General features: G+C 33.2%; 3 protein-coding genes across 4 annotated transcripts in view; all 3 read left to right on the top strand.

Moving 5' to 3' along the window:
• Positions 1-33,066: 33,066 nt before the first annotated feature.
• On the top strand, positions 33,067-94,256 carry LOC133337855 (ADAMTS-like protein 3). The gene is made up of 16 exons (XM_061546065.1): positions 33,067-33,353; positions 35,724-35,889; positions 38,217-38,361; positions 47,524-47,653; positions 53,428-53,530; positions 54,182-54,277; positions 57,283-57,480; positions 57,622-57,857; positions 64,496-65,664; positions 65,740-65,809; positions 66,831-66,939; positions 71,726-71,851; positions 91,016-91,519; positions 91,656-92,126; positions 93,752-93,902; positions 94,053-94,256. The coding sequence occupies exons 1-16, from the start codon at positions 33,148-33,150 to the stop codon at positions 94,175-94,177; spliced, it is 4,005 nt and encodes a 1,334-aa protein (XP_061402049.1). The 5' UTR covers positions 33,067-33,147; the 3' UTR covers positions 94,178-94,256.
• A 13,785-nt stretch (positions 94,257-108,041) lies between these two features.
• On the top strand, positions 108,042-125,655 carry LOC133337846 (sodium/potassium-transporting ATPase subunit beta-2). 2 transcript variants are annotated; one of them, XM_061546055.1, is made up of 6 exons: positions 108,042-108,356; positions 123,555-123,695; positions 123,759-123,878; positions 124,799-125,091; positions 125,159-125,327; positions 125,518-125,655. In XM_061546055.1, the coding sequence occupies exons 1-6, from the start codon at positions 108,212-108,214 to the stop codon at positions 125,619-125,621; spliced, it is 972 nt and encodes a 323-aa protein (XP_061402039.1). In that variant the 5' UTR covers positions 108,042-108,211; the 3' UTR covers positions 125,622-125,655. The 2 variants fall into 2 exon arrangements, with proteins under 2 accessions (XP_061402039.1, XP_061402038.1); XM_061546054.1 differs by lacking the exon at positions 108,042-108,356 and adding an exon at positions 114,829-114,990.
• A 17,800-nt stretch (positions 125,656-143,455) lies between these two features.
• LOC133337842 (sodium/potassium-transporting ATPase subunit beta-1) overlaps positions 143,456-144,179 on the top strand; it is a 24,719-nt gene continuing 23,995 nt past the window's right edge. Inside the window, exon 1 of the mRNA XM_061546050.1 lies at positions 143,456-143,592. The gene's annotated coding sequence lies outside the window, so the exon portion shown is untranslated. The remainder of the gene's footprint in view (positions 143,593-144,179) is intronic.

Genomic DNA, 144,179 nt, shown 5'->3' with positions numbered 1-144,179 from the left:
ATATGACATATTTCGGTCCACGTTTTGGTGTTGATCCCATATATCGGTACCCCCCCATATTTTGTATTTGGGGATTTCTAACCGAATTGCCTTTAATTCGGCATTTTGGGTTTTCATGCTATACCACATCTCCGTACCAAAAATTATTAATACTGACTCAATGGCACACCCAGTATTCGGTATTTTGGATATGGTTTCCAACTAACATGGCTGCAATTTTGTATTTTGGGTTTTCGTTGGATTACAATTTTCGTACTAAAACTTTTTAATATTAGGGAAACGAAATCTTTACTGTATGATTTGTTGCCATTTTAAAGGTAACTTCATAATGCCTCTCTCATAGATGCCTTGCTCTCTGTTTGCAACAAACTCTAGTATTCAATTTTCATAATCCTTCCTACATACCAATTTTTTATTATTAAAGAAATTTTGCAATGCAAGAAAAGGATGATAATCGCTTGGTGCCAAGTGGAACACGACACCTCTCCTATTGGCAAATTCTGGCTGTTTCTGGTCAATTGCTATCTTCAAACGGTCCAGTTGTTGACAGTAGAGATCAGAATTTAGCGTTTGGCCACATGGAAACAACTCATAGTAAATAATCCCCTTTCAGTTCCACCAAATGCATAGCAGAACCTTCCTTGCCGTTAGTAATGTTTTGGCCACCGTTTGAGGTGTTTCACCGCTCTTTGACCACGATCGTTTTCACACAGGGTTATCGTATGTGATCCATTTGTCATCTCCAGTCACTACCCGTTTAAGAAATGGGTCTACCTCATTCCGTTTGGCCAAGGCTTCGCAGATGGAAATTCGATCCATCCTATTTTTTTCTGTTAATTGGTGTGGCATCCAAACATCGAGCTTCTTTTTGATTCCAATATTGTGTAAATGGTTTAAAACAGTTTTATGGTCCATTTTTAGCTCCTGGGGGATGTTACGACTGCTAACAGCCGGCCAACTTCGATCATTTCTCCGATATTATCCACATTTTCTGCCGAAAAAAATCGGATTTCTTTTTCGCCAACCTAATATTGACCTCTCGTTTAAGGATAGCCCACATAATATGGTACCCTCTAATATGGTGATTTTTCACACGTTTTTCAATCAAATTGACTTAATGTGGTATTTTGGGTTTTTATATCGATATAACCACATATCCGCACTAAAAGTTATTAATGTTCACCCAAGCCAGAGTTTTGGACATTGGTATTTTGTATTCTCAGTGGCTTTCAAATCTCATATATTATATTATATTATTGGCTATGTTCAAGGATCTATTATAACATGAGTTTTCCTTTAGGAACCCCCATTAATTTTAGATATAATTTGATTGTCATCCTCATGATGGAGGAAAAAAATCTGAAAAATATTATGAGTACATTTTTGACATCAATAGTTCCTAATTACCCTAAAAAAGTACATTTTCCCTTAAAAATTTAATCTCGAAACGGAATAGGTTAAATGTATTAATATTACTAATAAAGTGGGAAGTTCATACATATATAGTGGAACTACCCATATAATATTATCGAACTATCCATATTGTACTTTTAACAATATAAACATCAAGTCATTTTAATCTCACTATTAATATAAATGAAGCATCAGTTTGTATTTAAATTTACATTGTATTTATATACTGAAATCCATGTAATATTTTTTGTCGACATGTAATTTGAAATTATTCCACATAGAATAATATCGATTAATTTGTATTCATATACATTTTATAAAAAAAAAACAGTGAGCGGAGCAGTATAGTCGACGGGGCCGACCATACGATACCCTACACAACTACCACGAACTCTAACTTTCTGAGGATGTTTATTCCGAGTCGGAGTAATATTTCGTGATATTTGCCCCCTCTTGTCCGATTAGAGGTTAACAACACCTCTTCCTTACTTTTTTCGAATATTCAGTACAGTCCTTCTAATTACTTGTCCAGATTACCTTCACGGTGGGTTGTGTTGTGATTTTCGGATTATACTCTACTCGAAAACACACAAAAAATTATGTTTTCGGTCCATTTCATCCCAAAATTTTAATCTGATCATCACCGAAAATTGTAGGCGTTGTTCTTGACCATAACTGGAACTTCATGAAAAATTTCAAAGCCATCAGCGCGATATTTCTTCCTCTAATGTGGTAATGGGTTACTAAATAATATCTGAATACGTAAGCACCTGTAATTATTTGACTGTAACTCCCACATCTGAGTAGATACATCACTATATTTGGTATCAATTTAAACGCCAACCACTCCTCTTGGATATGCTATCAACTCCTGGGGTCTACATCCTCCAGGAGTAAATATATATGTCATAGAATTCAAATTTTGTCATTTTTCACACAAAAATCAGGGTCCATTTGACCCGCTAAATATTGACCGATCTTTATCAAAACATGCATGCTTATTCTCTGGCCCGATCCCCTTCTCCATGCAAAAATTCGCGGTGTTTGGGCCATAATTGCGGCCTCTGGAGCGACCAGAAAAACCGACAAAAATTTAGTATTTGGTCCATTTCATCCCCTAAATATTAACTGATCTTTTCCAAAAACAATAGGGGTCTTCATTGGCCAGAACCCATCCTACATGCAAAATTTCGTGAAGATTGCTCCATAACTGTGGCCTGTATCGTGTTTACAAATTATAATGGACAGACGGACGGACGGACGGACACACATGTCTAGATCGACTCAGCTAGTCGAGATATGACGATCGGTATACTTAAAGGTGGGTCTAGGACCAATATTTCGCGGCGTTACAAACATTTGGGGCAGCACAAAGCTATAATACCCTGACAACATAGTTGTGTAGGGTATAAACATGCAAAAGCCCAAATGTTAATATAACAAATGGACGGTTTCATTCAAAATATCGTAGAGGAATTTTTACTTTATGGAAAACAAACTATCGAAAATTTAAAAAAATATATTTTAGGCTTATTTTAAATTTATTTTTCAGAAAGTTTGCTGAATTTTAATATTTGCCCTACAATATTTCCCACTATTGTTCCACACGTGACAATATTTTCCATTGACCATTATAAAAATAAAATTTTGTATAGAAATTTAAAAATTGTTTGGTATTTATTTCACTAATTAAACAATTGTGGTTTTTGTTATACAAATTTTTGGTAGTTAATGAATATTACACAACAACAAAAAATAATTTAAATATTATATTCAAATACTCTAACATACATATTTAGTTTTACAACAATGCTGATTTTAGCATTGTTTTATAATAATAAACACTATATAAAATGTTAGATTATATAACCTAATTATATACTGCTGGACGGCAGTTTGTAGAGAATATTCAGAAAAAAAAACAATTGTTTCATATTTATTTTTATGAATATAGGCTAAATTATGTAAATCGAGATGTGAAAATTGTTAACAAGCAACGTTGTGATAATAACTTGAAATTATTTACATTGTCAACAGGACTGCTATTTGTATTGGCTGTACTATAATGGAAAATAGTATTGAAACTAAAATTGGGAATTTTTTGTAAATTAAAAACAGCGCTTTTCAAAAAATTAACTATGAGAAGAAATTACTACAGTAGTAATGTAAATTTACTATTATTTTATTAAAGAATAACTGTGAGCATGAATGATCTTGCTCATGTGAGCATACAGTCGACCTCCAATACCTTATGGAGGCCCACTGGCATATTTTTATGCCACTCACACTACACGTGCTCTGACTTATAAAATCTCGACTTACTTAAAACAAAATGGACCTGCCTTGCTATAAAAACGTTAACCATATTAAATAGTGCAGCTCGATTAAATTTCAACGGAATCTCATTTATTCTAGCCGAAATAAAAGTTTAACATATTGAAATACTGATATTTGTCTAGCATTACTGAATTTTTTAACTCCATTGAAATTTTTTTATATTCTCGACAGTGCTTCATTGTGGTCCCAGGTAATTTAATTTTACCAAAATTATATTTTTCGTTGTCCTTACTTAATGAATTCCTATCGTAGTGTATTTTTTTTCCTTTTGTCCCTAAATATGGCAACTCTGCTCTGTAGATAATCCTCCATTATTCCAATCAAACAAAGTGCTTAATTTCATAATAAAAATACATAATTGATTTAGATAACATATATTGTATGTGGTGTTTATTCTGTTCCAGTTTACTTAGTGGCTAATACTATTTGTCCATAGATTTTATTTTTTCTTCCTTTATATAACAAATATACATTGTTAATGTAATTTGCATAAATTTTAAATTAGCGATAAAAATAAAACAGCAACAGTTTAACAATTGGGATTTGTAATTTATTGAGAACATGTAATAGTATACTGAAATGTGGATTATTTGATAAACAACAACTATTTGGGAATTAAATCAAATCCGTGAAATAGAAAGACTTTTATTAAAAAAATAAAAAATAAAAGTCATACTTCACGTGATCATAATGGAAATTTTTAGACCAATTTGTTGATACATAAAAAGTAAAGCCTCAGAAATATAATTTTTATATCCTCCATTAATTTGTCATTTCGTCGAAAAATTCTACGGAGAACTATATATATTCTTGGATGCGTATGTTCTTCTCTCGGCTTTCCTCAAAACTTCGATCATTAACTCGACTCAAAAGAGAAAAAACTGGTTTTAAAACTCATTTAAATAATCAACGCCCTTACAGACAAAATTCAAATCAATAACACTAATTCCAGCTGGCATGGCTAGGGTTCGATTCTATATCCCCAGAGCCACACAAATGTTGCCAGACCACTTAGCGTTCTGAGCCATAAACACACATCCTAAAGTTTGTGTATACCAACACTACAACAAAACTCAGCTTTGAAAATTTCTGTTTCTAGATTGAAGACAAATGTCACCAATCTCAAATATGAATTATCGCAGATGCAAATTCGCATCAATTGCGACATAATCAGTATAAAATTCTATGTCGGTCTAGACGTGTCCGCCTGTCTGATGAAATCGCGATATATATAACAATATAGCATTGACATTGATTTTACTTCTCGAATGTTTGGTATTGCGAACTGGGTATATCGGCTTACCTATTATTCCCCCCGCATAAGTGTCGAAAAATTTTTGAGGTTTTCAGCTGCATTTCCAAACGAAAAGACTCAAATTTGGAGACTGGCATACATCTGCATAGAAAAATTTTTTATAGGTCCAAGTTTTGGCACCATATACAGAAAAAAACATTTTAATGGATATTTTCATAATTTCATTCATAGTTATTTTTTTCATATTGTGCATATAATTAGCCAATTTTTTAAAAAAGTTTCATTCATATCACAACTACTTTCCTACTTCGCTCTACTTTACCACTATTTGCGTTGATTTCTCTCTCTCTCTCTCTCTCTCTCTCTCTCTCTCTTTGGTATCATTCTCTGCCTCTCCCCTTACTTGGTGGTTGTTATTTTTCCAACCGTTTATTTGACTATTGTTTCTGTTACTAACTTTCCACTCACTCGGTTGTCACTAGTTTTGCATTCCATTGTTTCTTTACTTCAGACACTCTCCCATTGGTGTTACAAAATTCGTATATGTATTTTGCAATTTTTTTCGATATAAGCAACAAGCCCAACAAATGTTTTACATTATATATGGTTGTTCTAATGAAGTAGAACATGTAAGAGTAAATAAGAAGAAACGAGACACGCCATAACGAATAAGAAGAAAAAATAAAATCCAAATAAAAAAATAAGACCGCAAATAAGTTCTATGCCATAAAAACTGCCACCACCACCAAAACAACAAACCAGTATTTAAAGTTTTATGAATTACATTCATAAAATGCAGAAATCTGAACATTATTCATATAATATACGAATTATTTTTTTTCTGTGTATAACGATTCCGACCAATTTTAGGATTTGTTGCATTTTCAACCGTTCGGCGAACTTAACCAATTTTTACTGGTTAAACTCTCACATTTTAAAACAAATTATTATTAAATAATCGCCGCTCACACCAACATTATCATTTGAAACGTGTTTTAGATAGAGGATACACGTGAATCGAGTTAAAGTAACAATAATTTAGCACAGAACTTCTGACTCATTGACAAAAATTTTACAAATATGGTAACATTTTGCAAAGAAGATCTGGTGCATACATGGAGTTGTATGAGGTATCTTTGAAAATTAAGGACTTTTGTCCTGATTTTTTAATGTAATATATTAGATTGTTGAAAAATAATTCCATTATTTTTGTATAAACTATAGGACTTTATTTAACACGTTCCGGAATTTAGGCCAAATATTCACTGTTTTGCTGTATGATTTGTATATAGATGTGTCACAATAATAACAATATATTTCAAGCTTCTTTGAGGAGTCAAACAGTCCTCCTCTTAAACTATGTCATTTATGATTCATTAACTTATTTGTTAGTAGTGCCCTGCGCTAATTTCATTCGTTGTCTGTTAGAAATGTTAATAATCTACAAATGCATATTCTACAAATTGAGATCACCTCATTAATTGCTTTTAAACGTGTCCTGCCCAGCAGAAAACACAAACGTTTTAATTTCAAAATCCTTGGAGAATTGCTTTTTCTATTTAAATTTGTGAAAACATAATTTAGAGAGACGAAACGAAATAATTTATCAACTAGACAAGTCAAGAAAACGTGCGATGTGAAATGTGTTTAGCTTTTCTCCCCTTTTTTGCGCCAAATAACATTTCAAGAAATAATAATAAACATATTCTGCTGAAAAGAAAGAAAAGAGCAGAGACGAACAAAGAAAAAACAATTGAACCCAAACCAAAAAATAATAATGCGTTTTCTCCTTCTTGTTGAAAATTATTCTAAAACGTCGTGTCTATGCTTAGAGGCAAAGCGTTGTTCTCCTGTGTGTGTGTGTGTGTGTGTGGACTAAATCCATTGGGAGACTCACTCAAACCGTTTCTTCTTCCAACACATAGAATTTAATTTTGTTCTTATTGTTGTTGCTTTTTATATTTTCGGGTTGCTATTGAAAATTATGTGCTTCCTTCAGAAATTGAAATAACAATAAGACGATGAATTTCTTTCATGCATAATAATTTGAAAATTTAAATATGTATTTCGATAGTCATAAATATGATGATTATGATATTTTCATCGTGGAATTATGAAAACTCAATTCTCAGAAAATTTCCATAAACATTTAGGTATGGAAAATAAGGCAACGATGATAAATTTATCTCAATTATGAATAAATTTCATTGATTTATTTGAAGTTACTGAATTTTTGAAATACAGTTGGATATTGAAACATTTTTATTTCTGGAACAAATTTTTAAACCAAAATTTGCTAAATAATATGATAGAGATGGTATTTACCGGGTAAATACCCAAGGGGTGGATAAATACCGGGTAAATACCCATTTGCGGGTATTTATTTGGGTATTTACTATATTGACTCGGTAATACAACATCTTACACCCTATTTCCGGGTTTCTGTTATCAAATCGATTTAGAATAGAAAGTTTTACGATACTTTAAAGACGTGGGTAAATACTTGGTAAATACCCGAGTTTTTACCCGAAAAATGGGTAAAAACTCATTAACTGCCGAACCACTTGACATAGGCGACCAAAATTTTGCACACATGTTTCTAATGACAAAGCAAATATAGAAATCCAATCCAAGAAATCCAATACCCGATTTAAGGTATTTTTAGCCTATTAGACACATTTTGAGGCCAAATTGGCTGTAATTTTGCACAGAATGTTCTTTTTGGGTACCAAATGTCCATGCAAAATGTTATGTATGTAGGTCCACGTTTACTGGTAACAAAGGTACCCCTATTTTGAGTATTTACCCAAAAATTGGGTATAAACTCACTAACTGCCGATCGGGAGGTACGGTTATATGGGGGCCCAATATTATTAATATGGGGCACCGATCCAAATACGATGCCGAATATCACTTATTTAATCATGTAGTCAATTTTATGGTTTGGAATGCTAAATCAGATTTTCAGTATCGGATTAAAGATGGACATCCTTAATATAATATTGGACTCCAGATATTGTTCAAGAATACGATTCAGAAAAAATATTCTATCTTTTTACCAATTGCCCACCATTTCGCCTGTCGGAATGCATAATGACATTATGAATTTGGTTAAAGTCATTGTTTTGCCATTTAAACTTTATACTCACTTGCCACAAAAAATATCCAAAGAACAACAACAGCAATTCTTTTCCTCTGCCCAATGCAATTCAATGGAGGAGAATATTTAAAATGAAATACAATGGCATTATTATTAAAGCTATTCGATAACAAAGGAAGTAAAGAATGGGGAAAGAAAAATAATATAAAAAATATAACTGAAACTGTTGAATTATCTTTCAGCAAGTCCTACTTCACCACCTTCTACTAGTTACAAAATAAAAATGGAATACCCTTCTTCCTCTCTCTCGTTGCTTTAAATGTCGAATCCAATGCTGTTGGTGTTTTCTGTATTTTCCATAATGACATCTTGAATGATATTTAACAACAAAGGCATAATTTTTTGTTGCAAAGTTTCTAGGAAGGCGACGAGAAGCATCCGTCAGATGGAAAAAGAACAACAATAACAACAAAAAATTAATAAAACAAACAATAAATTCTTGAATAGCAACCAGAACAAACAAGCAAACAAACGAAAGGGGGGAAACTCAAAGCCTTTTTCTGTAATTTCATCACATTGAAATTATTGTCTGCGCCTGGAGCCAATAAACAAAAGAGAAAACTACCAATAAATAAAGAATCCTTAAATATCCTTTCGACAAAAACGACACAAAAAGGCCAGACTCAAGTTCAACAAATTATAACGAAAACTGCAAACAAAAGTCTTTGCTTTGCTCTCTTCTGTTTTAGTGAACAACAATGAAAACAATAATAATAATCAATTAGAGAATTTGTTAAAACAAAAATTCACAAAATGCCAAAAAAATTGAACAGACCTTAAATACATCGACTTAGACATTTGTTTTTGTAAATAATCAAAAAGGACAATCGATTGTCTTTTTTATTGTATGGGTTAGGCATTTTTCTTGTTATTAAATATTTATAAGCAAAAGGTCAGTTAAATAATTAGGATATAATCCTAAGGGGACCCCGCCCATTATGGATTGCAAATTCCTACAATTTCTAACCGACTGGCAAATGAACATACATTACGTTAACAACTTTTTCCTTTGTTACATGTATACAAGACTTTGAAGACTTAAAGAAGAAGAAGAATATAAATTGACAAAATATAGTTTTTTTGTAATTAAAGAAAAAATCCTTCTTTTCGATGGTGGGCATTAAAAATCACTGGAACATCCGAATCTCAAAATTCCGAAGCAATTAGAAAGAGGACAAATCTGCCTCTGTTATGAACTAGGATTAATAACTTTGCTCGAAAATTAGCAAAATGGCGGATCTAGAAAAATATGTTGTTGGAAAATCGCCTATTTTTGGCTAAAAACCAATCTGGCAAATATGGAAGAGCTTTACCGATTGGGTTTAATCTAGTTCATATCACATATATGGGCAATATTGCCAATTTTTTAACATAGCTGAAGCGGAGGTTCACCCCTTTATAACTCGGGAACTACTTAAGTATATGAAAAAAGTGAATAGTTTTGGGTTAATTGATCTGTCGTTGCAAACTGCCCATGATATTGACCTCCAAACTTTATTTTGGTGGAAGCTGTGTCTACTTTAATGTAAAAAATGTGTAAAAACACGTTGAGGCGAACCAGTTTTTTCATGTTCTCTATCGATTTGTGACTAAGCCACTCATTGCACGGTCTTCGTGTCAAAATAAAACTAGAAGCCAACAAAATGGGGACTATGCCCCTTATGTATCATTTTTCAAAATGTTCACTGCATCTACCTTTAAATGATGCTGACATTTTGAAGCTCGATTTTGAGTGTTTTTTTAATTTTACTTCTAGCTTTAATACGCAAACAGGAATTTCTAAAAATCGATTATAAAATTATTGTAGTCGCGAATCTGCGTAATTTGATATGTATTTTGTGTATGTAGTATGCACAGCTTCAGAGTAATACTCATCCGAAGGTGCGAATTTTGTGCGATCAAATTTCTAAAAAACCTATTTTTTAGATCTGTCAACTGAATGATATGGGTACCCGCGATCAATAAGGTTTTTTACGTTTCAGATGATATAAAATCTTATTGGTGAAAATCCATCTACTAGAACGGCGGGAACTGGCCTTCCAAAAACACGAAATTTGGCAAAAAATGTTTTTGAAAATATCGCGGATTTATTTGCGTTTTCTGTGTATCATTTCCGCTTCAATAAATGGCCTTATACGGATTTTGATCTTTTTCGAAAAGAGAACTTTAAAAACTTCAGCCGAAAGAGAGATTTACGCAATTTATCTCAAAAATAGATTTTGCTGGCACATCCATGGTTCTTAATGGACCACATTGAAATCGGTATAGATCGATGTATTTTTTTAGGTTGCACACAGAAATCGGATGCGCGTTAATGGCATATGGAGTTTTCGGAAATTATTCGCGTTTTACGATTTTTTGGGTACTTCAATGTAACGTGTGGCACATCTTAGCCGTCAAATGAAATTTCGCAAAATATGTATGGATTGGAAGATAAACTTCAGTACTTCCTGGAAACCGCATGCGCATCAAATGATTTTGAGAATTGCGCGATTTACACGCAATTTAAAATGTATATTTCATAATATTATTTTATTTTAAGATTTATTCCTATTTATAGAATTCTAAGATTTATCGGAAGTGTCTTGATATAATCCGCAAGGCGTATACTTATACACAAAAAGTGATTATTATATATGTAAATTTTTCGGCGATATTCGGGTAAAATAGCAGAATAACCCCAACATTTCTTTCTGAAATTTCTTGTATAAAATTAAAAAAATAAATATGATGACATTATTTTTTCGAACCAAAAACAAATATTTTTCCTCAATATCTTGTTTTGTTGTCGCTGCGATTTAGAAACCGCTACACCGCGAATATGTGCAACTTTATCGTGATTATTATAATATATTCATATTCTTATTTTACGGAGGAAGATATATATCAACGTTTTTGGTCAATATAATAAACGGCGTAATTTTAAGATTTTTTTCTTATGCCCAAAATTAAAACCTCGATAACTTTTTCGCGCATCAGCCAAAAATTTGATCGCGAACGGTTTCGGAGTCGGAACATTTTTCTCTATATGTGTACCAAAAATCATTGATGTGCCACAAAAACAAAAAAGCGGTTTTTTTGAAAATGGAAAATTGGCAATATTGCCCATATATGTTTTTATTAATAGTTTCTGAGTTATCGTAGACGCCAATGCTTAAAGACACTGCTTGGAAAACATGCGTGGCTTTATGCGTCGCTTTATGCTGATATATTCAAGAGTTGTTGATATTTTCACTTAAAATTTTAAAGGGGCATTCTTGAGAATATATAGGTTCACATGAAAAAATCTATGTTTTAAAATCGAGAATAAGGGTTCACTTTATACAAATTCTGAGTAGTCTGATGTTGTTGACCATTTGATACCCTTCACAACTACCATCGAATTCTATTTTGATACAGAGGTATATGCCGTGCCTGGGCTTTACTTTGCGGTATTTGCACCCTCTTTATGGATAAAAAGTCCAGAGCTCCACTTTCTTACCATGGCATATTTTACGAATAATGTTTTCCCGGAGTAAACATTTACACCACACGATTAAAATAGGGTATTTTATACACAAAGTCTTGGTTCACTTGACCCTAAATAAATAATTGGGTAGTTTTCCCCGTGTAAAATTTGTAATGATCGGCTTTCAACAGTGGCCTCTAGAGCGACTATAAAACCATACAGAAACAGTTTTGTTCCATTCCATCTCCTAAATATCATCTGATCATCAACGAAATTTGTAGGTGTCGTCCTGTTATAGCATATAACCGCTTTACAAACCAAATGTAAATACATAGGCACCTGTAATTATTTTAGTATAACTTATACATCCGAACAAATTATTAACAATCCGAACATACAACAATATAATTGGTAGCAGTTTAATCTCCTCTTGGATATAGTATCAACTGGTAGGGTCAGTGCACTTCAGGAGTAAATAGATACGCTAAAGAATACAAATCTTGTCATTTTTACACTATATAGGCTGATTTTCAACAAAACAGTCATGCTCACTCTTTGTAGAATTTTGTGATGTTGGGTCATAATTGTTGTCTATAGAGCGACTAGAAAAATAGCAAAAACAAAGTTTTTGGTATATTTCATTCCCTAAATTTAACGGATCATTACGAAAAAAAAAACAATAGGGGTCTTCTTTCGCCAGAACCTACATTTCGTGGCGATGTCCATTATAATTTGTAAAGACGAGCTATGGACCGTCTTTACAAATTGTAATGGGTAGACGGACGGACACACATGTCTAGATCGACTCAGCTAGTCGAGATATGACGATCGGTCTGGGGCCAATAATAAAACCCTGACAACATATATTTTTAAAATCGAAATGGGGGTCCCCTAATACAAGTTCGAATATAAAAATATGTATGATGTGCGCAAATAAAAACGAAACATTGGGTCGCATGTTAGGTTCGCAAGCCGGATTACCCATCAATTCCTTGTTATGGTCTGACAAAAAGTCACTTATCTAGCCAACATGTGAAAGCTCTCATTGTCATGGTGCAAAATAATTAATCTTCTTCTGTTCCTTCTACGAATTTCTACAAAGACTCCAGGGAAACAAATTGTGGTGTTTTTCTCATAAATGAGTTCCAACGTAGCTCATATGTACCAGCAGCAATATGACCAGTTTCGCAAAAAAAAAGTAAATAAATAAATAAAAAACATGGAACCATTTGCTGGAAAATGTTTTCGATGGGTTTGACTCACCTTCGAGGTCACACACGTTCGATAGTTATTTTGTTTCGGGCTCTTATGGGTATATACATGATTCTTCACCTGTGAGGATCTTATAAACATCTTTTGAAGTACTGCGATCGTATTTAAAAAATCTCCTAATCGACACAATCCTTTTTTGAGGCATTTCCATTTTTTTTTTTTGGTATCCAATAAGAACAGAGTTTTCATTCAATGTTAAATTTTTACTGATGGAAGAAATGTCCAAGACTTAATATATCCCACGGTATGCCAAATGACGATCTTGCAGGGCAGCACGTTTTTTACAAAACGGCAATTGCTTTCATTGAACCATTTTTGCAGTACTATAACATGATTCTTCATTTATCCCATATAACTTTCTAAAATAGTAATAAAAGTTCACCATATTTTCTTAACGAAAATATATAAAATATTTTGAAAGTTTTTATGTTATTGATTTCAAAACTCTTGTAGGAAATCTTCGTTTTAATATAAATTTGTGAAAGTAATAAAATTATGTTAGTAGAAACGAATATATTAGAAACCTTGAGCCAGTAATCATTCATTATCAAAAATATATACCACTATCAATATTTTTGTTCACTAAAAAACTTATCTACAGTGAAAAACAATTTTCTTTTATTTATGCCCCTAAAATTATCCTCAAATGTGAAAGATTTATTTTGAGAACTCTTTCATTCACTTTACTTTGGGCGCCACCTTAGCTACTTCCTCTATCTAGCTAATGGTGCATGCACACAACAATTGAAATCATAAAGGCTTCAACTTTAATTTTATTGTTATTGGAACAATAATACGATTTGAATGTGAAGTAATTTGAGATAAATTGCTTTTGTTGTTGTGATTTGTTCCCTTCTGCACCACCTTTTCCCTAAAGAAATAATTTAAAATTCCAAACAAGCATTATCAAATCATAAAAAGGGGGCTAAATGAAAAACAAACAAGGCAACAGTGTTGGGTCAAAGGCAATAGCAAAAAAGGGAGCAAGTAGCAGGCCACAACAAACGACCGCAACATGTAAATAAACAAAAGAACACACAATCATCAAAGATATACATAGTGGCAGGCGGCCATACAGATAAACATACAGACAGACAGTCAGTCAAATGCCAAGTAATAAAACGCTGCGCCGCCACCCATCAAAAGCCACTAATGTGACACAATCATCATATATTAGCCCTTTAACAACTCCCTTAAGAAAACTATGTGTGTGCGTGCGTGTGTAAGAAAGGGGAGAGCTAACAAAATAAAAACAAGAAGATGATATTATGTGTGTCACTGGAGTCTGCAAGATTCTTCTTTGGGTTGCAAGACCCTCGTAAATTTATGACCTATAAAATAAAAATCTATGTTTCTTTCCATTTTTCTCTTTTGTGATATGAATGAAGTGTGTCTGTCGTGCGTCCATTGCCTCCGAAAGGTATATAATGTTGATTGAAGAAGACACGAGGGAGTGAGGATTCTAAAGTAAATATTTTGGAATGCTGTACATAACTCATTCAATGTGTAATGTCAAATGCAAATTAACTTGCAAGGCGAAGTGGGATTTTTTTTAGATTGGGAATGCACTTTGGTTTTCGAGGGAATCGTTGACTTCAGGGAATTAACAAATAATATTTTTTGGAATTTGTGGTAAATATTGTTGAGGCACTGGGGATTAAAAATAACTTAAAAATATTTGAAATTAAGAAATTCGGAAGAAAAGTGTGAATTTGTGGAAAATAACTAAATTAGATTTGATATGTTGCGAAAATGATGAGGTCCAAAAAAATGGAATTTCGTTAATATATATTTCCTTGACCGAACATTTTATGGCCTCCATCATGAGATGAGCATTAAAAATACCTTATATCGGCCAGGATTTTTGTTAATTGAAGTTTGTACCATGCCAAATTGCTATCAGAAGGTTTTTTATTATTTGAAAAATTCAATTGCCAATTACAGACACTCAGATTGAAAATAGGTATAGGACCTTTAACATACCAAGAAAAGAGAGGTGACATTTGTATTGTACACATGTAGAAACATTGGCCTGTGAAAAAGTGTTTTCGAAAGTAGTAACCTAAAATGCCGAATTATAGCCACTTCGTTGGAAAAATGTACACAGTCCTATGAATATACTTAAAATGGGGGCTATACCACCACCGATAGATATATAAAGTATATATTATTTATCTATCCTGTCCTGGGAACCGATGGAACCCTTAAGGATTATGTTTATGCCAAATCGAATACTCAGCATTTTAGCTTTTTTTTTGTTTTGAATGTAACAGAATTTGCGGATTGATAGAATTCACCTTAGGACATTATCTGTGTTGGGTGACGCTTTAATCAAATCTATAAACAGCAAAAAAATCTGTTTTTCCACAACAGCAAAAGTTGATTTACTCAAAATGCTACAATTCCTTAACCAATGATCGGACAGCTAACCAATTATTGTTTATACTCTCCACTACTGTTGTAACTCAACGAAGTATTCATTTCCCTATAAAGTATTATATTCTTGATCAGAGTAAATTTCTAAGACGATCTAGCTATGTACGTCCCTCAGTCCGCCTGTTGGAATCACGTTATCTTCTTAAGCAGTTGAAATTTTGCATATGGGTGTTTTTTATCTGCAGGCACGTGAAGTTCGAATATGGGCTATACCGGTGTGCGTGTAGGCATTCGCTGTAATTTGGGTTTTTATTGGGTACCCAATTTATCCACTAAAAAGTATAAATATCGGTCCACTTTTTCTGCTAGCCCCCATATAACGATATTGTGGGGTTCTTGAGCGCGCTTTTCAATCGAATTCGCTGTAATTTAGCACTATGAGTTCTTATTTGTTACCAAAACTCTCCAGTAAAAATTATAAACATAGGTCCACTTTTTCCCATAACCCCCATATAATGTTACCCCCAACATTTCAGTATTGTAAGGGCTTTGAATCCGATATTCAATCGAATACGCTGTAATTTAATATTTTGTAGCAAATCTTCCTCTCAAAAATTATTCATATCCGTCCCTTTTTGTTGGGGGGTAGTCTATATGAACCATATAGATATCTATATAATGATACCTATCGATTTTCGTCATTTTTTATATTTTGAGGATTTTATACACATGTTCCACCCTACCATGCGTTGTCAATGTCGGCCCATGTTTTGTGGTTTTGAGATTTTAGGGAAAATCTCCATTGCTGAAATTTGTATTGGTGTCCATTATGGTTTACAGCAATCGCTAAACACAACTGTCGGTATAGGCAATTTTTAAGTATGCTCCCTATATTTTCATTTAAAGCAACTTTCAATATAGCTATGGTGGAGGGTATTCAATGTTCGGCAGGAGTGATTTTAACGCCTTTTTCACTTGTTTCATTTAATTTTAAAGCGCCATCTACGTGCTGGGTCGGAATGTTTTCAATTGGCCTGATATCTCTTCAAAATTTTTACAAAAATCTTTGAAAAATATTATCTATCGTATCTGAAGAAACATCGGATTATTAGATTATTTAAATTTTATACAAAACGTCTCAACTTAGTATGAGATTTTTTTTGTGGAGAAGATGCAACGAACTTTCTCGTCTACTAGTGGTATCAATTGGATTTTTTTGTACATTGTACAATTTACATATTTTACAGGAAAATTGTATGTCCTTGACCATATTACATTTCTCCCAGTACAATAGAATACATAACAAATATTTGTTTTATATTCCTGTAACATTCCATAGCTAATTCGTTCACAAACTTCTTTGCTAACGATGTTAACATCTTCCTAATACCCTAATCACCATTTGACGTCATTAAACTAAGAATTACATAGCCAAACTTGGTAAATAGTAATTACAACATTTTATTACATTTCATTCCTTCGTTTGTTTTTTTATTTTCTTTCATTTTTATTTGGTTTATCTTTAGAAGAATGTTATGTCAACCAACCAACAACCTTCACATTAAATATTTAACAGTCACGAGACATTCGAGGATATTTTATTAGCTTTTGGCATCCAATGCCGGTCGGTCGGTCGGTCGTCGTCATAGCCGGCGTCTGTTAACTAAAATAAACTACATAGTTTGGTAATTTCAATTGGTCGATAGATATCATTGAACTTGTTCAAGGAAAGAGGCACGTTCACACACAAAAAAACACACATATTTATATAATCGTTGAACATATGTGTAATATACAGTTTATTGGTGTATTTGTGTACTTGTTTTATAGATTTCATTCATGATGTTATAAAATCGTGAATTCCATTTACTACGTGACACATGATTATTGACACAAATACACTCAAACACACACACACACATCCACTCGTTATTATTATCATCATCATCATTACTAATTACATTCATTAACACTTGGCACCAGCCAAGGACTATAAAACATACATACGTATGTACGAAAGGTAACGAAGTCTAGCATTCAGTCAGTCAGACATTGATAACTTTGTTGTAAATGACAAGTGTTCACTCAACACGATTCCTATTGAAATATGTCGAAGTTTCAATGTGTGAAATTGTTGTAGTTAATAATGGCAACGTGGTGGTCAATGAGAGCTTAAATTCAAGGAAAAATTTTTAGTACAAAAATGAAATTATTTTCCTGAATTATTTAGTAAAGTTAATGGTGCACACCATTCAATATTAACAGCTATAGAAATATATTTTTGCTCTCTCTAAATAGATTTTTGACAAAGTTGTCTGGGAAAAGTATTGATAATTTTTTTATGTAACTAATAATGTCTATTGATTTAATTCTTCTCTTTATAAAATTACTCTTTACAAATGTCAAAATTTGCAGTTTACTTTATTTTGTGTTTCTTATTTTTATTTTTCTTTCCAGTTCAAGACATGTTACGCGGACAACAATGCTGCAAACGAATATGGCCCACGAACAGCAAATACCAGCCACATTTCAACACAGCTCAATATCATTGACAAAAATAAAACGTAGCAAATATCACAATTGGATTAATAAAATCAATCGAGTTTCAACACCTTCCTTTTGGGCGATTTTATTTATGGTAAGTACCAAACCATTATATATCTATACTAATAAAAGAGTAAAGTGATCGACTGACTTAAGGATTCATCAACGCCCAAACGAAACGGCTGAAATTTTAGGTGAGGGTGACACTTGGTCGAAAGGTGACAGATAAGGCTGGGTGTTTGGAACTTCGTACTAGAACGGTACGAAAAGTACTAAATGTGGTACAATTTGAGCTAGAGCTCTTAAATTTGAAGTAAGGTCACTGATGGAGTTTGGAAAATATGTAACAAAACGGTTTTTGGATATTCTAACTAAGCATCCGAAAAGTACTAAATGTACTAAATTTGATACAATATCGTAGCATGTGAATGGATAGAGCTAAAAACTTGAAATTTGGAATGCGAATTAAGGTTGAGCGGTAGGACCGATATAAGATAGTGGCTTTGAAAACGTGTACTCATGTATACAAATAGTACTAAATTTGGTAAACGGATGGAGCTGGAATCCTGAAATATGAAATTAACATCACCACCGATGTGTAGGACTGGGAAATGTAGCTAGTTCTAGAAATTTTTTACATATGAGTACAAAATGTACTAAATCTTACAACAATTGGTACAATTTTGATTGGGGTAAGTCGTAGAGCTGGAACACTGAAATTTGGAAATAATGTTACTTTTGGAGCGTAGGATTGTGTATGGATGTAATTTTGGAAATTTATCCTTATTGGTACTAAATTTGGTACAATTTGCGTTTTTTGTGAACCGATAGAATTGTAATCTTGAAATTTGGAGTAAGGGTCACTGTTGATGTGAAGAATGGGGTTATAAGAAGGTTTGGCAATTAATACTAATGTATGAATTTAAATTTTGGTACCATATGTGGTACAATTTGAATTTTTGGTGGACCGATAGAGGTGGAATCTTCAAATTTCGAGTTAGGATCATTGTTGGGTGGTAGGATTGGGGTTATGGAAATTCGTACTATTGTGTACTAAAATGTACCAAATTTGGATTTGGGTGAAGCTAGAAAGCTGAATTCTGGAAATAAGGTTACTGTTGAGGTGTAGAATGGGGCTATAAGCAAGTTTGGAATTTCATATTTATAGGTACTAAATTTGGTACAATTTGCATTTTTGGTGAACCGATACAGTAGGAATCGTAAAATATGAGGTTAGGATAATTTTGGGGTATAGAAGTTGGACATATAGGAAGTTTTGCAAATTCATACTAATTTGTTTTAAAAGGTACTAAATTTGGTACAATTATATTTGGGTGAAGCGATCGAACTGGAATCCTGAAATTGGGAAATATGATTTCTATTGGATTTATATCAAAGTGTACTAAATGGTACTAAATATGGTAAAATTAATATTTGGGTTAATCTATAGAGCTCAAAACATGAAATTTGGAATTAGTTTCGGAAATGAGTACTTCAAGAGTACCAAAGGTAATAAATGGTACCAAAATTAGTATAGAACTAGATTGCGGTCAGAATTGGTGTGTAGTGTTAAGATGTTTTTGGAAAATACGTACTATAAGGGAACAAAGGAACTAAATTGTACTAAAATTTTAATTAGGTCAATATTGGTGTGTTGGTTTAGCCTTTTTTCTTGGTCGCTCTAGATGCTACAGATGGATACATTAAGCAAGATCTTTTTTGATGAAGATCGGTCAATAGTTAGCGGATCAAATGAACCCAGACTTTTGTATGAAAAATTAAAAAAAAATCTATTCTATGCGTATACGTATATATTTACTCCTGAAGGGCATAGACCCGAGAAGTTGATAGTATATACGAGCGGAGCGGTTGACCGTAAAATTAGTATTGTCATTACTATACCAGAAGACGAAAATGCCGTGCGGATCGCTTGAAATTTTAATGAGGTTTCGGTTATGGTCCAGGACGACACCACCTAATTTCGGTGATGACCAGATGACATTTATGGGATGAAATGGACCAAAAACTTTTTTCTATATTGTTTTCTAGTCGCTCTTGAGGTCCTATTGTTAGCCGGACATCAGAAATTTCACGAATTTACGGTCAAATGAACCAAAATATTTATTTATATTCAATCAGATCAATATATTCAATCAGAAAATTTCAACTATTTTTTTTTTCGTTCAACTTTCATCATTTCTTTGCAATACATAGAATTTTCTGGATTTTCCTGCATAGCCTACCCTCAATACATGACCATTGTAGAAGTTTTTCCGGTACACCACACGATTGGGGTATTTGGTCAACATTATTTCCGCTCTAATTCATGAAGACTGCATCAATGGCATGACATGTCATGGCCGTAGGATGTCAACGTTTTTTTGGTTTTGTTTTCGTTTCTGGTTTGTTTTTCCTCGACTTTTGTCAGATACAATGTTCCCCTTTTTATTGAACGACGACAAAACGAGGCAATTCTTTCTCCAACCATTTGCAACCGGAGCAATAATTGGAAAGTGCGTTTCGTTAGTGCTGGCGGTGAGTGAGTGAGTAAGCGAGTGTGTGTATGTGTATGCGTGCCTTTCTTTTGCATTGTGAGTGAGTGTGGTCAGGTTTTTTGTTTTGTTTCGTTGTAGAATGCCATGAAATGGTTTTCTCGGGCTATTGTTATTTTGGAAAGAGTGGTATTAAAAATGGAACGGAATGGACCGTTTTTTGAAGGCCGGAAAATCGGTTTGACAACAATAAATGGAACAGAGAGAAATATAACCCATCACCATCTGAATGAAGGCTATGAAAAATGGAGCATGTAAGGAAAATTGGAAGTGAAAGTTTAAGCAGGAGATTGATGGGAATTCGTACATTCGAGATAGAAATGAAAAAAAGAATAATTTCAAGCCTTCAATTTTAAAATACTTTGATATTAAACCTTGATTTTGACTTCTACGTGTTGTGTCGACATGTCTAAATTTTACCGGAGTAATATGTGCATATAAGCTCCCTTTGCACAGAATTCGGCAGTATGTTCAGAGTGACGAAGCTGTGGTACTATTTACAACAAAAGTACTATTATTGCCCACAAGGACTCCATTACTCCCAAAAAGTCTTAAAAAAGTCAACAACCTCTAGCAAATCTTCTCCATTTTGAGAAAACTTATTAAAATACAAATCAACAACGCCAACAGTTTTTTCTCTGTAAAAGTTTTTTTTCTAATTCCTGTGAAATAAACAAATATAAAAGCAGCAAAGAATACAAATTCAAATTTTAAGCCTTTTTCTTTTTTCAGCTCTTCTTTTTCTTCTTCTGCTAAGGACTTGAGAAGTTTTTATTCCTGCTCATCTTTCTACTTATCTGTTTTGGTTTTGCTGCTGTTGTTGGTTTCATGCTACCACTTATTCTTGTTAACATTCAGATTTCTTTTTGGTATTGCGTGTGCCAAAGATTGATGGGCCGGGGTTAGACAAGGCTGACTGTTAAGGGCTTCAACTTTTGTGTGTGTGTGTGTGAGTGTGACACTCAAGTCATTTTTATTAAGAGCAACACTTGCACAAATTGATTTCCAGATTAAATCTTGGCAAACAACACCAAACAAGTGTGGAGGAGGCATAACTTTGTTTTTCAGTTACTGGTGGTGTTGTTGTTGGTGTTGCTTTCTTTGCAGTTGCTGTTGTTGTTTTTTTGCCATGCGTAAATAATAAATGTGTGCTAAGGGAGGTTTGCCTTGCATTAACTTGAGTACTTTTGGGGTTTCAGACCAAACCGAACCTTTCACCATTCGGGCTCCATCAAACCAAGTAATTTCTTGGTAAGTCACACAACTTTTATATTGGCAACCTCCATTGACAGAGAAACCCCAAAGAGCAACAACAACAAATTGTATGCCATTTGTTGTTTTTGTTGCTTTTGACATGAACAGGTATTAGATTTATTGATTTGCTTAAAAAGTTTATTTGGTCCTCTTTAACAAAGGGCCGAAAAAAAGGATGCTCAAAAATAAAAAAGGTGTTGGGCCAGACCATAATGGCTTCTTCGCGACAAAAGGTAACACCTGTATTTGACCCTTTTTTCTCTTCTGGACTATTGAAGGGCCGAAAAAGGTGCCACCCAAAAAATAATCATAAATAATTATTGAACAAATTACTTTTGCAAGTTCAATCAAAATAATTAATGCTATGCTGCCTCTATTCAAAGAATTGTCAAAAGGACTTTGAAGAAAGGGAAAGAGAAAAAAAGGGCATATTTTATGAAGATTTATTTAGAATGACACTTTGGATATTTCGCTGAACAGCAATACAAGAGTATGAAGAATAATACAAAAATTCTTACTGGATATTTTGTTAATTTTGTTTGAAAATTTCTCGCGACCAAAGAAGAAATGGACAATTATTCAAAACTACAGCCTCAAGGACTCTCTAGTGAGAGAGAGGACGTTTAGGAAGAATGGGAGAAGGATTTCCAATAAAATCGCTTGAAACCAATTTTTATTATGTTTATGTTATTTTAAGTCGTGGAACCTAAAAACTTATGGCGTAGATTTTTTAAATAAATTTATTAGAAGTCCACTGAACCTTAAGGCGTGGATTTCTTAAATAAATTTATAAGGACTTTTGGAGATTTGTTTTTAAGATTATTTAAAAAACAGTGATGTGGCGTGAATTTTTCTAAATAATTTTTAGATGCCCACTTAAACTTAAGGCGTGGATTTTATAAATAATTTTTTTAGAGGTCTACTTAACCTTAAGGCCGAGACTTTTAAAATAATTTTTTAGAGGGCGTGAATTTTTTAAATAAATTTATTAGATGTCCATTGAACTTTAAGGCATGGATTTTTCAAATAAATTTATTAGGGGTCCATTCAACCTTAAGGCGTGGATTCTTTAAATAAATTTATTAGAGGTCCATTCAACCTTAAGGCGTGGATTTTTTAAGGGACCCCCCCCCCCCATTCCCGGTGTCAAAAAATTTGTTGACTTAATTCGAATCTACACTAATTCAAGAATGTCCCTACAAAATTTCAAGTGAAAATCTCAAGAACTCTTGAAGATATAGCCGATTTATTCTGTAAGCATCAAGTGACGGCTGAAGGGTTTCTCAAACTTTAAACGTGTTTTTCTCTAAACGAATGGCGGGCACGATAACTCAAAAACTAATAACCCAATCGTTTCCAAATTTTTACACGTTTCTCTGTGAGTGTATAGCTATCGTATGAACTAGGATAAAGCCAATTGGTGAAGAACTTCCTTATTTTTTAACTTGGTTTTTGGTCAAAAATCGTTGATTTTTCAAAAATATTTTTTTGAAGGTCCGCCATTTTGTTAATTTTAGAGCGAAGTCAATAATCTTAGTTCATACTAGAGCCAGACATGTACTCTTTCTAACACCGTTGGAATTTTCGGATTCCGATGATCCAGTGAGGAGTTATCATGCCCGCCATCAAAAATAAGGACTATTCCTTAATTACCAAAAACAACAACAAAACAATAACAAAAATTTATTGTAAATTATTTTTCTTCACTTTTACATCTTTAAATATATATATATGCAAAGTTACATACGTTAACAAGCATTGGTATTGATTTACCAGCCCATTGAAAATCTTGAAAAATTAAAATCGAGAATGGGGGAGGTTCCCTTAAATAAATTTCTTAAAGGTCCATTGAAACTTAAGGCCAAGATTTTTTTAATTAATTTTATTTTATGTAAAGGCTTTATTTTTTTAATAATTTTCAGAAGACTGCGTGAATTAATTTAGTTTATTTTTATAGGACAGTTGGACCTAAATTATTTTTTTAATTGCATCTAGTTCGCTAAGGCAGTGGATTTTAGGATAATTTTGCAGACCAGAAATATCCATTTGTGTTCCAATGTTCTAAACTGCCAAATCTTCACTAAACCAACAAATTTATTCTAGTAAAAATCCCAACAACAACAAAAATACGACAAAAAATATCAATTGAATTCGTCTAGTATTTCTGTCAACGGTATTGTTAAACAACACCGGCGTCGGTGTTGTTGAATTCGTGGCTTATTTTTCAATGGTGTTGAAGATTTGTTTGTTTTATTCGTGCAGCTCGAAGTGAAGAAGTTTGAATATTGAAAAAAAAAAAAAAAACTAAAACAAAACACGAAATCCGTGCAATGAATTCTTTTCGTTTCTCATTTCGATTCTCGACTTAATGACACTTCAACATGCAAAGGTCCTTAAAGCGAAGCACTCCAACTTCAACACCACCAGTCAGCAGCAGCAATTGCAATCTCGTCACAAGCTGAATGGCAAAACAACAACGGCAAGCAACTGTTTTCCACTAATGCTGGGGTTTGTTGTTTTAAGTAGGACATTTGTAGTTTTTCCCCTCCGATCCACCTTCAAATGCAAAAAATGGTATTGTGGGGGAGGGGAAAAATAATATAACAAACGATTTGTGAATCGTATTTCGTTGCAAACCATCGCTTCTCTTTTTTCTTTTGCAACCAAAAAAATAATTTGATGTTGTTAAGGTATCGTTTTATTTTTGTTTTTTTTTTCAAATTTGAGAAAACGAAAAAAGGATGTAATAAAACAAAATTGAGACAGGAAAAAGACAAACATTGCAAAACAATAAGATTTTAGCTCTTAACATGCCATCTATTTCCAGTTTTCTTTATGCTCGTAGACAATTTGCGAGGAAAAAAATAAATGAAATCTAATTGAATCCCCTTTTTTCATACTTTAGCTCCTACTTCTTCGTTTTTCTTAATAGTTTTTATTACTTTTGTTGTAATTTATCAATTGTTCAGTATAAGAATCTCTAACTTAGGGAATACATGGTGAAATCAGATAAGGATGAGACTATAAAAAGGAACATCTTTTTTCTTTTAATAAAATATAAATTGTGTATAGTTAACAAAATTGGGGTACTTTTATCATATTTTAAGTCCTGCAAGATTATGATTAAATAAAAAGATCGGACCCGAAATTTATCACAGTATAAAAAAAATATTTTAATATGACCATAGTCCAGTCAAATATATAAAAAATACTCCCTAGTACAAGCTCCTCAATCATATTTCTATTATTTTTTAAGTGATATTAGAATTGTTTTAAATTGCCTAACTATGACCCAAAAATACAGTGCGCCCTGTAGTCGATCTGCCCAATTTAATATGCTAAACTAGTGACATGCGTCCTTTTTGTGAAATCACTTCACTTAGACTACATGTGACGAGAACGACGACGCCAACAAATACCTCTTATAGGCGTCGAATCGACATGCCACGGCAAATTAAATTAAATATTCATGAAAATGTCCTGAATTTTCATTAACTACCTAATGTCTGATGTGACTCGCTGATGGATGATTGGATGGTTGCAATTTTAATTTGTTAGCGAAATGTGGGAGAGAAGTTAAATTTGTGAGGAGAAATGGAGAATATTTTTTCAATAAATATTATTTTAAACTACTTTTGAACATGTATTTGGATTTGAATATACACATTGATTTGGAGGACTTTAATCCCACAAAAAAATGGGGAATATCAGCCTACTACTTCTGGTACCTTCCCCGCAATGTGGCAACATTCCAATATTTATATATCCAATAATAAGGGAATAATGATCCACACTCTGCACATTGTAGAATTTTAACAATCAAGCCCAAAACACGACTGTTTTGATGAAGACGGGTCAATATTTAGCGGATCAAATTGACCTTGACTTTTGTGTGAAAAGTCAGGTCGGGTATTCTGGACCCAACGTATATCAAATAGGAGCGATTCATACCAATAATATAGATGTTCTACTCGAAATTGGGAGTTATACGTAAATATTTAAAAGTGTATATGGGAAATTACAAAAATCTTTTAAATTCCTTGAAGCTGAGGTTTGCAAGGTTATAACTCGCGAAATATGAACATATTGCATATAATTTAAATTCAATTCTATAAAATGAAGTGTTCTTATCAAAATCTTGAAATTTTGGTAATAAATAATAAGTTGCGTGGAAGCTGTGGAGGTGGTAATGTAAAAAAATGGGTAAAAATGTGTTGAAGCCAACGAGTTTTTTTGTGTTCGTTCCCGATTTGTGGCTAAACTACACAATGCACGCACATGTGATCAGTGACTAAGTTGCAGAATACCCCATGGACAATATGGTTCTAATGTATGATTTTTCGATATAATCACTGCATCCACCCAAAATGGATGCTGACATTTTGAAGCCGGATTTTCGGTGTTTTTTGAATTTTTCTTATAATTAGGATGCGCATCCAGATAATAGAATAAACTAATTATAGGATCGTAGAACTTGTGATTCTGCTTCGTTTAGTGTATATCTCATGAATGTGCTCACTGTAGCTTCTTTGCAATTGGGTTCCAAAGACGAAAATTTGGTGCGTAAATTTTTATAAAAAACATATTTTTTGAGTCTTAAATTAAGAAAGTCCATTCAAATTCCGTGGAACCCCGCGTGATTTTAGTTTTTTTACGTGGCGGATCTAATGAGCCCATCCATGTTGAATTCCGTCCAATAAAACGGCGGATATAGGTACCTTGAATGTGGGAAAAACTGCAAAAACTTATTTTGACAAATTCGCGTAAATAATCGCGGTTTTCTTCGAATTAATTTTACATTCATTTATGCTTGTATTGTCAAATTCGCGAATCTGTGTGGAAATAGGTCAAAAATACATCGATACGCGAATAATATGCATATTTTATCCAAAATTGATTGTGGAGGCACATCCGCGGTTCTTAACCGATCCTTTTAAAATAGGTGTCCTTTTGCGTATTTTCATAGGAGATTACTAAAATCGGATGCGCATAAAAATCGTATGCACGTTGCGTGATTTTTAGCCATTTTTAGGGTTTTTGCATAGTAAAGTGCATCGAGTGGCACACTTTGACCGCTAAATTAAACATCGAAAAATTAATAATTATTGAAAGACATTGATTCGGTTTATACGAAAATCGCATGCGCATCAACTGATTTCAACTAATTCGCGAATTGCAAGCTTTTCAATATTGATAATTTTTATGTATTGTAAGTGCAATATATTTAGCCATTAATGACGTCGAAACTCTTATCAGATGAATCTGCCGATATTTAACAATCATCTAAAAGAATTTGCAAAAGAAAGCGTCGTATATTTTAGAAGATTAAGGCAAAACCGTGTCCTCTTAAACATACTAAAAAATCGAAAATTCCAAAAAACATTTGTTTTAATTCAAAAATTAATTTATTTTATTTTCCGATATCTTCATGTTTCTATTTGTTTTTCGCGACTATTAAACCGTATTTCAGTGTGATTTGACTAGTATGCAAAGATAACAATGGTGTTTAAGCATTTGTGAAGAAATTCGCGAATTACAACGAATAGGAATTCATTTAATTTATATTTGAAATACAAGATTTAAAACCGCTATAACTTTTGTGCGCAGCATCCGAATTTGTGAACGCGAACATATTTCGAATCAGCATATTTTTCTTAACCTATGTACCAAAAATCAGGAATGTGCTCGCAAAAAAATTTTTCAAATTTTTTTTAATGGAATTTTAAAAGAATTTTGTAATTTCCCATATGTATTATGATATTATTCCCAGTAGTTCGAGTAACTGGTGATGAACTAGATATTTCACTAATTACCTGTAAGTACCACTAGTTACCACTTCATGCCCTAGACTGGTGAATTTAACATGGGTATGTCATTGGGGAAGTCAATTGTCCCCTGCCTGCGTTACCAGTATACAGTCATTTCGATAGTCGATTCATTACCCTTTGCTTTACCAGTAACTACTGAATTGGTATGATGTGCGTAGACAACTTTTTCAATTAACAAATAAATCCAACAGTCTATTTTGTGTTCAATTTTGGGGTATGATGTAACAAGATCACCAAGTAACTAGCTATATAATAGCAGACAAGTGATATTTTTTGAACAACTGGGATTCTTCTTACCACACAAGAGGGCGAAAATATCGCGCTAAACTCTTTGAAATTTTACATGAAGTTCGAGTCAAGGTCAAGGACGACGCGTATAATTTTCGGTGATGTTAAGATGATAGTTAGGGCGCGCAGTGAACCGAAAACATTATTTTTTGTCAGATTTTCTATCGCTCTAGAGGCCATTATTATATCCAGAACATCATATATTTTACAAGGGATCTGAGTAAATACTTTTGGAGCGGTTGATCTATTGTCGGACGATACTACTCCGCTCATTGGTTACGTATTTATTTCTAAGAAATGTTGGTTATGATATTGACAATGTAACATTTTAATAGTGTCAAAAACTTCACGGCTGGGAAAATGTACATGGCAATGGATACTACCTTGTAGATTTTCTTTTAAGCAATATTCTCAAATGATAATACAAAATACATAAAGGATAAAAAGATTGCTCTTGATGGCTTCATAAAATGTATTCACTTACATCAATGAAAACATACAATCTCATAAATCATAATACAGTAATTTTCCTTTCAAAATTTCCCTTTAAATTGTCTATAAACTATAAGTTCATGTCCATTTGGTTTTTCTTTTTTTTCAAAATATACTACTAAATAAATATTCAATAACACTTCACCATTCTCCACATATAATAAATCTATATATATATTTATTATCTTCATATACATGTCATAAAGTGACGTTTGACCTTTGTGTATTTTTCCAAACACACACACTGGTCCCACCTGCAATGGCTTTTGTATATACAACACGCCTCCCAAATTATATGTTGTTCAAAACAGACCCACCCTGCTATAGCCCCAATTCCTAGCAACAAATTAATCCTGCAATATGTCAGAAAATCGTTGTCAATCAAGACAATTACCAAAGTATCGATTTTTGTTTTCTGCCTTTGTTTTTCGTTTTTTTTTTTTTTGGACAGCGTACTATTATGAGACTAATATAGACAGCACAGTGCAACAAATGTCAATAGGGACAAATATAAATCACTGTTTTAATATGAACTTAAAAATTTAATAAGAAATAAAAAACAACAACAAATCCATTTGAACGCACATATTATTTATTCTGTGTACAATTACATGTCTGTTCATGCACGCTTTGCGTTGTAATTGTATAGTAATTTATATATTTTATACAAATTTAAGGCTTGCCACAGTCAAACCGACAACGCCAACAGAAATATTAATGACAAAATAATGTTCGGTTTTTTTATTTTCTTTTTTGCTCACAAACAAATCCTAACCACAAATTATAAAATAATTTTGAAATGGGGGAATGCATACCTGGATAAATTTACTTCATTAATATAGTATTTTTGGTATTTGAGTGATATATATTAGGGTGGTTATGCCATGAAATATGTAATTTGTGCATACCACTCCCAATTCATCAGCAATCGAGACATGTCAATTAAATAATTAACATGTTAAATCATGAAAGCAAAAACAATAGAAGCGAGGGAACTAATAAGCGATACCATATCCCAATACAGCAGAACCCGAACCCCCAATCCTACGCAGTTATTGTATAAAATATTTGTGTTTGCGTGAATAAAATGATTTTATATTCGCTATATTCGTTCACCTATTAGGTAATCAACATGTCTAGACAACATCTGGACGGCTAAATCTAGAATTTCTAAATTTTGTGCGAAGGGAATAATTCCCGTACCACCGTTTTTCATGCTGATGCATAGTACGACGTACTTTTAAATTGAAAGATCTACATCAAATAAATGGACCTCTATTAATATTTTCTGCATTACGGTTCAGAAGTTCTCCAAGAACCATAAAAATACCTAAACTGGAAACGGGACCCTCATGGAGGCTATGTAAAAACTTGGCTATACATTAAAAATTTTTTGTAAAGATGCTTTTTCGCTCTCCAATAACCCATACCATAAATGACAGCCCCTTTGGAGGTACATTTAGGTACATTCGAATTGCAACTGGGAATATCCTTCAATAGGATTTTTGCAGGAATTTCCTAATACCGTGGATTTTTTTTCCAACATGGGGTCCTTCTTGTAATTAATAGTCATTTTCATAAGTTGTCCACAGATAGAAATATTGGCCTGGCGGAATTATATAGGAGGGCCAACGGTCAATTTCCCCGGAATTGCCAAATACGGCGGAATTTGTCCCAACATTGGATCTCTTTTATTATGCTCAGTAATAGTACTCTTCATAAGCTTTCTATAGATGCTAATATAGGCCTGTTGAAATTGTCCACTAGAAATATCTTTTTCAATGGTACTACTCATCATATGCATTCCATATACATCAATATTGACCGGGCGGACTGAATCCGGGAAGGCACATTGACCACTCTATCCTTTTCAAAGGATATAGTCTAAAGTTCACTTAGTATTTATTATTTATTTTCTACAAAAATGATTTCTCCACAACTCTTTCTGAAAATTGTCTCTCTTAATTCTGGAGATTTATCTATGAAGTATTTATTACACCACTTATTTAGCATGAATAGTATTTTCTATCCCGTCTACAAACCAGCGAAATATTACTCTGAGATTCGTGGTCAGCTTAATTCGTGAATATAAAATCGATGAGTGCATATCCGCGATAACCAAAATAATAATGATAGGATTTTGAAATTATACACAGGTACAGACTAAGATGTTTACTATTAAAATCTGGACATATCAGTCCAGGCCTCATGTACAGCTGCCTACATATCGTCTATAAAGAATCTCTTCAGCTGGGCTTCAGCTCGCCTATAATGACTCCCTTCAGCTGGGCTTCAGCACAGCTATAATGACTCCCTTGAGCTGGGCTTCAGTTCGTCTATAAAGACTCTCTTCAGCTGGGCTTCAGTTCGTCTATAAAGACTCCCTTGAGCTGGGCTTCAGCAAGTCTGTAAAGACTCCCGTCAGCTAGGCTCCAGATCGTCTATTAAAACACTCTTCTCCTAGGCTTCAGATCGTCTATAAAGACACCCTTCAACTGGTCTTCAGCTCGTCTATAAACACTCCCTTCAGATAGGCTTCAGCTCGTCTATTAAGACTACATTCAGCCAGCAATGTATAGTAAAATAAAAATAACTTATTTAAATCCAGTATTTTTGTTAGACGCCCTATTATTCAAAATATCCGTCCGTCTATCCTTCTTCCATCAGTCCTTGCATAACAATGTCATTACTTTGCCCAGTTCTTTGATCCCCTGTCAAGGCTGTACATTAAATCCTGTCAAATTGATAGAGATGATGTACGATTTGTTGTAGTCTGATGGTTGAACAGAAAGGTAAGCTGTTGCAAAAAGTCCATCTCGTTTGTGTGAGAGTGTGTGTGTGTGTATGTGGCTGCCTATCTCTTATTTGTCCTTTGTAATGTACATATGTTTTGTCTGTCACACTTTACCTTTTTGTTTTCATATGCTAAAGTGTTCAGTCTCTCTCTCTAGCTCTTGTCCAAAAAAAAAATATAAACCTCGATGAGACAGTCTTTGAACATTTCAAAGGCATTGCTGCTAATGGCAAGGGTAATGGACGAGGCGGAGGTAGAACGGTAGTAGTGTCACGGAAAACCGGATATTTTCCTCTATCTTTTACTCATTAAAAGTTATGGCGGCAAAAATAAGAAATGAAAATAAGTTGGACAAGGTTTATGCTTTTACAACATGTTTGTAGGCGTATGTCGGCTGTGTGAGCGAGCGAGTGAGTGAATTGATGTTTTTTTGCTGTCATTTTTAATAGACAACTGACAAGAGCTATAGACATACATACATAGAGAAAAAAGAAGATACATTGTTGTCTTTTTTGTTGCTTCAGTGTTCGTCCCCGTTTTTCGGTTTGAGGAGAATGACGGTAATGTGTATTTTTAAACTTTGTTAAGGATGTAAAGGAAATACACAGAGAGAACTCTCCGGCATACCATGTTGCTATGTCGCAAAATTTTTTTTCTGTATAACAACCGGAATAGAGTTTATTTTTATTCTATTGTTATTATGAAAGTATATAATTGGTATATATGTATACTAGGCATATACCCTGTGCATGCCACAAGTATGAATGTATGCATATGTTTTGTGTGTGTTTTTTTTTACATCACATAATCAAAAAGTCTATTGCCATGGAAGTGATATGTAAATTTAACCATGGCATTATAATGCGAGGCATTACAACATAATGGAATTGCTAAAATTGAATTTACATGAATAATGTTTTCGCGCAAAATGGACCCTGTTTTTTTAGAGGATAATGTTAAATTTGTTGTATAAATAAGAGGGCCAAGAGGAATTACTTTAAAATTTTAACAAGTGATTACAATTTCACATTTAAAAATATTTTAATTGCAAAAGTCAAATTAAAAAAAACAGGGCCCAAAACCTATAACTTGTGCTTAAAACTAGAATTTATTTTATCTTCCTTATAAAACTCTCTTTCGCTGTACCTCAAATGGTCATTAAAGGCTCTCTTCAGATAGGCTTCAGCTGGTCTATAAAGACTCTATTCTGCTAGGCTGCAGCTCGTCCTGAAAGTCTTCCTTCAGCTAGACGAGCTGAAGTCTAGGTTTCAGCTAAAAGAACTTCAACTACGCATCAGCTAGTCTAGAAAGATGACTTTCAAATAAGCTTCAGCTTGTCTATAAAGACTTCCTGCAGCCTAGCTTCAACTTGTCTATAAATCTGCTTCTCTGCAGCTCCTTTAAGTTTAAATAAGTTTCCGCTATGTCCAAGAAGTACCCACAAATTGCTCTTCTTAATAAAGTCCATTAATTAAAGATTGTTTTCATAGCTAACTAAATCAAAGTAAAATTGATGGCAATAGAATAACAAATTACCTCCAGTATTCCGCCACCAAAAGAAATGCAAAAGTAAATTATGGTAATTGAAAGAACAACACAAGCGATCACGCACATACTCACACACCCAATCAATTTGTCAATCCTTGCATAAGAAATTGCTTCCTTAAGTGGTCTCATTAAAATACATGACTCTCATTCCAATGAGAATAATCGATAAATACGCCAAAAGATAATCACAATTAAGATGTTAATGAAACACTTTTTTCTTCCTCTCCCTCTCTCTCTCACTTTCTTCTTCCCTTTCTTTTACTTTTAGTTAATCGTTTGCCTTTCGACAACAGTCCAGGCTGCAAAAATACTCAATGCCAGTGAAGCCTTTGACAATACCTGGAGTACAGCCACCGATTTAGAAAATGAACTTGAGGTAAGTATTTGTAAGTGGAATGGGTAGCGAGTAGTTTTTAAATCGTGATTTTCTCATCACGCACAGTGTGTTTCGTCACAGCAAAAACGTTCGGTGAAAGGCAGTAGTAGTTCGAGCAGCAGCAGCGGTGGTTCGGGAAATTCTGGTGCTGGCGGATGGACCGCGTGGTCAGAATGGTCGACGTGTTCCCGCACATGTGATGGTGGTGTTATGCAACAAATTCGTCGCTGTCAAAATGCCAATGGCTGCAAAGGTGACAGTGTCCGGTATCGCATTTGCAATATGCAACCTTGTCCGGAGAAAATTGATTTTCGTGCACAGCAATGTGCGGCCAACAATGATGTACCCTACGATGGAACGTTGTATAAATGGACACCACATTACGATTATGTGGAACCGTGTGCCCTAACATGCAGGTAAGTTTTGTTTATTTTTTACTGAAACAAAATGTAGTTCATAGTTCAGTTACTCAGTAACTTAGCTCAAAGGCTCAAAAATAATAAAATTTTTCTAAATAAAACATCAAGACTCTTCATTTCAATTTTGCACATAGTTGCGTATACGTCATATATCACTTCTACGCCAACAGAACAAATAAAATGGTCTCAACATTTTTTGTGGTATTTTTCTGTCTGTCTGTCCGTTTTGAGGAGAAGATTGGAATGAAAAAAATGAAATATACATTGTGGCTTATGTATGTGAACATATTCAACATATGCAATTATTATTTGCACTTTTCTCCGTATTTTATTATAAACTGTCAACATTAAAAAATATACATCCTCTGATAGTCCATAAATCCTATATTGTCACACAGCACAAGTATATATTTACAAAGTAATAATATACGGTTTATTTTTTTCTCTTGAAGCAATAAATATATCCATGTACGTGTTTTAAATATGCACAACTTATGTTGTTTGTTTTAAATTGTGTTCATTTAAGAAGAAAGAATAAGCAAAGCGTTTCCATTCAAAGAGAGGCTTTGTGGATAGCCATTTCGAAGGGAGTTTTTATAGACGAACTGAAGCCTTGCTGAAGGGAGTCTTTATAGACGAGCTGAAGCCTTGCTGAAAGGAGTCTTTATAGACGAGCTGGAGCCTTGCTGAAAGGAGTCTTTATAGACGAGCTGAAGCCTTGCTGAAGGGAGTCTTTATAGACGAGCTGAAGCCTTGCTGAAGGGAGTCTTTATAGACGAGCTGAAGCCTTGCTGAAGGGAGTCTTTATAGACGAGCTGAAGCCTTGCTGAAGGGCGTCTTTATAGACGAGCTGAAGCCTTGCTGAAGGGCGTCTTTATAGACGAGCTGAAGCCTTGCTGAAGGGAGTCTTTATAGACGAGCTGAAGCCTTGCTGAAGGGAGTCTTTATAGACGAGCTGAAGCCTTGCTGAAGGGAGTCTTTATAGACGAGCTGAAGCCTTGCTGAAGGGAGTCTTTATAGACGAGCTGAAGCCTTGCTGAAGGGAGTCTTTATAGACAAGCTGAAGCCTTGCTGAAGGGAGTCTTTATAGACAAGCTGAAGCCTTGCTGAAGGGAGTCTTTATAGACAAGCTGGAGCCTTGCTGAAGGGAGTCTTTATAGACGAGCTGAAGCCTTGCTGAAGGGCGACTTTATAGACGAGCTGAAGCCTTGCTGAAGGGCGTCTTTATAGACGAGCTGAAGCCTTGCTGAAGGGAGTCTTTATAGACGAGCTGAAGCCTTGCTGAAGGGAGTCTTTATAGACGAGCTGAAGCCTTGCTGAAGGGAGTCTTTATAGACGAGCTGAAGCCTTGCTGAAGGGAGTCTTTATAGACGAGCTGAAGCCTTGCTGAAGGGAGTCTTTATAGACGAGCTGAAGCCTTGCTGAACGGGAATCTTTATAGACGAGCTGAAGTTCAGCTTGAGGGTGTCTTTCTAGACGAGCTGAAGTTCAGCTTGAGGGTGTCTTTCTAGACGAGCTGAAGCCCAGCTTAAAGGAGTCTTTATAATATAGCTGAAGAAAGGCTTTATAGGCGAGCTGAAGCCTAGCTGAAAGAAGTTTTTATAGACGAGCTGAAGCCCAGCTTGAGGGAGTCTGTATAGACGAACTGAAGCCCAGCTTGAAGGAGTCTGCATAGACGAGGTGAAGCCTTGCTGAAGGGAGTCTATATAGACGAGCTGAAGGGAGTCTGTATAGACGAGCTGAAGGGAGTCTTTATAGAGGAACTGAAGCTAGGCTGAAGTGGGTTTTACAGACGAACTGGAGACCATTTGAGGGAGTCTTTATAGAAGAGCTGAAGCCAAGCTTAAATGCCTATAGGCAAGCTTTTTAGACTGTCTGAAGAATAGCTTAAGAGAGGCTTCAAGAGCAGTAGTCTTGCCTAAAGGAGTTTTTATGGACGAGCTAAAGCCATGCTAAAGAGAGTCTTTTAGACGAGCAAATGCCAATCTTTTGGTTTCCTTTCAACTTTTTCTCAAGATTTGAGCGTACCAGTAGTGTATTCCACTGACATTTTGTGTTACAGGAGGTTGATGATGCTGTATCATTAGGGCTACGGATTTTTGTTCTGCCACTCACACTTCGGAAATCTGTATGTGCTGAAATCTGACCAACTGGTTTTACTCTAAATTATAACATTGTAATTGCTAAATTATATCATTGCTTATGTATGCATATTTGAAACATCTATCTTATTCTAAAGTACACACAAATCTTATAAAATATTCATCCAGAATTAAACCGTTTTAAAATATTTTAAATAATTATCAAGATTTTTCCCCCTAAAACTAATTGAAACAATTTATTCTACCCGTTTCTGTCTTCTTACAGAGGTCGTCCGGCCCATTTAGCGGATGATGAATCACCCGAACCCACCGCAGATGATAGTGAACATTATGACGAACTGAGTGTGGTGGTACAATTAAGTCCACGTGTATTGGATGGAACACGTTGTCGGTCTGGCAGCCTAGACATGTGTATACAGGGCAAATGTCAGGTAAGTGTATCACCAACATTAGCAGGAGCTAGCATTACCATAACAATGTGATGTGTGAGACATTTTGTTATTCGTGACATTTTAGACAAATCACCACTACCACCACCATCACCATCGGCGACAACTACAAACAGTGTCTCATGTTTTTTTTTTTTTTTGCATTTTTAAGTAGCGATCATTTGTTAGGGTATGCATACCCTATACGTTGTTAACCACAACAAACCAAAATTATAAATAAATTTCTAAACTTGTATTACTTCGAACAAATTTGAGTTTTGTTGTGATGCCATTATTCATTTTATGTCATATTTTGATGTATTTTTGTGTTGTTGTTTTTTTTTTCTATGTGATTTTATGTTTTTCGTTTTCCAAACATATTCCGTTTCCGATTGTGTTCATGGGGGTTTTATATAGCCAGGATTTCTTACCGCTCTCCCTACCTCTAGCCCTCCTTGTTAGGAGGCTTTGTTTATTGCCTTATTTGTTTTATCACAAATCACTTCCGTTTGCAAGTGTGAATGTGTGTGTTTGTCTGTTTGTCGCTGTGCTCCATTCCGAAGTAATAAATGCCAATATGCCGTTGTTTTTGTGGTTTTACTGGAACACTTCAGCTGGATATTTCCTTTCCAGTTGCGGCAATGAGTTCGTTTTCGCCAGCTAACATTTGTTTTGATCATATTTCAAAGTGTTTTGGTTATGGGGTTCTGTTGTGCTATGAAGGGCGTCCCCTAGATTTTTATGCTCAATTGTTTCGCGTCCCTAGGCAATAGCTAGTAAGAGACAATGCGGTGGTTTGGGAAATTTTTGGATTGATTACCGTGCTTCGCTCAGTTCTGCTGGCAGTGACTTAAAGCTTTTAGCAAACATTTGGAGAGTGAAGGAATGTTTGAACAGCAAATTGCGGCACACGTTTTATGTTTTGTGTTTTTAACATTTCATATAGAATAACTATAATAAATCATTTTAAATATGCATAATTCTTGTAAAAACAAACAAATAGGGTGTTGTTCTTTGTCGTGAAGGATTTTGAAAATGCATTTACGCATGCAACATTGGGTTGATTAGGCGTATATTTTTTTCAAACATTTTCAAGAGTCGTGGATTTTTTTAAAGTTTTTTTTTCAAACAATTTCCAGAGTCGTGGATTTAACAAAAATTATCAAGGACTTCGGGATTTCGATTTTCAGAGGCTTCCAGTGACATTGTTTTTTAATGTTTTTTTTCAACGTCGTGGATTTTTAAGATTTTTTTTAATAATTCTCAAAGGTGTGGATTTCTTTAAAAAAATTCAAACGGCTCCCAGAGCTGGATTTTTGTTAAAAAATTTTCAACGACTCCCAGACGCTTGGATTTCTTTAAAAAATGTTCAACGACTCCCATACGCGTTGATTTTTTTAATGACTTCGGGAAATCTGGGTTTTTGACGACTTCGGTAGTTTTGGATTTTTTAAATATTTGTTCAACAACTTACAGAGGCGTGGATTTTTTTTTTTAACGACTTACAGAGGATTTTTTTGAGGACTTTTGTACTTTTGTTGAATAATTAGCTATAAAAATACCCATTTGACCCAATTTCAGAAAAGTTTTTAGATTTGAGCACCCAATATTTATCCAGCATACCTAACTTCTTGCATCCAAAATTCTACGATTACTTTTAGACCCAGTTTCCAAAACTGTAAACCCAATAAGCCCATATTTCCGCCTTTTTTCCAACAAAAAATATTTTTAAAGTGTAGCATATTTTGTTGGGGGTTTGTTTTATCGTGTCACTAATGCTGTGATTATCATTTTTGATTTATTGCACCAAAGATGTCACCATTTGCTAAGGAAATCGTTTTTATGGCTGCCTGTTTGTTTTTCCGCCCTTCTTTGTCTGCCGTTACTGCTGCTGCTGTTGTTGTCGGGTTTTTGGCAGTAAAAATCCAGATTATTTGTTTATTTGCGGTTTTTTTATATCAACAACAAGAACAACAGCAACAAGGAAACCAACAACAACAAAAAGGGGAACACAAACAAGTCAAGCTGTCAGCATTGTTAGTCGTCTGTGTGTGGATTGGTGGGGGTGGTGTTCGCTTTAGTCGCCTCATTGTTTGACTTTGATTATAAGAATACATAAATAAATTGTATACTACCTGATATTGTAATACTTGAAGCCTATTTACATATTTATGTTTTTATTTGCTGAATTTGTTATTCCGCAGAAGCCTAACTCTCTGTCTCCCACCTCCTAAATTGTTATCACAAAAATTACGTCAAGGTTTTCGTTGTTGTTTTTCGCCATAACTAAATAAATCGAATTTTCTTTCTGTTCTGTTTCTTGCTTTCAGCGCGTAGGCTGTGATTTAAAAATTGGCTCAGCCAAGAAGGTTGACATTTGCGGCGTTTGCGGTGGCAATGGCAGCTCCTGTTCCCAGTCGTTGTATCAATGGGAAACGGTACCGATGTCCCTGTGTTCCGTATCATGCGGTGGCGGTAAGTGGCTTATGTGTATCATTAATATTGACTCGAGATGTCTCGTTTGATTTGTTTCTCTTTGAAATTTAGAAATGTAAATGGAATAAAACATTTTTTGTTTTTCTTAATTTTATACAAGGTGATGTTGTGAGACGTTGTCTTCAAGCATTGCATTTGTTCAAGATTTCAACTGATTTGACTTTAAAATGTTTAAAGCAGAAAAAATACTTCCTTTTTAAAGAAAAAGTTCATCAAAGAACTTCCTTCATCAACATCCTCTTTAGCTCATCTCTTAACTATTTACACACAATTTTTTCCTGAGATTCATCTTCAAGTTTCTTTGAACAAACACTCACACTCAAAGGAACTTTAACACGCATTGACGCACACACACAAACACAATATTTATTTAGTAATTGAGTGGAAATAAAGAAAAGATGCAGCTAAAGAAATGAAAAAAAAACGATATAACTGAATTGCTCACATCCACAAGTCTTTCTCACATCCAAGTACACTTCAGACGGATGGACAGTTGTTGGGATAAATGAAGTGTGTGTATCTGTGTGGTAAACAGGTGATTGATTTTCTAGGGATGTCAGGCATTCAGTACCGGGATGTGTGTGTTGGATAAATAAAGATACACGGTTACAAACAAAAACACATGCAAACGTGCGGAAATAATTTTCTCACTGATTATGTCGATACGATGGTGTTGAAGGGAAAGTATATAGAAAATAGGGGAAATTTCTTAGCTTAATGTGAATCTTTAATATCGATGGATATATCTTTTGAAATCGACATAAGGATATATTTTAAGGATTTTAAAGAATGTTACTTTAAGGCCTATCAGATCCACAAGTGTGATTTTTTAAGGAGTATTAGAACTATAGACGTGGATTTCAATTATCTGAACCATATTTATGAATGTAGTAGCTGTAATTATGACGTTAAAAGCATGTTTTATTTAAAAACATGTTATCTAGGACTTCCAATGATTCTTTAGGTTCAATTAAAACAAAATGAAGACTATTGATTTTTGTGTTTTTTATTTAACTCTCAAGTTTTATTTGTTGTCCGTAAAGCTATGAACTTAAAGGAATTTTTGAGAATAATATATTTATAATTTTATTATATTTCCATAATAATTTTCAAGGTTATTTTAAAAAATATATATATTTTATAAATATATATATATATAAGTTAAGTATAAGTATTATTAAGTGTTTATTAATTCGTCAGAGACTTTTAATGCTATAAACGGCGCTTTTCAAAGAATATACTCAGAAATTTCCGAATTTTTCACAACAAAACTTTTGGAGGCAGTGTTTTTTTTAGAAACATTTTTCTAAGATTTTCCAAATATGTTTTCGATGACATTCGGAGGCGTGCATTTTTCACACATATATTTGTTTAAGGGCATTGGAAGGAGAGGTATTTTTACAAATATTTCTTCAAGAACATTTGGAGCCGTGGAGTTTTTATAAATATTTTCTCAACGACATTCGGAGGAAATTGAATACAAATACTGAAGGCGTAGAATATTTACATTTCTTTCAGTGACATTCGGAGGTGTGGAATGATTCAAATTATTTTTTAGAGAAACTTGGAGGAGTGAAGTATTTACAAAAAATCTTCTAGGACATTTGGAGCCATGGACTGCTTAATTTTTTAAAGATATTATATACGATATTAATATTACGATTTTTTAAGGATTCGGGGGCCTAGAATGTTTACAATAATTTCTTCAGGTAATTCGAAGGAGTAGAATTTTTACAAATACTATTTCAAGTATACTCTGAGGCTAGGATTGTTTACAAATATTTTTGAAGAATATTTGGAGACAAATTTATAAATTTTTTCAATAGTTCCGTTGCAGAACCTAAAAGAATCTACTCATTTTGCATGTTTTGCAACATTTTACTCGAAAGCCGTTCCTCAACCCACAAAAGTGGTAAAACATTGAATCAAATTTAAGAGAGCACAAAACAAAACGTCGTTCTCTTTGTAAACTTTTTACTCGAGAAATTTGGCCTAGTAAAAATGGTAAACAGGAATGCCTACTTCTGTTTGGCTGTTATGTTGATTTCGAAGTATTGCCATCTAATTTTGGCATATTTACTAGATTTGGGTTCTCGAACTTTTTAAATTATTTCGTACTCTGAGAGAAATTTTGAAAAATTTCCCTTTTACTAGATTTACTATTAAAAAAGTACTGGAACAGACCAAATAACATTTAGGAATTCAGTTATGTGTACATTTGTAGGCGGAGAATACTTTTCATGGACATTCGGAAGCCTGGAATGTGTACAATTATTTGTTATGACATTCGGAGGCGTGGAATGATTATCCTTTTTTAAGGAAAGGATGGAATTTTGACAAATATAAAGGAATTCGGAAGCTTGGAATTTTTCCAAATATTTCAAAGACATTTGGAAGCTTGGATTGTTAACAAATACTTTTCAAGGACATTTGGTGATGTGGAATATTTCCAAATTTTGAGGCCTTGAATGTAGACAATTATTAGAAGGCGTGGAATTTTTACAAATATTATTTCAAGTATATTCTGAGACTAGGATTACTTACAAATATTTTTCATTTGGAGGCGTAGAATATTTACTAATTTTTTTTTCAATGAATTCGGAAGTATATATTTTTTATTATAATTATTTTTTCAATGTACCATTCGAATGCCTGGTACAATAACAGAAACAAAGACATCGGTAGGCGAATATTGAAAATTCGTTTTTCAATATTCGCTTAAAAATACTTTAAAAGCCTATTGGAGCAATGACAATATTTGTTTTAATGACTTGCAGAGCTATAAGAGAGCAATGTTTTAAAACAAGCGTATGTTTTAGAAGTATGTTTTGAAGGACTTTTTATAAACATTCAACAAAGGACACTCAAAGCTAAAAGTTTAAATTTTCATGAATGTATTAAATGACTTGTTTTGGACTTAATGGATATAATTTTAGGGACCCTTGGGGATTTCAGATTTTCATATTACGACGATGATTCCCATAAGAATATCTTATACTTTCCCCTGAAAAATTATGTCCTTTTTGATTTTAAGTCATTTTCGATTTTTCAAATTCTAAACAAATTCAATAGCCCCTTATAACTACCTTTGAAGGTTGTAACAACCATTTCATTAACGTTTATTGACTTTCATTATTGTTTTGAAGAGTTGATTTAATCCTCCTTTCAAAATAAACACTTCAAATGACAAAACACAAAGAACAACAACATCAACACCGGCACGAAACAACGAACGTAACTTTAACAACAATGAAGTAAACAATAAAGTGTTTAATGATCGAGAATAATAAACTAGAAACGTAACTGAATAGTCTGCGACACTCACACTATTCCACGTTTGTGGCAGTCACGTTTGTTTGACTCGAAACGATTTCGAGTGACATTCAAATATTTTTGCATTTAATGACAATACAAAGCCTTCAACAGGGCGCAGGATGGTGGGTACAAATAACTATAGAACATTCGATTGTCTTTGTTGGTGTTATTGTTACTTTCTTGCATTCTTGGGATATGGAAATTTACCTTTGACACGCAACATGAAATAAAAATAAACAAAAAAAGAACAAAACTGAAAGTGGCTAAAATAGCAGAGTTTAGTGGCTGTATAGAGAGCAAGAGAGGTTAATAAATAATAACAATTTATTCATTGAACAATCTATGATTGACAACAGAAATTGAAACGAAAAGTTATAGAAATACGAGTACAATATTCAATAAACAAATATTTCATTTGTAATAGTCGATTTGTTCTTCCTTTTTTCCGTTCCTTTTGAATGGAAATAAAGGACAAGACCAAGAAGTACCAAGACGCATTCAGCTAAAAAAAATGATAAACAGCATAGCGTGACAATTGATGTCAACAATTTTTTTTATCGAGTTGTTACCACCTCCTCCTGAACTCCCGCCCTAAATATTTGTGGTAACACAATACCCACCCGCAACAGTGACCTATTTCTCCAATGCAATGGTAATTACTTGTGCTCACCTTTAACAACTGGAAATTGATGTTATGACCCCAACTTATAAATATTAAATTATTTTTAAATTATAACCTAAATTAAGGGTTTGACTCACTGAATACACTGATGGACTACAATTTCATATTTACAAATATATTGTTTTTTGTGTCGTAGTCTATTTAATTATTGAAATCAATTTATTTCTCATTAGTGCCGTATGTCCAATTGACAGCGCATTAATGGTGGATGTTCCGAAATCCCAAACCGCAAATTAACAACTACAAGTGGCTAATTGACCTTCAGGGTAAAAAGGAAGTGACAAATGTTAGCCTTTTGAATAGAGTATATAATGTTAAGGTAGCTAGAGTATACAAGATTAAGGTAGTTTTTGAAAAAAATATATTAGCTTGGGGAAAAAGAAATCCATTATTTTTATATGAACTATAGGAATTTATTAACCATGCTACGAAATGTCCGATTTAGGCCAAATATGCACCGTTTTGTTGTATGATTTGTTGTCATTTTAAAGGTAACTTCATAAAGCCTCTCTCATAGAAGTTCTGCTCTCTAATTGTAAAATAATTCGAGTAGTCGATTTTTACAATCCTTTTATCATTTTTTCATTAAAGAAATTTTGCAATGCAAGAAAAAGATAATAATCGCTTGGTTCAAAGGTGGCATTTCACAGTTATTTTGGTAATAATTATATGTAAGGTCCTTCCATATATCTAAAATGTGTAGGGCCTTGATTTTATTCTGCGAGGATTCATATAATTTTCAAATATTTGAATTGGGCCGAGGATATTATATACAGTATGTAGGGGGGAAATTCAACTATATAAAGCCTTTCGGGACTCTTATAAAAGAATCTAATCTACATAAAGAATATTTTGTGGGAATGTTTCTTAACCTTTGAACAGCGGAGTACCAAATTACAGCCACAAAGGCTGGAAAATAAGGCTAGGATTATGAAAACACCTCAAATAGTGCCGTTCAATTTAATCAGGACTATTTTATAAGGAAGCCACAAAAATTGAACTGTCTCGACATAGAAAATGTTCTGCAAGGAGGTTTATTTATTCTTAAAAAAATAAACTAGTCAGCGGAGCAGTATAGTCGGACGGGGCCGACCATATGATACCCTACACAACTTCGACGAAAATATAACTTTCTGTAGTTCTATATTCTGAGCTTGGGCAATATTTCGCGATATTTGCACCCTCTTGGCCGACCAGATGTCAACAAATATTACTAATACTCAGCACAGCCCTTCTAATTACTTGCCCAGATTCCCTTCATCGTGAGTTGTGTAGTGATGTTCGGCTTTCAATTGTGACCTATAGATCGAAACAAAAAAAATAGTTTTCGGTCCATTTCATCCCGGTCCACTTCATGACCATAAATGGAACCTGATAGAACATTGGTATTAAATTATTAAATAATATCTGAATACGTAAACACCTGTAAATATTTAAGTGTAACTCCCACATCGGAGTACATACGACAATGTAATTGGTATAAATTTAAAGGTCAACCACTCCTCTTGAACATACTATCTATGTCCTTCAGGGGTAAATATATACGTCATAGAATACAAGTCAGGGCCTATTTGACCCGCTAAATATTGACCACTCTTTATCAAAGTAGGCATACCTATTCTTTGGCCCAATTCCCTTCTCCATGTAAAAATTCGAGATGTTTGGGCCATAATTGCGGCCTCTGGAGCGACCAGAAAAAGCGACAAAAATAAAGTTTTTGGTTCATTTCATCCCCTAAATATTAACCGATCTTTACCAAAAACAATAGGGGTCTTCATTGCCCAGAACCGGTCCTACATGGACAATTTCGTGAAGACTGGTCCATAACTGTGGCCTGTATAGTGTTTACAGACGGACACACATGTCTAGATCACATTTCTAGATCGACTCAGCTAGTCGAGATATGACCATCGGTATACTTAAAGGTGGGTCTAGGACCAATATTTCGCGGCGTTACAAACTCTTGGGGCTGCACAATGCTATAATACGCTGACAACATAGTTGTGTAGGGTATAATGACATATTGCAGAAACTAAGTGTGGAAAATGGTTTGGATCTTCATCATGCCGGATATTTGGTAGCTAAAAAGGCATTTTTTGACACTGTAAATAACCGTAACTCTAACCACCGACATATATAAAACCAGATATTTTGTGTTTATACAATTATACCCCCCACGGACTTAACGAAGTTTCCACTCTCGGACGATTTTGGGATTTTATCCGCTAAATATAATATGAAAGTCTTTGGCTGTCTTTCATCGACAGAACAAATTTTGAACTGCTCTTTTATTAGATTTGAATATGAACGGTGTACTCAAATGTGGGTGTTGTAAACATTGCGACCGAAACATGGATATAAATATCTTCATTTGTATAGCCTATACAACTATGTTGTCAGGTATAATAGCTTTGTGTAGCTTCAAGAGCTTGTAACACCGCGAAATATTGGTCATAATAAGTCGTCATATCTCGACAATCTGAGTCGATCTAGACATGTGTGTCCTTCCGTCCGTCCATCTGTCCGTTATAATTTGTAAACACCATACAGGTCACCGGTATTGACCAATCTTCACGAAATGAAGAAGGACCGGTTATTATCAAAGAATAATCCTATTGTTTTTGGTAATGAACGGTAAATACTTAAGGAATGAAGTGGGACAAAAAACTTTATTTTTGTGGGGTTTTCTGGTCGCTTTAGAGGTCACAAAAATTAGCCGAACATCACCAACTTTTACATTGTCTAAAATATATTTATTTAGGAACGTTTTTTTTTTTCAATTTAATTAAAAATATTCTTTATGAAAATCTCGGAATTGGGGAACTTTAAGATTTATTTTAAATAACCAGATACGTTATTTTGATTAAAACAAAGTACGAAGTTCAAAGTAAAATTTACGAAATTGAACTATCTCTATTACAGTCATAAATTTTTCATCACAAATAATTCATATTTCTCATAGACTCTCAACGTATAAATTACCAAACTAGGACCCTCACTCCTTCAAAATACTACAAATTGCTACTCTTGTCCATTGATTTTCTTTGCAATTATTTGATAAAGAAGTTCGTTCATTTTTTTCCTTGCAGTTTAGATTTTCTTCTGCCAGCAAAGCCTGCCTTTCCTATTCCGAATATTGTAAACTTTTATAAAAGTAAATCTCCTTAGGTCTTCAAACATTTTATTTTTTATGACCAAAAGCGAAAACATTTCATAATTTGCAAGTAAAGTAGATATGGTAATTTGTACAACAACAACTACTACAAAAAAAAAAGAAAAAATTGAAAGCACTTCGGTCAAAGTTTATTGACATTGTCAATGTACAACTTGTTGTTGATCTTGTTGTTTCTGTGAAACTTTGTTAAAACTTGGACAGATGTTTTGTTTGTTTTGTAAAGGCCAACTTGTAAAGTACCTTGGTAACATAGAAAAAAACTCGGCTAGGGGTTCCACCAAAATCATTTCGCCCTTAAACGCTTTTTAAGCGTTTGTACTTGTAATTTAACGGCTACTATGGCACGCGTTTAGAAAAATCAATCTTTCAACATGAGTTTATTTTAGGCGGGTCGAGACATAATAATGCGGTATATTAAATTTGTTTTTCCGTTTGTAACTTATCGAAATAATCATCCGACCGACCCTATAAAGTATATATATTCTTGATCAGCGTAAAATTCTATGGTGATTTAAGCATGTCCGTCAGTCTGTTGTAATCACTCTAGCGTGTTAACGAATTAAGACAGATCGCAAAAATTTTGCATAGAATCTTTTGTTTTTGTCTGCAGGGTAGCCCCCATATAAGGGTATCCCCAATTTTCGGTAATTTGGGCGTATTTTTCGACCGAATTGGCTGTAAATTAGTATCTTATTGGGTAGCAAATCTCTTCACAAAAAACTATAAAAATAGGTCAATTTTTCCGGGTATCACCCAGATAATAGTACCCCACATTTTTAGTATTGTGGGGTTCTTGAGCGCATTTTTCAACTGAATTGGCTGAAATTTGGTACATTGGGTTCTTTTTTGGTACTAAAACTCCTCACTATAAGGGTATCCCCAATTTTCAGTATTTTAAGGTCCTTGAGCGCGTTTTTCAACCGATTTTGCTGTAATTTGGCATTTTGTAGTAATCTCCCAACCAAAAATTATTCATATTTACCCTTTTTTAAGGGTATTCTCTTCCGTGTGATGGGGTTGTCCCCATATAGACGTATTCTACTATAGTATGGGGCATATTCGTTACTCGAAATTGTCAGTTTTTACCTTACAAAATAAGGATATCGTGATAAAAAAAAATCAAACCTGACGATACTGAAATATATCGGTCACTATTTAGGCATCTCCTCCACATAATGATACTCCCTGAAAAAAATAATTGAGATACAAAACTAAAATATTGGGTTTGAAATTGAGCTATATATCGGTCATTACTTAGGCATAGCCCCTCATATATTCGCTAATTCCTGCACTATGTAATGAATATTGGTAAACCTTTAGGTGTAGCTTCATATAGCTTTGAACTGTAAAAAATCTAAATAGCGCTGTCGATATCGGTGCACGTTTTGAGGTTTTCAGATTTTACATAATTCGGTTTACATAAATCGTTTTGTAGAATTGCCAGCATGGGTCCACATTTTGATGGTGGAGGGTATCCGAATTTCGGCCCGGCCGAACTTAGCGCTTTTTCATTTTTTATTTTTAAATAAGCCTCTACTTACAATTTACCATCCAAGCAGGGACCTTGTTAAATACACATATATAAATAAATGCAGATAAGGGCATGGGCATACCATGTTAAAAAAAATGCATTTATATAGGCCTCAGATTACCCTAAATATTGGCCTCATTTTACCCAAGAAATACGTCTAACTAAGAGTTCATAACTCCACATGGCAACAACCCCCCCCCCCCCCCCCCCTTTTTCAGGCTCATCACTCCAATTTTTATTTAAACATTTTTTTAAATAAATTCTTAAATTTTTATGTTAATGCCTCAAACAACATTCCCCGCTCATTCGTTTTTGCACCAAATAAAATTTGAAAATTTACAGTTTCCTTGATGTCAGTAACTTATTTGTTTTCTTCTTCTTTCTTTTCGTTGGTTCTACATTCTTTTCATGTTTCCTTTTTTGTGTGTGTGTTTTCAGGCTATAAGATGTCTCGTGTTGTATGTCGCAGTCGTGTCTCTGGCACCGAAGTGGAGGATGCCTTGTGCAATGCAGCTAATCGCCCTGAACCATCTGTGGAACTGTGTAACACCCATACCTGTCCGCCCAGGTAAGTAAAGCAAAAGTTTTGTTCCCGGTACATTGTTAGGCTGTGGTGAGGTATGTCAGTTACTCCCAAAAAAAAACTAGTAACTGTCGTTTGGAAAACAAGATTTAGTAGAATTTGTTATTTTGGTGGAGTACGAGTAGGAACAGCAGTTGGAGTTGCAGGAGTAGGAGGCTAAAATGTCAAGATATACCAGTGATGGTTTCAATGGAACACATTTCATGGAGACATTTCCTAGTTGATTTTTTCCACCATCAACCCCTTTTGTATGTTATTGAGCATTGTGATGTATTCGTGAGTAGTAGGTGACTTGTCATTACTGCTCCTACCTATATTCGTTGCATTTCACTTTTTTGTTGCCCCCCACTTGCAATTCTTCGCTCGCTGTACTGTGCTGCGCTCTGCTGTTTTTCCATTGTAAATGTGGCAGTTTTGTTGGTTAGCTACCGCAAAATGTAATTTAACGTTTCACAGGAGGTTTAAACTGTAATTGAAGTTTAACATTCGTTCGTTGCCTGCACAACAAAACATGCAAACCCAACAACCACTGCTGCTGCTTAGCATAAGAAAATTAAATATTTCATGGCAAAACTAATTGGATATTGTGAATGCCATCCAAATGAACCCAAGACTAAAATGAATCAAATGAGACCATTTTTCCAAATGCAACATAATTGAATGGGAAAATCAATTGCAGTGAAATAATAATAATGGACTCGGTATAGGAGAAAGGTAATTTTTATTAAAGGTCATTAAATATGTCTACTGGCCTAATAAAATATTTATTCAAAAACGCGGAATACAATGTCAACACTGGAATTGAGATGATTTTTATTAGAGATGAGTGTTTGTTGAATGAAAATAAATTTTAAATATTTGGATCAAATATGAAAACATAAAATTAAATATAAAAAATAATTTAAAAAAACTAAACACATTCGAAAACTAAACTCATTTGACGGCTGGCATGATTTCTGATCGCTGGAACATCCGAATCATAAAATGACAACACAATTAGAAATAGTACATATCTGGCTCTGGTATGAATTAGAATTATCGACATCGCTCGAAAATTAGCAAAATGGCAGACCTAGGAAAATTATTTTTTTGGAAAACCACGTATTTTCGATTAAAAACCAAGCTGGAAAATAAGGATGATCTTCACCGATAGGGTGAAGGATAAAGTTTATACTATAGCTATGTACAAAACGGGTTGAAAATAGGTAATTTTTTGGACAGATTGTTAGAGGGAACCCCAGTCACGATTTTCAATGAGATGGTAAATGAATACAAATGAAAGATTATATTTCAACATTTATAAGGGACTAGCATATACCCGCTACTTCGTCAGCGAATGTGGGAAGTATTTAAAACCCAATACCAACCAATATTAACACTTTTAAAACCGTTTAGTACCAATGTTCTCTTATAGTACTCAACCCTACACACAAATTCTGACCGCAAAATAAATCAAGCACCATACAAAATTTTGTGTCATTTAGTAAAATTTCCAAATTTCAAATATAGCTTCACCCAAATCCAAATTAAGTACCAGTTAGTAAACATAAATATATAAATTGTCATAACTTCCTACATTAACATACGAATTTCCAACACTTCCCACATACCCCAATCTTAATTTCAAATTTCAGGATTCTATCGGTTCACCTAAATCCAATTTGTTTCAAATTTAGTGCCATTTAATACACATAGGTACAAATTTGCATTACTACCTACATCATGCAATCCAATGAAAATCTTATTACTCAATTTCAAGATTTCAGCTCTATCGGTTAACTTTTAATCCAAACTGTGCCAAATCTAGTGCCATTTAGTACACATTAGTAGACATTTCCAAAACTTCCTACATACCCCTTTCGAACCCCCCAACAGTGATCCTAACCACCATTTGGTACCATTTAGTAAACATTATTACGAATGTCCAAAACTTTCTACATAGCCCAATACTACACCCCGACAGTGATCCTAACTTCAAATTTCAAGATTCTAGCTCTATCGGTTTACTCAAATCCACATTTGGTACTATTTTGAAACTGTAACCCTAACTCCAAATTTCAGGATTCCAGCTGTATTGGTGCACCAAAAATTTAAATTGCACAAAATTTAGTACACATTTGTACGAATTTTTAAAACTTCCTACATACCCCAATCCTACACCCCCACAATGATCCTAAATCCAAGTTTCAAGATACCAATTCTATCGGTTCGCCCACAATTCAAACTGTACAAAATTTAGTACAAAGTAATACAAAATTTCAACACTTCCTACATACCCCGGTCCTACACCCCCACAGTGATGCTAAATCCATGTTTTAGGATTCAAACTCTATCAGCTCACTCACAATTCAAATTGTACCAAATTTAGTACACAGTAGTACTAATTCCCAAACTTCTTGCATACCCCAATCCTACCCCCCACACTGATCCTAAATCCAAGTTTCAGGATTCCAACTCTATCGGTTCACCCACTATTTAAATTGTACCAAATTTAGTACACATAAGTACAAATTTTTAAAGCTCCCTACATATCTCAATCTTAAACCTCAACAATGATCCTGACTCCAAATTTCATGATTCTAGCTCAATTGGTTCACCTAAAATTCAAATTGTACCAAATTTAGTACCATTTAGTACGAATTTCAAAAACTTCCATCTTAACTCAAACCAACACCCCCACAGTGCTCTAAAATCTAAATTTCAGGATTCCAACTCTATCGGTTCACCCACAATTCAATTTGTACCAAATTTAGTACCATTTAGTACGAATTTCAAAAACTTCCTACTTAACTCAAACCAAAACCCCTACAGTTATCCTAAATCCATGTTTCAGGATTCCAATTCCATCGGTTCACCCACAATTAAAATTGTACCAAATTTAGTACACATTAGTACAAATTTTTAAAACTCCCTACATATCTCAATCTTAAACCTCAACTATGATCGTGACTCCTGACTTGGTTCACCTAAAATTCAAATTGTACCAAATTTAGTACCATTTAGTACGAATTTCAAAAACTTCCATCTTAACCCAAATCAACACCCCCACAGTGCTCCAAAATCTAAATTTCAGGATTCCAACTCTAACGGTTCACCCACAATTCAAATTGTACTAAATTTAGTACACAGTGGTACGAATTTCCAAAACTTCCTACTTAACTCAAACCAACACCCCCACAGTGATCCTAAATCCAAGTTTCAGGATTCCAATACCATCGGTTCACCCACAAATTAAATTGTACCAAATTTAGTACACATTAGTACAAATTTTTAGAACTCCCTACATATCTCAATCTTACACCTCAACAATGATCCTGTCTCCAAATTTCATGATTCTAGCTCAATTTGTTCACCTAAAATTCAAATTGTACCAAATTTAGTACCATTTAGTACCCATAAGTAATAATGTCTTAAACTGAGTCCTGACCCCAATCCTACACCCCTACAGTGATCCTGACTCCAAATTTTATTGTTCCCGCTCTATCGGTTCACCCAAATCCAAATTGTACCAATTATAGTACGATTTAGTACTTTTCGCACACATAAGTAACAAATTTCCAAAACTACGTACATATCACAATCCTATACTCCGACGGTAATGTTACTTTCAATTTTCAGGATTCTAGCTCCATTTGTAGCTCCAAATCAAATTTGTACCAAATATAGTACCATATAGTACTTTTCGTACACATGAGTACACGGTTTCAAAACCATCTCCTTATATCGACCCTACTTCCCAACCCTAATTCGCATTCCAAATTTCAAGTTTTTAGCTCTATCCGTTCTCATGCTACAGAATTGTACCAAATTTAGTACATTTTCGTACATTTCGGATAGTTATAGTTCGAATTTCCAACAACCCTTTGGTACATCTATTCTACACTCCATCATCGACCACCAAACCAAATTTCAAAGTTCTAGCTCCACCGGTTCGCCAAATACAAATGGCATCACATTTAGTACGTTTTAGTACTTTTCGTACCCTTCTAGTACGAATTTCCAAAAACCCAGCCTTATCTGTCACATTTGGGCCAAGAGTGACCCTCACCCAAAATTTCAAGATTCTAGCTTCAGCCGTTTCGTCTGGGCGTTGATGAATCGTTAAATCAGTCAGTCAGTCAGTCAGTCAGTCAATCACTTTACTCTTTTATTAGTATAGATTACAAAATTTTGTTGTTATTAATTAGCGAAAAGTCCTTATTTTTAATGGAACATCGGAATCCAAAAATTCAAATGCATGTCTCCTATGAACTAGGATTATTGACAACGCACAATAAATTTCTAAGATTTGTTGAGATTTTCACTTGAAATTTTAAAGGGGCATTAGCTTCAAATAAACTAGCCAAAATTATGTTTTTGAACCAAGAATATAAATTAATTAAAATATTACGATCTGTGAAATTTTGATATATCGTATACTATATAAGCTTTATTCATATATGTGTACACGTTTTAAAAATGAGAACCGTATGTTCTTCCTATTCTACGTTGACGAATTGTTGGTATAAAACATTCGGAGGAGTATTCTAAATGTGGACTATTCTGTTTTCAATATTTTCAATAACAATGTTTTTGATATTGATGTGACATTTGTATAGCCCCCATCACAAAACTGTGGTATAGGGTATTATGTCTTTGTGAATATTTTTGTAACATGCAAAAGGAAGCAAGATATACACATGGTTCCTTTTGAGAATATGCGTAGAATCACTTTCTGAGTCAATGTATGCACGTCCGTCTGTCTATGTATTTTTGTGAGCAAAGTACAGGTCGCATTTATGATACAAATAATATGAAATTTTGCACAACTCATTTATTTGGACCAAGGACGAACCCTATTGAAATTGGAGAAAATCGGTTCAGATTTAGATATAGCTCTCATATATAGTATCGTCCGATTTTATGTAAATGGTGTACCATGCTCCCAATGTTTGTCCGATTGAGACAACATTTTTCTCAGCGTACTGAATTAAGTCCAGTTTGATGTTTGTAAAGTTTTGATGTTTCTGAAGTTTTGATTTTTGTGAAGTTCTCGCTTCGAGCCAGAAGGAGAGATATTTATAAGCCGATATAAACATACAAATAATTACATTTGCATAAATTACAATGAAATTGGAAACTGTTTGAAAATATTGGTCCCATAAAACTTATTACTCATATGGGAACAACGTGAATCAGTCTAGATACTCAGTTTGTAATTATAAATTGTAATCAATTTATAAGCTAATAGTTACAAGAACATATAGTCCCAACGGACATTTCAAAATTGTGTTTCAAACTTAAGGATTTTTATATGAAAGCATTGAATATATTTTTTACTGATGGTTGTCAGTAATGTTCTGCAAAAATGGCGATATTGCTAATACTTTTAACAGTCATGTTCCTATGTATGAAATGTTTGTTTTACTTCAATGTGTGGTTTGATCTAAGGATAGAAAAGAAGTTTCAGAAGTTTCAATGTTTATTGTAGTGCTGTAGATTGCGTTATTTATCAGAACTGTTCACGTACTTTAAATGAAAAAAATCCTCTTCTATAAACATATCTCCTATTTCTTTCAAAATCCAAAATTTGTGATTACCATCTAAAAATTATACAGATTAACTTCTTCCTTTTTGGGGACATTAACTACCAGTTAACCTTTCTAATTTTGCTGATAATAATTTAATTTTTCAAAAAAAATATTAACTTGTTACTAATTGTATTATGTCATTGTTCCTGTACTCTTTTTCTAAACCAAAAAAAACTTTGTCTCTTGCAGATGGATAGCGGACGATTGGAGTCCTTGTCATCGTCCCTGTGGTCCAGGAATACGCACCCGTATGGTTGTGTGTGCCGAGGAGAACAATGGCCTGAAGACAAGAGTAAGTTTTTGAATGCAGTTTTTAGGTTGTTATGGCCAGCAAGTCTTTTGTGTGCTATAGTGCCAGAAGAAAAACAAAAAATAAACCAGGAGAAGAATGGGGCAAAAAAAGTTAAAATTAGACATCGTCCTGAATTGTATAAAGATGTCGAGCCAACGAACGAGTAGCACCACAACACACTACTCCACAGCAAAGCCAAGCAACATTAATGTTTTTGGAAGTTTCCTTGAGGGCATTTAGCGCCCAAACTAGTTTTCGGGTTTTCGTTTTTTTTCTGTCCAAAGAGTTTGGCTGTGCCCAGACTTTGGGGACAAAATTAAAATTAGAAACTCTCTGGGCTTTGTGCGAACGTTGTGTGTGTGTGTCTGCAAGTCCTGTGTTGGCCTAAAACTAAGCCAGGCAACTTTGCCATAAAAAGGATGATGACATTTTCTAAATGTCTTGTAAATGCTGCTGTAAAACAACCACTAAAATTAGCCAGCTAATTTTGCAGCAAAACTCATTGTTCATCTCCCTTTTTATTTTTTGTTTTTATTTTTTTCGGTGCTATTTAAGCCTAACTCTTGATGATGGCCATCATCAGAAAAACATTTTAAATATACTTTCATTTTCTTTTCTTTTTTTGTGTGTATGTGTTTGTGTGTTTTCCAGGTTGCGGACTCTTTATGCCCTTTACCAAAACCACCAACTCAAGAGCAGTGCATTATAGCCGAATGTCCAAAGTGGGAAGTTGAAAAGTGGTCTAGCGTAAGTATTTTGGTATTTTTTTCCCACCCATCGCCATCATTGCTGTGATTATAATCTCCATCCGTAGTAGCTGGCAAGAAGTATTCATGCGGGCCTTTAAATTTAAAATATTTTGGATAGTTTTCTTTTTTATATTTTAAGCCTGTCTAGCAATAAACCGTAAGGTAGAAGCAATGCGAAACTGTGGCCTTATGGTAAAATCTACAGTTTCTGGGAAGGTTTTATATGCCTTAAGTGGTTTCCGAGAAGTGTTTTTGGGTTGGTTTGTGGCTGGCTAGTCGACCAGCCTGGTTAGATGATCTTAGCTAAGTACTGCTGCAGTGTTTAAACATAAATTTGCAAAAAAGGTTAACCAACAACTTCAGTGCAATATCTTACCTCCATGCCACAGCAGCAACAAAACATAGACATGTTCAACAACATAATTTGAGTTAAAAGGGGGTAATAATGGGTTTCTTTTGTAAAGGAACAACTATTGAGGAGATGTGTAACCTTCACATTATTTTTTGTGGAATATACAGTTTACACAATTCTGATAGCTTTATTAAAGGCATAAGTAAATTTGGAAAATATTTAAAACCCATAGCCAGGCCTATCTGTGGATTATCAATTTTCAAAATTTAATTATTCTCGCTGAAAATGTTAAACATCTTTTATTTTCATCATTCAAATTACACACAACATGAACACCAGTAATTTCGTTTCACTTTTATTCACTCAACGCCAGTCGAATGCCAAAAAAAAAATGAAAAAACGACAACCCAAACAACGTGAACAGCAATAACAATAAATGCATGAATGTTGAATGTGTATGCGTGCGTGCGTGTGTGTAGGCGTTTGTATGTACTATATCAACCATGAACCACAAACCAAGAAAAATTTACATTAAGATCAACATTAACATTATTTTTTCAACACATTTCCTTTCCAATTTTCTCCGGAATCATAATAAAGTTGTCCTGCCACAACAACAATATCATCATCAGATATTCACATGAACGTGTATAAATAAAATAAAACATATGTATGTATGCATGTTTGGACGTATGAATTTGTGTATTTTTTAAATAAGATCTGTATCAACTGAAGAAAATAATTCTGAAATGTTCCATTAGCGGAATTGAGGATTTTGAATTTTCTACAAAATTTGGGATATGACAATAGAACCATGGACACTATGAAAACATATTTTAAAAATCTACGTCTTAGGGTATTTGAATATCCTTCAAAAAATATTTAAAAAAACTACGTCTTAGGGTCTTTGACTATCATTCAAAAAATATTTAAAAAATCTACGTTTAGGGTCTTTGACTATCCTTCAAAAAATATTTAAAAAAATCTACGTCTTAGGGTCTTTGAATATCCTTCAAAAAATATTTAAAAAATCTACGTCTTAGGGTATTTGAATATCCTTCAAAAAATATTTAAAAAATCTACGTCTTAGGGTCTTTGAATATCCTTCAAAAAATATTTAAAAAATTTACGTCTTAGGGTCTTTGAATATCCTTCAAAAAATATTTAAAAAAATCTACGCCTTAGGGTCTTTGAATACCCTTCAAAAAATAATTAAAAAATCTACGCCTTAGGGTAAATATTTTATTAAAAAAATGTACGCCTAATGGCCTTTGAGTATCCTTCAAAAAATATTTAAAAAATCTACGCCTTAGGGTCTTTGAATACCCTTCAAAAAATATTTAAAAAATCTACGTCTTGGGGTCTTTGAATATCCTTCAGAAAATATTAAAAAAATCTACGTCTTAGGGTCTTTGAAATCCTCCAAAAAATATTTAGGGTCTTTGAATATCCTTCAAAAATGTTTAAAAAATCTACAGCTTAGGATCTTTAAATATCTTTCAAAAAGGCTTACTATAGCCTTCAAAAATTATTTAAAAAATCGACGCCTTAAAGCCTCTGCATGGCCTTCAAAAATTATTTAAAAAATCCAAGCCTTCGTGGCTTTCTATAGCCTTCAATTTCAGTCTTTTTTTCTCACGTATTTTTCAGATTTTTTCAGGGTCCTATCATAACATGAGTTTTCTCCTAGGAGCCCCCATTAATTTTAGATATTGGATTGTCATCCGCATTGTGGAGCGTATAAAATATTTGGCCGGGCCGAAGTTTATATTTTCTCACAAGCCCTATTTGAGGTGTTTTAAATGTCCAGCTTATGATGTAGGGTATAAAATGTTCGACCCAGCCTGTTAATTGCAATGCCCCCTTTTCTCCAAACTTAAACCATAACAATTCAGACACCCTGAACTTCATATCTTTGTGATAAAGTCAAATAAGAAAATTACGCAAATTTTTTTTTTAATGTTTTTCATCCCAGGACACAACATTAATATGTAATGTTTTTTCCTCCAGAAAATTGTTGTCAGTCTCTGGCGTGTTTGCCAATTCCTCTTTTTTTCTTCTTAACAATTTACATATGTACGACTTTATGCAGATTATCTTATAAGACAGCGTAATGCAAACTTGTACGTGAACAACGTAAATTTGCCACAAATATTACAAGCAATCTAAAGCAGGAAACACACAAACAACCAACAAAGAAAAAACTACCTCACAGTTAAATGCCTAACTTGATGACTGGCACCCTTCAGGCACAACCATAATAGAGCTGTGGTAGCTGCAATGACGGCAGACAAAAAAAAACACGAAGCGAAAACAAAAAGTGATGCCGACAATGAATAAAAGCAAATGAAGATTGTTGGTTATCTGAGTGTCTGACTGTCAGTTTGCCATCTAACTCACACACACACACACACAGTCGAGTGTGTGTTTTAAACGTCAGCCATAAACTAAGTCAGTTACTCTGGGTTTTAGTTAATATCGCTAACATGTCTCACACTCCCACACCCACTCCCATTTCCATACCAGCAGAGCAAAGTGCTCACGTAAAATATGTCTGACTGACTGACTGTGTATGTGCTTATTCTTTTTTCTGCATTTCTTCTCTTTATTTCTCATTTCTCATGCAAACACCATACGAAACGTACCAAAAGTGTTCAGAGTCCTGCGGCCAAGGAATACAGATGCGTAATGTCGAATGTAAATCAGCCGATGGCGGTTTAAGCGCCAAATGTGATCCTCTGACAAAACCCTCCAGCGTACAGCAGTGTACGACGGGCATACCATGTGAGTCCGCATCGGTGAATGTGGGTGGCGGCGGCACAATTATTGTGGGTAGCAGTGGTCCTCGGGTGAGTATTAAATACTAAGAGGGGAGACAAGAATTAAACAAAATGGAAATATCTCATATAACATATTAAAGTTGACAAATAGAAACATATTCCGCCATGATGACTCATTTTTTAATTTTTATTTCCACTTTCATTTTTAAGGATCCTTTAAATGTTGACGATGAAGAAGAAGATTTAGTCGATGAAGATGAGGATGATGAAGATGATACCTCGGAAATGGAAGATGACGCCGATGATGCTTCGTATAATGACCAACCGGTATATTCACATCACACAATGAGTCGTCTGCATCAGGAGGAACCAGATGGACCGCGTATGATGCGTTTACAGTCATCGTCACGTTATCGTTCAGCGGAAGCAAGACCATCGGAGCCAACGTAAGTTTTTTTATTTATTATTAAACATATATATATAGTTATTATGAAATACAATTGTCCATTATATCAATAACAATTTGAGACAAAATCGAGGTCATGATCTGGAGAGTGGAAAATTCTTATTGGGGATGATAAACCTTAGCCATTATTTAAAATCCCCAGAAGCTATATATTGACTTAGAGCTAATGTATGTGTTTTATAAGATTACATTCCTCCAATAAAATCGAATGAGAAATTTTTGTGTAGAACATTTTATTTGTCTAATTCGATTCCTTGGGTGCCCTATTTGTTCTTAATTTACCCCTTAAGGGCCAATTCTAACGTTTTAAGGGACAATCCCTATTTTCCCCGTTTCTTGTAACTAAAACCCTATATATAAATTCAATATACAATCCGTATTATTTAAAATGAAGTAAAAATAACCGGGTTTCTATTTTTTGCGATATATGCATATCATTAGAAAGCTAGAGAACAAACGTGCTAAATTTATTGAACCGGTCTAGAATTCTATAATTATTTCCAATTCATAATTCTGTCGAAAAATTAACATTTGCGATCTTCTGGAGGTCTTTCAACTACGAAACCTATTTTTCTGGTCTTGCCTGACCCTGTCTGGCACACCTGGGTTTTATCATTTTACTACATATAATTATTGTAGGGGGGATATATTACATTTGACCAACAATTTGGGGTATAGCGTATTCTATTTGAGGACTGGTGAAATTCGAGTCGGATGCCAAATAAAAATAACAATTGTTAAAAAAAATCCACGCCTTAGGGCCTACCAAGGAGCTATAAAAATTGTTAAAAAAAAATCCACGCCTTAGGGCCTACCAAGAGGCTATAAAAGTTGTTAAAAAATCCACGCCTTAGGGCCTACCAATAATAAATGGTTTAAAAATTCCACGACTTATGGCGGAAATGTCTTCACTAATTTTTTTTTATAGAAATTTAAATTTATTCTTCTTTTAGATTTTTTTATAAAACTCACATTATTATTTTAAATTTATTTCACATAATCAGTCATTTAAACTATTTTTAATTATTGCTCCCAATAATGTTATTTAAGTCCGACAATTAAATGTGAAATTAATTTTTTGAGGTTTATTTACACTGGCCATAAATTCCCAGTTGTTGATTGATAATGTCGGTGTTATAATTAAAAGAACCACAAAACTGCTTTTGTGGTCACTGAATAAATGAGAGAGTACACAGAAAATGATAATAAAAAATATATTCAAATGGACATACATAGATAACACAATTTAAACAACATGTATTTAATGTAATAAAATAAGTACAAATAAGGCAAAGGGGTCACACACTTTATTTTATAAAAAAAGATATAAAATTGATGTACACATTTTTTTTATTTTTTGGAAGCTTATGTTTAGAAAATACTGATAGAAAAAAATACAGTCCTATATTTTTATGTTTTTGCAATGTTTGGGAAAATTTATCGGTTTTTTCCATTAAATTCCTTTATATAAAATATCTATAATGAAGATAACACATAAACAAAAAACCCTCATGTAGTTTATCTTAAGATTTAATTTCTTGCATATGCTTATGGCAAAAACATATAGCATAATAAGCAAAAAATCTAAGTGAAATTAATTTCCAACCTCTATCCTAAACTAATTAAAAGATCCAAAATAAAAAGGGCATTAATATACAACAGGAATTAGGCTTATTAAGCAAAAATCCCAAGGGCAAGCGAAAAATTTATATATCACCTACGAAAAAAATAAAAAAAAATATATATGTATCGCTCAACACGAAAAAACATTCCAAGCAAAGTTATAAACATTTGCCACTTAACTTACAACTGCTTAAATCCATTAACAGTACACTTGTTTTTTGAAAGACTTTCAATGATTTATTTTTACTACTACTTCTGATACTCATTAAAGCCTTATGAAGTCATCAAGGACTCCTGTCATTTTGGACTCCAGCTAGGAATAATTTGTAGCCAACCATCACCCAAATGTTACCCCCTCCCTGTCCATGCCCCTCAAACACAACAACATCAAACATTAGCCAAACCTCAAGTGGTCATTAACAGCAATAGTGTTTTGTGGGGGGTATTGGGTGGGGAGAGGAAATTGAAATCATACTAAAGTTGAGTCATTAAGACTGTCATTTGCCATGAACAAGGTGACATTTAATTTGTCGTAGTCTTTTTGATAAATACCCCCAAAAAACATTTCATTATTTTTTCATGTTGATGTCGTTGTTGTTGCTCTGTTTGATATTAATGATATCAATTTATTTGTCAAATGTTTCCTTTTTATTGGCAAAGTCATAAAAACGAACATTTCGTCTCATGGAGTTTTACGAATAGGAAAGAATTTGAAAAACAAGTGAAAAGAAACATTGTAATAAGTTACATATCTGGACATTTTGGAATATAGGATACCAACTAAAATACTATATACACCAGTTGTCCACTGAAGTGTATACATGCTGTATTCTAAACGTATACGCATAATGGATCAAATATTATGAAATCGTCTATATTGGATTAAAAAATAATAATTATATGTATTGAAATTATTCGCATTGCCTCTTAATACTTACCATAGTAGTCTGAGACAAAAACACGATACATACATTCATGATCAGCGTAATATGAAGTCCGTTTGTCTCATATATTATATTAACAAGTCCTCACATAAAAGTTCTGCAATAATATCAATATCTTGAAAGTTTATCCAAAATTTGTTCTAACTTTATTATTTTTTCTCAGAGGATAAATAAGTTGCAAAATATATTCTACAAAGATATATTATAAACTACTGGCGACCAGAAACATTTTATTCCTGTCAAAAATTTAAAATTTAAATTCCTAATATAATTTAGTATGTTATACTGTCGATGAACTATGTTACACTGTCGAGACCCCTAATTTAAGGAACATACCAAAAAATGGACATATACCGACAATTGTAACAAACGATTGTTGTAATCCATAATGCACACGAAATACAAATTTCTGCAAATTTTAATAGAAAATTTTCCTAAAATCTCAAAACCACAAATCATGGTCCGATATTGATAACCCATGGTGGAATGCAACAAATTCTGCAATGACGATCTGTATTTCGATCAATATTGATTACATCGTGTATGAATTACCGAATGTTTGGTAATTATATGAGGGGCTGTGTCTAATTGAGGACCCATATAGATCAATTTCCTAACCTAATATTTCGTTTAATATCACAATACCTTCCTTCACCCTAAATATTAAATCGGTAGGTATTTTTATATAGGGGCTAGGCATAAATGCAGTCCGAAATAGTTCATTCTCGAACCTGACGTTTTATTTTTTTATCTAGATATCGTCCAAAGGTAGACTTATTACAACAGATGGACAAATCATCTTAGAATTCCATAATTTGTAGTGCATCACTTAACTATTTTAATATAAAAAGGGGGTTTTATTGGGAGAAAATTTGTTACCGAATGCGACTACAAAATACCAAATTTACAGCGAATTCTGTTAAAAAACACACTCAAAATCCAAAAAATACGGAAAATTTGGGACTACCGGAAAAATTTGACCTATATTTATAATTTTTGGTGGAGCGGTTTAGTACACAATAAGAACACAAAGTTCCCAATTACAGCGAATCCGGTTGAAAATGCACTCAAAATCCTCATATAGTGAAAAATTTTGGGGCTCCTTTATATAAGAGCTATCCGAAAAAATTGACCCATATTTATAATTCTAATTGGAAATATTTGGTACCCAATAAGAACCTAATGTATCAAAATTCCATCGAATTCCGTTTAATGAGTGCTTAAATACGGAAATCTGAGGATACCGTTATATTGAGGATACCAGAAAAAGTATACCGATATTTATAATTTTTCGTGGAGATATTTAATGCCCAATACGATCCCATTGTATCAAGAACACAAAATACCGAAAATAAAGAATATATATATTTTATTCAGTCGGAAATGACTATTTCGACCAATTACAACGACAGTAACTTCGTTGAGCTCCACAAACCATAGACCTAGGGTATATATCATCGAGTCGATGATGACGTATGTGTCCGTCCATCTGTCCATTATAATTTGTAAACACAGTTATGGATAAATCTTCACGATATTGTGCATGTAGGATGGGTTCTGCCCAATGAAGACCCCTATTATTTGGTAAAGATCGGTTAATATTTAGGGGATGAAATGGACCAAATACTTAATGTTTGTCGGGTTTTTCTGGAGAAGGGATCTTACATGGAGAAGGGATCTTACCAAAAAATAAGCAAGCCTGAATTGATAAAGATTCTATAGCGTATATACTTACTTCTGAAGGACATAGGCCTGAAAAGTTGATGGTATATCCATGAGAAGTGGAGACTTTTGAATGTTACCTATTACATTGCCGTATGTATTACAAGTGCTTACGTATTCTGATATTATTTAATAACCCATTACCACACTTGAGGTCGGAAATATAGTGCTGATCGCTTTGAAATGTTCCATGATGTTCCAGTTATGGTCAAGAACAACGCCTATAATTTTCGTTGATGATCAGATAATAATTTTAGGATGAAGTAGACCGAAAACTTATGTTTTTTAGTCGATCTATACATCACAACTCGATTTTTTAATCAGTTTTTGAAAACAGTGAATAATGCATAGGAACCGTTACATGGATGTTTTTTGATTTTGCTAGGACCCATATTTACTCTTTATTTGATCATTGTGCTGCATTTCGATTGCATACTACATCGTCCCGGATCTTCCCAGAATGGCATTAAAAGTGACGAATTATAGATTTAATATTATGTCGTGGGAACCAAATAAAAGCTGTTGCATTATCCTATACCGAAAAGTACAACCAGATTTTGGTCAGATCTGATTGTCAGATCTTCATAAAACTAATAAATAAAATGAGATTAATAAGAACTAAATCAAAAAGCCTAGGGTCCTGACATAAAATCCAAAACATTCTTCACTAAGTTTACTTTACAGGTAGTACGAACTTTGCACATAAAATGACCCTATTCTTTGGGACCTTCCGATTAATGTAAAATAGTCCCCAAATTGTGAATTTGTTGGATATATTTAACAGCAAACTACACTTTTCCTATATATATATATATATATATATATACATTATCTTTTAATTGTATTAGAAAAGTCCATCATGTTTATTGACTTTAGAATTTCACTATTAAAATGACCTAGAGTAGAATCAATAAATCAATAAGCATATCATAACATATCAAAAAGAGAAATATCAAAGTAAATTATTTCAATATGAGTATGTATTTCATCTTCATTATTTCTAAAATGGCTACGAAATTAACAAATCAAAATCCAAAAAATTAAGAAATACTACAAAAAATGTCTAAAACAAACTCTCTGGTCAGTTTATTATTACACTGAAATTGCCACATGAAAGTGTTTTGGGGGGGGAAACATTGAAATTGCACAATAACTACTCTTGTAGACAATAATAGTTTATTGTTTTCTTTATATCTGCAAACAACGACAACAACAAAAAACCAACATCAACAATAACAACCTAAGTACAATGTCCTTGACAATAACTACTACCCCCGAAAATGTCCATTTAAAGCTCATACCTCTCGAACAAAGAAATTATCAATCTATTTGTCCTTTATGGTTTTGTCAATTTTGCCATGCCTAGCCTTGAAGCAATACTTTGGTTTGTTCTAGTTTTTTTTCTGTTGTTGTCGTTGTTGTTGTTCTTTTCTGTAGGACTCACAAATTGTCCTTTCTCTATTTGGTTTTCCTGTCATGGCCTTTTCTCTTCTGTTTATTGATTGTCGATAAGTGAGTTGGCTTTGTCCAGCAGAGAATATTACAAAATGATATTCTAGTACACTCCATAGCATCCGACCCCCAATTCTTGAAAATCTCTAGGTTGATTTTTGTGTGAAATCAAGAAAAATTGAATTTTCCTTCTCCTCCTCCTGGCTTTTTTTGCTAAAATCAAAGTTTTATGTACAAATCATTTTTCATAATAACTTTATGTTATTCTGCTTTTGGTGTTTTCTTTTATGGCCCTGGCCATAGAATACTGGAAATGGTTTGAATAGATTTATTTGGATTTTATTCTAGAAACGCGTTGTGGAGGCCAATGGCTCAGCGATTACGAATCCCCAACAATGGCAATGGTTGCCAACTATTGAAGTACCCCCTCTGCCTAGTTTGCCCTTAAGCCCTTGGCTGAGAGGGAGTTTTCGTAGTTTTGTATTTTTTTGGCTAGCACATTTTTTATAGCCGCCCTATGCCAAGCGGCGGACATAAAATGCTGCCATGGAGACGCGTCTGCTTGGCGTCTCCATAAGATAAGGCCTTTTATTTGATGCCAGCATTCATTGTTTGTAAGCATCGACAAAAGACACGAGACATTTAAACAAATAAATTGTAAATGTAAGAGTGTGTTTGTTCTTGTTGTTGTTGGCAATGACAATAACCTCCACTCCGCTCAACAAGAAACGAAATTTAAGAACTTGCAAATTGGCTGAAACATTGTAAAACAAATATTGATTTTTATGGATAGTTTCCAGAATTCTTTGACTACTTCTTCGGCAATATTTTATTAATTTTATTTCCAACTCTTCTCTTCTCGTTTCTCTTTACACAGTTACATCAAGGACACCGAATGGTCGCCATGCAGTGTCACATGCGGTGAGGGTATAAGGCGACGCTCGTATCGATGTAAAATTTTCTTGGAATTTTCACGCACACTGGCCACCATCAACGATACCATGTGTGAGGGTGTAAAACCACACGACGAGGTAGAACGCTGTGTAGAGGAGCCATGCATGTTGCCATCACATGGCTATGATGATCAATATCCACGAGATTCAATAAAAGTTGGCGTCTCGGAGCCAGGCAAGACATATGTGTGGCGTGAACAGGGTTACACATCCTGTAGTGCCAGCTGTTTGGGCGGGGTGGAGGAGCTCATCATCAATTGTGTGCGAGAAGATAATGGCCGTGTGGTTTCACCATTCCTGTGTGCTCCAGAAACCAAGCCGGAGGCCCGTGTAAGAACTTGCAATGATAGACCTTGTCCTCCGCGATGGAATTATTCAGATTATACCCCCTGTTCCAAGTCGTGTGGTATTGGTATTAAAACACGTGAAGTCCAGTGTATCCATGAGGTGACAAGAGGTGGTGAAAATACCATGGTGGTACCGAATAGTATGTGTCCTCAGCCTCCACCTGCTGATCGTCAATATTGTAATGTCCTAGATTGTCCTGTGCGCTGGGAGGTGGGAGAATGGTCAAAATGTTCTCACACCTGCGGCTATGGTTATAAAGAACGCAAAGTGGAGTGTAAACAGATTATGGCTCAGGAACATAAGATCGAAAGACCCGAATCGATGTGTCCCAGTGCCAAGCCACCAGATAAGAAACCATGTAATATAAAACCATGTCCTCCAGAAGATCCTAAACCAATTATACAAATTAGCAATACCACACACATACAACATGATCCGAAAAAATCAAAAATCACATTAAAAGTGGGCGGTGCTGGTGTGGTCTTCTTTGGGACACAGGTTAAAATTAAGTGTCCCGTTAAGCGATATAATCGTACAAAAATCAAGTGGAATAAAGATCATAAGCCATTGGTGAAGTCCCGTAAATTTAAGGTTTCCAAAAAGGGTGCCTTACGTATTTTGGACATCACATTCCGTGATGCGGGCGTGTATTCGTGTCATGCGGGGCTGAGTAGTGCCGACATAACAATAGATGTTAAGGCGAAGCCGGGTCAAAGGCCGGAGGATTTGGAGAGGCATGAATTGGGTAAGAAATTAATGTGATTAAAAGAGGGAGAGATGGAGGGGATAATAATGAATTTATTTCCTTTTTTACTTCTAGATCGCCTTGTACGTGAGAAGAGCGGAACAGAGCCTTTGACTGCAGCCGATATGACAGCAGCGGAAAATAAGTAAGTACATTTAACTTCTGAAACCATAACCTTGCTTCTGAAACCTTAACCTTGCTAATGGAAATCATGATAATATTCTATAATGAGCTTAATTCGTACCTCAATGGCTTGAACATTGAATTGAAAAACTTCTTTAAATTAACTAGTTTTTTGTAGGGTTTAAAAAATTCCTTGTCGCCCAAACCATTTGAAAATTGTATTATAAATTACGGAAATATGTCTAATTTCAATATTTAAGTTACACCAAATGATTGGACCTAAAGAAATTAGTAATATCCTCAATTTGTTTGAAGATCTTTCAATATTTTGAAAATTTTATAATAATTTAGTTTATAAAATGTTTCACTTAATCTCAAAATACTGTAACTACATTAACCATTTTTTCAAAAGGTCTCAGCCAGCACTCGAATATTTCAATCTAAATCCCCCATTCACCCAGACACAAATATGCTTTATGCTCTACCTACTTTTAATAATTTAATCCTCTTAGCATGTTTCATAAATGGGACACTCCATTTACTCACATCTACAACATCCAGCAAACAAGCCAAAGAAAACACAACTTTAAGAACTTCTATAAAGTCAATAAAGCAATGATTTAATAGCTTAGCACTTGGCCATATGCATTTCAACATTGTTGATCAAAGAGGATTCTAATGACAGCATATCTATCCAGGGCAGACATGCATACGTCTAATGTCCTGGAATAAGAGATGCTGGCCAAGCAAACTCAAAATCTCATCATACATCATTTATTAGTTTCATTTTTCCCTCCAACTCTTACTCTTCATTTTCTTGTTTTTCTTCTTCTGCTGCTTGGCTCAATGTGTAGTTGAGAAGAAAATCTAGTCAAGCTTTTCATTTAATTGCCCAACACATAGATGTCCATGCATATCCGTCCAGTGAGATTAAAGTTATGCATTCGGTCTGGGTGTAAACTACATTTTTTACGTTACGTTACATTTCATTTGATTTTATATTTTCATATGGTTTGTGATTTTCATTTTGGATTTCTTTCCAGCACTCAAAGCACACGTCGCAAACAGCAACAGAATGCCAGAGAACGTAATCGTCGTCCAAAGTCTGATGGTATACAACAGCATGCGGATAGCAGTATTATGGGGGATGAGGTAAGTCGAATTGTTTCATACACTACCAATTTCGTTTTGTGAAAAGTGTGTGTTTCTTCTCAGCTAAGAGAAACTAAATAATTTTTTGAGAAAGGTTTTATGGAATTTATCGAGGAAAATTATGTGAAATTGAAATGAAAGTAATTTATAACTAAGGATACATTTCGTATCCCAAAAAATACCAATGTGTTAAATTATATTCAGCATTGAATTGATACGCTACGATACCAAATTGGACAATTTTATCCATTTTGTGATATTTCTTTCCACTAATTTCTGTATTGTGATGACCGCTTATTTCATCTACATAGATCGATTTTTGATAATAATTTGTCTTCCCTTGTTCTTTTTTTGTCGAATTACGCCGAAGACTTCTGGCAAACAATTGTTGTGTACCACTTAAAGATCTTATTTTTTAAATTTGTTTGCTCCAATCGACACGAGACTATTATGAGCGATTATTTAATTGTAATGGACCCGGTTTTCCACTCCGAATAAGACACCGCCAAAACATGCTTTTTTTGATCTGCAAAAATATAGGAATTGGTGGATGCCATATCAGGGATAACCGAGGTATGGTTTTTCATCTCTGACACCTGCAAAACACGTTTTTGTATTTTTTCGAATTTCCCCGATAACTTCTGGCAAACAAATTTTGTTTTACCACAAATGTCGTGATGAACGATATTAAATTTGATGGATCAGGCCAGGTTAAATCAATTTTTCCACTCCGATTAGGACACCTGCAAAAATGTTTTGTTTTTTACTCTTAAACAGCATCTTCTGGCGACGAAAATCGTTCACCACACACTTTTCATTATCTTCGAGTTCACACGCCTTAGATCCATGATTTGTCACCTGTGTCGATTTTATAAATTTAATGATTTTTTTTTTCAAATATATATTTTTTGGCATCGATCGACACGATCCTTTTCGGTGCGATTATCAAATTGTGTTGTACCACTAATAATTGAAAAAAAATTGCGGTTCCTTATCCCATAGTTTAGCCCTGCAAAACATGTTTTTTGAACGCTTCAACAGATTCTTCTGGCGACGAAAATCGTTCATAACTCACATTTATCCTTGATCTTCTATGTTTTTCACCTGTGAGGGTTTCATATGTGTATCGATTTTTTTAAGATGTTTTTTTTTGTCATTAATCGGCACGAGGCTTTTGCCGTGTTGTACCAATTTTCAAAAAATAACTTTTTTTGCAGCTATTACTTATACAAATACATTTTTTGACCTTATGGTCGATTTTGTTTCCCTCATGGTTTATTTTTACGGATAAATTACCTTTTGTTACGATACGTGATGTACAAAATTTCAAACTCGTACTCAGCTATCAAAATTTTTTACTTCGAATATACCACAATGATCCTCATTCTTTTCTGAGTTCTTATTTCATCAGAATCCTCAAATGTCTGAAATTCATTTCAAATAAAATTAAAACAACAACTCGAGTTTTCTGCAATTGTTTCTAATATTGGAATTAGAACAACAACTCTCAATTTAGTTCATACCTTATGACACAGGTCAATTTATAACAAAAACATATTCTGAATAAAATGTGATCCTTTACAAAAGTGGTCTAATGTCATATTGTCTGACTACAACTTCAATAATATTGCTGTCTGGAGGTATATACCCACATACATTCATATATGTACCTTTTCGCAAAAGCATAGCGTTTGGAAAAAGCAATACTCTTACATTCTATTTAGGTTGCTGTGTTTTTATTGGAATGTCGACAAAAAACTAAATCTCCTTTTAGTATATTGTAACTGACCAAGGATATTTTTATCCTCATACTGTATTGCTGTTATTGTTGTTTGTCAACTGTTGGTTTTATTTTCCCCATTTTCCTTCTCTCATTTCATTGTATGTAATTTGTTCTGAAAAAGGATAAAATAAGGCAATATTCCCGCATTCCGGTATTTTCTTGGTATTGCATTTCATGCCCTCAAAAACTAACCATTTTTGGGTTGCACGTAATGCACACAAACATACACAAAGTTCGTTTTATCACACAGAGCAGCGAAGCATATATGACGACAATATTGTTTCTTGTTTCTCTTTCGGTGTAGTAGTAGTGGTGGTGCTAGTAATCCTCTTATACTCTCATATATAAATATAAGTTGATATGTTTGCTATTCTTGTTCTTTTATTTTCAAAACTCATAAATGTTTAAAGCGTTGTGTGTTGCTATTTTGTGGAAACTGACCAATGACCCCAGTTTTTTTCCTCCTTTATTAGTTATGTCACATTGCAATGTGTCGTCATATCGTTTTGTCCACCACTATGTCATTTAAGACTTTAAACATATCTGCAAAACTCAAAATTTCATTAGAATTTTCCACAAAATTAACATGATTATCTTGATTATATATGTACCGCAACTATGAAGTTTTCCCCCACATTTTGTTGCTCCACAGTTTCCAATTTTCAGTTTTTTTCTTGCTGACATAACAAATTTTTAGCAAACTTACTCCGCCCTAATATGGCTTGTTAAATATAATTGTATTAAACGAGAGAGAAAAAATACCATTTTAGAAGTTTAGTTATGGTAAGCTTTAAAAACGTACAAAAAAAGTATATGTTAGCCAAATGAGCCAAATCTTTGCCAAACCTATGATGAATTTATAACACTGTTCAACAAAAAATAATTATCAAGAAATTCGAAAAAAATTATGATAGAGGGGCTAAAAATCAAAGGCAAGTTATTGGCATTTTTAAAGTTTACGTCGGGAGGTAGCTTAAAAAAGCATGGCAATATTTCCAATTTCCAAGACATTGAAAAAACATTCGGATTAAGATTTTACGGAATTCTTGCATTTTAGGTCTTTGTCAATATTTCTGATATAAATGTAAGGAATAGTTTTGTTCAATACGTTAAGCTCTCTGAAGGGATCTTTTGGGTCCCCTTCTCCAGAAATGATTCAAAACTAATTTAAAACAGGGTTGTATCAGGTGAGAATATTTTACTATAAGTCTCAGAATAGACCAAAACTGGAAAATCAGCCGAAACTTCAAAAATCTTAAAAATATGATAGCTGATTTTAGGACTAAAACCGATCTTATTACGAGTTTGTACTAATTTATCCCCACTAGATGTTGTTTTAGACGGATGATATAAAGGACAATCTGTGAAGCTTTGGCCAAATGGAATGAGATAGACCCATCTCTTAAACGGATGGTGACTGGAGATGTAAAATTGATCTCGTACGATAGTGGTCAAAGAGCGGTGAAGCACCTCAAACGGTGGCCAAACGAGAACTAACTGCTATGCATTTGGTGGGACTGGCCAAACGCTAAATTCTGATCTCTACTGTTAACAACTGGACCGTTTGAAGATAGCAATTGTCGGGTTCCACCAGGACAACGCTAGGCCACACACATCTGCAGTGATTCGCCAGAAACTTCGGGAGCTTGATTTTATGCATCCGCCATACAGTCCGGACTAGGCACGAAGCGATTTTCATCTTTCTTGCATTTCAAAATTTCTTTATTGATAACAAATTGGTATCAAGGGAGGATTGTGAAAATCGACTACTAGAGTTTTTTGCAAATAGAGAGCTATAGAGTCCTATAGTTCATATAAAAATAATGGATTTATTTTTCCGCAACCTAATATAAGATTTAATGTAGAATATTTTTTTCTTTACAGCATCCTCCTAAAACGATCTTTTGTGGGAAAAATTGGTACAAATTCGGAATAAGATCGGTATTGACCCTGAAACGAGTTTTCATGTTTTTTTTAAAATTGTTGATGTTAGGCTGATTTTCGAGTTTTGGTCTATTCTGAGTCTTATAGTAAATCTTTATGACGAACCTTTTTCTAGTACATTCTGACCTGCTATAACCCCATTTTAAATGAGTTTTCAATAATTCTGGAAAAGGTGTCCGAAAAGACCCGTTCAGAGTGTGGACCTCACTTTTATATGAGTAATATTGCCAAAAACACCGTATCCGAATCTTAATCCGAATATTTTCAAAAGTCTTGGAAATGGGAAATATTGTCACGTCTTTTTAGATTACCTCCCGACATAAAGTTTCAAATTGTCGATAGACGTGTTTTCTATTTTTAACCCCAATGATCTTAATCTCCTAAAATCTCCATAAAAAATCCACATTGTTGTCAATAGGTTTTAAAAATCAATGGACATTATGAAAAATTAACGCATGTAATCATGCATATCTCCGTATCTCCTTCTGACCACCATTAGTAGGAAACACCACACTTTTGGCAATTTTATTTACATGTTTAAATTTCCTTGTGGTCACAAGCAACAAGTGTCCGCTCTTGGCTCAAGAGTCGGAATAATTTAGTCAATTAACATTTGGAGTGCATAAACTATTTTGGTGGCTATTAGTGGTTGCCTTAGACTTAAATGGTCAAAGCATTTACAAGTGGGCTCTACAAAAATCAAGTTTTCAGAAAAAAAACACGAACAACACAAGGTATACAAATCGCCAAACCTGGCCACTTAATTTATATTCTAGCCTTTTTTATTTCGAAATAATAATAGAAACAACACGAATTGTATAACTACCTAGCTAGCCAGCTAAGCTAAGTGCTAACAGTTGGCAAACAATTACAATATAAATATTCAAAAGATACTTATGTTTTTATTGTATTCTTCTTTTTCTACTTCTTCTTCTACTCCTTGCACTTGTATTTTTGTTTCTTATTCTCTGCTCACATTGTTTTGGCGGTGGCTTTTGACAATTTACCATTCTGCGGGTGCCAAATCTCCTTTTTTTCTTTTTTGATTTTGTTCTTTAGCATTCACATTTAGTCCAGCAGGCCCAGGATGGTTTGCCTCAACCGAGTGCCAGCAGTGGTAGCAGTCGACGCACCAATGCCTTGTTGGCCATGCCATATTTCCAGGCTTTACTCAGTAATCTACAGGTGAGGTATTCCGCAATGCTGTAATACACAAATACAACACAAAACAACATGCCATGCCATGCAATAGAAGGCTAGGCTAGGCCAGGGCACAGGATATGAATCCTGTGTTAAATAGTCATGTGTTCTTTTTTTATTTGTGTTTTCAGTGTTGTTTCTCTTTTGTTTGTTTATTTAGAACATCGTGTTGTTGGATCTTTTTTTCCTGGTATTCATTTTTTTCTTTTTTCCCTATTTGGTAAACTATCAGCCTTTTTACCGGTTGGTCGTGGATTTTTTTGTTTTGTTTTATTTGAGTTCCTTAATCCTGTGGCTGATGATAATGTTAATGTTATATTATGGCTGTTTTGTTAGTTTGTAATTTATTCCTTTGTTTGCATTCCTTTATCCCAGGTTTTTTTAGTTTGGTTGGCATATGAATGGCGTAAAATAGTGAATTTCATTCAGTGTGGATGTTGCAATTTTGCGCCTCTTTCATTTTTTGTGTCTTGTTGGTGTAAAATTTCAGTTTCCTTTTCTTTTCAGTGGTTGTTACTGTGTGTTTTTATTGTGTGCCTGCCATTGTGTTGTTTTTGTCATATTTGTTGCACTTTTTTGTTTTGTCGTTGCTGTTGCTTCCTTTCATTTCGTCCACTGAAATATCCTTTTGTATCCCGTTAGAAGAAGCATCGTTTGTTTTAGCCTCGATATTGTCTTCGTTTTTTGTCATTCATATCATTTGTCATTATGGTTTTTTTGTTTGTTTGCTTTTGATTTTGTCATTCGTGCATTGTTGTAAACGACACAATGACGATGACGGCGACGACACATCATTATAACATTGTTGCTTGTCTTCACTTTAGATTAGTTATTTCCTGAGACCTTACACCATCTACATGTATTTTTAGAGGATGTAGTGAGTCCTTAGGGATTACATGTATTTGTTAAGCCCAAATCGAATTTTATGCACACTCTATCAAGGAGTTTTAGCATTTTCAAAATTAAATATTTACTATTTTACCTCTTCAATTACGACTATAAAATATTTAATATATTAAATCATTTTTTAATAGATATAATCTGCAATCCAAAAAATAAAAAATATTAAATTGGATTCATATGATTTTATTCTTAAATGGTATTTATCCAATAACATTTTCGAGATTCTCCATATTTGGTTATTATCCTGTGGAAATACGTATCTATGTAAAAAAGTTCATTCAAACAGGAACAGGTTATCATAAGGAAAACATACAAATTCGACAATGGTAGAAATCTCGACTCGCTTTAAGAAGTGGAAAAGAGAAAAATAATAAACTCCCATCATTACCAATACAATATATATCTTCCAGAATCCTGATTATCGTTGATCATATAGAATGTCAAATTAATTTTTTTAATTAACCATGTGAAAAAAAAATAGACAGGCCATGATTTTCAACACCCAATTCTGATTTTTCACCACGCAGTTTTTGTTCATGATTTAAAATCTCACAATGGACAGACTAAAAGACCTCCTCCAGTTTATTATACCTTACACAACTATTTTGTCAGGATATTATAGCTTTGTATGATCCAAGATTGGTTCTAGACTCACCTTTTAGTATACCGATCGTCATATCTCGGCTAGCTGAGTCAACCTAGACATGTGTATCCGTCTTTCCATTATAAATTGTAAGCTCGCTACAGGCCACAGTTTGGATCAATCGAAATTTTGCATGTAGGACGGGCTAATATTTAGGGATGAAATGGACCAAAAACATTATTTTATGTTTTTCTGGTCGCTCTAGAGGCCACAATTACGACACGAACATTTTACAAAAAAGTGGTTTAACCATGGAATAAACATGACTGTTTTAAGGAAGATCGGCCAATATTTAGCGGTCAGACTTTTGTGTGAAAAATTACGAATTTTGTATTCTGGGGCGCATATATTTACTCCTGAAGGACAGAGACCCGAGATGTTGATAGTATATCCATGAGGAGTGGTAAACCTTAATATTTATACCAATTATATATAAGAACTCGGATGTGGGAGTCATACGTAAATATTTAAAGGTGACTATGTGGCAAGATATTTTTTCGTATAACTATTACCTGTTGCCTAGGCTCAGAATATAGAACCGAAGAAAGTTAGATTTTCGTGGTAGTTGTGTTTCTCATGTGTGTGTGTCATATGGTCGGCCCCGTCCGACTGGGTGTCAATTATAAATATCTACCATAAATACAGAACCAAAATTGAGTAAGGGTTGTAATTACACCACCAAGTCCTGAATTTTTTTAACGTTAGTATTTGCTTAGTTTTGTCTTCATTTGGATCACATTTCAACTTATGATAGAGGGAACCAACATGAATTTGCTAATTTTCCTCAATTTTTAAATACAAAACTATCATCTTATTTATATGTAATGGTGTAGGGTACAATAACTCCACAGGAAAACACCCGTCAACCCTAACTAAATATCCTTTATGTCAATCTCCGTCGTATAAAGTCATTTCTCATTTATTATCATCATTATCATTGTTGTTGTTTTCTGTCATCAGTTTTAGTTTAACACTTTCTTACTTTTTTAGCCTTTTGTTGCGATTTGTTGTGTTCCCTTACCCGTCCACAACAACAAAAAATACATCATGCTTTTTTTAATACTCATGCAATGTTTGTTGCCTTTTGTTCCTTTTTTCCACTTAGGTTGGCTTTTAACACAAATACAAACAATACCAACTCCCCCTTTTTATGACTTATCTTTGTCTCCCTCCATTTACTTTTTTGTCTGTGTGTGTGTGCGCGCAAACCCAAATGTTTTCTTTTTTGAATGCTATTTGGCACTAATTTTAAATGCAGCAGCACTTTAAGACATCCGCACTTCCGTAATTTGTTGTTGTGTTACACCCTGCACCTTTTTTTAAAACGAGGTGAGCTTTTTATCCCACTATAATTTTAGCTTTCTATACATTTTTTTTTAGCTTTCTATACATGCTTGTTTGTTTTTTTTTCTAAGAGAATTATTCATCATCATCATCTTCCTTGTAGTTTGAGTTTTATTTTAAATTATTTTTAAATTTCTCCATTCAAATAGTCATTAATTAGTGTTGTAGATTAATTGTAAGCATTTAATTTTCGCAACGTTTTTTTCCATTGAATTGTTGGAAAAAATTGCAACAATATATTAATGAATGATTAATTTTTTATAGCAGATATTCATTTAATTTGTTTTTTCATATTTTATTTATAATGTAACACGCCCGAAACTCCATTTACCACAATATCATTTAATTACATAAATCTCCATTGTTTTGTATTCATTTCTGTCCATGGTATTATTTTAATAACCATTTTCATTGAATTCATTTATTATAACTATACAACTACTACAACAACAAAAACCCCCAACTGGAAAATGCAACTCTAAATAGTATTCGTAAAATGATGTATGGGTATTATCCTAGATTTACAGTGTGTTTCATAAATTTCATAAAAGTGGATTATATTAAAGCATTACAGAGAATTACAAACATTTTAACGATATATTTAGACACGTGGTTGGGAGTGAGTAAAAAAGGCTAATATTCTTGGAAAAAGGAGCATGATTGTTGCTCTAAAAAGGACTTTTACAATAAGATAAAACTATATTGGATACTTGGGGTTTTAAAGTCCTTTACAACATATCGAAAAATGTTTACAAACGACGTGAAATAAATCTATATAAATAAATTTCCCAGAGGTCATAGGTGGCGTATTATGTATGAGTAAATGTAACTATACGCCCTAGTGTACTCATAGCAAATTATGGTTAACAAAAGCTAACAAAGAAAACTTTATAAGCTTTCAATTGGAGATCTTCTCAGTATTGATTTTAATGACTTATTTTTATTTTTTGTTCTAAACAAAGCGGTTATCAAAAGATTCGTTCCTGAAATTTAAAAACAAAGCATTTCCCATATTTTTTAAAACTCCCAAACAACACACTGTGAAAACAAATTTGCCACAATCTTCAATATATACATTTTGGAAATATAATTTAATTATTATCATTAAAAATAACTGTGCAATTCATATCATTCCAACTAGAATAATTTGTGTCATTTATAAAATTATTAATTTGCATTGGCAACAGAAATATCGTTTTTCCCAATTATATTAATTTTGGACATATGCTCTAGCATCACACATACCTTAACACATAGTCGTGGAAATTATTGCAAACAATTATTTATGGCGATTTTTTACTATAATTTGTTAACACATTTTTTTTATATTTGTCCTCTTTGGTTTGAATGCGGTTTCTGTTGGAAATTTTGTTTTGCCCCATCACCACCAATACCAACCACCAACCAGCAAATGATGGTGGTGATGCTGTTGGTCAGTCATGAAATTTATTGCCTGGTTTTTTATTTGATTTGACAATCCATAGCTGTGACTCGATGTTCCAACAACAGCTTTGCTTGAGGTCAACCATACGCCCACCAACTGCCATGGCGAATGATTAATGTTTGCATATGTTTTAAAGCGGAAATATTTTTTGTATTTTATTTCGCTTGTTTTTGCTTTGTTTTGAACTGCCACAATTTTTTAAATGCAATACCAAAAATATAGCAGAACAATTTAATTTAGTTGGCAGTGTAGATTATGTGATATCCTATAACAAATGTATAAAAGCGATAGAAATATTTTATAACAAGTAATGTTATTTAAAATTTCCGAATATCTAAATTTGGAAAATTAAAAGTTGCGTAGATATAAACAGGAATATATAAAAGAATATTCAAAAATTTAAGCCATTAATTTTATACAAATCTTCTTGTTTGATTAAATAACAGTCGAAGAAATACATAACAGTTTATGGTTTAGGGATCTTTAATGAGCACAAATTTCATTAACACAAGCTTTGGTTCATAACGTCGCCTACTTAAATCTAACCAAAATATGGACCAATACTTTCAATACTTAAGATGCTGTCGAATTTCGTCTCTTTGGATTTGAGCTTTATTGGCTGACATAATGACATCATCATAACACCTCCCAAAACGAAACGATAGGAGTATCATTCGAACAATGACTGTTAACTCAGCATTTGAACCAAATTTTGAAAGCACCTAAAATGATGCCCATCTTCCTATGGGATATATTGCTGTAGACTTCAAAATTCTGCCCTGGTTATTGAGAATCAATTATAAATTCGACTAAGTACTTTTGTCCTCGGAACTCCGAATAAATTACAAGTCGACTACTTACCATAATCCTATGTTAAAAGTCGATCGTTACAAAAATTGTGTAACTTTATATGGGAGCTGGATCTATAAGGACAACTGCTTGCAAATTTCGAGGAGAACAATTAAAAAATATGGCTAAACCTTTGAAAAAATTATAATAGGATCCTTTATATGACGCTCTCCAAAACATGTTCTAATATCCCAAGTCAAACATCAAATTATAATTTTACCCTATTTAAGATTGTTGATCAATGAACATCAACAGAACTAATACCTCATTCCGAGCTGCAGCCCCACCAGAAGTCATCCAAAAGCTATTCTATCTTTACAAGTCGAAGACCTGTAGAAGGTCCTTTCTATATACTTTGGAACGCTAATCTGTTTATATAAACCTGTGGAATGTATTCTATTTATTGATGACATATTTTTTTATTTAAAGATGGAAATGTAAAATATAATAGAGGTCATGCAAAATTATTCTAACTAAAGACCTCTCAGGGCCTTCTTTTCATAAATCTTTAGAGCATTCAAACATCTTCTCTGTCCAGAAGATTTCTATGTAGAAGACTTGGAGACCTCAGAAAAGTTGTTATCTGATGTCCATAGAATACCTCTGAGGTCGTTTCTTGCCTAGGTTTTCTCTCTATAGATGTCCTCAGAGATCTTCCGTCTTCTTTATTAAGAAGACCTATAGAAGGTTCTACGTGTAATGTTAACCTTCAAACAGTATCAAATTGACGGAAGATCACCAACAGTTTTTTTGAACTACGATATCTGTCCTTTGTGTATAGAAACCCTCAGAGATCTTCTGTCTAGTGAAATTTATTGAGGCTTTCCTGATTTCAAAGGTTTTCTGTTAATTGGAAATCTCTGGGGACTTCTGTAGATAGAATACCTCTGAGGTCTGAGGACTGGCCCCATGCGACTTCCTTAGAAGACTTCTGTGTTATTCTGTCCATAAAAGACCTCCTTCTGAACACAGAAAACATGTGAAGACTTCTTCTGTCTATTCAGTTTTCCGCCATACAGTAGTTTTTAGATATGAGACGTTTTCTGCCAATAGAAAATCTCTGTGATCATTTGAATTTGTTTCTGGCCATAAAAGAGGGTATTCTGTAAATAAAATATGTCTGAGGTCTGTCTGTTCATAAAAGACTTCCTTAGAAATGTTCTGAGCTATTTTTTCCATAAGTGACCTTCTGTCCACAGAAGATATATAAAGACGTGTGAGAAAATGTTTTGTCTATAGGGGTTTGTAGAAGGCATCTGAAAGGACTTCTCAAGAAGTGTGTCATCTTTATGAGAGCTATGGCCTTAGAAGAGCTTTAAGATCTCCTCTCCATTTGAGCGACTTCTTTAAAAGATTTCTGAGTTTTTATGTGAATATGATACCTTCTTTTGTACATGGAACACATCCAAAATCTTGATTATTATATTTAGAATGTCTACCGAAGGAGGGCTTTCCAATATTTAAAATACCTCAGAAATATATTCCATATCGTATAAATGTGTTATGTTTATAAAAGTCCATTGTTCAAAATTAAGCAAACAGTTTTGTGCAAACAAATTTAGTCACACATCCGCATTTGCGTAGACCGATAACAAAAACACAAGTAAAACGATCTTGAGACTATTTTAGAGGATTGAAAGCATTTGTCGTTTTCGACTCATAGGATATCACATAATTGCTACCATTGAAAATTTCCTTTCCTACTTGCATATAATACTTATCATACATTTTGCAGCTCTTTTCATTTTCATTTCCATTTATCACTAACTAATTATTTTGCAATATGAAATCTCTGACCTTTATTCACTCACCTGTAATATTAAGATTTTTTAAACAATGTGTATCCAGATCACCCAGACTAGTTGTAATTATTTGTTGTGCATTTTCACTTGCCTTTATAGTTGACCCCTTTTGTTTCTTATAATATAGATTTTTAATATTACTATCTGTTGTTGTTGCTATTTTCTTTTTTGGTTGTCAGCAACAACAACAAAAAAAATACTGGAATTACTTTTTCTTCATCATCGTCCTCTACAGTATATTCATGCCAATGCAATTGTTGTCCATTTATTTTTTACTTTCTTTCTTATTTATTTATTTTTTATTTTCTTCTTTTTTTTCGATTTTTCGTATTTTAATGGAATCAACCAACCAACCAACAACTCTATTCAACCAACACAAATACATTATTAAAACACAAACAAATCAACTACAACCAACCAAAAAAATAAAAACAAAACTCTATCAACAATCCCTATCAACAAACAAAAAAAAACTGCAATCAATGGAACATACTGCAAAATGTTTATATATACCTCTTTTTTGTTTTGTTTTTGTTGTTGGTTTCCTTCCTACAAATTTCTTGTTAATTCGTTTGTTCGTACTTTGTTTTTGTGCTCCCGACAAACATGTTGTATATAAAATAATACCGGGCAAAATGTGTAAAACACCAAAAAAAACTACAAACAACAATATCACATACATATAAACTACTCCTCTTATAAAACTCCCCGAACCACCATCACCAATATTTGAACCAAACAATCTACAACAACAAAAATAAACAACATTTCAACAACAAATTTTCACTAGGTAACAATCAAACCAAGTATTATTTTTTAGTTGTTTTTAAACAAATTCCTAATATATATAAACTATTTGTTATGTCTTTACCCCCTTCGACTTGGCATTAGTTCATGGAAATGTGGCTTGCTCTCAACTCTTTAGCTGGGTTTTGTTCAAAACAAAAGAAAAAACGAAAAATAAAAATTCAAATTATTTTCTTGGTCACATTGGCATTGGCTGGAACAGAACTACAACTAAAGTCAATCTATGCTTCAAAGTAACCACAATTGGCAAATGCATGCCAAAAAAAATAATTTACCCCAACAAACTTTTAAACTTTAAATATTTAAATTTCACGCATTAAATACATGTATTTTCTAATTTAAATTAGACACTTTTTGTATTATGTTTTGTTTTTGTTTTTTTATTATAGATTATCTTTATAAAATGGCTCTCATATTTATAATCACCTACTTGTAATAACCAAACCTTTCCTCGGGCATTCCTTTATCGCCTGGATCTATGAATAGCCTTAACTCCTTTCACTTCCTTTTTTATGCCCGTTCTTCTTCTCTCTTCCTCCTCCTACACCAATATTGTATGAAAACACCACAGTAGTTGGCTATGAATAGCTCTAAAACCCGTCATTGCTCGACTGTCTATAAAAACTATACACATGACGCTGATGATGTTGACAAGTTTCCTCATTATTAACAAACCAGTCTCTAGAGGCACTTAAGTGCGACCTCCTTTTCCTTGTTGTTGGTGTTGTTGTTATTTTTTTATTACATTCGCTTCGTTCGTTTTCTATTTTCTTGTTGCTGTTTAAGATGTAGTACACGCCAGTTGATATGCAACACGATAAAGAGGAAGAAAAAAAAAACAGTATTGTATGTACCATAACAAACAAGTGACATTTTGAACAACACAAACAAAAACATCTGTAAAATGGGGTTAAAGGATAACGGAGGGGCCCTTATTTGGATAACACTTGTGCATAGCGATATGTAAATATTTTCAATTTTTTGATTTTGAGACAGCTATAAAAATTTAAAAATATATCAAATGGAAAATAAAAAAAAAGAAATTTGAAAGGACCTCCAGTATACCCATCTGGGTCATATATTAACAGAATATCTCCTAATAATGTCGGATGCGTACAAATCTTCGACACCTTTGGAATTGTTCTGGACATTCTTCTTTTTGAAGAAACTTAATACACATCATTATAGACTTCATTCAGAACGCTGTGCCAAATCGAATGATATATAGGGACTTTGGTGCACTATTTCTATTAAATCGTACAGAAATATATATGGGAGTAATACCTAAACCTGAACCGATTTTCACACATTATTTTAGACTCAATTCAGTGTGCTGTGCCAAATTTCAACCAAATCGAAGTATATATTGGGACTTTGGTCCATCATTTACATAAAACCAGTCGATAATATATATGGGAGCTATATCTAAATCTGAATCGATTTTCACGAAATTTACCACACATTATTTTAAACTCAATTCAGAATTCTGTGCCAAATTTCGTGGAAAATATATATGGGTGCTATATCTAAATCTTAACCGATTTTCCCAATTTCAATAGGGTTCATCCTTATGCATAATTAATGAGCTGTGCCAAATTTCATCCAAATCGGTTGGTAAATGGGTATTATGTCTTTATGCCTGTTACAAACATATGCACAAAGACATAATACCCAGTACCACAGTATGGTGAAGGGTATAAAAATCCGTACTTATCTGACACAAATCCGTATAAGCATTATTTTTTAAATACGTAGTTATTGGTCTTATAGTAATTAAAAATCGATAGTCCTTGAAATTTTTTTTTAAATATCATCACCTATCTTCTTGTCAAAATTTTCCACAGAAAAATTCGTCATTCATATTAAACAATGTTTTACAATATTTTTACCCATTAAGAGTCATATATTATAGGTGACATTTTAATGATCTTTCTCTAGAAGATGTAGTTTAAAATATCTACTTTAAAGGCCCTTCATAAAGCCTTCGTATCCCCCCTTAAATGAAAAGTAAACATTTACATGTTCTAATAATATGTACTAGATTTTTGTTGTGTGATGCATACTTTTAGGCTGCCACCTGCAAGTAGTTGTATATGTGTATGTAATCGTACGCATTGGTGAAATTGCAGGAAAATTATGATGTACTTGCTTTCACCAAACGTGTATTATGTTCTTCTATGTTTTTTCTCGCTTTTTTGTAATATGTACCACACAAAATATTAATCATTATTTTAGGCAGATAATGAACCAGATGATTACATAGATTTTTACATGCAAGATAGGTGTGAGGGGATAATTGCAACAATTTGAACGAATAGAATACACACACCCAAATATTTAGAAATTATTGGAAAAATAACCAAATACGGCATATTTTGGAGGAAATTTTTATGGAATGCGGAGCATTTTAAGACAATTTCCATTGACATTTTTATCAAAACGAGTTCATGGTCTGATAGATAGAAAAATCCTTCTGGGAGAAAATTATTAAAAACCAAGACGGTTTTTAAGTTTTTAAGTTATTTCGTGATGAATTTTTCCTTTTTGATTATAACTCGTTAGATTTTAGACAGGATCCTCAAAGAGATGAATTCAATGTTCATGAGATTTATATGATTTAGATTATGAAGAAATGTCCCATTGGTCCCCGATAAGGAATTTTCCGCCACACAGTTTCAATACGAATTATATCATATAATTAACTATCTGACACAAATCTCAGTTAATAAAAAACAAAAAAAAAATCGAAAGTGATATGTAAATTAACTTCATATTCTGCTAAATGGAGATATCAAAAAGAAAACACAACAAGAAAAAATAAACACCCTTCCGTTTTGTGCATACTACTAACCCCTCAGATTTTGAACTCTATTTCGGTGAAATATGAATCATAAAAATAAAAAAGAAAGAGACAGTGAACTGCTGCACTTGGACAACCTGCAGATTAGTTGCAAAATTTATTGATGCTGCTGCACGAACAGAAGAAACACCAGCAGCAGCAGCTTGTTATTCATGGTGTTGATGCCATATTAGTTCTCACATACACACACACTCACAAACACTAACGTATGCATAAGCAGAAACCCGTTAAAATATAGCGAAAGTGCCAACTGAAAAACATTTCAAAATTGCTATGCAAATTCTCAAATGGTTGTAAACAATTGCTATGGTTTTTTCGGGGCAAAAGCTTTTGCAAAACAAACAGGAAAAAATAAATAAATAACTATATATGCACTAACACTCATAAAGCCATAAATTTATTACCCCCAACCACAAGAGATACATAGCTACATGCATGAATATCCTAGTAACATTATTAAATGTATGGTGGTTAATAAGGATAACACAGGGCCAGGTTGAAGGCCTTTTCTATAGATTGAAATTTTAAAATGATTGTAAACATAAACGAAGTTTCATGACTAAATCAGACATCAGGAATAGTTATTTTGCTGTTTTTTTTTTTCTTAAGGAAATAAGAAAATATTTTCAACAACGTTTAATTTAATTATAATAGATTTTTTAAATAATTTTATATGAACAAACGGATCCAAATATTCCCCATTAAACTTATTTCTCTCTGAGTGTAAACTTTTTAGATAACAATTTAGTTGACCTTTCTCTTTCTTTCTCTTCACCCCAACTAACTCCAACCTGTGGTTATCTACGACTCTTTAAATGGCGTCACAGGTGAAATTATTGTTATTTTGCTTCTAGGTAACTGTGATAGTAGGATATATATGTGAAGCAATTTTAGCTATGTTTACAATCTGATTTTAACAGACACACAAACACACTCGTACCCATACACCCACATTTATGTTTTATTTAGACATTCATTGGAACAAAAATACTGGTCCATGTAGATCTGTGCCCAACAGCTGTGCGAGTAAGAGTTTCTATGCTTCTATGAATATGTTAACATTGTTTTTGGTGTATAAATAGGTGGTACAGACACACACCTACAGGCATAAATGTGGAGGCATATAAATATATATTTTTGCAAAAACGCGCATTGTTTACAAACATACATATATCATATGGTATATAATTTACTGTCTGTGATGGTTTTTTTCTTTGTGTGGTCACAAAATTTATGCAGGTTGGCTAAATAAATGTTGATATATGAGTGGGTAATGTAAACAGTGGGGAACGTTTTGGGGGGAAATTGAAGATGTAAATTTAAAAGAAGTAGCAAATTGTACAGATTTTGAAATCTGTTTAAAAAATTTCATCCACAATTCTAAACTCAGATTTTTTTTGGAAACTGATTCCTTAATAAATGTCATAAAATATACTTAAAATATCAAAACTTATTCCTTTGATAGTCCTCAAATAAATCAACGCTTAATAGCTTGATAGTCATTAAAAATATTCTCAAACATCTACAATTACTTGTTGAAAAAATTTATAAATATTTTCACAAATATTCACTTCTATGGACTAATCAGGACATTGAAAAATATTCCTAAAAACTGCGCTTATAAACCTTATTACCATTAAAAATGTCGCTACATAATGCCTTGATATTTATACCCTACAGGGAGGTACGCAGGGGGGGCGGCACGGGTAACCCCCGGAAGCAAAAAACACGGCGAAGGGAATATGGACAAGTAGTTAGAAGAACTGTACTGAATATTAGTAATATTCGCAAAATATGTTAGTGTAAGGAAGAGAGATGTTGGCCTCTTATCGGGAAAGAGGGTGCAACTATCACGAGAAATTGCCCAGGCTCCGAATAAAACTTCGCAGAAAGTTAGATTTCCGTGGTAGTTGTGTAGGATATCGGCCTCGTCCGACTATACTGCCCCGTTCACTGGTTTTAAATATTATCGCTCATCTACCAGATAGTGCTTGAAAAATGCTCTTAACAGCAGATAGTCCATGAAAAATATTCCTCGGAGCTCGTGTTCTGACAATTCCTGAAATCATGATAATTCTTGACAAAATTTCTTAAAAGATCTAGTCTTATGGTTGTGATAGTCTCTAAAATATTCTGAAATAAACAAAGGATATGATCCTGATAATTCTTAAAAAGATATTCATAGAAGTCAAGGCTTTGGTTCTGATGGTACTTGAAAAAAATATCCATAAATTTGCACGCTTATTCTATTCGAAATATTCCTAAAAATCTAGGCCCAGATAATTCTTGAAAAATATATTGAACATCCATGCTTATGTTCCTGATATTCTACAAAATATGAAAAAAATAACAACCTTGACAAAAGTTTCTTAAAAAATCTAGTCTAATGGTTCTGATAGTCCTCAAAATATTCTGAAATAAACAACAACGATAATTCAAAAAATGTATTCTTAAAAAATCTAGGCTTAAAAAATCCTGCTTGTGGCCCTTATAATTCTAGATGACATATTTATAAAAATCCACGTTCAGACAATTTTTGCAAAATATACTATTTAAAAAATCCAATGTTCCTTATAGCCCTTTGAGTTTTAAATAGTTTTTTAAAAAAGTTTCTTATATCCATTCAAAAAAATTCACTACTGGTTTCTTATTCTTCTACAAAATATGAAGAAATATATATAAAATCCACGCTTAAGTTCCTGATAGTATTTTGACTTCCAAATAGACCTTCAGATTTTTTTTACCTTTTTCTGCTACAAAATATTCTTAAAATTGCCTCAAATTTTCGTTAATATCATCTGTAGAAAGATGGCTTTTCATTAAACTTTGGTTTTATTTTTAAAACTTCTCAATATATGTTTTTTATTTAAAAATAAAAATTTTTTTTATTTGTTTTTGAATTCAGAATTTTTTTCCCAAAAAATATTTCATGTTAGTATTTTACAATTATTTGTCAATAGAGGCATTGTGGTGTACTTCCGTTTCCTTAATGTATTTACACACAATGAATGTAACATTATGTCGGTTATAACAACTCTGCCACTCTCGCTCCCTCTCTCTTTTAGTTCATGTCAGCCAAATCTATTATGTGCGACAACAATCACAGAACATATGTTGCCCATTTGTCCAACCATACAATTTATTATCAACACCACCATTATCAATGAATTTTGCACTAATGGTGACATTAAATAGTGTCCGACTATATGTCTGACTTTTGATTGTTATCGCAGTCCAATGGCGTTTTCATTATTGCCAGACTGTTGCTCAAATTCTATAACCAAACAGCACTCAGCATCATCATTGCATCCATTCATTCATCCATCCAGTCATCCATTCATTCATTTGTGCACTCATCAATATCTGTGAATTATATTGGGTATGGATATATTCATATATTGTTAAATAAAATAAAATAAACGACAGGATGTGTATGTGTAATGATAATCACACACACACATACATATATACATATGTATGATATCTGATTGTTGTCAATGATTTTTACATTTTAAACGCATCAATGATTTAAATGATGCATTTTTCCGAACTTGTTTTGTGACTGGCATACTGGTGCAACAAAAAAAAACAGGTTTTCAATTTATGCATCACTGATTTTTATGTAACAAAAAATACAGTTTCAGCTTCGACATGAACATATTTAATTAGTTCGATTTTCGTTTGACTACCAGCTACTGGTTCGTATGGTTACAGAGAATGTGAATCTCGGGCATGTAGTTTCCACAATTCCAACCGGATTCGTTGCAGATGCTGCCGCCACAATAACAACATGAAGAATGACTGTTGTTAAATTTATTGGAAATCTGCTGTCATCGCATATAAATGAGCCTAATTTAATTTGCAACAAATGATTTCTGGATATTGCTTCAGAAGTGTGAAAAAAATGTTAAATGTAAAATGTGTGGGAGTTTTTTAGGGAAATCAAATTTATGAAAGTAAAGTTATAATAATTTAATTTAAGAGATCTTCGATAAATTTCAGTGATAAATTTATGTTCAGGATATTTATGAAGATGGAGTCTCAGTGACATATTTCATGATATACTTCTATATATTTGTCTTAATCGGCCTTCGATCGAAGTGCCTTTAACCAATTACATTTGTATACCAGATTCAATCTAATCAACCTTTTGATTGTGCATGTGTATATTATCCATTATTATATTACAAACTACAAAACAATGGACTATTCCAAAAAGAATTTACAACACATTAAATTCCATTTTATCAGTTTGGCAAATAATGGTCTATTGACTGGCAGCGAATATGTCAGTGTAAATTCGATTTGCAATTACAAATGCCCGATCCCCAACTAAAACTGTGTGAATGGTTCTGCCTTGGTGTGTAGTAAAATCCAGAGTGTTGTGACAAAAGTCATTTGACAGAACACAGTCAAAGGCATTGGCACATCATCCAACAACAATAACGATATACAAATGCACGGACATGCATTTGTATTTAAACCCCACGTTGTTTTTGCGAGTGTGGCAGTGCAATGTCGGTGACATGCAACCAAAAAAAATACAGTGACTATGCTAATGTTTATCTACCCACAGATTTCAATCAGTAAAAGCTAAATGCAATACTCATGCAAATGCATATAAGCATTTTAGTATTGGTGTATGTGTGTGTGTTGATTTATGTGAAGGGGACGATTCATTTGGCTTTTTGTGCCTCAATACAAATATAGATAGATGTGTCTGTGTTTTGAAAGAAAAATACAAATACACCAAAGCATTCCTTTTTTTAAACGACTAGGCTTTTAGATGATACACACACACATATATGACTGTCTATATCTATATAATGACTATTGATGGGTTTATATATATAAATATACGAGGTTTGTTCTAAAAGTATTGAATTTCCACTGGAACGTTTATCTTTCATTTGGTTCAGGAAATGAAAGATAAATGTTCACAACGACCCAAATCTGCAACAGTTGTTTATGCCAAGTTGCGAATATGAGGTTTATAAATATTAAGTAGAAAATAAGGATCAGTTGTCTCAAGGGAAACTGCTGCATTGCTGAAAAAGCGGGCACTAATCAGTCATTACAGTGGTGCCGTAGCATAGCTATTTCTTATACCTGAGACACTGACAATGCTATGCTACGACCGCAGGGATAAATACATCACAGAAGATTTAGAAATTTAGGATGGTGTATTGTGCTAGGACCTCCAACATACCTAAACTGGGCAGGGCCTATATCTGGGGCTAAACATGAATATATATTGGACATTTTCTGCTAATAAAATTTTGTTGACTAATAACCCTGAATTCACTTCGGCATTTCGGAGTGAATTAAAAAAAAAAAACTAAAATGAGCTGTGCCATTATATATGTACCGGTCTGAAAGATTGACCTATACAAACCTTTTCTTCAAAATAGGTTTTTAAAGAATAATATCCCAGAACTCAAAATTACTAAAACTATCAAAATTTCCAAATTTGGGCGGGATCATTATTAGGAGGCTTTCCCAAAATATGGATCAAGATTAAAAATGTTCTTAAACGATTTTGTTCATCCTCCAAGAACTCGAAATGTCCAACTACAGTCTCTCCAAATTAAAAATGTGGCTAAATCCTTCAAAATATCGAAAACAAGGTGTCCCATTTCCAATTTTCTAAAAGTAAATCGACGGACAGATAGATACATAGAATTTTATTCTGATATTAGGTTGGGGAAAAAGAAATCCATTATTTTTATATGAACTATAGGACTTTATTTAACATGCTTCGTAATGTCCAATTTGGGCCAAATATGCACCGTTATGATGTATGATTTTTTTGCCATTTTAAAGGTAACTCCTAATTTTCGCAATCCTCTCTAGATACCAAAGACATTTTACAATGCAAGAAAAATATGATAATCGATTGGTGCCAAGTCCGGACTGTAAGCTCCCGAAGTTTCTGGCGAGTCACTGCAGATATTTTTCATTTTGCAGAAGCTATGTGTGGCCAAAACGGCTGCAAAACGCTCTCAGCTCAAAATACCATAAAGCAATCGGTATCTATATGTAGAAAATACATAAAGTAGGCTTAAACCGATTTCTAGATCGTTCACAAAACCTTTGCTTCCTTGTTCTCTCCAAAGCAAACTCGAAAGTGCGAATGAAACAATCAAATATGTTAGCAAACTGCCACCACATAAGACAATTTGTTACCATTAAAATAAGTCCGAATTTTCGTAACACCCTACACCAAAAAAAAAATCCACTCACCATGGTAAGCATTAGAGTGATGCAAATTTGTACTTAAATGCAAACCATAGTGGTGGAGTCATACATTATTCAATATTGACAGACTAAATAGAAGCAAAACACCGTTATTCTATGGACGCCCGAATGCAATGGACTACGACACCGGATGGCTACACCTACACCTCCAATAGAGATGAGGAGGAGAATACATCTAGACGAATCTGATACCCAGCAATAACATTCAGCTCCTTATTGTTATTGTTACTATTGCACTTAGTCACAAACACACACACGCATGCACACTCACTCATTCACATGCAATGCAATACTCATGAATATGGAACGTATTCAAAGGACACTTACACTCCAACACGAGAGCCGTGTGATTGCTGCCCCCACACACTCGCAAACGCACACACACAAATACTTAAATTCAGCTGCTGTGAATGTTTCAAAATTTTGCAAAAATATACAACAACAGGAACAATGTGAAATAAAAAAAGACAAACGGAAGCGGATACAGAGGCTGAGAGTGGTCATGTAGTCGTGAATATTCAAACATATATACATATGCATGTATGTATGTGTATTTGGGGATCCAAATAGTTTTTTTTGTTTTTGTTCCCTCCCATAGGTAGGGGATTTTAAGTGGCACTTGGGAATTCAATGTTCCACTGTTCGGTACCATTTTTGTTACCTCATCTCCAAAAGCCGATTCGCTGGAAATGCACTGCAGTTTTATGCTGCTGCTGTTATATTTTCGGATGCCTTCTTTTTTCCCCCCATTTCGTTCATTTTCAATGTCCATGGTCGTCGCCAACGTTTTGTTCAAATGCACATTTCTAAAATTACATACATATGTATGTGTATGGAGTGTTCATACACGTTTGTTCACTTTGGGCTGTCTGAATTTGTGTGTGTGTGTGTGTGTGTGTGAGCATTGCTGCAACATTAGCATAAAATGAAAGCGAAATGTGTTAAGCATGCCACAACAACGTTGAGCCTTTTAATGCAAACTATGTTCAGACATGGCTACATTTGAACTTCTCGCTCATACTTTTCTTGGCCATTTGCATTGCTGGTGCAATTTTTCATTGCCGTACCATTTGACGACGAGACTGTAAAGTGTCCTTTTGGAAAATCTCTCTTTGAGTGTTGAGAGACGTGTGTGTGATTGTTGTTGTCGTCGTCGGTATAGAGGTTAAAATTAAAGCATCGTACATTTTTGCCTTTAAGTCTTGTAATTTAAGAATTAAAAATAAACGTTTAATAATTTAAAAGGATACCAATTGTTTCCCAAGATAATTTTTAACACAAAATCTCAGTTTGGAAAAAGTATTTTTAAGAAATGTGTTCTTTTAATTTATATTTTGTTTTTTTTTTAATTATTAAGGAAATACGTCAACTTATTTATTCATGTGAAACTCGAAATTCGGGTTTCGAAAAAAAACTGTTCACTCATTTATTTTTTGAAAACGTTGCAAATGTATTGAAATAAAAAATTTATCTAAATAAATTAATATAATAAATTTATGAAGATTTGATCGAATAGAATTTTCTTAAAATGTTGGACTATTATTTGCGGAATTTTTATTTATAAAAAAATAAGTCACTTCCCCAAAATCTGGAACTTTGTCTTAGTATGTACAACAGAAACAAAAATACTAATTATTTTACATATACTTCAATTTTGTTTACATACAAACAAAATATGATTATTTGTGTATCCAAAAGTATAGAATGTTGAAACAAAACATAAAAAAAATCTTATTTTTAAAAAAGTGTCTGAACGAAAATATTATCGACGAAAAAAATATAAAAAAATAAAAAATATATTTAATAATTATTAAATAAGAATTTAGTTTTCTCTTCACAAATGAAGATGCATGGAGAGCCATTTTATATTGTAAAAAAGCATGATTAGTCACAATTTATTATTTCAATTTCTAAAAGAAAAATATATAATTTTGCAGAAACACATCAGCATGTATCCATCATACATTCATAGCTAGCAATTCGAAACTCATTTTCTTATTTTAGATTTTTTGTTTTTAAATTAGATAAATCATTTTTTACATTTAAGAAAAATCTTTCAATATATACATTTTACATAAAACATTATCAAGTAATTTTATGTTTACACATCTCATATGTTATGCCAAATTTAGTCCGATACCTTCATTTCGAAGTTTACTAATTATCTCTCCATTTTACAATGTTTTGTTTTCTGTTGCTGCTGACGCCATATCCCTGCCTCTTTATTTCGGCTGTGCAGTATTTTTGGTCATCATTCCAGAAATTTGGCAATTCTCGTGGCCATCATATGCTATCCGATAGAGGACTACAATATGGCTTGGATGTCGATCAAGAGGATGAACCGTTGAAAATCGTATCGCATATTACCACCAAAGATTTGCAAACTCCGCTAAACGCTAACAAGGCTCACACAAAACCAGGCAACCGAAATAATGGCAACGAAGTTGGACCACGCGATGATGATGATGATGAGGAGGATAGCGATGATGATGACGATGGCTATACCAGTGTTGATGGTGTTGACAGTGTTGATGATATGGTCGGGCAAACGGATACAACGACAAATGCCACCGATAACGAGCGACAATCAACGTTACATTTGCCCCATGCCAGATGGCCGAATCATTGGTCAGATCTACCACCGTCACACATGACTTCAACCAATACAGTCACGTATAAATGGCTAACAAGCCCATGGACGCCGTGTTCACAGAAATGTGGAGCTGCTGGTTCGGGTTTAAGAGTAAGTATAAACATTAACCTCAATTAGGGAAAGGGAGGGGAGTTTATGTGGTGGTATTGGAAAAATATATATACAATTTATTTAATGTAATTGTGTGGCCGTGTTATTTAAAACATTTTGTTTATGCATTCATTAGAGACGCACCATTACCTGTATACGCGTCCATATAACAACTATACCCAACATTCACAATGGCGATGATAACAGCAGTAACAACAACAACGATGGCAATGATGGGGCCGACAATACACTTAATGTGGAACAGACCACCGAAGAAATCACCCAACAACAACAGCAGCATCAACAGCTGGAACAAGAGGAAATTGTGGACAATGCATTTTGCGAAGATTACGGCCTGGACATACCCGATACCTTTGAGACATGCGGTAGCGAAGAATGCCCCCGTTGGATCAAGGGAGAATGGTCATTGTGTCATCAGTCACGTTGCTTTGGCCGCAACACAGCCATACAAAGACGTGAAGTCTCCTGTCGTTTTGCTAATGACACCATATCTCGTTTATGTCCGGAATACGAAAAGCCCATTAGTCGCCAGGAATGCTACAATGAACGTTGCAAGGGTGTATGGCGTGTTGAGCCCTGGTCAGAGGTAAATCAAATATTTGTATATCTTTTTATTCTTGTTTATCATTTGATTTACTTTTATTTTTTTGTTTGTGTTGCGTTGCGATGAAAGGTATAATGAGTAGGGAGGTAGGGTATACAATTCACTTGGACGAGGAAATGATGCTACTATCGCCATCAAAATACCAAAAATGAGGCAGGGACTTTATATAGGAGTTATGTGAACACATGGAAAAATATTGGAAATTGACTTCAAATATGTTTTCCACCTTCAAGAAATCTCCAACTGGACCGTAACATGGAGACTCTGGGGTCCGGTGGGTTACAGATACAAGGAGTCAGGGCAGGCCCATAGTTACTTTTAAGAATAAGCATCGATATATTTCCTTTACTACAAAAATGTCACCATAAAATTTTACTATAATTCTCAGAATAGACCAAAACTCGAAAACCATCCTTTAGGTTTAAAACCAATTTAATTATTTAGTATTTCGTCAAAGACAAAAATTATTCTACATCGAATTTCACTAGTTTATCTTTTGTTCGTATCTTTTTAGATTTAAATATAGCTCCCATATATAATCGAGTAAATTATGAATGACATATAAACCTTTTTCAAATCAACTCGAAATTTTGTATAACGTATGGGATTGCGCCTAGTTTGAATTATATTAGGTGTTGTCAAAAGAAATATCTTTGGAACCCTCTCAACCTTAATTCGCATTCCAAATTCCAAGTTTTAGCTCTATCCATTCACATGTTACGATATTGTACCAAATTTAGTAAATTTTAGTAATTTTCGGATGCTTATAGTTCGAATATCCAAAACCCCCTTTGCTATATCTATTCTACACTCCATTAGTGACCCTCTATCCATTCACATGTTACGATATTGTACCAAATTTAGTAAATTTTAGTAATTTTCGGATGCTTATAGTTCGAATATCCAAAACCCCCTTTGCTATATCTATTCTACACTCCATTAGTGACACTCATTTAAAATTTAAGAGTTCTAGCTCTATCGGTTCGCCAAATGCAAATGGTACCACATCTAGTACTTTTCGTACCGTTCTAGTACGAATTTCCAAAACCCCAGCCTTGTCTGTCACCTTGGGACCAAAAGTCACCCTCACCCAAATTTTTCAAGATTCCAGCTTCAACCGTTTCGTCTGGGAGTTGATGAATCGTTAAGTACAGTTTCCACACGTTCTTCATTAAATTGAAAGTCTTATTAACACTTTCTTATATTATTGCTGCAGTATTCCAAATGGAGTTGAAAAATTCATGGTGAAGGATAAAGAAAGTTCCGCCTGTATGAACTTATGGTATTTTTTACAAAATTCCTAAACATGTAGTTTAGACATGTTTTTATTTACTAAAATTTCTAGGGTCTTTCATCTAAATAATGTAACTGTTATAGGCCAAATAGTTTAGTAAAAAATGGAAAAGGCCTCTCAGCCTTAATTTAGGAACCTTTGTAGCCGACTTTGTCCAACGTTATACCTTTCATACCATTTCCAACAATAATGGCATATATTTTTCGGTTTTGTCAATATTTTTCCTGCACTTGTTATTGTAAAATTGCTACCTTTCTTCATTCCTTCATGTATTCGTTTATTTTTATATTTTCCTATTTGCTGATATTTACAGTGCAATGCTCCTTGTGGCCGCCAGGGCATCAAATATCGCATACTGCAGTGTGTTTGGTATGGTACACGAAGACCAGCGGGCAATGCTTGCAAACATCAAAACCGACCTGCAGTAATGAAAGTCTGCAAAAGTCCACCCTGCTATGCAAAAGGTAAATAAAGCACCACAGCTCGATGACTGACCGAACGACCGGCCAACCGACCCCCAAGGGGCCGCCGAAGAGCTCACCAAACAAAAGGAGAAAACACACACACACACATCTAATTGGTATTGTTTCTTTCGTTCTTCTTCTTCTTTACAGCCATTGAGCGATGCAAAGATACTTCACGTTATTGCCGCAATGTTCGCTCCATGGGATTGTGTCGTTTACAACGTTATCAGGAGAAATGCTGCAAGTCCTGCAAATACAATAGCATTCCAAATTAGCATTTACTATTTAATAATAATCTACACCTGCCATATAATTCGTATTACCCGCATCGTCATCATCTTCTTCGACGTCGTCATCTTCTACTGCAGCAGCGGCATCAGCTTCCTATACTTCGTTATCATGGTCATCAATCTCCAGCTTCAGAAGAATTCAGCGATTCAGGCATAATTTATGGTGAACCAAGGTATGTAGCAACGTTATGGCCAGACCAAGTCAACACATAACCAAACATTCTTGGCTAAAATGCTGGAGGACATGTGGGAGGAGAAAATGTCACTCGCACAGACACACATACAAACAAACAAGCAATTATAGTTAATGAAATAATATAAAAAAACGAAAAAAAAACACAAAACAAAAGTTTAAATTATACAACAAGTTTATTATAATTTTTGATAATATTTTTAAAAGAAAAGAAAAAAAACAAGAAACCAAAATTAAACAAAATTTAAAAACAACAACTCTTTAATGGAAAAGTAAATAGAAAAGAAAATAACACAACGGAACAAATTTCCTATCAAACAAAACAAAAACGTAAATATTTAAGATGACAACAATTATTGTTACAAATTAAGGCTTATTACATATATATATACATATATACGAAAAATGCATAAAACAAAACATCAAAATAAGCATATAATTAACCTTTATCACTATACTCAGATTTCAAAAATCGCCGCCCTTTTCGTTTCATTGAAGAAAACAAAATAGTATGTGTCTCCTTATTGACTTAAAAATATTAAACAAAACATCAACAACAACAACAAAGATTGCCTTTGGCTTCAGCAGTAAACAAGACAAAGAACAACAACAATATGACAAAATAAAGACAAAATACGAAAATCATAATGTCAAATTATTAAGCTTTATGTTTATATATACACTAATGAAAATTGATCCTAATCATGTATTAATTTTATATATACAAAACATAATTCTTATTATTATTTTTAGTTTACCAAATAATATGTGTGTATTGTATGGTGTTGCTTGTTGAATGATATTTAATGTTGAATTAATTATTTAGACCGATTAATGTAAAGATGATAAGGATTATATTAGCTTAAAACTGTAGTCAAATTTGGACCAAACTGGAATATTTGTTTATACTATTAAAATATCAAAAACATTGTAAAAATCATAAAAAAAAACTTTTCGATGAAAAAAGAACCGGGTTTCTAAATTTTTGAACTGGATATTCAGATAATAAAACCGGTAATTGTCCGGTTCAATTAATTTAGGACGGTTCTTTACTAGCTATCTAATGATAAGCATATAAGGTAAAGAAACCGGTTTTATTATCTGAATATCCGTTTCAAAATTTTAAAAAACCGGTTCTATTATCCTCGAAATTTAATTTTTTGACGTATAATATTCCGGCTCAATAAATTTAGCTCATTTGTTTGATAGATTTCTACTGAAATGCACATGAGGTATTGAACCCGGTTTTACTATCTGAATATCCGATTGAAAATTAAAAAAAAACGGTTATTTTTTCTTCGAAATTTAATTTTTTGTCGTATTTTAAAACACTTTTGATATGCGTATTAGGTAATGGTATGCATATAAGGTGTTGAAACCGGTTTTACTATCTAAATATCCGGTTCAAAAATTTAGAAAACCGGTTCTTTTATTCTTCGAAATTTATTTTTTACGTACTTTTTGCATAGCTATATATGATTTTAGTAAATAAATCGTACGAATCTGACAGTACTACATACTGAATTAAAATATTGATTCCTTGTCTTTAAGGACTCCACCTAACATCTTATAAGCAACATTTTTCTAATTTATTGCGCGAATGAAAAATCACACTTTGTGACAATTGGAGTCCGGTTTAATAAATTATGGGCGAAAATGACATACAAGGAATCTAGTTGGAAGGACGAAATTTTCTACAAAAAAAATCCTCATTCGAAATGTAGTCTCCAAAATTACATGCAATTGCTGGACTTAATAATGATGACGAAAAATGGCGAATGACTTTCCTTAGTCGTTAGTTAAAGGCTTTTGGTCAGCTGATGTTCATCATCAGCATTATATGAGGTATATAAATGTCAAGTCCTTGAAGTGAACATTACAACATGTCGAAAAACTGATAGACTTTTACTATAATTATCTTAGACTTCATGATATCTTCTTTAAAAAATATTAGAAAAAACTATTCTTATCAAAATGCCATCACCATATCCAATCAAATTGCCTAACCGAATCCGGGTTTCCTTCAATTTTCTGGGGACGGACAATTGTCTCAATTTTTGGCTTTTTAAACCTTCTAAAATTTCACATATTATTCAACAAGCAACATTTGCAACTACACACCTCTATTATTACAAAAAATTAAAAGAAAAATTAACTATAAAAAAAACAAGTAAATATTACCAGCAATGTTATATAAATAATTTGTAGTTAAATGCCTATAAAAGCACTGTTAACACAATAACAAAAAATATATACAATAATAATAAATTGTAAATACAATTAATTTATACGTACATAAGTTAAACAAAAGACACGTAAATAATATTAGAACATTAAAGAATAATAATAAAAATAACAAAAACAACAAATGAAACGATTAAAGTAAATGCAATGCCAAACAAACAAATATTCATACCAAATGAATAAATACAAACAAATACATACAAAAGCAGATACAAAAAACCGATTAACGAATACTCGTATATTAATGCCACCAAAAAACAGCAGCTAGAATAAAAAACAAAACAAATAAATTATTAAAAAATATTTAAATGGAATAATATAACAACAACAAAGACTACAACATTTTTCAATTGTTCAGCCGCCATTTGTGAGAAAACAACCAAAAAATCAACAACAAAACGATATGCTTTTACTTAAAAAAACCTTCCCTCTGATCTTCTTTTAGTTAGAAATATGTACCTGTTTAAGAATTGATACGAAAAAAAAAACACACGAATCTAACCGAATACCATTTTTGCAAAAAAAATCATTTCTACTTTATTCGTTTCATGTGATTATACCAAACAAATGCATTCTTTATTTTCTCCCAGATGAAAATTCCCTCCCCTGCTGTAATTTTCTTTAATATTCCAAAAATGTTTGCCTTTTGTATTTCACAATATTTATTTGTAATACCCAAATCACACGAAAGGTTTTTGTAAATATATATTTATGCTCCTATGAATCTCTTTGACCCTCTAATTCTTATTTCTTATACAATGAAACATAACAAAAACATTAAACATAAAAAATTAGTTAAAAACAAAACAGAGTTATACTTTAAATATAAACAAACATAGCAAAGATAATTTATAATAATATAATATAAAATAAGGAAATAAGGAAACAAAATATTTTTAAGTTCCAAAAATACATAATAAATTTTAAAAGGAAAGGAACAAAATACTTCATAAATATAATTGAAAATAAATTTTATACAATGTATTAATTTTTCCAAATACATACAGAGATTTTCCAACATTCTCAAATAAAATTTAAACCCCTTACCAATTATATTTATGAAATATTTTTGTTTAGTTCTTCGAAATATTTGTAAAAACAATTGTATTATTTCCTAATATTTGTTTTGTAATGTTCAGCCCAACAAATTGCTCACAATATTGTAAAAAAAACATAATAACACGAACATATTATTATTTCCCTTTAGATATTTAATTTTATATAGGCGTCCTTATTTTCTATTAAAAAATACATATTTCATTATGCAGTATGTTTTGACAAAAGTTATAAAAAATAAAGGAAAATTAAAAAAAAAAACAAGAAAAGTTGTAACACCACAATTGAAAGCGTTTGTATTATTCACTGTTCCCTAAAGCTTGGGAACACCAGATGTCTGCACAAGATGATTCAAATGATTCATGTCTACGCTGCTTTAAATGGGTATAAGAATATTGGCAGCATTGTGCATAGAAAAATGTATATTAGAAAGCATGTTTTAGGGCGTCATGACCAAATATATGAACAATCGCTACATTTTACAACACTGGTTAAGGCATACATTTTGCGCCATCTATTGATACCTATGATGGCAAATTGGAAACTCATTTTTGGAACATTGATTTTTGGCCAATTTCAGCACGTCGTAAAAATTTTAAAATGCTTATTTTCGTGCAAATAATAAGTTAATTTCTATTTTAAAAAATATGGAAATACAGTAAACATCTATTATTATTCAGAATCACTAATATATTTTCAATTTTAGACTTTTAAGAAGAGTTATGACCCAAAATTTACCGCCTTTGACACTTATCTTTAAAGGCTTATAACTTTCGTAAAAATTGTTCGTTTACCACAAAATGGGTGTCATATGAAAGAGTCAAGAATTTAGGTTGTGAAGAATGGATAAAACTCATTTTTGTGATATGACTAACATATTAAATTTACGAAGTATTGTATCAACCGCATTTTTAATTAGTTTTCTCCATTGTTTTTAGTTTTTCTATTCAGAATCACTTATATTTTTTATTCTACACATTTTTAGAGGAATATGATTCAAAATTTACTGACTTTAGGACACCTGCCTTCAAAAGCTAATAACTTTCGTAAAAATTGTCCGTTTACCATAAAACAGGTGTCAAATGAAAGAGTAAAGGATTTACTTTATGATGAATGGATACAACTCATTTTTGTGTTATGTCTAAGCTATTAAATTTGCAATGTATTGTATTAATCGAATTTTTTAATTGGTACCCTACATTGTTTTTGCTCTTTCTTCCACCACGTTTATAGTCCACTTTTCAACCTTTCATATGACACCAATTTCACCATTGTACGCTTACTAACTAAACTGTTATGATTAAAAGAAGTACATCAAAAATTGTGTTTTTTGAAAAATTTTGTCTCTTTAGGGTCATGCGTATCAATAGATGGCGCTATTACGAGGTGTTAACCAGTGTTGTACAACGTAGTTTTCTTTCGCTTATCTTTAAAAGCCTATAACTTTCGCAATAATTGTCTGTTTATCACAAAACTGGTGTCACGTGAAAGAGCGAAACCTCTACTTTATGACGTATGTATTCATCTTACTTTTCTATTATGTCTAAGCTATTAAATTTACGAAGTATTGTAGTAAATGCATTTAGTCGCTTGTTTGCACTATTATTTGAACATTTTCTGCAACCGCGTTTAAAGGCCACACATTAACCTTAAATATGACACCATTTTTTTTTCTTTTTATGTCTACTAAGTAAAAAGAAGTAAATCAAAAAATTCCCTTTTGAAAAAAGTTAACCAGTGTAGTAAAACGTATTTTTCTTGCGCCTTAAGATATGCTTTACGCAGCCACAACATAAACACTTGTTAGCTTGCATCAGTTTACAACACTGGTTAAAGACATGTTTTTTGCGCCATCTATTGATAGCCATGACCCCAAACCACAAACTCATTTTTTGAAAATTGATTTTAGGCCAATTTCAGCATGTCGTAAAAATTTTAAAATGCGCATATTCGTGGAACTAATAAGTTAATTCTTGTTTTAAAAATATGAAATTACAGTAAACATCTATTACTATTCAGAATCACTAATATGTTTTCAATTTTAGGCCTTTAAGGAGGGCTACGACCCAAAATTCACCGCCTTAGGACACCTGTTTTCAAATGCTTATAACTTTCGTAAAAATTGTTCGTTTACCACAAAACAGGTGTCCCATGAAAGATTGAATTATCTACTTTATGATGAATGTATACAACTCATGTTTGTGTTATGTCAAAGCTATTAAATTCACGAAGTATTGTATCAACCGCATTTTTCATTTAGTATTCTCCATTATTTTTACTTTTTCTTTTCAGAATCAATAATATTTTTCAATTCAGGGCCATTAAGAAGGGCTAGGAACAAAAATTTAACCGCCTTTAGGACACCTGCCTTCCAAAGCTTATAACCTACGTAAAAATCGTCCGTTTACCATAAAACAGGTGTCAAATGAAAGAGTAAAGGATTTACTTTATAATGAATGTATTCAACTCATTTTTGTGTTATGTCTAAGCTATTAAATTTACAATGTATTGTATTAACCACATTTTTTTATTAGTACTCTTCGTTATTTTTACCGTTTCTGCAACTAGGTTGATAGTCCACATTTCAACCTTTCATATGACACCATTTGCAGCGTTATACGTCCACTAAGTATAAAGTTATGATTAAAAGAAGTGCATCAAAAATTGTGTTTTTTGAAAAATTTTGTCTCTTTGGGGTCATGCGTATCAATAGATGGCGCTATTACGAAGTGTTAACCAGTGTTGTACAACGTCATTTTCATTTGCTTATCTTTAAAAGCCTATAACTTTCGCAATAATTGTCCGTTTACCACAAAACCGGTGTCACGTGAAAGAGCGAAACCTCTACTTTATGACGAAGGTATCCATCTTACTATTATTATGTCTAAGCTATTAAATTTACGAAGTATTGTATTAAATGCATTTGGTCGCTTGTTTGTACTATTATTTGAACATTTTCTGCAACCGCGTTTAAAGGCCACACATTAACCTTCAATATGACACAATTTTTTTCTTTTTATGTCTACTAAGTAAAAAGTTTTGATAAAAAGAAGTAAATAAAAAAATTCCCTTTTGAAAAAAGTTAACCAGTGTTGTAAAAGGTATTTTTCTTGCGCCTTGAGATATGCTTTAGGCTGCCAAAATATAAACAAATGTTAGCTTGCATCATTTTACAACACTGGTGAAAGACATGTTTTTTGCGCCATCTATTGATAGCCATGACCCTAAACCACAAACTCACTTTTGGAAAATTGATTTTTGGACAATTTTAACAGGCCGTAAAAATTTTCAATTGCTCATTTTCGTGCAAATAATAAGTTAATTTCTATTTTAACAATATTGAAATGCAGTGAACATCTATTACAATTCACAATCAATAATATTTTTTTCCATTTTAGGCCTTTAAGGAGAACTAGGACCCAAAATTTCCTTATCTTTAAAAGCTTATAACTTTCGTAAAAATTGTTCGTTTAGCACAAAATGGGTGTCATATGAAAGATTGAAGTATCTACTTTATGATGAATGGATAAAACTCATTTTTGTGATATGTCTAACATATTAAATTTATTTTTACTTTTTCTATTCAAAATCAATTCTAGACTTTTTATTTAGTGTTTTTATTGATTTTCTTAATGATAATTCAATACAATCTTTACTAGACGTAAAGTTATATATTTAATTTTTTTCGTCCTTCACTTTTTAGGCAAATATCTCATTCTCTTTAAAGGAGCGGATAAAAGTGCAGAAGTAAGATGTCCTTCAAAATACTTGTAACATATTTTGGCAGTTATAAATATGTATATGACCAGACCTTCTTTAATCCAGAGGTATATGCAAAATATAGACTTTATGAGAGGGATGTAATATGAAATAAAAGGAAAATATTGAGAATATATTTAAAATTAAATAGATACATATTTAGAATTTAAGAAAATTGGCTTAATTGTAAAAACTACTAAAATAGTTATATTAAAAAAACATATGGTATGTAAATAAAATATTGATGAAGCAATGAAATAATAAATAAAACAAAAATTATAAATAAAATTTGAAATTGTGTTTTATTTATTTTGGGTCAGGTTACTTGCCAGTTGATTCTGTGCGCCTGGTATTTGGTCGACATTTAGTTCCTTTTAGCATTATTTTACATTCACGCGTGACGTCACAAGAAAAAAAATATTTGTGGTCAATTTACATAAATTTGGGATTTCTACCAGGCGCCCAGAATGTAACAGAAAGTGTCTCGGAAAAAATAAAATTTAAAAAAATCGATCTGGCAACACCCATACTTATATAGAGGCGCCTGAAAGTATGCTGCGATTTTTAGCGTATGCTGTCGTTACAGTATTGCCAGATGCAAATTTTCGTTCATTTATTTTTTTGACCGTCCACTTTCTATTTAATACTGGGCGCCTGGTGTTTTTGTAAATTTTTCGCAAAATCGCTTTTTGGTCAAATGTGACGTCTTTCATAAAAGGTCATACCAGTTTGATGTATACTTACTTGGATTTACCAGCATTAAATGAAAACTCAATAACATGTTTTGTTGTACTCAATGTTCTTTATTGATTTTCTCAATAATAATTAAATATAGTTTTTGCTAGTCTTAAATTAATATATATTAATTTCAGTTCGTCACTTTTTAGGCAAATGTTATGTCAGTATCCTCTTTACAGCAGCGGATAAATGTGCAGATGTAAACTGTTCTTCAAAAAGCTTAAAACAGATTTTGACAGATGTCTACACACATATATGACCAGAACCACTTTAATGTGGAGGTATATGCAACATATAGACGTTATGAGACCGCTGGAACATGAAATACAAGGACAATAGAGAATATATTTGAAATTAAATAGATAAATTTTTAGAATGTAAGAACATTGGCCTATTTAAATAAAATATTAAAAAAACAATGAAGTAAGAAATAAAACCAAAAATATAAAAAAAATAAAATTGTGTTTTATTTATATTGGGTCAGGTTACTTGCCAGTTAATTCTGTGCCCCTGGTATTTGGTCGACATTTAGTGCCTTTTGCATTATTTTACATTCATGCGTGACGTCACAACAGAAAAAAATTTCGTTGTGGTTGAATTTGCACAAATTTGGGATTTCTACCAGGCGCCCAGAATTAAGCAGAAGGTGTCTCAAAAAAATTCTAAAATAAATCAATCTGGCAACACCCTGATCATATAACAGGCGCCTGAAAGTATGCTTCGATTTTTAGCGTATGCTGTCGTTGCAGTATTGCCAGATGCAAATTTTTGTTTATTTTTTTTTTTGTCCGGCCACTTTCTATTTAATGCTGGGCCCCTGGTATTTTTTTTAAATTGTTACAAAATCGCTTGACGTCATTCATAAAAACTCTTAACATTCACGCGTAACGTCACAACAATAAAATATTGTACAATTTATACAAATTTCGGATTTCTACCAGGCGCTCAGAATCAAACAGAAGGTGTCTCGAAAAAAATAATTTTCAAAAATTTCAATCATACACCTTACAAAAATAACAAGCCCCTGAAAGTATGCTACGTTTTACATTTTTGTATGTTAATAAAAATTTAAATAAAAACAACAAATGTAAACAACATGTAAAATTGTGTTGTATTTATTTTGGGGGAAGTTTCTTGATATTAATTCTGACCGCCTGGTATTTTGTCCCAATTAATAAATTACGTCCAAGCGCCCAGAATTTAACTGTAGCTTTTTAAACATATTTCAAAAATATGATCTGCCAACATCTTATATACATGTTGTATGTATGATGTTGTTACTGCATTGCCTAATGCAAATGGTCGAAGTTTTATGGGACGTTGCTTTCTACTTAATTCTGGAAACCTGAATGCCTATTCTTGGCGCCTGGTACAAAAATAACGTCTGAAAATGTGTATGTATGTTGTTGTTACTGCCTTGTCTGATGTTAATTTATTTTATGGGACTGTCGCTTTCTATTTAATTTTGAAGGCCTATTCTTGACGCCTGGTAGAAAAAAATAACGCCTGAAAATGCTTATGTATGTTGTTGTTACAGCATTGTCTGATTCAAATAGTCGTTTATTTTATGGGACGGTTGCTTTCTATTTAATTCTGGACACCTGAAGATCTATTCTTGACGCTTGGTAGAAAACAATACTGGTTTGTTTGTGAAATAACTGTACACTTCATCAAAGCATATTATATAAAGTAAAATATAAAAGTCGATCGGAACAAAATTTGAAAAACTCGTTTTTTTGGTTCTGTAATAAAAACTTTGAACGCGTATTTCTATAAATATATGAATTAAAAAAAGAAAATTTATATGTTTGACTAAATCTAAAGGCCGCAAAAGAATACATTACGATCTGTCCATCCGTTTTCGAACAACAGTGGTTCGGAGACGGCCATTTATCAAAAATCTTTGCAACATATTAAATTGTAAATTTGAAAAAAAGCGCAATTGTGTATCTGCCCTCGTATTTATGATTATATTTTGATTTTTAAATTGAATCTCCCGAATGTATAATCTTTGGCTATACTTATTATCTAAATCCTCAGTTGACATGTTTTTATAACGGTTGGTATGTTATTAAAAATATTTGATTAACATTTAATATAACATTTATAAATTTCCAAACGCGATCATATTTTTTGGCACGAGACATGAAAATTGGAAAAAATTATCGCTTGGGTAGTTGTAAATATAACACCAAAACAAGGTGTTAACTATAGTTTGAAACATATGTTTATATCTGGTAAACCTAATCAACCTGATGGATTTTCTAGATTCAATATTTTTTTCGACATTCTGAAAATTCTCATATAAATTTCATTCGTTTAATTGAAAAAATAATTTTACGAATATATTTTAAAATTTGTTTCAATTTGAATAACACAAATCCAATATAGCCAATTCCATTCATTCTACCCTTAAAAAATGAGGAGGAGAATAACTAATGAAACGATGACGCCATATAATGGGAATTTGGAATTAAGTTCAACAAGAATTAGACCAGGAAACGAACAAATCACCATGGCTGGGATTAACAAAGCGGCTGTTACCAGGCATATCACTAGCTCACACACTCACACAGGCATACAGATAATAAGCATTGTCTTTCGCTATACAACAAATAAATATTATTATTACTATTACAAAAACACTTAAATGTCCAAAACTAAATTTGCTTCAAACGATGGATGCAATAAAATAAAATGGAATAAAATATGAAATTATACCGCCAACCTTAGCAGCCAGGCAGCCAGTGTTGGATAAGTGTGATGGTTATGAATAAATTTGGTTACTGGGTCGCAACGATGTCGGTGCTACTTCCAACAAAACGAGAAAAAAAACGGTGGCCGCAGAGCTGCCAACGGAACGTCCAAATCAAAGTCATCGTTGGTGGGATGGATGGATTATCACTGTCGTGTCGCTGAGTGTGGTGGCAAATTTGGCGGCGTAGGAGGAGGAGGGATGGAGATACCGCACATGAATGTCGTGGACATCCATGGGTTTGGGGTTGGTTTCATTCAAATAGACATTAAATATAAATTCAGTGTCAACGGAAGTAATATTTCTTACAAACAATTACCGCTAAAGACGTGAAAAGACGACATGCAAACTGTTTGTTAGGTCAGCCAGCCAGTCAGCTAGCCTGCCAGCAGCAGCAACAGCAGCCGCCGCCTTAGTTAGGAAAATCTAAATGTAGGATGCTGATGAGGTCTAGTTCAGATGCATATGGATTAAATGGAGATAAAATAACAACAACAACAAAACTACATTTCTCTGACAATGCCAACTAACTAATTAATGTGAACAAAAGAAAAAGTCTGAACAAAAGAAAAAGTCTGAACAAAAGAAAAAGTCTTGTGCGGGGCTCTACCGCTTCAAATGTCTAGTCATATCCAGCATAAACTTGAATCAATTTGTATTTAAAACTCAGCTAGAGGGAAGCACAATAGAGTACATAGTTCTCCGTTTGGCTGCCCTGTAAATAACGATGTGCCTATTTGGTTGAAGACATTAAAACGCCTACATCGCACTGAGCTAGAAAAAAACTACTTTCAATTTGTGAAAGAAATTAATGGAAGATTACTTGACGGCGAAATGCCAAACAAAACAACAACATATGAAGTTCATCAGAATCATAATCATCATTGGAAAACCTCCAAAAATTATTCTACAATTTATGTTTGTTGTTTTGTTTTTTGATTCCCCAGTACCAGTTGCAGATTCTAATATAAATAACAAGGGCGGATTGCGGGAAGTATATTGAAGGCCTAATTTTTATATTTGAAGAATAAGGTTATAATGTTATTTATTTTTTTATTTTTGAGCTTACATGTCTTAAGTTAAATCGAATGACTAATATTTTTGTAAATCATATTGTTGGATGAGATTTCCTTATTTTTCTTTAATTTTTTTTATAATATGAATGAATTAATAATGAATGTAAACATAACATAAATTTCTTTCTTAGTTTTAATAATTAGTATTTAAATAGTATGTAAAATTACAATTAAGTTAAATTTTTAAGAATATAGGATTAAAAAGAAATGAAAAATAAAATAAATATATTGTTTAAATTGAACCGCCATCGATTTACATCTCGCCGTCCGAAAATTCAAAAAATAAATAAAATAATAACCATTTAACAAATTATAAATAACTTAATTTTATAATTAAAAATTAAATAATTTACCTTAAATAAAATTGAACACATATCTTGTCTTTTTAATAACTATAATTATTGTTTACCTTAAACTAAATACCACAAGTTGAAATTTGTTACTTTCATATTCTATTAGGTTGGGGGGAACTCCAAATATGCACCTTTTTGTTGTATGCGTTGTTGCCATTTTAAAGGTAACTTCATAATGCCTCCCTCATATAAGTCTTATTCTCTATTGGCAAAAAACTCTTTTTTTATCATTAAAGAAATTTTGTAATGCAAATTCTGGCCGTTTCTGGTCAATTTTAAAAGGTTTAAAACAGTTTTATGGTCGATTTTTAGGTCCTGGGCGATGTAACGTTCAACTTCGATTATTTCTCCGATTTTATCGATAATTACAAATAATTGGTTGTTACGGTATCAGAACCATAGAACCATTCACAATTTTAGCGGCTTGGCTTGCATTTTCGCCTTTGTCAACTTTGTTTACTGCCATTTTAACACCTTGCAACTGACAATTGAATGCACCAAACCAAACAAAAAACAAATTTACAGCGAAATGTCACCTTTCTAACGAGCATAAATCTGAAATTGTTTTATCGAGAAATCTATCAGTACAGCCATCTGCCGAAACAAGTATGGATATATTTTCCCCCAACCTAATATTTGAATAAAATATGTAGTAATGGAAAACTCATCCACAGAAGTTCCCTATTATCAAGAATTGCAATCTAAGTAAATTGAGCATTTATTGAAATATCTCCTGATTTATTATACCTTTACTAAAAAAACTGATGCTAAAAACAATGTTCCATTATTTTTATGGCGCCCAACGTGGGGCCTAACTGATTTATCTTTTTCAACAACACTTGCTCCTGTAACTTTGTTTTATCAAACCAAAATGTATAGGGACGACGGTGTTGATGATGATGATGATGATGGTGTGATGATAATAGAAATTTACACTTGTGGCATGTGAAGTACAAAGTAACAGACATGCGGACGGACAGATATACAGGCAGGCGAACAAGTAACACAAAATATCATTGCGACAATTGAACGATATTTGAGCGTTGACGCCATCTAAACAATCACCACACACCGTAGCTTAAACGGGAGGAATTATCTTTGATTAAGAACGACGCATGGTTGCAGATCAGTGGCTAAATTCGGTGGCAGCGTTTCGAAGCTTTTTGCTTTAGTCATTCAGATTTGTACTTGCGGCAGCGAACCAAACATTTTTTTCTGCTTTGTTATTCAAAATTTATTTATTAAACTTTAGAGAGATAAAGAACAAAATACGAATATCAAGTTTGTGTGCGCAAATTGCCTAAACTCGGCTTACGGGGTTTTTGCTGCGTCGCCGACAGATGCAAATGCTTTCATGTTACAGCGACCGCCTAACTCTATGCTAAGCGACAGACGATCAGCGTCAAATGCTGAAATCCAGCAGCAGCAAATCTTGAATTAGAAGCGCAACGACAACGAACAGCATTCATAGATTCGAAATCGGGAAGTGTTGGTCATTCGTTTGTGTGTGGAGTCCTGAGTAGCACGCGGGTCTCGGTTTCTTCTCTGGATACAAAAAGACGGATATCTCGGATTAAATAAAGAAATATTCTTTAAATTATTTACTTAAAGGCGCTTGGGCAAGAAAACCACCAAAAGAACGAACCGAATTTTATAAATATATACATTTTAAATCAGTTTAAATATTACATAACCGTTTTGCACAGCATCGAATTCATTGTGTTATTTTGATCGTAATCACGCGTCATAAATCCTCGAAACTTATTACGTTTGACGGATTTTCGTCCTCAACGGGTTAGTCATCACAATCGTTCACGCGTTAGGGATCTATTCCTTAATTTCGTCATGCCGACCGTTGCCGAAGAGTCCATTGACGCCTTCCAGAATTACTATGCCCGTCCACCAGAGAGGCCAAAGAAGAAGTCCCTTAAACAAATGATCTACGATGATGAGACTCAGCAATATTTTGGTAGAACTGTTGAAAGTTGGGGTAAGTTTGGGAACAAAAAAAAAACACAACAAAGGATGTGAAAATTTTGGAATATTGTGGGGAATGGGGTATATTCCGTATAATGCTAATAGGGAAATACAATTTCATATATGGATTTTCATCATAAATTTTTATAGACTCTATATTGAATACATGAACATTTCGAAGAAAATTTTAATTTCCGCCGATCGTCTATTCAAATTTAAATTTTCACTGACATCTTTATTTGCAACAAAAGACAACAACAACAATACATATTACGATCAACGAAGACAACAAAGATATACAATTTTTTTATTTGCTACTCGTTCTGCCTTTGGATGCTGTTCATGCTGATGATTCCTAAAGCCTGACAGCTGCCAGCCTGACTGGCTATTTGCATGTGTGTTTGTGTGGCTGTGTGCACATTTAGATTTGTAGAACGATATCAATTAGATAATTGCCTCTATGCTGAGATTTAAGTGTGATTTTCCATTATGTCTGTGACACTGTGACCTCTGTATTCGAAATTTTGTGTGTTTTCTTTGGGGGGAGGTGTATGTGTAAATTTTTGTATGTATTGGATATTTTAGATGTATTTGTGAGTTATTTGGAGGTCTAAAGAAATGTAGCAAAGTCTGGTTTCTATGATAGATTATATAATATGGATCACAGACTTTTAGATTTAACCGGATACAGGTTGATTTTGAGATGCTGAGTATTGAGATAATCGCCACAAACTGTAGGTGTGGACATAATGTATACTTCGTCACCTAGAGAAGATTAATTGTTTGTGACCTATGAATTGTAAATACATACAGGTAGGCAAACTTTAGACTTTTCGATTTAGTACGAGAAACGGAGGAAATTTATGAATTATGTAATATCAAGCAAAAAAATGAGAGTAGGTGTCGCCGATAGATATATAGCCTATGGCATGTGGAGGTCTTCCGAATATAACATAGTTTTTATTATTCGCTTTATGTAAGGTATATGTTTTTAACAAAGAAGTTTCGGATTTAATGTTGACCAAATTGGTTATTGTATTCGATTGCAATTTAATTTACAAAAATTAAATATTGAACCTTTGTCGGTGAGGTACCAAAAGGAGTGGACTTCTAGGTCCCACGCTCGTACTTGATCTATGCTTGTTAAAAATAATAGATAACTCAATGTTTGGATCAGATCGGACATCCCATTCACTTGATATTGGATTTGTAAATATTGAAATTTTTACGATTTGTGGGGAAGTACCAGAAGAAGACCAATGGCCCCCATCGTTTGACTTCATTTAGGCTTGGTAAAATTAATAGGTTTTGGTTCAAATCTGATAGTCTGTTCGCATGATATTTTATAATCTGGTACCTCTACCACAAATTTTTGACCATATTGTGGTAGAGGTACCAGAAGGAGTGGACCGATATTCCCCATCTTTGAACTTGAACTAAGTTTGGAAGAAATATTATGATGTGCAAAGTTTGAATGAAATCGGATACTCGCTACGAATGTTATAGTGTTCACCAGACGGCCAGGCAGACGGATATTTGTAAATCGACTCCAAATTGTCTGAAACGGAGTTGGTCTAAAGAAACATGGGGTCTAAAACTAACATTTCGATGAAGCGCATTTTTGCCCTCAGCAAAGTGTATATACCCTCATTAGGCATGAGGTTGAGGGTACAAACATTTTAAGTATTATTAAGTAGTTTGTATTTGTGTATGTGATGAAGGGGTATCAAACAGAGATAACTGAATTAATCCTCACTAATATTTATTTTTTAATAAGTGTCCTATGACCCAAGATTCTACAAAACATTTCATACGATAAACCATCTAAATACTCGTCCTTTTGTCTTATAACTTGTAATAATGCTTTAGGCGTGTGTGGCCTAAAGTTGTTGGTGAGGATCGCTTAATATATAGGAGGTCAAATGATATAATCCCGTATTTGTGTCGGGGTTTTCTGCTACTCATTATAATTATCATCGGAATTTCACAAAGGCTCACATGCGAACAAATTTGCGGTCTAAAAATGAAAGACTCAGGCCTCAGTAATGCAAGGGTATTGGGCAGCATGGATGCGGAACATTGTAATAATTGGAGTGTAATAAGTAATTGATCGAATTGTTTATACACATATGTTGGAAAATGAAATGGAAAATATACCGCGTGCCTGGGTGTTTCAACATAACAATAACCAAAAACATAATTCGTAACATGTCAAAGGTTGGTTGCTGCAGTCAAAATTCTAGGTTTTATAATGGCCAACACAATAATCAGACCTTCAGCCTATAGAAAAATATTTGTACTAGATAGAAAAATAAAAAAGAGTTTCACAAAAACCCTAAACTCTTCCCAAAAGATCGGGATGCGAGAAATAGTATACCCAAGGCTCAAATTAAGCATTTTATTGACTCAATGCCTCGTAAGTGTACTGCCGTAATCAAAAACAATGGCACTGCTGTCGATTACTAGCAAAATTTGCTCATTTATAAAAAAATTAAAAAGTTTCTTTAGTTTTGACCAAGCAAAAAATATTTTTAAAACAAAGTTGCAGGACATTTATTCAGCTTGAAATTTCAGTATATATCTACATGAAATTAAAATTTAGTAAGGTGTCCCATGGTCTGATTCCTTGTGCTTATGAAGAAAATGTAATCACTGTCCGAAGATGACAATTTAACCATTCCTCACCTGTCTCCCACAACAACTCTATTTTCCATCGCACACTTCCATGAATTCATGATTCACACAATCCCTTAATCACCCCTTAAAACATTTCTATTTATTATGTACTCAGACTTTTTATAACTACTGTTAGTAGTGTTTGCTACGCAAATATCCAGGCTGTGTGTACTGACATTTCTAACGCCTTATTTGCCTTTTTGTTTCTTGTTGTTACCTGTGTGTTGTCTCTCTTTGTGTGTTTTACATTTGGAGGGAAAATACGTCAGCTACCTGTTTTCTTAATGAAGGGCGAATTCATTAGATTCAACCCCTGTTTTGCAGATCATGCTAAACAATGTGAGTAAATTTTTTCTAAAAATTTGTCATGCAGACAACGATGCTAGTTTGAGTTGTTTTCATTAGTAATATCAACTTAGCGTTTTTTCTAATTTAAATCAAGGATAATTAAATTTATATTCATATTTATTAATTTCAGTATTAGATTGGAAATTAATGAAGTAATATAAAAAAACTAAGTTTGTAAAAATTAATTATTCATGTAGACCCAACCCATTTAAACAGAGGTACTATAATTATAGAAAATGTCAAATATTTATTAGTGAAATTTTATTAAGAATCTGCGAATGTTCTGACCTTTTTACCTTCGCGTAAACGTAACGTCTTACTTCATGATAGTACTTCTACATATTGTCATTTAGTAGGGGAGAGGGGGGCACCTTTGAACGTGGGGCACCTTTGAACAGCGCTCATAAAATCTTGGTTTAATATTTTTACGACCCGCAACCACATTTTTGTATATGGCAATCTTGTTCTCCATATGCGTAAACCAATTTGGCTTGCTTTTTCAGTTGTGGAAAAATTGTGCATGGGTGACCATGTTTTCTTTATAATTATAAAAAAATTCCAGTGTCATTGTAAACTTTTATTCATTTGGTTGTAAGGGCGCAGGAAGAATTCTGTGATAGTTTTCTTTCGTCAAACAAATTTTTTGCATTCCAACAATCATTTCAAACATAACTAATGTAATTTCTTTCATATATATTTATTACAAAAAAAGTTATTTTAAATTTCGTAAAATTTCATGGGTGTTTGAACATGCCCTTTAAATTCGAGTAAAAAGCATTTTTAACTTTTGGCTTCGAAAATTTCAAATGTAATAAGACTTAACTGTATTTTTCACCATATTAATTTTGGTTTTTATGTCATTTTATGTTTTAATAACTTTTGATCTAATTTTTTTAAATTTTGAACATTTTTTATATATTTTTTAATGAATTAATGCATTTCTGATATATATTAATAAAATACATACATATTTAAACATAAACACTGTAAAAAACCATGTCGTTCACAAATGTCAACCCCTGTTCAAAGCTGCCCCCCTGGGGGGGCAGTTTTGAACACTTTGAGTTCGTTCATTAAAACAGTAATAAAATATATTTATCAAGCTTATAGTGTGTCATATGTATATTCATTTTGAAGGTTACATATGTACCTATTAGGAAACCAAAAATTATAAAATTTATATAAGGCTTGAAAGCAAAAAGTACTATTAACAAATGTTTAGTACACAACTACATATTGGGATATAATTTTTTGTACAAAAATTTTTAGTAATTCATAATAACATTCCGTATTCTTATTTAGTACAATATAAAATTTGTATATTAATATCGATACGAAATTTTAAATCAGTATCTCCATGTGTTCCTATAAAAAATTACTAAGCCATATTCGAATATAGTTTCCCATCTCTGCCATTAACTGGAATACTACTAAGATAGAGAGAGTGCTTTAGAAAAAAACTGTTATAACAACGTGGTTAAAACAATAACAATAATAACAACAAACACATTACCTTTATGTATCTTATGGATAGTGGATGAATGTATACAAAGAAAACTGGGATAGATGTGATCTCTATGTTAGGCAAGAGAAACAACGAGTAGAAAATGTAGTAATGAGAAGTAACAACAAAAGGGTGCGGCGACAAGGCACACTAATCGATTCAAGCTCTGTTTAACAATTTCCCCCAAACAAAAATGAGTTGAATTTTGTTTACAATCCAGTATTTTTTGCTCTCCCTGTGAACGTTCTCTGTGTATCCAATCAAACACATCATTATTAAAATGCCAAACTGTCGATCATTGAGTTGGAAATGGTTAGTTTTGTTTTTACGAGCGCACCCAAACAACCAGTAGCACCAGCAGATACATTAAAAACAAAAATAACAGAGAGAACCCTCTTTAACTCTTCTTGTTTGAGTCATTTTGAGTTGGTTCGAATAGCTGCTACTGCTGTTTGTGTGGTTTAATGGTGGCGGTTTTTTTGAGACTTTTTTGGCCGCCATCCAAGCCATGTCTCAGCAACTTAGATACTGGTTTCAGTATGGTACGAGTGTTTGTTTTGAAATGCGCTAAGTAAGCAGTCCGAAAACGGTAGAATAAAAACAAGAAGAAGAAGACAAAGCCGTCTCCTGATTGAGTCAGCAAAAAAAAAAAACTGAAATAATTGTGTTGTGAATTGGCTTCTTTACACGAAAAGCCTTGTGTATTAAATAAAATTGTAAACATCGATTTCTTCATATACCAAAATAATAAATTAAACAAATACTTAATAGCAAACTAAACGACGAAAAATTTCCAAATTTAGTTCAAACAAACAAATAAATAAATAAATTTGTCAACACACGTTGTGCATTTGAAGTACACTTGAGTCTGTCTCAATCTCACCTTAGAAGAGTTAGGAATTTAAACTCTCTTTGAAAAAGGTGTGGCTGACTCAGTCATATGAAAATCGAAATGTGTTATTCTTTTTATATTAACAAAAAAAGTTACTTTTAAATGTGCTATAATAAAGAAATTTGATCATTTGCATTCTAAAGAAAATAAATAATGTGACTTTTGTGTGGCCTTTGCGAAAAACTCAATGAAAATAAACCGAAAAGATAAATGGATATTGCCAAATGACGCTGCTATATGCTTTTATGCGTGCTCTAAATGCTTTAAGGCCCCAACCACAGCAAAATAACATAATGTGCTGATAATGAGGATTTTCTTCATGACTTCGATGATGATGACGATGATGATCACCATCGTTAGCATTTCATGATGATCCACATTTGCAAAAAGAAAAAAAATATTTGTTTAGTACATTGACTTGATGCTGTGTATGGCCAAAATATTGTCATAGAAGAGATAAAAACGATAAACAAAATGCCCAAAAAGAAATGAAATCACAATCGTCTTTACATTTGGCCATGACAGCAATACAAATTTTCCGTGTAAAAATTTTCAAAGAAAATTATGGCTAAGAGTAGTTGCAAATTTACGGGCGATCGTGAGTGATCGTAGAATTTTTGTAATATCGGAACACCGCTTGGCAATACAAAATATTCTTTTTTCATTTCATTTTGGGCATATTTGGTTTAAATTAAAAAATATATATATATTTCTTTATACGCTGAATGAAGCTAAGCCTAAACAGTCGGTGTGTAAACAAAGAGAGTAACTTAAACAAAACCAGAAAAAACTCCCTCTCGCACAAAAAAAGTACAGTGTCTACCAAAGAAAAAAAAAACCAAAGAAGATAATTGTGGTTTATGGTGAAGAGGAAATTTGTTCGATTACATAATATTTTATAAATATATATTTTTTAATTTTTTAAAGATAAATCTTGAAACAAAAAGAAGAATCCAAAGGCACAAATATTAAAAACAAAACAAAAGTAAATTATTATCACAAAAAAGGACTATTATTGTCCTGGAATATATATTTAATTAACTTTATATAACCTTAAAAACACATACAACAAAATGTCAAAACCACGACCAATGCAGCATCATCAGCCCCACCATGGAAGCCTTGAACAAGAATTCCAAATACGACGCAAGGAATCCTTTCACTGGGGCACATTTCTTTATAATACCGAAAAGGGCACAGTTATGGGCAGAGACAAAGTCTCCTGGGGTAAGTTTCGTAACAAAAAATACATATTTTGTTAAAACAATGTGGTTCCTTTATTTTTAATGCTCATGGTAATGTGGAAATTAGAAAATAATATACAAACATGGCTCAAATGAAAAAAAAATGACGGGATTAGTTAGGAACACATAACGATATAATCGAATATAAAGGGAACTTTATAGATAATGGAACAATGTATGGAGAAGCATATGGCTTAACGATACCCCAAACATATATGTTAAATTGTAACTGAGGTCTACCTCTACATTAGCAAAACACATCCATAGTGTCTTAGCAGAAACGTACATGCCAAATTATGTATATATTTAGAAGTGTTCTACAAACATAATAAAATAAAAATTTGGACTTCCTCTTTTGGATAAAAAAAGGAAACAATTCTTGCAGAACTATGGAAAATTCAGGAAGAAATTTGAACACGATATGAAAAACTTCGTCAGGAATGTGAACCCACACTAGCCTTATTGGTAACTTTAAGAAGAAAGCCAGTCTTATAAATAAATTTAAAGACAAAAAAATCGAAAAGTGGGGAAAATCATTCAATCATTCTTTCAAAGTAAATATTATTCAATAATAAAAAGGAAATACTATATTAGTCATAGAGAAAAAATCTACGTGCAAAACAACAATTCAGATTCATAGGAGATCGACGATATCCAGTATCTTACAAAATCTAAGACAAATAGAAGTTCTGGAGGAGAGGCAGGGTCATAGAAATAAGTCAAAATTTTAGTCCAAGAGAAAAATTTCTAGGTGTTAAACAAAAATTCAAATTCTTAGGAAACCGACGATATCCAGAATCTGAAGAAACTAGGACTAATAAAAATTCTAATGAAGATGTAGAAGAAAGCGTAAAGGGGTCATAGAAATCAGTCCAAAATTTACTCAGAAATTCTAGTCCAAGAGAAAAAAATTTAGGTGCCAAACAAAAATTCAGATTCAAAGCAAAATAAACGATATCCAGTATCTGAATAAACTAGGACTAATAAAGAAAGAAGAAAGCCTAAACGGGTCATAGAAACCAGTCCTAAATTTACTCATTAATCCAAGTCCAAGAAAACAAATCTAAATGCCAAACTACAATTCGGATTCTTGGGAAACCGACGGTTTCCAGTATCTGAAAAATCTATGACTAATAAAAATTCTGGTGGAGAGGAAGAAGAAAGCATAGAGGGGTCATAGAAATCATTCCAAAATTTACTCATTAAAAAGATTAAAAACCAATTATCCTCCATTTAAAGATATCAGGGCATATCTAGAATGTTCATAATGCATTAGAAGTTAGGAGACCTAAAATTTCTAGGCGGCTCAATGTATCAGATTTCTCAAATATCAATATATATTTCTCAAATATCAGATGTAAGGCAATAAAACCTGCCAACGTTTTCTTTTAATAAAATTAATACTTTCAAAATAATTATGGTCAATACCTCAAAATCTTCGTGGACTTCGGAACCATTCAGTTAATTACACAGAAATAATTATGAATTAAGAAATAACTATGCAGGCCAAGGCTTTAAAATTGGCTTTGTATTAAATACCAATTAATAAAGAATCATTTTGAACGTCGTTTTCCTTTATTCTTTTAAAATACAATGTCTTTCCCCTTCACTCTGAAATAGAAAAAAATTTACAATTATCTCAAAAAATTACAGGGCGCTGATGTGTCAATTACTGCCCAGAAGCGAATGGTGGATGTTTTGAATAAGAAACATCATATTTTTCAAATTTTAAGCATACATTTGTAATATGTTCTACTATTTTTTAAATCTTCGTCAGCATATACTGATACATTTATATATGGAACTTCCGTAGATATACCCATATAAGATCTTAGTTGTGATGAATCCAAAATGCTTGTGTACCCCTGAAAATGATAGGTTTTAGCGGACTCTCCTTTGGAAGACATGTCCGATTTTTGGTGGAATATATTTACAGATCTATACAGATGTAAGATATTAGATGCAAGTATAGGTTTCTTATAAGATCTTTTGCTACTTTGCAAAGGAGGTTTCACATTTTGGAGAATTTCACAACATAGTATTTTTTTATATTTATTTTTTTGTATGTGCAAAATCTGAATATAAATATTTTCATCGATTACGAAAGCATCATCACCTTTCGGCATTTACACAAAACAATTTTTTTTGCATAACACAGATGACGGGAACCAAGTGAAAATAAATAATGTTTTTTTTCGTGTTTTTTGTTATATATTTCAAGTTTTCATGAACAGAAAACATATTTAGAATAAATTTATGTGCTCACTCATACACATATGCGGGGCAAATAGGTACATTAAAAAATGTATGTATGCGTATATTGGGGTGTAATGCGTATTTTGTAGTTAAAATGTCAATAAAGGTATTGAATTGATTCTGCAAGTTTGGATATGTTCCACCTCAGATTCAATAGAGTTTGATGAATAACTATTCTGCAAAATTATATTCAAAATATTCACACCAAATTGGAAAGCCTCGCATGTAGCAATAAAATATAATACACCAAGTACAGATTTTGATCAAACATACGGTTAACCAAAACCACATTTTATTCCACTCATTTGAATTTACAATTCCATGTTATTTTTAGGATTTTCGACAATTACTCACGTAGGACATAGTGAAATAGTTAAGACTACAGAAAATGAATTTATAATTAACTCCATATAATATTATATTAAAATTTTAATGACTCCTTGAGGGTTTGAGGAGGGTTTGTTATTGTGCTGGCAAATATCTTTACTTTTTGGTATAAAAAAACATTCCGATGGGGAAAGTTTTGTTGACAAATGTTCACGAATAAATTGTTTAACCGTCCTCTTATTTAATGTATTTATGCCAATATGAGTCGTATATTTTGAAAGTGGCTTAAGTCTATTGTAGGTTCTGATACAAATCTTGGTTTTTAGAAAATTTTACAAAACATATTTTGTTACATATTTCATCATTTGGAAGGACACAAAACCACAAACAAATTTAATGCCACATAATAATATTTTTGAAACAAATTAAATTCAAACTTTAATATAAGTAAAATTGGACTTAAACCACATTCAACTTAAGCGACACATATTATACTTTTTCAAAGTACTTGAAAAAAATATATTTTTTTGTAATCTTGTTCAGCTCTTCCTTCGAGGCAGTTGTTATCTCATCGATTGTAGTCTAGCACCATTCTTTCAAGAGTCTCTTCAATTTTCGGGACAGTGGAAAGTTTAAGGGGACTAAAACGACAAGAGTTATTGTGGTACAACATTTTGTTCTTCGATAACCAGAAGCTCCCGTCAACGTGTGTATAACGTGGGAATAATATTCGTTGTGGATTAAAAAAAGTAAGATCTAAACCTTCACAATGTGCACTAATATTCAGTCTTGGGACATTTAACCATAAATCTATTATTTGCCACCAGTTAATATCTTCTGGTGGAGAAAGGAATGTGGCTGTTTATAAGATCTCATGAGCAATTTCAATTCCGAAATTTTGACACCAAATATCGAGGCTAAAACAAAATAACTTCAAGCAAAACAACTGTCAAAAAATAAATAAACCTTCGAAATGTTCGAACTTGCCAGCATAATATGAATACAGACATAAGACAATAAAACAATTGAAAAATCCACGAAAAATCCTAAAAAAATATTATTTAAAAAATACACGCCTTGGATAGGCCTTGAAAAAATATTATTTAAAAAATACACGCCTTGGATAGGCATTGAAAAATATTATTTAAAAAATACACGCCTTGGATTCACGTTTTGGATAGGCCTTGAAAAATAACCTGTAAAAAATTCTCGCTCCTTAAAAATATTCTTAAGAAATCCACGTCTTGCTGACGGACCTTGAAAAATATTATTGTCGAAATACGCATCTTCATTTATCGTGCCTTTTAATTTTTATTTCAAAAAATAAAATTTCTCAAACACCAAAATAAGGAAAATATATTCTTTAAAAATTCACGCCTTAAGAAACTTACGTCATGGATAGACCTTGAAAATAGTCTGTAAAAATCCTCGCTTTAGATTGGCTTTAAAAATATTCTTATTGCCAAAGGTCTTGCATTGTCGACAAAAATAAAATTTCTAGAACACCAAAATCACGATATTTTCTGAAAAAATCCAGTACTGTCTATATATTCTGTGAATTCATTTTTTTAATATTTAAGTCTACGATTTCCTACATGTTCTCAATTTCTCCCCAAATTAAGGACATTAATAATCCGATTTTGTAAAATGTTCCCCAAAGAAGAAATTAGACTTGTATACATTGTCGGCTAATAATAAATCTTGCAACAAAATTCGACAAATCTTTGGCATTTTATTCCCACGAATGTTTGGCGATTTGTATACGAAGCACCCACACAATGAAAATGTTCACCTGGTAGCACCCTATTACACATAATTAGTTGTGGTTCCTCATCCCATTTAAGAGGGAGGAAATCGTTAATGCATCACCGTACAGTGCACACACACACCGACAAATAAAAAAAACTTAACCTTGCTCTGTGACTACGATCAGCATTAGCAGCATCAACATCATTTCGTTACACATATGAAAATGTCAAATAATTGGCCATAAATTGGGACATTTTTTTCTGCATTTACAAATACAAAGAGCCACACAGACACAAAACCTTGTGGCATTCATATTTTTTTGGTACATTTTTTTTTTTTTGCACAACCCTCAACAACTCTCCCCCTTTTCTTTTGCACTATCACAGCAACACCCCATATGCATTGGACGTTTTTGTTGAAAATTCAAATAGAAAAAATGTTGTCAAATGGCGGCAATGGTTGCTTTCTCACACAGCTAATGCTAATTGTGGCAATTATAGCAAATATCCATCCATCCCCAAATTGAAATGACGTCTATTTTTCCTCTTTGTTGATATTTACTTGGGCATTACGAGGAGAGAGCTGATCCGCAGATCCAAAACAAAAATAAAACCTAACCAAATGAATATTATCAAATCAAAATGCCACTACAAACTGAAATGTGTGATTTAATTTTTTGTTTTTGTAAACTTTGAATAGAAGTGATTTATTTGTTTCAAATTCCAAATCTTAATGATCACAGACTTTTTTGTTTAGGCAGTATAATTAAGAATCGATTATATTGTTTATACACATGATAGCAAGTATATTCCTCCCTGCTTCTTTGAGTGACAATGCATTTGTTTATAATGCAATTCAATATAATTGACATTGAAATTCCTAGTAAAACCCAAGCTTGAAAAGGCCCTAATTTACTATACCATAAACACAGGAAGCTTGTTTAATTCAATTATATAGCAGAAAAGCTGAGCTGGTGTATTTTTGCATAGCTACTCATTTATTCATGTTTCCAGGTGATTTTTTATTTCAATATTTTGCCCATTTGTCATAAATCACCCAAGAACATTGTCCGTTAGCTTGTGTTATATGAAGTTCAAAATTTACAAAAAGCACTTAAAATTCGATTAGATTTGATGTTCATACGTAAACAACTACAGTAATATTCAATTTACAATAGCAATGCATAATTAACCCGGTTAAAAACAGCTCACCTGTTTATGAAGAATTTCCCTCTTTTTTGTTTGTTTGTTTACAATTCCAAGAAAATTATTTAATGAGAAAATAACGTAGTGGATGAGTACTTATGAGAGAGTCTTACTCTATTACAATTTTGTCAGTTACCGACAAACTTGACTCACAACAAATCTACTCATCTATCAATCTGGCAACACTCAGCTTAATACCTCTAAACCTGACTTAAACTCACTCACTCACTTAAGATACCAAACACACATACACACGCGTACGTACTGCCTTTTCTTAATGTGCTGATCCATCAAAATGTCTAGCTTGTTATTCTCTGAGAGTTTGAGAACATTTTAAAAGCATGCGCTTCTACAATTGTTCAAAGCACATTTTCTTTCTCTGCTTGATAATTAATTTATCTTTAACCTCCATAAATTAATGTGGCCCAAGAAGTCAGACAAAACGACAACAGCAACAACAAGAACTTCATAGTATCTCACACATTGTCCACTGGGGATTTGCTTGCAGTGTTTTTTCTTCACTCTGTCTAGTTTTCTTAGCGTGCCTTTTCGATTCATCATCATCACCACCATCGTCGGCGTTTAAATGATGTCAATTAAATTACGCATCTCTACTACCCAACCACCAACCGACCATCCTCTTTAACCGCCCCATTTGTCATCATCCAACGACAACAAAAAAAGAAGATTTTCTGGAAGTCAACAATATGACAATTTCAAAACAATGTTAATGTTCTGTTATTGCTTTTTGTTAAATACTTTATTTAATTTGTGGTGATAATTTAATGATCAAATTGTCGACAATCTTGTATTTTTTTTAACTAATGGGAATATGATTTTTAGTGGATAATAAAGTGCATTATGAAAGATATATTTGGGATTAATGAGGTTTTTTTTTTTAATATTGTTGAGCAAATGAAAATTATAATTTATAGCTTCGATGCTTCGTTTGATATTGTATTAAGACGAATATTTAAAAAGTCGTCCTTTATACCCATGGTAATTATACATTCTTATTTGCCATAATAAAAACAGTCATGCTTATTCGTTGGCCAGATCTTCTAATCCGGGTAAAATTGTATAACGGTACAGACCAATTTTTTATATTGCTGTTGCGAGTGAGTTACAGGGTGTTAAAAATTAAAGTGAACAAAGAGAAAATTCGGCATATTTTAGATTTTTCTTTGACAAAGGCGAAGATGCAAGCCAAGCGTCTGAAATTGTGAATAGTGTTTATGGTTCCAATATAGTGTTTTTGGTTTCGTAGATTCCGTTCAGGAATTTTTGATGTTAAAGATGCACTTCGCACAGGTGCCGCTCGTCAAAAATATTGATTAAATCGGAGAAATTGTCGAATTTGACCGGCATGTTAGCAGTCGTAACATCGCCCAGGAGCTAAACATCGTTGTAAACCATTTACAATTGACCAGAAATGGCTAATAGAAGAGGTGTCGTGTTCCACCAGGACAACGCTAGGCCACACACATCTACAGGGTCTCGCCAGAAACTTCGGGTGATTTCTTATATAAAGCTAATAATAAAACCATTAGCTTTATATAAAAAATATGTTTTTTTCAAAGAGGTTCCGGATTTAATATTTAAATCAGACATTCCAATCTCCTGATATTGTCTTTACAAATATTGACAATTTTGGCCATTTGTTGAGGGAGGTACTAGAAGGAGTGGGCCAATGGGTCCCATCTTCCTACTTCATCTAGGCTTGGTAAAGATAATAGGTTGTACAAAGTTTTATTAAAATCGGATAGTCCGTTTTCATGTTATTATAAAATCTTCGAACTTAAACTAAGTTTGGAAAAATATTAAGATATCCAGGTTGCTGCCTTCGAGAGTTATCGTGCGCACCAGCCAGCCAGACAGACGGACATTGGACGGACATGTGTAAATCGACTCCAACGTTTCTGAAACAGATTTAATACAATATTTCGATGAGGCACATTTTACCAATATCAAAGTGTATATACCCTCATTAGCCATAAGGCTGAGGGTATAAAAAATTGGTATCTGGGGAGGATTGTGAAAATCGACTACTAGAGTTTTTTGCAAATATAGAGTAGGACTTCTATGAGAGAAGTATTATGAAGTTACCTTTAAAATGGCAACAAATCATACAACAAAACGGTCCATATTTGCTCCAAATCGGACATTCCGAAGCATGTTAAATAAAGTCCTATAGTTCATATAAAAGTAATGGATTTATTCCCCTACCCATATATATGGTTGCTCTCGTATAAAGGCACATTAAGCACATTTTCCAACCAAAATGGCAATAATTTGACAATCCGATTGTCAGTGGATAATTATCTTCTTTGCAGAAAATGTTCAATATAAACGTAGCCCTCAGTTAAACCTGGAAGAGTCTTAGTTCTAGCCGAATTTTCAAACCTTTAATTTGAGTTTTCTTATTATCAGAAGATAAAAAACTCCTTCCTAACCTTCTTAATTTCGGACATGCAGATTTTGTATATATCCACCATGATGAAGTTTCCAAAAGTAATCTATGGACTTTTGTATGCTCTTACAAAGAAGACTACTGTCGCTTTTTTAGTTATATAAAAATTGCAGCTAATGAATTAATTGCTGTCGAATTATGGCATGGAAAATATTTAACACTAACTAACACACCTGACGTTATCACACAGTGGGTCTGCAACCTTGTCGCAACATTTCCTTGCTTATAGCCCACGAAAATAATACAATTTCGTAGATTGTCAACAAGAACCTCATAAAATACGACACTATATTATCAATTCTCATGTGAACAATATCGGTATTTTTTATATCTCTACAAGTTTAACTAAAAAAGAAAAATGACGTACTATATCAGACCATCATCGTGTGCTAGTGACGTTCTTGTTATTTCAGGGTGCAGAAAATACGTCATATTTTTTCAAACGCATAAATAAATTAAAAATAGATATATTCTTTGAAATCGTTTTTTTCAATTTTAAATATTAATGATGTGTTCTTCCTTCTTCTTTTATTTCTTTAGCAAAAATTGGCGTATTTTACACAGCATTTTATGGAGTCTTAGCGGCGCTGGTAGCCATTTGTATGTGGGCATTTTTCCAAACATTGGATCCACGTATACCAAAATGGACACTCGATGGATCGTTGATAGGAACAAATCCAGGTATATTTATGAAATTAAACATAAACATATTTATATAATTAACATATGTTGTTTTTTTGTAAGGTCTCGGCTTCCGACCCCTACCCGAATCGGAAAATGTGGAAAGCACCTTGATTTGGTACAAGGGTACCCATCATGAAAACTACAAACAATGGACAGATTCATTAGATGAATTCTTGGCTGGTAAGTTCTGCAAAACGCCTAAAAAACATAGCTGGGCTAGTGGACTTGGTTATCATGTCTTGGTTGATAACTCCGTAGTGTCAGAATGGACACTCGATATGTCTCATAAATTGAAAGCTATAAAATTCTTTTTTTATTTTCTGTAATTAAAATCTTATCAATTTCTAGTTTTAACTAGAAAAACAAGCAGAGATTTCTATCTAGAAATACATGGTCAAGTAGTTCTGATAAGTCGACTGGGGATCTACGTATTTTATTTGAATTTTTAGGTATTGCAAAACGTGAGCATTCCTTGAACTGATTTTTTTTAAAGAAATAATTCAATCAGTTATCAACGCTTAAGCGAATGATTTTAACAAATGTATAGTTATATAAAAAAGAAGTTAAATAAATATTTCTATATTAGAAACCTATTAGGAAATTAAAGAAATAAAAAATTTCATATTCTCTATGAAGATCCAAGTTTTTAGTACAAAAAATCCGCCAAAGGTCACAGAAAACGAAATTCTATAATCAATGTTAGCTAAAAAATGGCAGAAAAAAAGAAAATATTCAATTTATGAAATCTCTACAAATTCTGACATTGGGCGCCACCGCAACGCCCGACTTGCAAGAACATGAACTTATGTTTGTAACACCTTGAGGAATTTCTAAGTAATTAAGTGTGTATAATTATACTCTCTATAAGATCGTTTTTGAACTCAAAAATTAAATGTTCACAGTAAAAGGATTTATCATCATTAAAAATTCATCAAGGATATCTCATATCGGAATGAAATCCTTAATGCAAGAGATGTTCTACAGGCCTATCCTGGACATTTGAAGGGAGTTTCTCCCCTCTTCTGAAGCTAATAAACGAACTAGTCTGATATTTTTATAGCCCAACATACATTAATAATTTAATTTATTATTTATTTCAGTTTACAAAGTACCTGGTTTAACACCCGGCCGCGGTCAAAATATCTACAATTGTGATTACAATCAACCCCCACCAAAGGGTCAAGTGTGCGATGTCGATATCAAGGCCTGGTCTCCCTGTACCAAGGAAAACAACTACAGCTATCACAAGAGCTCACCATGTGTATTCTTGAAATTGAATAAAATCTATGGTTGGATACCCGAATTCTATAACAGCTCAGCTGATTTACCCGAAAAAATGCCAAAAAGTTTAAAAACTTATATTGCCGAAATTGAAAAGACACAGGCCCATAAGGTGGGTGGGAAGGGATTTTCCCAATAAAATCTTGAGATTTATTGTTGTATTATTTTCCCTTTCGCAGATGAACACTGTTTGGGTATCCTGTGAGGGTGAAAATCCTGCCGATCAAGAAAATATTGGTCCAGTCGATTATTTGCCCATTCGTGGTTTCCCCGGATATTTCTATCCCTATCAAAATTCTGAGGGTTATTTAAGTCCTTTGGTTGCTGTACATTTCCAAAGACCAAATCGTAAGTATTTTTTGGGAAATTTCAAGATTCTCGCAATGAAGTTTGTTCAAAAATTAGCTTGAATTATAATCTGGTGTTTTGACGAAGTTGTATAAAATCCCTCAATTTATGAACAAACCTCATCTAAGGATTATTTTTATTTTCAGTAATTTATTAATAATATTAATTTCATATTCGTCTTCTTCCTTAGGTGGTATTATCATCAATATCGAATGCAAAGCCTGGGCCAGAAACATCTTCCATGATCGCAAGGAGAGATTAGGCTCTGTGCACTTTGAACTTTTAATAGATTAAAAACAAAAAACAAGAAACGTATTTTTCGTCAACAACAACAAAAAACTTCCTTACCACACACACAAACACACATTAAGCCAATATTTAGTTAAAAGAAAATTAAAATTAACTTTTCAACGATTAACGTTTGCTTATTATATAATATTCTGAAAACAAAAAAATCAAAACTGGAAATATATTTTTGAAATATTTCCAGGAACAAAACATGTCTTCTCTCTAACATCTGCAGCAACTATTATTTGTGCTTTAATTAAGATTTTATTTTTGTTTGAAGTAAACTGCCATTTCACCAAAAAAAAGAAAAACAACTCGAATACCACAACAAACACAATAACAAAAACATGGAAAAGGTAAAGGACCTCAAAAAAAGGCCTGAGCTCTTTCCAAATTATTTTCTATTATTTTGGGCATACATTTTATGTTTTTGTATTAGAATTATAAACAAAAAAAAACAAAACAACAAATATATAGAATTGTTTATTGTAAAGTCTAGTTATAACAAAATAACAACCAACAAAGGAAGATGATTTTTGCAGCTATCATCAATCATCATCTGGAGAACCGGCTGAAGGAAAGAAACAGAAGAGAGAGATCATCTCTTCCAGAAAAACATATTTTGTGAGTGTCATTTTTTTAGTTTCTAGCAATTGTACAAGTTAGTTTAATAACTCCGAAACCAAAAGGACCCCCGACCACTAACGTCCCCTGAATCAACAACCAAACCACTCCCCTTTAGCCAACGCCCATACTTTATATAGAAATATGTATTATTTTATTGTAACGATTGAATTAATTTGCAACCACCACAACAAAAAACAAAGTTTTACTTTTAAATTGACATTAAATTAAATAAATGTTTTTTTAAGTTTTAAATTAATAAAAATTTACCAAAAACAACCAAAATAAAAATTTACTGTATATTTAAATGACTAAGTTTTTAGGATATTAAGTGCTTTTTTGGCTTGGTACAGCGTACCACTTCCAATTGGCTTCCGCTTCCTTTGCACACAGGAATTTCATAAAGCAATAATGACAAATCGGTATTAAAATCACTACTGTGGACTTCTGATAAAAATTTAAATTTGTGGTTCAAGGTAATTTTTTTAACTTTCAATAAACAGTGTCGAATATTATCCAAATGTTTAGGTTAAATTTCGGTAGGAAACTAAATTATATCGGATTTTAATTAGATTTTCTTTATAATCGATTTTATTAAATAATGCGACTACGGCTTTAAAATGTCCATAAATGGACTTACACCAAAAAATACAATAATTTTTAGGAAGGATTTGTTCATGACATATAAAATTTGGTTTTTTGTACAATAATATATAATATTTTATACGGAATGAGAAATATAAAACCTATATCGAAGTGAAATAGTTTGTCAAAACAAAAAAATGTGATTCCAAACCTTACTGGAATTCACCCACTTCAAGATATATTCATGAGATAAGTGTAAGTGTTTTGGAGTACATTTCAAAATTTTGTTTGATTATAAAATATTTTAAAATGTATAATACCTATATTGTGGTTTTGTTGAATAAAATACTACTAAATATAAAGCAATGGTCGGTCGCACCGAATTTTTAAAATCCTTTCCTTTTTAGATTTTCAAACTACATAAAATAGTTTGGTATCCTCTGGAAACTCGAAATTCTAATCTTCAATAATTTTTAGCTTGAATTGTAGCTTAACAAATAGTCTCATTTTTACCAAAATAAATCAATTTTTACCAAAATAAATCAATATTATACTAACAATAACAACTACTACTACAAAAACAACTTTTCAAAAATATACATATATGGAATATTTTTTTTCAATTTGTTCGTCAAGGACGAGACATAAAATTATTAAAAGTCGTAACAATATGTTTGTTTAACACATTAAAAGGATGTTAAGTTCGGCCCGGCCGAACGTTTTATATCCTCCACAATGAGGATGGCATTCAAAATATGTGAAATTAATGAGGGCTCATAGAAGAAACATCAGAATCTTGAATATAGCGAAAAGGGCGAAAAAGGAGGATTACCTAATAGGAGGTTAGCGTTTTATGGGGCTATACCAAAACGGGCATCAATAGTAATCATTTTGGTTCAAATCGGGGTTTCCATTCGCCTAATATTGAATATATAAATATTGAAAAATTTCGATCATTTGTGGGGGAGGTGCCAGAAGGAGTGGACCAATGGGTCCCATCTTCAAACATAATCTAGAATTGGTAAAGATTATAGGTTGTACAAAGTTTGGTTCAAATCGGACATTCCATTAACCTGATATTGGATTTATAAATATTGAAAATTTTAACCCTCCGTGGCGTAGGTACCAGAAGGAGTGGACCGATGGGAGCCTTTTTCTTACTTGATATAGGCTTGGTAAAGATAATAGGTTGTACAAAGATAAAATCGGATAGTCCCTTTGCATGTTATTATATAATTAATTTGTAGCACAATTTTGAACATTTTGTCGGTGAGGTACCAGAAGGAGTGGACCGATAATTCCAATCTTCGAACTTAAACTAATTTTGGAAGAAATATTAAGATCTGCAAAGTTTAGATGAAATCGGTTATTCCCTTCGAATGTTATCGTGCGCACCAGCCAGACGGACGAACGGACATGTTCAGATCGACTCCAAATTTTCTGAAACGGATTTGGTCCAAAGAAACACGGTGAGACACATTTTCACCGTATCAAAGTGTATGTACCCTCATTAGTCATTAGGCTGAGGGTAAAACAATCAAACACAATTGAACTATTTCTTTTTACTTTGAATTCAATAAGGAGTAAATTAACTGGATTTATTTTCCTATAAATAACACCCTCTTCCTATAAATTTCCTTTTGGGTGTTGTAGGTGGTATAAACATATTTTCTTAGCAAACATTTGTTTTGAACTATTTTCTTTTTTTATTTATTATAACTAAAATAATTTGAATAGTTGGCCGAGCCTTTTATACATGCCATATTTTGTTCTGTCACCAGGTATTGTTACCTGGCGATAAAATCATTGCGCAATGCCCGGCCGTAATCAGTTAACACTAACACCAAGTAATTTGCACTGATTGCTGTTCCACATATAGAAAAGTAGTTAAAGAACACAGATGATAAGATATTGAAGCGACAATTTTATGTTCATTCTACAGAGCAAAGCAAAGCACAGCAAAAAAGAATAACTACAGGAAAAAAAACCTGCTACGTATGAAGCACAGAACGAAGAGATAAAAATCTAAAGAATAAAATTTACGTAAATCCAATGGCCCCTCTTTTTATTATTATTGTCTTATCTTCCTGAAAATGTTGCTCTAACCCTACTCTATTGGCAATTATTGTTAATATTCTTATTGTGATGGTCACTTGTTTGAATTTTTTTCATTGTTGTTTTGTTATTTCTTAGCCATCAATTTCTTTTACGTTATAATAAATAACCAAATACTTTATTGGCCTTAAATTTGTTTGATTTGACGTTGCTTGCTGTGACGTCATTTATGATATGTCGAAATTTATTTTTTGTACATAGACATTTCAGTAACAGGAGATAAGAATGAACGTTGTTTTGTGGCTCTTCAATGACATCAGCAAAAGTGCGAAATGACTGGGTACTTGTGTGAATTCAAATTATTTTTGAGAACAGAAAAAGTCTCTTGAGGTGCAAACAAAAACCAATTTAAAATATAATGAATATGGGCATTCAACTTAAAAATCCTTAGGTGCAATTAATATATCCCATGACCAACATTAAGTAAAACAATGGCCTATATATTCAAACACATTTACACATATGGGAACATACATACATACATATATCATTTACATTACTCATTTACATGGAAACACAAACAAAATTGCACTTACTTCCCACCTGTCATCTTTAACGCATTTAAAACGGTATATATGTATATATATAGCAGCTGATGACATTCAACAGAGCACCCAGAAACACCTTGACTCATTTCTCTCTGTTTTTCCACCTAATTATTTACATTTTCCAGCCACACACAAATACAAAATAGCAATTCAAATGATTTTAAGTAGGGGATGTTGCATAAATAATATTCAAATATATATTTCGAAAAAAATTTAAATTGCATTCTTAAGTTTTGATACGCTAAGCAACAAGAGAAAATACCGTAGCGATGTATAGTCATATCCACTGAGTAAGCTACAGTGGTATTGAGAAAGACTAAATAAAAGTGCATTTTTCTTTAATTGGAAATTCATAAAATCCCAATGGATTTTGAAACAAATTGAAAATGTTCTATTTTTTATACCCTACACAACTATGTTGTCAGCGTATTATAGTTTTGTGCAGCCACAAGAGTTTGTAACGACTAGCTGAGTCGATCTAGACAAGTGTGTCCGTCCGTCCGTCCGTCTGTCTGTCTGTCCATTTTAATTTATAAACATGATACAGGCCACAGTTATGGACCAATCGTCACGAAATTCTGCATGTAGGATGGGTTATGGCCAAAGAATAACTCTATTGTTTTTGGTAAAGATCGGTTAATATTTAGGAGATGAAATGGATCAAGAACTTTATTTGTGTTTGTTTTCCGGGTCGCCTTAAAAGCCAACATTATGACCCGAACATCATGAAATTGTTCACCAGGAAGGGCCAAAGAATAAGCTTAGATGAAGATCGGTCAATAATCGGCTGTTTAGATGAAGATCGGTCAATATTTAGAGGGTCAAATGGACCCCGACTTTTGACAAAGGTAGCTTTCTATGGGGTATATATTGACTCCTGGAAGACATAGATCTAAAAATATTAATAGTATATCCAAGAGGAATGAAAGACCTTTAAATTGATACCAATTATATGGCTGTATGTACTCGGATGTGGGAGTTACAAATAAATATTTAAAGGTGTATATGTGTTATGATATTGTTTAGTTTACTAGAGGTGGGAAATATTGCGCTTATTGCTTTGAAATTTTACATGAAGTTCCGCTTATGGTGAAGTAAGGTGCCTTTGGTGATGTTGTGATAATTTTAGGGGGTTCAATGAACCGAAACATTTATTTTTGTCAGATTTTGTAGTCACTTATATGTAGAACGTCACATATTTTACACGGCGAAGAGGATCTGACTGAATATTTTGATCGGCTGTTTAGATGTTGGTCGATCAATCGATCAAATCGACCAAAACCTAAAGTGACCCCATTTTTTATTTTATGACGTAAATAATCACTCCGGGAAAACTCGATTTAGAGAATATGCCAGGGTTAGAAAGTGGAGCTGTTGACCTATAATCGGTCAAGGGGATGCAAATATCGCGAAATATTGCCAAGACTCAGAACATAAAACCACACAAATATAGATTTTCGTGGTAGTTATTGGAGGGTTTTCACATAGCCCCTACATATTGGTTCTACCCAATTTAAGGCATTGATGGATTTTCTAGGCGCATTTTCCAACCGAAGTGAGAGTATTTTGGTGTTCTGGAATGTGGGTGAATGTGAAAAACATATTTGCAAATAATTTTCAACATAGATCCATTTTGTGACGTAGCTCCCACATATAGGTGCCTCTCCCATTTTGGGTATTATGATGATCGTAACCACATTTTCCTGGTGTAATTTGGCATTCTGGGTAGTGGATTTTTTTCAAGGACAATTTAATGTATAGTCGAATATTTGTGTAATGTCTTGGATTATTTAAAAACATAATTTCGGAACACATTGTAGTCGGAGCTATATATAATCATGTTAAAAATCTGATCTTTAAATGGTAACAAATGTCATTTTTAAAAATAAAAGTGATTTCTTCTTTATTTAGGCAACAATTTGTTATTAGCTTTGCTCAATTTAGCCCACTGTACTTCTTTCTTCAAAATTTCAATGTAAACAATAGCCCAGAAATATGTATGCAGATAAAGGTAATTGATATATGTATGTATGCACGTTCTTCACATCCATACGCAACATACATAAAACGTAAGGTAAGTGTAAATTATTCTAAAAATAATAGTAGAAAAAACTGTTTTTCATTTTATTCAAACATAAACGAAATGAATAAATAAAACCAAATATTTTATGCAAAATATGGAAAAAGAAAAAAACAAAAACTTAGCAAGGGCGTCATTAAAAAAATCAACAAATTGGCAAAAAAAATATGGATCAGAAAAAATCAACAATGAGTTATTTATTGAACTCATAATAAACGAATAACTATTATGCCGTTGAACATACTACAGACGTATGTTGATATGTATGTAGTGTGTCAAAGACGTCAGCCGCCTTGTCAACAACGAAAAACGTTTTCACACAAATAATAAATAATTAGCTAATAAATTATGAAAATGAAAATCGTGAAAAATATAAATAGTAATCAAAAGTAATAACAACAATAATAATAATATGTACCCGTTTAAGTACAACAGCGCGTGCCTATCCTAATGACGACCATCGTCTACATAAGTGATACACGGCGAAAACATGTGAATTATCATCTAGGTGATGATGCCACGCGCCCATTTTTAGAAGTAGAAACAAAAAGCAAACAAAACGGTGAAGCGAAATTTGTCAGAAAACAAGGCTCTGGGCTATGGCGATCGGAAGGAAGGGTTATATGATACCCTATATTACAACCTCCACATTAGACCACACATAAGAGACAACATGGAAGATGACTATAAATGTGAAAAATAAAATCAAAAATAGATCTAAATAATATAAAATATTACTCGAAAAATATGTTTCCGGATCAATCCACAATAACTAAATTTTCAAACCAAAAACATAGAAGGAGCAAGTAGATTTTAATAAATATTTCTGATGCTACAAGAATAGATTTTTATTAAAAAATGTCCAAGGGTAATAGGAGGAGATATATGCTTGGGTTTTTTATATATTGTTTAAAAGTTATTATCGGAGCCATTTTATTACGCGTGAATTTTTATAAATACATTTATTAAATAATTAAGAATTATCGAAAGTGTTGAATTTTTATAAAAATATTTTACAAAAATTATCGGAATCGTAGATTTTTATAAGTAACCATTTCAAGGATTATCGAAAATGTTCAAGGATTGTCGGAACCGTGGATTTTTTATAAATAAATGTTTCAAGTATTGTCGGAAACGTAGATTTTTATACATAAATTTTGCAAAGGTTATAGGAAAAGTGCATTTTATACCTTACATAACTATGTTGTCAGGGTATTATAGCATTGTACAGCCTCACGAGTGTGTAACGCCACCCTTAAGTATACCGATCGTCATATCTCAACCAGCTGAGTCGATCTAGACATCAGCTGTCCATTATAATTTATAAACACGATACAGGCCACAATAATGAACAATCTAAACGAAATCGAAAAGGAATGTAAGATGGGCTTTGGCCAAAGAAGACCCTTATTGTTTTTGGTAATGATCCGTTAATAATTATGTTTTTCTGATAGCTCTAGAAGCCACAGTTATGTCCCAAACACCACGAAATTTTACACAGAGAATGAGGTCAGACCACACAATAAGCATGACTTATGTATTTTATGAAAATCGGTCAATATTTAGCGGGTCAAATGAACCCTGACTTTTGTGTAAAAAATGCCAAAAATTGTATTGTGTGGCGTATATATATTTACTCCTGAAGGACATAGACCCAAGAAGTTGACAGTATATCCAAGAGAAGTAGTTGACCTTTAAATTGGTACCAATTGTGTTGTCGTTATGTACTCGGATGTGGGAGGTAAAAATAAATATTTATAGGTGCTCACGTATTCAGATATTATTTAGTAACCCATTAATATTAGAGGGCAGAAATATAGCACTGATCGCTTTAAAAATTTCCAAGAGGTTCCAGTTATGATCAAGAACAACGCTTATAAATTTCGGTGATGATCACATAAAAAAAATTGGGATGAAGTGGACCGAAAACTTATTTTTTGAGTCCATCTGTAGGCCACAAACCGAACATGACAACACAACCCACGGTGAAGGGAATCTGGATAAATATTTAGCAGGGCTGTAATGAATATTGGGAATATTCGGAAAATATATCAGTGTAAGAAAGAGGTGTATCACGAAATATTGCCCAGGCTCGAAATAAAAATCCGCATAAAGTTAGAGTTCCGTGGTTGTTGTGTAGGGTATCGTATGGTCGGTAACGTCCGACAATACTGCCAATACATACTGCTTCATTTTAGTTTGGGGAAAAAGAAATCCATTATTTTTATATTAAATATAGAACTATATTTAACATGCTTCGGAATGTCCGATTTGGGACAAATATGCACCGTTTTGTTGTATGATTTGTTGCCATTTTGAAGGTAACTTCATAGCGCCTCTCTCATAGAATTCCTGCTCTTTCTTTGCAAAAAAAAACTCTAGTAGTCGATTTTCACAATCTTCTCTAGATATTAATTTTATCATTAAAAACATTTTGGAATCCGAGATAAAGATGATAAATGCTTGGTGCCAAGTCCGGACTGTATGAAGGATGCATTAAAACTTCCCAATCAAGCTCCCGAAGTTTCTGGCGAGTCACTGTAGATGTGTGAGGCCTAGTGTTGTCCTGGTGGACCACGACACCTCTTCTGTTGGCCAGTTCTGGCCGTTTCTGGTCAATTGCTATCTCCAAACAGTCCAGTTGTTGACAGTAGGGTTCAGAATTTAGCGTTTGGCCATATGGAAGCAACTCATAATAAATAATCCCCTTCCAGTCCCTCCAAATGCATAGCAGAACTTTCCTGGCCCCTATTTGACCACGATCGTTTTCGCACAGGGTTATCGTATGTGATCTATTTCTCATCTCCAGTCCTCATCCGTTTATGAAATGAGTATATCTCATTCCGTTTGGCCAAGGCTTCGCAGATGGAAATTCGATCCATCCTATTTTTTCTGTTAATTGGTGTGGCAACTAAACATCGAGATTCTTTTTGAACCCAGCTTCGTGTAAATGGGTTAAAACAGTTTTATGGTCGATTTTTAGCTCCTGGGCGATTTTATTGCCATTTTCGACGACGGGCCGAATGGATTTCTTGGATTTCTTTTTAACCAACCTAATATTTTTGGATCTGTATAAATTTGTCTTTTTTTAATTTTTATCAGAAGACTTTCAACGTGGATTCTTTAGGCATAGCCATACAATATATGACCCATTGAACCCTCCATCATTCCGCCAAGGTGTAGGGTACAACACACCGAAACGATGTTATTTCTAAGAAATCACAGAAAAAAATGTATAAAACCCGCGTAATAAATTCCCGGAGTATGAAAATACGAATATCATGACTACAAATGTTTACATTTCTTATCATCAATTTTGTTTACAAAACTCTGCCGCTTTGCTGTTTTGTTGCCTGTGTTGTTGTTGTTTTTCACTCAGACTCGGCTGCTGCTAACTGGGCATCTTTGTCTGGCAAATCACTTGAGAGCAGCCAGCATTTCTTGTTTTCTGTTTCCATTTTTCTTAACAGTCAGCAACAGATGATTTTGGCACAGCAAAGAGTATTTTGAAGGAGGGGGATAACATATGTCCCCCATTTACATCTAAATACTCTTCCACTGTATTCTCTTTACATAACTTGGGGAAAAATTAAGAGTTTTCAAAAACACCTGATCCAAGGATTACTTTAAGAGTTGAACTTGTTCTGATAAAATGCTCAGCTGTTTTTCTCTTCTTCTTCTTTACTTCGTGGGGGAAGAGCCAATTGGGGATTGTGTATTTTAAGCCGTTGCTCCAAACTAGTTTCAACTATTTAAAACAAGAATTATCCGAAGTGTTGTATGGTTTTATTACTTCTTTTAAGCGATAAATCACGACATAGACTTCGTATCGAAGAGGGGAGACATTGTTGTTGTTGCTGGGCTGCTGTTTGTTGTCAATATTTATTTACTCCCGCATTTACGGCACACCAGACAAATAAACACCCTGCGGCAGAACTCATTTGTTAATAGTTTTAATTTTTCTATTGTTTATTTTAATTTTATTTCGATTAGCGCTAAACGAAGGTAGAGAGAAATCACCTCAGGCACTAATTGTCTGTCCGTTTAAAATCGAAACGAAAATTAATTTGAATTTTTTATATTTTTGGTTTATTTGATGTGAGGATGTGTGATGTTGGATGTTGTTTGCTGATCATGTAGGGAAGGTTGTAAAGCAGGTTTTGAGATTTTTTACTTTTTTTTTGTAAAATTCATTAACATTTTGAAATTTATGAGACAATGTAATCTGTTGCAGCAAATAAATGACATTTTAAATGTATACAAACGTCTGTATGGAATTTATAATGAAATATGATGGAAAGGAAATTGTGAATTTCCTAAGAATTTTATTGCATGTAATTGATACATTTGTACTTAAATTTTACAACAATAAGTGGTTATGAATATATTATTGCATTATTCTGGGTATCTGGGTATTAAGAGACTCTCATTTCTTACAAAGAATCGGGCATAGCCTGTTCTCCTCTTGGTTTCCGATAAATCTTTTAGTGGGAATATAATTATTTTTCTTGTCCCAATACTTTTCAAAAGAAATGTTTGACTTATTTCACATGATATTACATATGAAATATTCTGAGATGCGATATGTTACAAACAAAAAAAAAAAAACCCGTCGATCAATGTGCGATAACATTTTTACAGGGAGATTAGCAAATGGAATTTTTTTATGTTTTCCAAAGTTCTAAAATTTCTTTATGAATTTCTTGCCAAAATATCCCAAAAATGGTTGACCTTGAATTAATAGTTTTTTACGTCATCATAAACGAAAGATCAGGATGTAGTAAAGAACAATGTCTGCACCTCAGACAATGGACAAAAACTTTATGACCCGAGCACCACGAAATTGTACACCGGAAAGAGAATCTGGCCCAAGAATAAGCAAGACTGTTTTGATGAAGTTCGGTCCATATTTAGCGGTTCAAATGAACCCCGACTTTTGTGTGAAGAATTACATAAATTTGTATTCTGGGGCGTATATATTTACTCCTGAAGGTCATAGAACCGAGGAGTTGATAGTATATCCAAGAGAAGAGGTTGACCTGTAAATTGAAACCAATAAAATAGCTGTATGTACTCCGATCTGGGAGTTATACGCATATATTTACATGGTGAAGGGCATCTGACCAAAGACTTAGAAGGGATGTTTAGATGATGATCGGTCAATATTCCGAGGGTCAAATCAATCAGAACTTAAAGTGAACAAATTTTTATTTTATGGCGTAAATATTCACCTCGGGAAAACAAGATCTGGAAAATATTCCGGGGTTAGAACGTGTAGCTGTTGACCTATAATCGGTCAAGATGTACATATATTTAGGCAGAAAATTGCGCAGTCTCGGAATATAGAACCGAAGAAAAATATATTTTCGTATTAGTTGTGTAGGGTATCATATGGTCGGTCCCATCCAACTATACTGCTCCGTTCACTGGTTTTAACCTAAAGAATACCCCCGTTCATTTGGTCTTCTATACAGGCTAATCTTATTGAACGACTAAAAAGACTACTCCTGGACAGATCACCTCGGAAGACTCCCTGCGATCTAGGACTATAACACTAACCTTCGAACGACAATTACAAATAAAAAAAATCGCTTCTGAAAATGTTCTACCAATAGCCTTCTCTTAAAAATCTAGATTCTTGGAGAGGAAAACATTGCGACCCCAGTTCGCATTATTTTGATGTTGTACCCCAATATCCATACTAACAAAAATTGTTTGCTTCTGGTCCGCCCCTATAGACTCCTCTGTGATCCAACATAATAACTTTGTGTACATATATTTAGGCGGAATATTGTCTACAGGTTATCCCTTCAGGACGACCATTAGTTCTTTCCACTGGTCATACATTTTGTTTGTCAATCTTATGGTCGTCTCTATTGACTGACCATCTGTGAACCTTTCCGTTGACTTATTAGTTATATTGTAAAAAAGAATAGGACTAGCAACTCTATACTCATTTTTATCCCTAAATATGATCTACTAAATCAATCGTAAAATCGTAATCATAACTTTTAAATGGAGAACAAACAGGAAAGTTGAAGAGTATCATAAATTTTTTTTTGGGTTCAACCCATCTTATCTACCCTCCCCAATAATCGTACCGCAGCATACGATTTCATTTAAGATAGGGTAGCCCCCATTAAACGGTACCCCCAATAGTCAGCATTTTAGGGATTTTGGACACTTTTTCAAACGAATTGGCTGTAATTTAGTATTATGAGTTCTCGTTGACTCACATCCGTACCAAAAATCATTAATATTGATCCAAGTTTCAGTGTAGCCCCATACACTCAAGGTCCTCATTAATTTTAGAAATTTTGATGGTCATCTTCATAGTGGAGGGTATAAAAAGTTCGACCGGGCCAAACTTAACATCGTTTTTACTCTGTCTGCAACATTTAACACATTATGTTTGTCAAAGTTCGTTCCACTTAACTCAGACTTAGTTATTAATTTTATTATTATTTTGTTTTTCTAGAAAAACCCCCATTCTGTTCTCTCCGTGTAATTGATCATTATTACAAGTTCAGTTTTACAAATGTACAGAATATATTACTCAGCTCTATGTCAAGTCATTCAAAAACAAACTTAATTAAAGAAAATTGCATACTCCGACAAATGTCTATTATGAATCCCTGCCTTCATTTGGAGGATAAATGTCAGCTAGACGATTATAACCGGAATATAATTGAATTATATCACAAGACGAGGCAGGCAGACGGACTGAAGAAAATAACTTCATTATAGGGAAAAATAACTAAATTATATAGACAGAATTAAGTCATAGTTACTATATGAAAAAAATGGATTTGTAGGAAGATGAATGCAACACAAATGAATGCATTCGAGTATTCCTTTTCTTCTGCTGCTTTACACAGTCAGCTTCACAGTCATTCAATTAGCTGTGGAATTGTCAAAGAGAAATATATATATATATATATATATATTGCTGCTGTAAAGTTATTTTCTTTGTTATGCAATGCACTTCGTGGTTCAAGTCAAAAGTCATTGGCCTGTTTTCAATTTTGTTGTGGAATGATCTTTGAATTATGATGACTATTGACATGAAAACTCCCGAGAAATACATTGCCCACCTTGATGCATGATCTTGATACTTGCAAAATCAATTGTATTCGTTCGATAAATATCCCCACGAAATGACCTCCCGTTAATTTACAAGATTTAATTCGTTACAAATTAAACAGTTCCGCCTTGAATCATTAACCATTGAAATCTGTCAATGTTGAATAGTTTTGAACAATGAGGGAGAATCAGCCAAAACACATTCGTTGTTTTTTTTTCTGGTGGTCCCTGGTGTCGAAATGACAAAAAATTAGTCTCCATGAATGCATTTTAATTTATTTTGAAATTTGAGCAATTGCAAATGGAAATTTCAAAAAATGGCAAATGAGTGACAGACAACAAACCCAGGCCCAACAACCTTTGCGATCTAACAAATCCCACATCTGTTACTTAATGATTGTGGTAATGATGAATGCTGATCATGATGATGAGGCTGCTGCTGTTGATAAAACAAAACGAACTGTTATTTTTTACGACAATAAAGTGAAAATTATTTTGTGTTTTTTGTTTAGTAGCAACATAAAGACTCTTCAAGAATCTTACGGAAATTTCCATTAATAATTTACAACTATTAGACCCTTAGACAACAAACAACAGCCTGTATGAATCACTAAAAAAAAATACACCAGCAAATCAACAATAATATTTCCGGATAGACAATGAAGAGACAGTCGCTATTTTATGAATATATTTTTTGACAGAATTGTAACGTCCGGTCATTAGGTTACCAAACATAATCTCTACACACTGACAGCTTAGGTGGAATGCCAAAAAAGCATATTCTGGAATTCTATTAATTTGAATAAAACCGCATTCATAGATAAATGTACATACATATATACATAAATCTATGTATATAACGGTTATTTCCCCCGACCCAGTTTATTGAGACAAAAACAAGTAAATTATAATTCTTAATAATGAAATTTAACGATGGACATTTTTCACACAATAGAATATGAATTTGTCAACATTATATTAGTACGGAAAAAAGAGAACATAAATTCCCAACAAAAATTATTATTCAAAAGATTGAAATTGTGTGTAAGGTCATACATAAACATGACCATAGTTTATGTATTGCATCCAGAAATTACTAAACGTCTCAATTTCATTATAATTTTCAAAATTTATGAATTTAGTCTATATCCTTATGGATGAAATGTATTTAGAACCTAATGATATACAAATTAGAAAAATATAGAAAAAAAATAATCGCCCTACCCTGTGTTATGTATTATGAATATCTCCTAGTAGCGTAATAAAAGTTCTTTCCTTCTACAGCCGTCTGTAAAGGTAATAATAAATAATTTTTATGTCAATTCAGTACAACCCCATCTATAACATTTCTTGTAGATCTGGACAATTACGCTATCAATTTTATTATATATTTTTACTCTATTAGTCCTTCCTTTTGCTGCCCACCAAAAACCCTTGTAGTCTCCTGGTCTTAGGTATATTTTGGGCGCCAATAAAAAGTCAGTATGTTACAAATTTTCAAGGCGATTAAGAGGTCAAAAACGACGATTATTTTCTTAAAAATGTTGAAAGTTCATATAAATTTTTTTAATTAAATAATTTTCAATGTCTATTTGCGACGTTGGTTTTTCGTAAAGCTTCACTAAAATATTTTTTAAACATCCACTCTTGTCAGAAATTCACAAAAAAAATCTTTAAAAGTCCAGGAGTGTCTAAATTCCAGAGACAGCTCCTGAAAAATATTCATTAAAAATTAACGCCTCTCATGGACCTTTGAAAAATATTCTTTAAAAATATACGCCTCTGATGGACCTTTGAAAAATATACGTTAAAAATCAACGTCTCTTATAGACCTATGAAGAATATTCTTTAAAAATCGACGTCGTAAAAAAAATATTCATCGAAAATCTACCCCCTATAGAAAATACGAAATTTCGTTCTAATCGATCTAATGATATCCGTACCAAAAATTATTAATTTTGACCCAAGTTTCAGAGTAGCCCCATATAACGATACCTCCCAATATTCGGTATTTTGGGGATTTCAGAACGTTTTCCCACCGAATGATGAGTTTTCTAAATATTTTGATTGCCATCCTCTTCCTCACTTAGCATCGTTTTTACTTGTTCTTATTATTTATGGTAACGTCTATCTTTATCCACTGGCTCTCTATATCCACTGGCTTTCTTTTTAAATATTGATGATGGTAATATATTCCATATATTATAAAATATTGTAGTTTACGCCTTTCATCGTAAATGTATACGAAATTCGCAATGAACTTCAACAATATCCAAAAAAAAATCCAAAGAATCTTTTCCAAATCGTCATTGTAATCTGTGTGGTAGTCTATTGAACAACTACTTTGTTATCAAAAAGTTCGACTGTACCGGTATAAGGTATCACCTAATCGACCAAGCCTTTATTATTCTGTTGATATCCGAACCCCGTTTACTAAACCCTCGCAAACACCAACAGCATTTATGCATTTGCAATTTGTTGCTGAGTGTATGTATGTAGGTATTTATATAGCCAGATATTGCCACGTGTAATTATTGGCGTTCATCTGGAGGTTACAAATGATATTGCAGCGAAAAGGGGATTCTTTTCTGTTGGAGAACCTGTTTTCTCACGTCTTGTCGTCTGCTTTGTGGTCGCTGGTGATTATTTGAATGTGAATGTGTGCGGTTTTTTTTCTGTAACGCACAGAATATTAATTCATCTAAACATAAACGAAAGCCAATTTTTTTTAATTACAAACAAAAAATATATTTAGATATATTTATTATTTCAAAGCATTAATTAATGGTGCTGTTCACGAATTGGCCGGTAGTTGATATTTTGGTTGGGGTTTAGTTTACAGTTTGGTGTTGTTGTTGTTGTTGTTGTTTTTGTTAATTTGGCATACATTTTTCATTGTAGTGAAGACTCAAACAATGTTCAGTCTTCTGAAATGTAGCATGAAATGAATATTCAAAAAAATAAATAAAAAAATAACAAAAACAAATACCCAAACATGCTCTGTTCAAACATACATATATATGTACATAACATGTATTAACATACAGGAACGGCATGGTGGCGTTGCGTTTAGTTTTGCGTAAAAAAAGTAGTAACACGTATTCTGTGCATGCCTCTGTTAACGCAAACAGCAACAATAACAACAACAGCAAAAAAACAAAAGAATACCAGACACTGTATAACAGACACAAACAACACCACCATCACTGAATAATTCTTATTTATACTCCCCCATATAGTATATATGTATGTTTGTTCAACAACCCCTCTTGCTCACACTCTCTCTCTCCAATTCCATGGCGAATATTAACACAATACTGTTAGGAGCAACAGTTTATAAAGTTTGTGTGTTTTTGTTTTTATTGGGAGATTAACATTGCCTCCCCACATTACTTTGGGGGGAGAATATTAATTCAAGAGAGAATACGCATTACTAGCGGCCATATGTTAGAAACAATGCGGTTTCACATGACTCATTTTCAATTTGAAGAGAATCGATATTGCTATTCTCATTACAATTATTTATATAAACAAAAATATCACTTTGTGTTATGTGTAGCCTTCAAAAGCTATGAAAATGTATTTTAATGGTCATACATTGGAGTTTGAAAGGCTAATGAAAGTGGTACAAAATCGTGCATGCATATGTACATGCCTGAAATTTGTTACAAGAAAATATATGCGTCGGTATACGTACTATTCCACTTCACTAAAATATTCCTCCTGTAGAATCAACTTTGGGACTAATACTACATTACATCGTATATTCTGACTAAAAGGGTAAATTCTATGTAGTGGAGGTAAATTCTATGAATTTAGATCAGTTCACATCCTTGTTAGAATTTTTATCCCGTTTACCAAATAACCAAATCTTTAAATATGAGGTGCTGACAAGTCTTATGTTTTTATATATTTTGCTCGGTGCTAAAAATTTTCTGTTAATAAAAAAGTAGTCCTTGAGTCCTATGTCCTTTTCGATATTAATATTTAAGGGCAAACTACATTTGTCATACACGAGTCTCATATGCCGCAACACGCTGACTACAATTCAGGGAGCTTGAATGCAATGATGCTACTTTTTGTGTTTTATAACATAAAGCAATATAAACATATTTATTTAAAAATAACTTACCTGAAATGTATAAAAAATATTTCGCCTTCTTATATATATTACACTTTTTTTGTAAAATCAAAAAATCACACAACCGGCACAATATTTTTATTACACAAATAATTTGTCACGTCCTCCTTGGTAGTTATTTGCCAACTCAAAGTGTTGGTGATGTTCAGATTCAACATTTTTTGTGGACTGAGAATGAAATCTATTGACTACAAAACTACATTTTAAGAGCTTTGTGATGATACTTTACTTCCTCTCTCTATCCATATATATTTCTCTGTTTTTGTTTCCCATTGCCTTAAGTATCGATGACTGCAGAGGTGGCAGCGGCTCACTTTGTTCTCTTCATTACTAAGAGAATCAATTTCAATATGGAAATGTTAGTGTGCTAATGCAGCAAAGCCCAAGACAATAGCAGCAAGGCAACAAAACAGTTCTTGCTTCTTATCATCAACAACAACACCGCCGCCGACACCACTACAACCACCACCACCCCCCACCACACCAACATCACGACAACATGTGTTTCCACTTGTTGTAATCTCATATCGCGCACACACACACACACAGTAACACCCCCCAAAAAACACACTGTTTGTAAACTGTTGGGGATAAGAGACGTCTGTGGTCTATCTCCGAGTCAATGAGAAAGAGAGAGTTTGACTCTGGCGACGAGTTAAGTGTTGCTGCTGTTTTGTGCTGCTACTTCTGGGACATACGGACGATTTGCGCCCAATAATAGCCCAAGTGCTTGCTTCTACAAGAGTTTAGTCAGTGATCTTTAGCCGTGGACGTAACAACGCGTATTGGGGCCTAACGGAAGTCAGTTTTTATTTTCCTATATTCTTTGTTTTTTTAAAGACAATTTTTTTGTACTCTTTGTGAAACGAAAAAGTAAATACAATTCTAAGTTGGAGGCAAAATAAAAAAATACAGAATTCAAATTCTATATCGAACACCTTAGAAAATTTACTCAGTTCAGTTCTAAAGAAAAGAAAAAAAAAAAACAATTTTATGGTGCTTTATTTCATTTGCTCTTTGTATTGAACAAAAAAAAAGAATTATAACATAAAGTAAATAACCTCAAAAAAAATATTGCAAAAAAAAAAAAATCAAAATAAAAGAACAAGTAAAACAAAACAAACAGCAATTACACACAAAAAAGAGAAAAAATATATAAAATACCTCAAAAAAGAAACAAGAACGTAATTTAATGCTCGAAAACGAAAGACAGACAAAAAATATCCAAACGAATCGAAAAGTTATATACAATTTTTTGTTGAATATTTTAAAAGTGTTGAAAATTTTTTTTCAAATCCACCAACGACCAGGAAAAAAACGAAGAACTGCCACACAAAAAAATACAATATTTTCGAAACTCACAAGAAATATTCATTTCACTGTCGAGG

The sequence above is a fragment of the Musca vetustissima genome, unplaced genomic scaffold (assembly GCF_032173495.1).
Source record: "Musca vetustissima isolate MV318-11 ecotype Yass unplaced genomic scaffold, APGP_CSIRO_Mvet_v1 utg320, whole genome shotgun sequence".
NCBI classification, from domain to species: domain Eukaryota; kingdom Metazoa; phylum Arthropoda; class Insecta; order Diptera; family Muscidae; genus Musca; species Musca vetustissima.
The sequence above is the reverse complement of the archived record's forward strand: the minus strand, read 5'-3'. Positions and strand labels throughout refer to the sequence as shown.

Coding starts and splice junctions, on each gene's coding strand:
- LOC133337855 (XM_061546065.1), top strand. CDS start 33,148: ATGCAACAAATTCGTCGCTGTCAAAATGCCAATGGCTGCAAAGGTGAC. Junction 53,531..54,181: donor ACAATGGCCTGAAGACAAGA/GTAAGTTTTTGA, acceptor TGTGTTTTCCAG/GTTGCGGACTCTTTATGCCC. Junction 57,858..64,495: donor GCAAGACCATCGGAGCCAAC/GTAAGTTTTTTT, acceptor CTCTTTACACAG/TTACATCAAGGACACCGAAT.
- LOC133337846 (XM_061546054.1), top strand. CDS start 114,837: ATGTCAAAACCACGACCAATGCAGCATCATCAGCCCCACCATGGAAGC. Junction 125,092..125,158: donor AAAAGACACAGGCCCATAAG/GTGGGTGGGAAG, acceptor TCCCTTTCGCAG/ATGAACACTGTTTGGGTATC. Junction 125,328..125,517: donor ACATTTCCAAAGACCAAATC/GTAAGTATTTTT, acceptor CTTCTTCCTTAG/GTGGTATTATCATCAATATC.